This window comes from Tachypleus tridentatus, chromosome 12, assembly GCF_004210375.1.
Source record: "Tachypleus tridentatus isolate NWPU-2018 chromosome 12, ASM421037v1, whole genome shotgun sequence".
NCBI classification, from domain to species: Eukaryota; Metazoa; Arthropoda; class Merostomata; order Xiphosura; family Limulidae; genus Tachypleus; species Tachypleus tridentatus.
Genome location: NC_134836.1, coordinates 40,986,525 through 41,130,703, shown reverse-complemented (window position 1 = coordinate 41,130,703; position 144,179 = coordinate 40,986,525). Strand labels below are relative to the sequence as shown.

General features: G+C 33.1%; 3 protein-coding genes and 1 long non-coding RNA gene across 19 annotated transcripts in view; 1 reads left to right on the top strand and 3 right to left on the bottom strand.

The window, feature by feature from the left end:
* Window positions 1-34,709, bottom strand: part of LOC143233105 (uncharacterized) — a 44,803-nt gene extending 10,094 nt beyond the window's left edge. The window contains exons 1-3 of one of the 3 annotated variants that reach the window (XM_076469011.1): window positions 33,571-34,709; window positions 32,031-32,140; window positions 24,952-25,245 (exon numbers count right to left, since the gene is read on the bottom strand). The gene's annotated coding sequence lies outside the window, so the exon portion shown is untranslated. Of the gene's footprint in view, window positions 1-4,725; window positions 4,881-24,951; window positions 25,246-32,030; window positions 32,141-33,570 lie in introns of those variants that run through there. The other 2 variants (XM_076469013.1, XM_076469010.1) reach the window with 2 other exon arrangements.
* Window positions 34,710-54,296: 19,587 nt separating this feature from the next.
* On the bottom strand, window positions 54,297-105,047 carry LOC143233102 (sodium-dependent neutral amino acid transporter B(0)AT1-like). Its single transcript, XM_076469008.1, has 11 exons — window positions 104,913-105,047; window positions 86,709-87,059; window positions 85,396-85,703; window positions 83,873-84,034; window positions 76,231-76,341; window positions 75,546-75,747; window positions 70,568-70,755; window positions 66,770-66,971; window positions 59,932-60,091; window positions 57,336-57,498; window positions 54,297-55,245 (listed from the first exon to the last, which is right to left on the bottom strand). Exons 2-11 carry the CDS (start codon window positions 87,049-87,051, stop codon window positions 54,988-54,990), a joined length of 2,097 nt encoding a protein of 698 aa, XP_076325123.1. The 5' UTR covers window positions 87,052-87,059; window positions 104,913-105,047; the 3' UTR covers window positions 54,297-54,987.
* Window positions 105,048-107,650: 2,603 nt separating this feature from the next.
* LOC143233100 (uncharacterized) lies at window positions 107,651-121,341 on the top strand. Of its 7 annotated transcripts, XR_013017968.1 has the most exons (5): window positions 107,651-107,719; window positions 110,447-110,566; window positions 110,672-110,802; window positions 115,244-115,297; window positions 120,689-120,707. It is a non-coding gene; the product is annotated as an uncharacterized LOC143233100 (long non-coding RNA). The 7 variants fall into 7 exon arrangements; XR_013017966.1 differs by lacking the exons at window positions 110,672-110,802; window positions 120,689-120,707 and adding an exon at window positions 120,750-121,341; XR_013017967.1 differs by lacking the exon at window positions 110,672-110,802 and having other exon boundaries at window positions 120,689-121,341.
* Window positions 108,328-143,163, bottom strand: LOC143233097 (glutathione synthetase-like). 8 transcript variants are annotated; one of them, XM_076468999.1, is made up of 14 exons: window positions 142,765-142,932; window positions 133,925-134,054; window positions 127,584-127,740; window positions 127,006-127,189; window positions 125,337-125,412; window positions 124,474-124,625; window positions 124,103-124,145; window positions 120,384-120,457; window positions 118,957-119,118; window positions 114,960-115,026; window positions 113,758-113,949; window positions 113,287-113,368; window positions 111,429-111,618; window positions 108,328-110,610 (listed from the first exon to the last, which is right to left on the bottom strand). In XM_076468999.1, exons 3-14 carry the CDS (start codon window positions 127,720-127,722, stop codon window positions 110,487-110,489), a joined length of 1,485 nt encoding a protein of 494 aa, XP_076325114.1. In that variant the 5' UTR covers window positions 127,723-127,740; window positions 133,925-134,054; window positions 142,765-142,932; the 3' UTR covers window positions 108,328-110,486. The 8 variants fall into 8 exon arrangements, with proteins under 8 accessions (XP_076325114.1, XP_076325115.1, XP_076325109.1 ...); XM_076469000.1 differs by lacking the exon at window positions 142,765-142,932 and adding an exon at window positions 134,289-134,648 and having other exon boundaries at window positions 126,992-127,189; XM_076468994.1 differs by lacking the exon at window positions 142,765-142,932 and adding an exon at window positions 134,289-134,647.
* Window positions 143,164-144,179: the final 1,016 nt, after the last annotated feature.

Genomic DNA, 144,179 nt, shown 5'->3' with positions numbered 1-144,179 from the left:
ACGGGTTCCTTTAAATTTGATAAACGTTTTACACAAAATGTCATTCAATCGCAAGGCCAAAGACTAAATGTTCTTTAATGGATAGTTTTGAACGTTTATTTGATGTTTACGACAATCGACTGCTACGAGTTGACAACATCAGTCAAATTCAGGGTCAAATATAAAGAAGCAAAGCAGACGAGGCAGAAATTAACAACTGTTTGTGCGTCAAATTTCAGTTACCGAAAATGCCTTAATAATGTAAAAGCAGTTACAGTTGGCCTCAATACTAACCTTAATAAAATATTTACACTAAATGCAGGCCATGTTTAAAGTTTTCTACAATTTATGAAAGTGTGTATATCCGTTTCACGTAATTTTCTCATCATCAGCTGACAACACGGTGATTTTACACGTAACGGAAAAACAGCGCAAACACAAGTACTAAATTTCTTGTTTACATAGGTATCTTTTTATTATTGTACGATACAACAAATAAACTTGTCAGGCAAAACATGAAAATAAATGTAAAAAAGTAAAAATTGCTCAACGAAGCCTGTACGTGAAGTGATACGAATCACGTGATTCATCTTTGTAACTGAAGGTTACATTGTCTCAACGCGATTCGTCATTTTAACTCAGGATTAGACACGGTTCAAAGAGTAGTAAGACAAAATTAAATGAAAATAATTGTGAAGACGACAAATGACCGAGTATTTTATAGCCTAAATAACTAACTGTCTCTTACAGTCTGTATACAATCAAAGGATGACTATTTCATCTTTTTTTGTGGTGTTTAGAATATTAGTAAAATGAACAGTACACAATCATACTGGCACATCTCGGTTGTAACATTGTCTAAATTAAAATTACACTACGTAACACAAATTTTGTTCCTCGATGGTATGTGTTATTTCTTAATTGCTTATGTTGTAAAAGTACAGAAAATGGCCATTATTCCCTTCAAACTTTGCTTCTGTGACCTGGATAATGAAATTTAGAAATTAACCCATTTTCTATGTAAAAAGGGGCAAATTTATACATTTTAATTTACATAAGGTCTGATCAAGATTTACATGTATTTATACTAAAGTTATACAAAAATGTTTAGAAGTGAGTAGTATTTCAAGATTTGTGACTAATGTAAATAAGTTCATGCATTAGCCCCCAAATTTAGTCTCATATTTTCGTTATACGCTCCCAGGTCACAAAAGCAAAGTTGGAAGAGAAAAATAGGTCTTTTCCATTTACTTTAAACATAAGCAACAGGAAAATAACACTTTCTACCCAGGAACAAAAACAGTAAAAATTTTGTTACATAGTGTTATTAAATCAATAATTCAAATATTTTAGTCAGCCTTTATTACTCGTACAGTTAAAGCTTTCTCTTAAATTTACTTCCTCTAACACCAGATGGCAACCCGTTACAGAGTCCAACCATCCAATTTGAAAAACAAAACTGTCTTGGGCCAGGCATGCCCAGGTGGTTAAGGCATTCAACTTAAATCTTCATGCGATACTATTAACGTTTAACGAAAATAATGAAATTCATCCTAAAAAAAAAAAATACTTGAAGTTATCTTGGTATTAGGCTTGCCAGCTTACACCTGCTAAAATTCTAGCCAAATAGAAACTACTGAGGAGAGAGATTTTTCCTTCTCGACGAATTCAAGTCATTTTATCGTCAAATGATTTAACTGATTATCAAGACACACTGTAGTGTGTCGCGCAGTCAAAATAACCTGCAGAACACACTGTGTTGTTAATAGGAGTGATAATTTAGCAATCTTCAATTTTCTGTAACTCGAAATGTAGTAATCTAACTAACATTTTCCATGGATGTTCTTTACTGGGCCATTATTTCACAAACAAAATTTCAGGGCAATCCATTAAAAATTACACCAGGTGGTTAAAGCATTCAACTCGTAATCTGATGGTCGCAGGTTCGAATCCCCGTCACACCAAACACGCTCGCCCTTTCAGCCGTTAGAGTGTTATAATCTTACAGTCAATCCCACTATTCGTTGGTAAAAGAGTAGCCCAAGAGTTGGTGGTGGATGGTGACGACTAACTGCCTTTCCTCTAGTCTTACACAAATAGCTCTCGTGTAGCTTTGTGCGAAATTCAAAACAAAACAAAACCAAAACTGTCTTAACTGAAGATGGCTCCTACCCTTATATTTGTATCCTCTAATTGTACTAACACTATTCTTGACGTTAAGCATGAAATAAACAACGATGCAATAATACTAATAACTGTTCTTATATTTACACTACAAACTGTAAATATTACATGATTTGTGTAGCTTAAAGAAGAAGCAAAAGCTTTAATGTTACACAAGGCCCAAAAATTCTTTAGTTCAATAATTAGACGACGAGACTTTTGACTACCTTAAAAGAGTCATAGTTAATTTATTAGGTTGAGGAATAATTCGTGAGCGTTTTTAAATAATTTCATTCAAGCATTACATGCAAGACTATACAATACTTCAATGCATGAACACATTACACCCAAAACATTTATTATGATACTTTCTTTCATGTAATACCTAGGTATATAGTATGCATTGTTGTAAACGAAATTGCAAGAAATTAAATGCGAAAAGCAGATGGTATCGAAAATGCTCGATGCTTGACATTCCATTTAATGAGCTGAAAATGAAAGCAAAAATTAAAGACATATGAAAATCAAACACACCATCTATTAGAGCAAAAAATTATCTACCAAATGACATGAAATATTTTGCGAAAGCGTTTCATTTATGAATATATATTTTTAGCTTGAAAAAACGCTCACGAATTATTCCTCAACCTAATATAACTGGATTAACGAGGTTCCCTACTGTCTCTATCTTCTATCTTGCGAAACCACATTAAAGTATATTAAAACTATGAATATTTTAGAACCACCTGTGACGTTATACAGTAAAGTCCCGAGCACTGTTACATCTTATCGTTAAATCTAACTCGAATATTAACTTGATACAAAAACAACAAAAACAAACTTTTCGTCGCTTTTTATTTTGTTCATTATAACTATTCTGCAACTATGCGACCAGCCCAACAAACATACTGGGTAATGTTTAATCTGCTTGGGCTGTTTTTTTACTTTTTTGCCGTGAGCAACAAGTTAATATCTGTAATGCAATACCCCAACATTTTCAATAAAGTGTTAGAAATACTCAATTTCATGTGATCAATGAATTCTACTAATTATGTTCTTATTACTAACATTAATGGAATAATAATAATAAAAAAATAAGGTTAAAGTTCAGACCCCTGAGGTACTCCACTACTAATAAGGGGTCCCCGCTGGCACAGCGGTATGCCTTCGGATTTACAACGCTAAAATCAGGGGTTCAATTCCCCTTGCTGGACTTAGTAGATAGCCCAATATGATTTTACTGTAAGAAAACACACACACACACACACACACTAACATGGGTCCATTTTGACTGGATCGTACCTTTTTGCCGTCACCCCCCCCCCCAACCACTTAATCAGTTTTCTCCCTAGTCCATAAAATTGTCCTATTCTTAACTAGGATTTTGTTTCACCTTATCAAAAGCTTTTACAAAATCTAAGAACACCATAACTCATTGCCTCTGATAATTAGCAACATTCTCAGAAAATAAACGGTGACACAACCTTTACCTCTGGTAAATCCATGATAGTCTTCATTACATTTCACGGAGTTTTGCAAACTTTTCTTTAATTAGACTCCTTACATTTTATTTCTCACTACAGCAGTAATAAAGTAACTTATTATATTCTATTGATCTGCTTACGTAAAATACGATGAAGGATCTCTTACCTGAACATTCATTTAAAGAACCCTAACCTTGGTGTTTAATGTTTAGTCTGTTAACTTTTCTACTTAACAATAAGTTGGCAAACAACGATTTATAAGCATAATGGATGGACTTATTTTGTGTTTGTGGGAGAGGGAAGGTCAAACATGTTTCAACAGAACGTTGCCCTATCTTCTTCCTATAGTTCTCGTGCAATATTTAAAATTATAAATAATTAAAATAACACTTTCTATTTACATTACTTAAAACTTTAGTAAAGTCACGTGGTTTCCACTTTAAAATGACAAAAAGTCTGAACGTGATGCAAGTCATCTTCAGGAGTTACGTACAAGACGTTACAAAAGGAGCAAAAGTACGTCTTGTAACTCCTGAAGACGACGTAGATCCCGTCGAAACTTGTTCGGCTTTAATGAAGTTTTAAATTAAGTGTATAGAAAACATTTGATTTCATCTTCCCAATTATATTTTTTCTGTTACTATGAGCATGCATATAATGAATTAAAAACAATTTGGTTCTAACATTTTCCCCATCTTTCCCACATTCTTTTAATTTTTATAATCTCAAAAAATTCTGCATCTCTTTTGATTAAAAAATTTCAACATCATTAATTTCTACACGCACTACAGTCCATCATACGAAAGATATCTTTCATACAAACTGTCAACACGACCTATAGTATTAAAAAAGTGTATATTAACACCTAGGAAGCAGATACAAATCAAAACCTTCCCATGCTTTATGTTTCCCCACAACGAATGACTACAATCGTATCAATACACTTAACAAACAAGACCACGGTGTATTGATTTTTCTTTGGGTATCAGATAATTAATACGGAAAAACATCTAATGCAATTAAAGACCCGATGTTCTTAAGTTTATACTTTATAGTTGAATGTCTTAATAACATATCACTTGAAAACAAAGTTACGTACCAAACTTTTCTCTCAGTAGACAAATAACCGCTAAATTATTACGAATCTCTTTCCGAAGTTCTTGTTGAAACCTTTATTTCGCTGCCAAACTCTCGAGTGATATAAGGTTGTATCAACCTCTAGTCTATAGGACTGGTTGAACAATTTTCTTCTAAACTGATGACGTTTTCTTCTTGAAACTTTGATTCACTTCCTATTCGACGATTTGGGAAACGTCATTCACGCCACATTTTGATTCGTTTACAGCGCCACGCTTAACATTAGAGCGAGTAATAAGTGTCATAAATTCGCTGAATACGATTTCTACGCAATATTTTTTCATAACTAACTATTTACATGAAAAACAATGGTTACCTGAATAGTTGTGGTATTATGAAATAGAATATTATACACCATAATAGAAAGACAAACATGCAAAATACTTTGTAAATAAAACTATTACCCAGGATTAGCTAATTAATACTGGGTATATTGAATAAATAAAACTGATTAATTCAAAGAATACACAACTTTTAAAACTAAACTTCAGCTTACGTACTGCCCACACATGATTATTATAAAACACGATTAGTTTTATTATACTAAAATCGTAAACAATATAAACCAAAGAAATCTGAATAGAATGCTATTAAAGATACTTTTACATATGTTAGCCTAAAAATACTGTTTAAAGAAATATATAAAACTTGTTTCTAGAATAATATGTATACTGTTTATTATTCACTCAGAAAATTGTATAATTCATGTTTTTTTTTTTAAACATTCAATAATTAATTTTATAAATATGTACAAGGTTTCGGTGGATGTATAAACGTTTAACATTGATTAAGCTACGATTCCCTTTTTAAATTAATCAATAGGTAATATGCATGAGTACTAGTAACTTCATTATTGAAAAATTAAAAAAACAGTGAGGACCCAAGTAGAATGAACAGAGCTTTATATGTGGTTAGTAATTCATGTCCGTTATTTATCGCCGTTTTCTGTTCGTAAGTGAATGTACTGAGGCCGGCTGAAGAGGAAGTGTAGTTTGAGTGTTAAAACACCCTACGAGCAAGTGCTACGATCTTAGCTCAATTTGTAAAGCACGTGCAGTGGCGTAGCTAGGGAGGGCAAGGGAAGACATCTGTCCCCGGGCGCAGCATAGGGGGTGGAGGGACGCCAAATTGATGTTACATAATTAGGAAAATTGTGTAACGAGGGGGCGCGAAAACTGACTTTGTCCCCAGGCGCTGAAAACCCTAGCTACGCCTCTGAGCGCGTGTCTGGTGTGATGGGTTTTATATTCGACAATGAATCGAAGTAATTACAAGTGCATTTTGAGTTATTACAATGTTGTTATTATTAGAAATGTGTACTATAGAGGAGAACCACTGTGACTCTAATTAGTCACAGTGCCTGCCATGTAACTAGTTACAACTTTCTAAAGGTTGACCTCGAGTTTTTTCGTGATATACACAAACGTATCCGAAATGCTGATATTTGAACTTGTTCTCGTAATTCTACCTAATTAATACCACTTTAGCATTTAATATGGTTAAAAAGGAGTAATGAAACTTTAAGGCATACGATACTACAGCACAAATATCCTGAAGCTATAGCAGCGCTACTTGATGGCAAGTAGTAAAGTGCCATTTTATTTGTATATGTATATGTATATATATATATATTTATGCAATCTTATACAAGTGACGTCATAGGGAAACTCGTTACTCGTGCTGGTGGAAAATTTATGTTATACTATGTGTTTTTTGGTGTGTGAAATAACCAGTTTATTTTGCTTTCTCAAATCAGATAAAAATAATATCATATAAAAGATGTTTCTTTTCATGTTTTGTTCCTAAAGGTTAAACCTTGTTTCATCATAGTTAGTATGAATAAAACCTAATAGTTTTATTTTAAAAAATCAGCTATATTTATAATTAAAACTTGTTCTCAGCATTGTATAAACGCTGACTTTTTCTATCACTATCAACCTTATGAAAAGATTCCCCACGGACAACAACCGAAAACAAATAAGTAAATAGATTTCTTTTCAGTTTCTCCCCAAAAGTTGAAGTGTCTTGAGAATTTTTGAGAAATTCTCAGGTTTCTTGTTTTTGTTATCAATTATTTTCTAATTATTTTCTAACCACCTGGCCATGCAGGGCTAGTAAGTATAAAAGTATTTTAGAAACTAAATTATTGATTAAGAAAAACATCTTTTAAAAAAATAAGTAAAACCAAGAGGAAGTTAGTTATTTTAGTGTATAAGTACCTAATATCAATTTTTAAAAATAATTGTATTTAGGATATGAAGTCTAGAGATTAAGTAGGTTTGACTTTGGTTTCACGTGTAATACTTGAATATATTTTGAAGAGAAAAGAACGAGGCTGAAAGTAAGAACTACATGAACACTTTTAAGGTAGGTTTATAGTTTTATATTGACATCTTATTGTTTTAATTAGTTCTATTCAATATATTATAGTTCTACTTAATATCTTCTTTTAAGGGTGGAGATTGAGAATTTAATAAGTAGAGATACAAGGTTGGTTTCATTTCCACTTTAGGAAAGTAAAGCTAAGTGTTTTCCAACAACTGTCTATAGACAGTGAAAGGCACTAGATTTGTTTGTTTTGAATTTCGCACAAAGCTACTCGAGGGCTATCAGTGCTAGCCGTCCCTAATTTAGTAGTGTAAGACTAGAGGGAAGGCAGCTAGTCATCACCACCCACCGCCAACTCTTGAGTTACTCTTTAATCTAAAGTAATTCTAAAGTAAGGCATTTCTTTAATACAATGTTAAGGAAGTACAAGGGAACTATTGGTCCATCTCAGCTGCCACATCCTCCGCACAATATTAAACCAGGCCGAATTTTTTATTCATCTTGGGTTATGAAGGTGGATAAAACAACACATATGACCCAGCTAATTAATTAATATTTGCTATAAAGTTCTTATCAATACTATAAGTGCAGCTATACGTTTGGCAGTCAAATTATAATTCATTTCTTTAAGTTACTGGCGTAATCCTTTATGGCCCGCACGTTTTTCACACCTAACATGATTTTGATTAGATATTACGACCTTTTGTCAATACACAGCATCGAAACCGCGACTCTCGGATTACGAGTCGACTGCCCTAATCACCTGACCATGCTGGGCCGAAAGGCAGTGGAATTTGAGATGTTGTGGGTGTCAGCACTCTGCTTCGTACACTTACAAAATTATTTGATTTTCCATCACATTGACAGCTGATCATATTAACATCAACGATTAGATTTTGTCTGATAGATGGGATATCTTTTTCGATTCATAAGAAAACCAGAAAAAAATCGTTCCATTTTATTTTTAATTTGCATATTAGTTTCATGTAATGTTTATTTCATTTCTAAAAATCACACCGGAGCCATTGAATCGTTATTACTAATGACATGTACCTTTTTTTTTTTTATTAACTCTCCCCCATTTTACCGAATCTTTTCAAACGATTCTTTCAACACGATTAAAACAACTAAACATTTACTTTAAATTGCGCCTAAAACTTAAAAGTAAGATCACTAACGTCTTTTACTTGTATATTATTTGTAATTCTAATCGCTTTTGCATCAGTTTGTTTTACTAGTGTTACTTAGAGTCATAGCCAAATATTCTTTATTATTAAATGAATAGGATCTGCGTTTTCTTATAGCAAAGCCAGATTGGGCTATCTGTTGAGTCCACCGAGGGGAAACTAAATAGAATTGTTTGTTTGTTTGTTTTTTTAATTTAGCGCAAAGCTACACGTGGGATATCTGCACTAGCTGTCCCTAATTTAGCAGTGTAAGACAAGAGGGAAGGCAGCTAGTCATCACCATCCACCGCCAACTCTTGGGCTACTCTTTTACCAACGAATAGTGGGATTGACCGTAACATTATAACCCCCACACGGCTGAAAAGGTGAGTATGTTTGGTGCAGCGGGGATTCGAACCCGCGACCCTCAGATTACGAGCCGAACGCCTTAACCTACCTGGCCATGCCAGGCCCTAACTAAATAGAAACCTGTTTAATTATTAATTTAGGTTACAAACGAACGTGTGTTTTTTTTCAGTATATTAAACAACACTGCAGTGAATATTTAGACATTCAAATATTTAGAGATGTTATCATTTAGAATCTTACTAATTTAAGAAGGTAACAAAATGATGAATGATTAATAGTTTAGTAGACAACCTGTAACCAGTTTCTGTAAGCGTTTATACATCTCAAAGACAAAAGTGTGCCATCAGTTTTACAAATGCAAGCATATTAATTCTTTCTCGGTTGTTAAAACGACTACTAGCTTGAAAGAAGTCATACGGTCAGGTACTGGTATTATTGATTTATCAAGAACTCTGGCCGGTTTCAGAATAATAAAAATGCAGTATTTTCAGACGAAAGTTTGTTTCCTCAAGAATGAATAAGATAGGTGGTCTACTATATAACAGGAGATTCGATCAGGAAAATTTAAAAATTCTGAATATCTCTGAAACTAAGTTTGTACAAAAAAAAAAAAAAAGACAAACGTAAAGGAACAGTAAGAATAATCAATATTTTAACGCAAAACAAATGATGTGTTAGTTGGCTTAAGACAAAAATATTCATTTTTACTGGAGAGATCGGAGAAAAACTTATAACAAAACACAATATTCCAGTAAACACCAAACTGACAAACAGAGCACCAACATTATTTATAATATGCAATGTAACAACTGTCACGATTTCTATATTGGAGAAACGGGCAGAACAATGGAAACCAGATTCAAAGAACACAAAAAAAACGCTTTGACACATTTTTCAACACTGCAAATCAAATAAACACAACACAACCGTAGAAAACATCCAGATACTAAGTAGGGAAGCAAATATAAACAAAGGCAAAATCAAAGAAGCCCTACTTATACAACAAATTAAACCAATATAAAGAAACACCTTTATACCTATACTAATTAATAATCTAACATTTAACTGCAACGCCCCCTTCAATCCCGTACCCATTTACACTGTCGTTCCTAAGACGTGCGTTCGGCAACTGGGAGTTGCAGAGAGCCAACCTGAAGACGACCTAAGAAGGTCATAACGTTATTTGTACTTTATTGTAATTACGTTTTTGATACTCATACCAGCCGTATTGAGAATACTTTACTTCAAGTGGGTTTCTCGTCGTCACGAATTCCCCCAATGCTCAATAAATTTTGAGAAAAGTTTCAAAACGACGTCATCAGTTTGTGTGATAATATTTCATTCAAACTCGAAGAGGGTATTAAGGGATTGTTAGAGGATTTACACCCTTTCTTTGGCCAAGCAAAGAAAAGTACAAAAAAAAAAAGAATAATATAAAATGCAAGAGATAGGTGAAGGGGTGAGTGAAAGTATAGAAAGCACGAGAAAGAAAGGAAAGTAAAAAGGATAAAGTGGGAAGTACAGTGAGAACAAATTAAATAAAGTGCAACAGCAGAAAGATAAACAGTGAAAACATACATGAAGTGAAAAGATGGAGGCAAGCCATTCCCAAAAGGTTAAGCAGTTAAGGTTATGGACTGCATGGCATTGGATAGACAGAATGCAGCAGGATAGATAAGAAGAGCAACATGATTAGGATTATCTGGCAAAAGTGACATAAGTTCAAAATATGATCAACAGGTGCTAAAACCATCCGTGGGAAAATTCACTTTGGCAGGGACATCAGAGAAGGTCATAATTTGAGAAAGAAAGCACTTTGTAACGTTAGCATGAAGCTGTCTTGGGAGGAACAGGATATACAGAAAGTTTAGACAGTTGTACAATTCCTGGGTCAGACTAGGTAACTTAGCATGGAAAGCAAGGTGGAGATCCTGGCTTTCTAAAACTTGGAAACAAGAGTAGAAAGCTGGGGAAGCAGAACTACAGGAGGCATGACCGTATGCCAGAGTCAAATAAATGTCTTGTATGTGTACAGTAAAAGAGGTGGATTTAAGCACAAACAAGTTCTCATTAGAGATCACAGCAGGTTAAGACCACAAGAGACCAAGTTAGAGAAAGCAGAAAGATGCAGTTTCCATGTGTGATCTCTATCAAAGATGATATTGAGGTATGTGGCTCAAGCAGAAAGTTGGATAGAAATGATATCAACACAAACATCAAATAAAGATGAGTATGGTGGGTAGGACCAAAGAGAACACAATGTGTTTTGGATACATTGAAGGTGAGACAACAGTAAAGATACCAAACTGAGAATGAATTAACCACAGACTGGAGAACCTTATTCAGAATGGACATTATTGCACAGTGAGCAGTCAAAGCAGTATCATGAGCATACTGGTACAATGAAACAAGAAACAGAATGAGAGGCATAATAGCAACATAGAAAATGTTTATGAAAGAGGAGAGCACTGAAAATTGGAGAACACGATCAGGGAAAGTGAAGGAACAAGAGAAAATTCCATCAATGGAGACAATAACTCTCTGACCTCTGAGAAAAGAAGAGATAATTTGAATATGGAGAACGTGAAAGTAGAACAGATTCAACTTGTAGTGTAGACTATGATTGCCACACAGAGTGGATACTGGAAATCAAAGTAATACTGTAAAAAGAGATATGATATTCAGTACTTTCTCACAGTATACTGCAGGATGTGTCCAGTAACAAATGGTACCCATACAAACCATAATAGGATGAATAGTAATAATATCAAAAGTTCCAAATCTTTACAGACAATTACTTAACACATATCTACTTAAAATGGTGAATAAAATAAGATAATGGTGTAAAGAAATTAAAATTAAAGTTAAGTATTTATCAGAAACTTTATCAAAAATTTGAAGTTTTGGGTGTGTACAAAAATGTATATTCCAAATACACTTCTACAGAAAATGTTCAATATGATACCGTTGAAGTATATTCAAGACAAAACACCAAATAACTATGAATATCAATACCACAATACAATAAACATCTCGAGTCCTGAAATTTATTTATGTTGTTTAATTCTTACATCATTCAATACAGTTATCTAAATCCACTTTTAATGAAGGTAATATAAATAAATCCAATTAGTTCTTGTTACTTCTCTTAACAACTTCTAAAAGCCATTGGTTCCCTCTACGTTTCATGAAGTTTACTAAAAACCATTAGCTCTCTACAAGATGAAGAGCTCTGGAGCAGCAGGGATAACTAATATTGTTTCTTCACTTTCATTATCCTAGGATGTGTAGATCATGGTGACAAATTTTATTTTTGTTAATGTGCATGTTAATAATATAAGTGATGAATAAGGGCCTGTTAAATCTTATTGGGTCATTCCATGTCAAATCATCCAGGGGGCTGCAGATGATCCCCACAGAATGGGTTGAAGATATTCACATGTGCTCATCTACCCATATAATGAAACATTGCCAAAGATTAGATCAATATCTCTAATAGTTTCTGATTTACAGCCCTGTAAAATTTAATTTTTTGTTATTCTTGACTAATTCATTTTCGGCAACTTTGGCTGCTTAAAGTTGCAAGAGTAATGGTGGTAGAAGGCTGACAAATGTGTTGCAAATGCAACACTGACTGAATTAATCTCACAGAATTCAAAAATGGTCTCAAACCAAGCTTATCTCTCTTAGGAGTTTCATAGAAAGGCTGTAAAATCACCTGAAAACCCAATATTGTAAAAACATTGGTTTATTTAATAAGCCATAGCTCTAAGACTTAATATGATGCAAAGATGAATTTTGTTCTCACATTTCCTATTACATATCAGTTGATAAATCAGCAATTGTTGTAATTAAACGTCTGTAAGATCACCTGTGACAAATGTAGCTGCATGCAACTTTTTATGATTTAGCTTACAACAGTCTTACTTCAGACCACGGTTTGACCATGTCACCAGTTATTCTGCCTTTTCAGATATTTATCACTTGAAACCAAACCTCCATTTATGGATGTACTCTACATATTCTATATTGGCTGTACACAACGTACCAACATCAACTGGTTATGTCTAACCACAGACATGTATAATTGGAACGAGCACCACCAACGTCTCAACATACCTTTCTTGCTTCATAATAGCATTACTATATGTTACAAAGATATCACTATTCGACGTGTCCATACTACTACTACTACTACTTTGGTTTTAAGCACAAAGTCACATGGTTCCTACAGCTTGTTGACTGTCTAAATTTTTGGACCTTTTACAAACAATTTTATAAAATTTAGAGATGTATCCTGACAGTAAATTGATCAACAATAATCAAACATTAATAATAAAAATTACTTAAATATACTATAAGTAAATAACTTTTAATGCATTACAATGAACACCAGTTTGTTTGAAAACAATGTTCATTTCTCATCTGTTAACATCACACTTTTTATTACTCTTATACACATGCCTACTGAGAGTAGTAACATTTCATTTCAGCCTAAGACTTTAAAATATTCAGCTGCATATTTAATACTTTGCAAGATTTTAAAATTAAAAAATTAGTTTCAGTGCTCCTTAGGAACCATTAGAAATACAACAAACTATCTGCACTATGCCCAGTGTGGTTATTGAACCATGATTTTCAACATTTGTGGCTTACCACTAAGCCATCTATCTATGAACACTGTATATTCTTACTTTATGGATAGCATCAAAGACTGACAAGTAATTAAGGCACCAAATCTTTGTATTAAAAAAACACAACTAAAATGTAACGCAGAATAACTCCAACAAAAACAAAACTACCAATATTTAGTGTATCCTATCTACATTCACCACGAAAGAACTGTTTTAACTAGAACATCATCCACGATGAAAGAAAACATTAACTTCTATTATCTTTCCTATATGACTGATGGTAAATTGTTTTTCTTCCCTAAATCATTTTGTGCTTCATGATTTGAGGATTTCAGGTTTGATTTACATTGCCAGTAAATTTAATCATCCTGTCTTTGTTATCATAAAGCTACTAAAACCATCTGTTAATAGAGGGAAAAAAATTGACTAATGGCACCTAAAACCAACTCTATGGTTGCTAAGTGTTAAGTAGTTAAATATATATATATATATATATATTTTTTTTTTAACACAGTGTTATGTTTCTAACTTTATTGTGTTTCTATTTAACTTAATGTTGTACAAGCAGGCCCATGCCTGGGGAAGGGTGAGGTTCAAGGGGTCTAGGCCTCTATCCATTTTTCTTCTGGAAATTAATATCATTCTTTAATGCCATATACACAGGTGACAGATATACTATACAGATCCAAGGGATGAATCCACACTTTTTTTTTCTCTTTTTCAAAAATGAATAACTATTCAATGTTGTAAAAGAAGGCAGGGATTTAGGGTAGGGGTTTGATGGGATCAAAACCTATTAATTTTCTTTTCTGAATAATAAAATTGTCATATAGTGTCAAAAAAATATCAGAGGTCAGTATTATTACTTGACTGCTCTATCAATTATCTTAATGTTCTTGGTTTTTCTGAACTTAAAACTGAAATCTAGAGCAAGTTCAGCTACAGCCTCAGCCAATAACTTATTTCTAAATGAATACATTCACTAAACATTAATTAAATATTGCCATAGTAAATATTTGCACTTCAGCTTTTCCAGGCATTAATTTGTGTGTACTATAGGGTTCAGTTGGTACTTCTTAGTCCACCTATAACTTGTATAACCTATGTTGTTACAAAATTGCTTTTTCTTTGTTTCAAAATTATAATACTCTAGAAAAAAAAGATTTTCCTATGACTGACATCCAAAATAATATAAAATATGAAATATTTGTCTTTAACTGTTTTATTTTAATATCAGTTAGGTTACTATAAATACAGGTAGAAGCTTTGAAATCATTGAATTAAAATGTAACTGAGCTACTCATATTGACTTTGTAGACTCCAATAATTTGATTATTAAACTTACAAGCTGTATGCAGTTTTAAGATAAACAAAAGTAATGTATTTATCAGCTGCACTAACAGATGTTTAGTTGGACCCCTCCTCTTACAATGTCCTAGTTTATCCAAGTATGGATAACTAACATCACTTTAAATATGCATGAATCATACATTTAAAACACATTTAATGTGAGTACTCCATATAGTAATCTTTGTATTCTATAATATTGAAATCTGCATGCTTCAAAAACTATATTTATTTTCTAATAATGAAAGAAACACTTGGAACTCATACATGATATAGACTTATAGCCAAAAACTAGTCATTTCCTAAATATTTTATTGTTTTGAGGTGATAAAGTTTATCAACATTATATAATAATAATAAAATTGTTAGAAAATGTCATGAAATTTATTTCCATAAATGAAATTTCAGTAGTTGAAGTATAAAAGTGTTTGGAAATTTGTATGAAAAACAAACAATCATATCACTATAAATATATATCATTATTTTTGGTTCAAGTGTAAAAGTCTTTGGAAATTTGTATGAAAAACAAACAACCATATCACTATAAATATATATCATTATTTTTAGTTCAAGTATAAAAGTCTTTGGAAATTTGTATGAAAAACAAACAACCATATCACTATAAATATATATCATTATTTTTAGTTCAGGTATAAAAGTCTTTGGACATTTGTATGAAAAACAAACAATCATATCACTATAAAATATATATCATTATTTTTAGTTCAAGTGTAAAAGTCTTTGGATTGATTGATTGATTGATTCAGTGTTTTATGGCACAAAAAAGTAAAAAGGTAAAAATAAATTAAATGTAGTAAAATACAGAAAAGGAAATGAAGGTAAAACAAAACATCATTGAAAAACAGAAAAAGCATAAAACCAATGTTGACACCTAGTTTACAATGGCAAGAGAGAAAGCAGAGTAAAAGAAGTTGTAAAGAACTTACTACAGCAAAATGGAAATGATCATAACCTGCCAGGAAGACTAACAGGTAAGTTCAAGAACCACTGTCAGTCACCTGAAGTTGGCCTTTCCAGTCCTGGTTCTGGGTTGTGTGTCATAGCAGCCATTATCCAAATGTAAAATAATAGAAGTTTTAAAAGACATATAGCAAAATCGTAATAATGAGTAGCCAAATGTCCAGTAAAAAGGTAAAAGTCAAGTAAATGTAGTAAAATTTGTAAAAGTAAAGGAAAGTAAAAACGAAACAACAATTAAAAACAGAAAATTTCATAAAACCAATGTTGACATCCAGTCTATAAAGTTGTAAAGGACTTCCTGTAGTAGAATGGTAATGATCATAACCCGCCAGGAAGACTAACAGGTAAGTACAAGAACCACCGTCAGTCACCTGAAGTTGGTCTCTCCAGTGCTGGTTCTGGGTTATGTGTCATTATGGCCAGTACCAAAAGATAAAGTAATAAAAGTTTAAAAGACATGCAGCAAAATTGGAATAACAACTCGCCAGGATGACTAATGGGTAGTTAAAACAGCAGCGTTTGTCACCTGAAGTTGGCCTTTCTAGTCCTGGTGTCGAGTTATTTAATGTTCTGGCCATTTTCCAATTTCAAATTGAATGAGAGAGATTGAAACTTTGAAAAGGGAACCACAATTAAAAAGGTGTATGAATAAATATCCAACACTTAAATGAGATTAAAAAGATTAATGGCCATTAAAAAACTAAAAACTTTATCACGGTGGACAGTGTCACCATCACCAATAACACAGTCCAATATGACAGATAAACACTGGGAAAAAACGTTTAAAATAGTGCCATCATTGAGAGTCGTAACGATGGCAAGAAACTAAAATGTGGCTCACAGTGATTTGAGTGTTACACAAACTACACACTGGTGCAACAGTTCCAAATAAAAGAAAACGATGAGTTAAAAAACTGTAACCAATGCGTAGTCTAGTTAGAACAATTTCCTCCTTCCGACCCTTATGGAAGCTAGACTTCCAAAGCCCAATATAGGGTTTTATTTGAAACTGCTTGTTGTAACTCCAAGTGGACTGCCAGCTGGCACGGAGCCGAGCCTTGAATACAGGACCATAGTCCATGTACGGAATAGGCACAGTGGTGATAGTGCCGGAGCAGATAGATTTAGCTGCCGTGTCTGCAAACTCGTTCCCGCGAATACCAACATGGCCTGGTATCCAGAAAAACTGGATAGAAGTAGCAGTTTATGAGAAATGAGCCAGTCGGTTTTGAATATCAGCGAGAACAGGGTGTGACCCAACATGTGGCGATTCCAGGGCCAGTATAGAACTAAGCAAGTCAGTATAAATAGTGCAGTTGGAGTACTGTTCAGCTTCAATATAATCCAAGGCAAAAGATACGGCATACAGTTCAGCAGTGAAAACAGAACCTGTAGAGGGGATTCTGCGCACAACCACCGAACTGCAGCAAACCATAGCAGAGCCCACTGAATTACCTGATTTGCAACCATCTGTATAAATGGGAATGGAATGATTGTTTAAAAGATGTTCATTAAATAAATGACGGTACTTCCAATCTAGAGTATCTGCCTTTTTCAGATGACTGAAAGAAAGGTCACATTTTGGGGCTGTAATAAGCCATGGTGGGATGGGCTGACCTGTGGAATCTGCAATGTTATCCAAGGACAGACCCAAGTCATCCAAATGGGCCTGGATGCGAAGGTCAAACGGAGCAATGGCAGATCGAGGAAGGAAAACACATTCCATGGTGGGTTGCTTTGGTAAAGAACGAAGTTTTGAAGAATACAGTAAAGATAGTTGCAAACGGTGAAGGTGCAGAGAAGGTTCATGATATTCAACGTATAAGCTTTGAACTGGAGAGGTGCGGAAAGCTCCAGTGCAGAGTCGAAGTCCTTGGTGATGAATGGGGTCTAGCATCTTTAAGGCCAAGTGTCTGGCAGCGCCACAGACCATTGATCCATAGTCACGTTTTGATCGAATAAGAGCACGATATACCTTTAATATAGAACATCAATCTGCTCCCCAACTGGTAGTAGAGAGGACATGGAGGATGTTCAGTGCTCTTGTGCATTTGACCCGTAGCTGCTTTAAGTGTGGTATAGAGGTCAGCTTACAGTTAAAGATAAGCCCCAAGAAACTGGTCTCAGGGACCACTGGCAGCGAAACTTCATCGATATGAAGTTCAGGATCAGGGTAAATACCCCGTTGGCGGCAAAAGTGCATGCAAACGGTTTTAGAGAGAGAGAAATTAAAACCGTTTGCCCCAGTCCACTTCAGTACACGATTGAGGGCAGTTTGTAGTTGCTGCTCAATATATCTTATGTTCGACGACTGACACAAGATGTGAAAGTCATCGACATACAGCCCATTCGCAACAGTGAGAGGGAGTTGTTCAGTGATGGCATTTATCTTTATACTGAAAAGTGTGACACTCAAAACACAGCCCTGAGGGACTCCAAGTTTCTGTACAAAAGAACGGGAAAATGTCGAACCCACACAAACTTGGAATCTCCTGTCCATTAAAAAATTTTTTAATAAACATGGGTAAATGGTCACGTAACCTACATGTATGGAGGTCTCGCAAAACACCATACCTCCATGTTGTGTCATAAGCCTTTTCAACGTCAAAGAATATAGATACAAGATGTTAGCGTTTGAGAAAGGCTTCTCTGATTGACGTTTCAAGTCGAATTAGGTGGTCTGTGGTGGAGTGCTGTCGTTGGAACCCACACTGGGTGGGCAAGAGGAGGTTGTTTGATTCGAGGAACCAAACAAGACGAGCATTAACCATCCTTTCTAAGGTCTTACAGAGACAGCTCGTCAAAGCAATTGGACGGTAGTTTGAAGGAATCATGGGATCTTTCCCTGGCTTACAGAAAGGTAAAATAATAGCCTGGTGCCAGGCATCAGGAAAAACATTCTCCTGCCAGATCTGGTTAAAGACAATTAGAAGGACATCAAGAGAAGCAGGAGATAGATGGTGCAGCATGTCATAGTGTACATCATCAGGTCCAACAGATGTACTGCCAGACCGATGAAGGGCCATTTTCAGTTCCACCAGTGTAAAGGGATAATTATAGTCAAAGAGACAGTCAGTTCAAAAGAAAAGAGGTGAATGTTCTGCCCGAGTCTTGATGGCCAAGAAGGTGCAGGAACAAGCAGAAGTGCTAGATACCTGGCAAAAGCTCTCACCTAGAGTATCAGCGATGCTCTGGACATCATCCACCTCCTGACCATCAGAGAGTGAGATCGAGAGGGGAACAGAATTGTAGTGCCCACTGACCTTTCGAATCCTGTCCCATATGACCTTGGAACTGGTGGTAGAAGATATGCTAGTTGTGAACTTAATCCAAAATTCCTTCTGGCTTTGACGTCTTACCCACCTAGCATGTGCACAGGCCCATTGGAAAGCAACGAGGTTCGAAAGTGTGGGATATCTACAAAAAGTATCCCAGGCCCGTTTTTGAGCCTTCCATGCTCTGTTTCATAAGTTATTGTTCTTTTTGACATTCTATGTTACATACATGACCAATGCAAGCAAAGTTTTAACACAGTTAATTACATATGATATTTCATAATTTTCAGAACAGAATAATGTTAGTTAGTTTTCAATTTAAAAGTTTACTGTGGTGTTCAGATCAAGTGGCAAAGGGAATTACATTATGCCCCTCTTGTCCTACTTATAATGCCACTTAAATTTCAATAGTTATAGAGCATTATTTGCTCTATGTACATTGTTGTCTTCTTACTTGTATTATTTTATTAAAAGACGATTTATAGTGTTTATTTAAAAATTATTTTGGTGAAGATGCATAAAACTTTAAAACTTAAAGGATGGAAGCTATAATTGTTACAAGATCAGTCTTTGGTCATCAGTTGTAGCCTTTATTGTTCAGTTATTTCCCACCAACTGATGGTATAATTTTATTTGCAATAGATGATTTATTATGAAAAATAAAAGTTCTCTTGCAGCAACAATGAGTATGGCTTGTTAATTTTAACCATCTACAATGAACTATGTGATTTTATTTTACTATGTAAACAGTTGCATGGATTGGTCTTTAACAGCACCTGACTTTGGTTGACTAATCTAAACCAATAATTTAGCTGCAGCTAAGGGTGCCAAGCAATAACAACAGAACCTAGTTTCAATGCAAATTGTAGAAAACTAAAATGAAAAAAACACAAAAGTAAATGAATGTTTAATACACTTCAACTCTGTTTAGGAAAAGATTCAACCTTTCACTGAACATTTGTGAAGAGTGCCATGTGCAAAACAATGGTTAAATTTGGATGTTGGTGAATGTAGTCTGAAGCACTTGCTGTTAGAGGAACTTAAAAGCATTACTGTTGGTTTAGGAGTTGCCTTTCACACAACTTGTTACAAAACTTTTAGAAATCATGTAGGTAATAAAATAATGGATAAACTTTCCCCAAAGAAATTAAGACACAATAAGACTTTCATGTATCATCCAATGCCACAACCACCTGTTTCTATAATGTACAAAGTCAACTGATGTGTCATAATTTGTTATGAAAGACAAAGACACAGGCTCTGTTTAGATATGATAATTGTTTTGCAGCCTAATTCAGTTAATTGCCAAATAGAAAAGTGTACAACATTTTATTTTGTCAAATATAAAACTAACTATCTTACAATTACATGCTGTAACTTTAACTTACATTCCAGTGAATATTTTTCATTTGGCATAACAAGTGCTGATGATTACTTCAAAATGCCATATTTTATTATTGATGTTTAATGTATTTACGTCTTGTTGCTTTGTACTAAACTTCTAAGAGAACAATAGCTTGTTGCAGACTAGGCTCCCCAATATAAAAATAAATAGATCTAACTAGGCACATGTTTCATGTAGTGTGCAGCTGAAAGTGATTTGTACAGTAAGACAAGTATATAAAAAACATTTAAATTTTACAGCTCTTGCTAATCATAAGATAATGACTATTTTCATTTTATATCTCACAAGAAGTGCTACTTAAAGCAGTTGAATAGAAGACTTATGAAAGTAGCCTTATTCACATTTGAAAAAAAAAAAAGACTGTTGCTCTTGAGCTCTGATACCATAAATTCTGTTTCATGAACTACATGAGATATTTGCACAGGAAGATAACAAACGATGAACTGTGATTCTTTTCACAACACTTTAGTATGAATGAGGGAAAAACAGAGGCATTTGTAGCACAAGTGTGAAGACTTATGTTGATCAGTTCCATTCTAAATCCAACACCCATATGGGGAGAGGGCAGGATGAACTGAAATGCTAATGTCTCCCTTCAATTTGTTTTTGTTTCACATTGGAAAATACCACATCATCTACAATAGCAGAACACCACTTTCCTACTCTCAACTAAATAGTTTTATATTAATTTGCTTTTTGTTCATATTTAATTAACCTTATACCCACTGATACCATTTTTAATGTCTTACATTCAAAATGTTATTAAACTGGTTTTTGTCTGTTATACCAATTAGTATAACATAAAATCTTGGCTAATAATCCATATTTTAATAGTATACAAGTTAAGTTCTTAATTCTACAATACAGTATTTTAAAAAAATGCATTCAAGAGTTTGGATGAGCAACAAATTGACCACAAGTTTATTCAATCTAATTTTCATTAGGGATGGGCATGATCCCACTATGCTGTATTTATGATAGTCCACGAGTGGCTATCCAGTATAGTACAGTAATACAACTAGTATAACTCAGTCTGCCACTATGTGATTTTATAGAACACCTGATTTCTACAGATCCTTTGCAACCTATATAAATTATAGTGTGTTAATGGTTGCTAGTGTGGAATGGAAAACACTCACCAAAAAGCAGGATCCTGAGGAAAAAAAGAGTAAAAGACATTGGAAAGTAAAGAAGAGACAATGTTCATAATGAAAATACTTACACTTCCTTGTAATCTAGTGGATGTGGTTAAGATAGTTATAGGGGATAGTAAAAAAAACCCTCAGATGAAGATATTGCCAAATCATGCAAATAATGCGAGATAAAAGTATTAGAGGAGGTCCACATACCAGCCCACACAATGTCCTTTGATGGATAATTTAACTAGGCTGCTGAGGACATATGACAAACCTAAAGAGATACGATTCACACAAGTTATCTTCACTTCCACAGAGACCCCAGAATAATTAGTATGGATCAGTTTTTATACCAACCTCTCAATGAATAAAAAGTTGTTTAACACCTCAAAAAGCAACCTAAAACTTTAAGGCCCTCACTGGACATAACAAACAAACAGTTCATCATAAAGATGAGAAATAGTGGTCAAAGAAATCAGCGTAAAGGATTTATTCCCTTCTCTGGCTGCCAGTGTCTTAGGTAAATGGCCTTGTCCGAGTATAGAAAGGTGTAGGTAGAATGATAAAGTGTTCTTCACACATGCAGCACAAATATCTGCAGGCCAGTAGCAACAAAAAATAACCCTTAAGGGAATGGTAAAACATAGTACGTGAAGCTAAGGGCTCAAATCAATGATGAGAAAGTACATGTAGGTAGCTGAAATTATCATTTTGGATGAAGGACCTTAAAAACTTAAGGAGATGAGAGAGCACTGGGGAATCATATAATTTTTCTCTAAAGTATCTAAAGGTAGTCAATAAGGCCACTTTATACAAGGAGACTGCAGAAGATATGAAACCAATACTTAAAAATCATTTGTAGATTTCTATGTTTTGTCTTGACTCTTCATTTCTATACATCGTCAACAGTCACAACATTTCTGCTCATCACCAATAAACGATGGAAAAGAAGGCCTTAAAGGTTCAAAAACAGAGAGATCTGGACTAAATGAAGAAAACAAAGGATATATCTCCTCTTGATCAGAGCTGGTGATTACTGGAATTTCTAATATATTAATTGCCAGGTTTATTAATCAATTAAATTTAACCAATAGACAATCCACATATGACTCTAATATCCCTATTTTCAGCTTGTTATGATCTTTTTAAAGACATTTTTCAAATACCTTTCAATTAATATGATAGGTATCTTCAGTTAAAATATTTCAATTATCTTTTAATAATAAACATACAGGAAAATATAATACATATAAAATAGAATATAAATCCAGTAACAAGATGAAAATAAGATTAATAATTTTCCACTAGTTTTTTCCCTATAACATTTCACCCTATTCCCTGCTGGCACAGCAGTAAGTCTATGAATTTTCAACTCTAAAATCAGGGGTTTGATTCTCCTTGGTGGACTCAGCAGATAGCCTGATGTGACTTTGCTATAAGAACACACACACACTCTTCACCCAACTACTCTACTAAAACTAATTAAATTAATTCTTTAAAAAAAGAAAAACAATTATCATTACATTTGATGTGATAAAACTAATATAGGTTATTTTCACAGTATGTGATAAATAATAACATAATTCAGTTAAAAAAATCACACTCAACCAAATAAAACAAAGACAGTACAAAGTTTATTATTTGGTAAAAAACTTTTGATATTATATGAGTTTTTGCAAAGATTAAAATCATTCATAAGGTAAAAATAAAAGTATTTTTTGAAATATTACAACCACAGTAATATAAAAAATATTTAATTACAGATGTTTTAGAATTCTTTCCTAATTTCATCCTCAGTGAGAAAGACTTACAGAACAATTAATTTTATAAGTGTAAAAACTTCAAGCTTATAACAATACAAAATAATGTATATTAATTTGCCATAACTTTTCTAACAATTTTACTGTAAATAACACTGGTTACATTTATCTATTGTAAAAAGTAAAAAACTGTATTAAGTAACGCTTTTATTAAGACAGACAAAGTAAACATGAACAACATGCATCACTTTGGCTAGTTAGGTTACCAACAAAATACCTTTGTATCTCAGGTACAAGCAAAAAGCATGCATATCATCAGAATTAGTCATGACAAAGGAAGTCTGATTACTTGGGTAGTTGGAATAATTGGAAATATCAATTTCCATTAGTTGACTATTTTTGTAAGTGATTAAGCTGAATGGTATTGAACTAATCAAAATGAATAATGACACATTTTGAATATTTTTGTGTCATTAATTGACCATAAATTAATCAAAATTAATAAAGATGGTTATATTTTGATTGTTTTCATGACATTAATCAATTAATTGCAACAATGATTATTTGAATATTTCATGTGACATTAATCAATTAATTGTAACAATGATTATTTGAATATTTCATGTGACACTAATCAATGGCCATATGTAATTGATTTTATCAATTAATCAAGTTAATCCCTTGTAAACATTTGCTCTTTGCATGTAAGGACATCAGTGTATTGAAAAATTAAGAAAGTACTTTTACTCACTGTTCTGACCAGTAAAAAGATTATATTGTTTTTGGACTGCAGAGTTATCAATTTCATAATCTTGTAGCACAAATGTTGGAGCATTTGAGATACTTTTAAAATGCAGTTTTTCAAAAGCAGTATAAAAAGCTACTAGATATAACATATACAATCTTAGTTTTACTTATTCTAAAGTTTTCTATAGCAACATTTCCTAGAAAAAGTATTCTGAACTACTTTACAATGTATTCTCATGAAGAGTAAGAATACCTGCTCTGAGCAATTTCCATTCCCAAAACTTCTTTAGTACCTTGATCCACAGCTATAAAAGATAACTGATACACCATATCCATCAAAAGGAAACTTGTCAAACTTAAAAATTTTTATTTCTATGCCAGATAAAATTTTTCAAATTTGAAAAGTTTTGAGTCCTATCTGTGAGAGAAGGGTGAAATAAAATTCACCAATCACAAAAATAAAAATCGTTCATAAAGATTTAAAAGAATAACTTGGATGGTATAATAAAACATTTTTGAAACAAATTTTTTATGCCACAGAGATATAGGATTGAAGCTAGGTTTTTTTAAAACTATATTTAAATCTAAAAACAAATATTAACCTTTATGTATGGCTTTAAGCATCTAACCAGTAAAGTGAAGAATTTCAAAGCATTAAGAATCAGAGACATTACTGATTACACATTTAAAGCCAAGCATCAATGATACATCTTTGTCTTCTCCAATATACTTAAAATGTTACGTACTCTTGAAACTCTAATAAATAAAATTAGTAGCTAAAAACTAAAAATATCTGGGAGCACACTTGATATCCCCACAATAAAATAACAAGTTAAAAAATAGGAAAGTTAAAATATTTTTCAAAATGAATGTTGCTAATTTTGATTATGTATAATCAGTTAAATTTAAGATTCCTGATGAAGCAGTAAAACAAAACACAAAGAACAGACAGCTTAAACAATCTCTTCTGTATTCTGATATTATTTTCTAGAGCTATATCAGTCAAGCAAAGATAAATTAATAATGATATTCAATCTTACTTGGGTGTTAGGAGTGTAGTAATAATCCTGAAGGGTGTTGCCATCTCACTGAATGAGTGACATAGTAAGTAATGGCTCCATTCCAGATTGCTCATTCTAAGCAGCTACTGAATGTATGCCATCAGACATCTGATGAAATGCAGAAGTTCTTTCAGAAGAAGTAATTTCATTTTGTATCTCCTTGTTGAAGGATGGAAAATAGACTTGAATGTCAGAAATTATTTTTGCTTCAGAAGAAACTTCTCTAGTTTGGATGTTCATCTCACAAGGACAACTTGAGATGTTATTAAAAGCCTGCAAGGGGCAAAAGTAAATAAATAAAACATCCACAAAAATGATAAATACATTATAAAATCAATGATGACTATAATACAATGGTCAATTCTGAATCTTTTTAGAGAGCAATAAGTTAATGCAAAAAAAAAAGTGTTCCAAAAATAAAGTTGAATAACATTTTTATTATTTTGAGATAACAACAAAGTTCAAAAAGTATCTTCTGAAGGCTTTTAAGTTTAATTTAATTATCAAACTTCTACATGTCTTCCACCATTAGCTATAATCAATTTAACTTGATGTTCCACCTTTGAGAACACAATTTTCAACACAGTTGTAGGGGTGGGTGACACATCAGGGAAACTCTTCAGGAGTTGTAATTTTACTCAAAAACAGGGTAAGCTCTGAAATAAAACATATTAATAAATAATAAAAATAAGAAATAATGTAAGTAGTAAAATAATAATCATTAACTCAAATAAAACTTGCAAGCCTTCAGAAGATATTTCCTTTTGAAATTCTTTGTTACCTCAAATAATAAACAAATTATTCAACTTTCTTTCTGGTATATTCATTTTGGGACACTCTGTATATGAAAACATGTTACATATTTCAAAAAAAAAAAAGGTCTCTTTTGGAGAATGAGACAATTTAAAATTTTTTCCATACATGTCTTTAGCTTAATAATTTGGCTAGTTGATTTTTCAGATGTTTTAGTGCCATATAAATAACATGATCATAAGTCTCATCAGATATACTTCCTTCACACTGTTTCCTTTTTCTTTGGAAGTAAATTAAGCCTAATGTTTCATGATACATTACATTTCCAGCTACATAAAACACTACAATAGCAAAAAAAAGGATAAGGAGATATAAATGTTATTAAAGAAAACTATTTTAGTATCCATTATATGTATCAGTAAATAAAATTTTTAGCAATTTCTGACCATATAAAAAACTACAACTTAAAGTAATTGCTAAATTAATTAAATTAATTCTGTATTATATAAAAAAAGGTTGTTTTAATTCAATACTTTTCTGCTGCTTTTTTCCCCTAATAATCATAACAACCTTCTATAAGCTGAGTTAATTACACTGCATATAGATATTTGTGATAATATAAAATTCAACAAAAAGTTAAGTTACTCTGAAAGTACTGGAGAAACAGGATGTAGTACAAGAAAGTGCAAGATTAAATGTTCAGGCAGTGAAGGATAGTCTGTCATATAAATTCAGGAATTCAAAATTACCTTCACTCTAAATTTCATAGAATTAAAAAAAAACAATTATTGAAAAAAAAGGTTTTCAAGTGACAACTATCCAAAAAAAGTGCATGATGTCATAGCAGTATTTGTTGACCAAAGGAAGTTTAGGTTTCCAACTGATGTATAACTCATATAACAAAAAGAGTATTTTCAATTATCAGTTGACCTTGGAAAACAAAACAAACAACCAAAAATCAACAACAAATAACTTAAGACTGAGAGAATAGAAACAATATTTTACAACAATGCTTTGAAGAATTTATTACCCAATGAATGCAACTAGCTACACCAGTAATGACTAATTCTAATTACAAGTATAATTTCAACAGGAGTAACCTTAACAGTATTATGGGAGAAAATGATTTATTCTAACTGATCAATCTCTTAAGACAGCATTTCTCAAACTTCTACCATCCAAACCATCTTTTTTTTTTAATGGGTAAAAGAGCAAGTTAAGTGACAAGATGTAATACACATCTATGCACTAAAATGCTACAGGTTATAGTAATCACTTATTATTTTCATTAATATAAAATACATTAAGATGCTTAGTTTTGCATTATTGCACTATTGACACTACCCAAATCATCCACACCCACCAAGAAATCAGATCATATGCATCATCCTAAGGGGCATATATCCCACACTTTGAGAAAAACTATCTTAAGCCATTCAAGCAACTTGCTATTGCCAGTGGCAAGGTAAATAGGATTTTAGACTGTATCTACAAAAATTCTGAAAACAAGTCTAAAGAGATTATACTGCCATTATACAAGTCATTGGTCAGGCCACATACAGAGTATTGTGTTCAGTCTGGGATCCTTAGCTTATAAAAGAAAATTTTAATTGTTGAAAAAGGCTTAAAGTAGGATTGTTAAGATTATACCTTGGATGGAGTGTTCATCATATAGGGATAGGATAAGATCCCTCAAAATGTTTTTTCTTGAAAAAAGAAGAGTTGGAGGGGGACATGATTGAAATGTTTAAGATTAAGTTAAGGAAACTGATACTGTTAAACATTTTTTGGGACTTAATGGAACTTGGACTAAGGTACACAAATATATGTTCTGGCAGAAAAGGGAAAATCTTCAGCTAATACAGCTTTTCTAACAGGGTAGTTGGTTTCTACAATGGGTTACTATCAAAAGTGGTGAATACAGTTAATTTGAGGAAAAGCTTGATAATATGCAAATAATAAGGGCTGGTTTCTTTTACTTAGGGTTAGTTTATTTTAAAGAATAGAACCAAAATGTTCCTTTTTGTTCTTTAATGTTACATTATATGGTGCAATCTTCATATTTCTAAGAACAAGCAATCAAGAGAATTTAGTCTGCACTAATTTAATATCAGTTTGTATTACTTACAATTTTTAACTGTTATTTTTCTACACATAAGCCATGTTGTACATAATAACATAAATATAATTTTACTTAGAAAACTACAAGCAGAAAATGTTTGATTTTCATAAACATAAGTGCAAAAATGCAGAAAATAAAAACAGTGTTTATTATTGTTATCCTGCATTAAAATAAAGGCAATCAATAATTTTTAAACGCTGCTTAGTTTAAAACAGAACCATAAAATACTAAAATATTTCTTGAATAAAGAAAATGAATTACAAATATTTTCCTGTGACACCAATTATTTGTGACTAAGACTTACATTCTTAGTCTATCTGAAAAAAATATCTACATATATATGTCCTCAAATTTAAAACAGTATCCACTAGAAATCTAAGTTTTACATCTGAATCCAAATTGTTTACAGAACATTTAAAACAAAAGACCAGCATCAATCTTGTTCAGAACACTTCCTCTAACAAATGAATTTTAACTTTTGTCATTATAATATGGGATTTCCTTATACACATTTAAGTAGTAGTCTTTCAAGACTCAATCAGTGTCATGGTTTCTAAATGCCCACTAATCAGCATAGTGGATATTGCACACTATAACTTTAGAGATACTATCCATTTACACACCTTTTAGGATAAGTCTTGTGTCATACTGACTCTCAATTTTACAAATAGAGTAAATAAAGTCTTAAACATATCATTCAAGGCTTAATTTTAAGGAAATTTTCAGGCTGTTCAGAAGTGTGTGCTCGTTACTTGAAAAAAAATACCATAAAAATTATCCAATTACAAGAATTTGGAGGTTTCTACACCTTATTTGTTTCTAAAAATTACATTAAAGGTTATTTGGCATTTTTGCATCTTTATGTAACTGGATGTGCCTCCTCCTCCCCTATGGGTCCATGAGGTGGAAGGACCATCTTGCTCACTCTTAAAGACTGATACCATAGATATATAGCACTGGAAGGATCAAAATCACTGAGCTCTGTCCAGTTGATATAGTGCATTTTGCAATGGCTGAATTCTGTATTTTATTAGTCTTATACTGTTTTTGTGTTCTTTTATTTCCATTCCAATTCTTTGTCCAGTTACTTCAATGTATGTTTCATTACAGGAACATGGAATTTTGTAATTACATTTTTGTGTTATTCATTAGTAGATTTCTGTTGTAGTTTTCTTTAGGGAGTTTTTGATAAAGGAAGAGGTGTAACCAACTTTTTAAAAAACAGTCTTATATTCATATATTTAATTAATATTAAATGGTTTCTCTTTAATCTCCCATCTATTCAGTGAGAAAAATGCACAAATTTGGAAAAAAAATGTTGAAATTAAAATTCAGAACTAAAATAAAAAATTAAAAAACATGCACAAAAATAAATAAATGAATAAGGTAATTAAAAAAATAGAAGTAAAATGTTTTGCCGTATAGATTTGTTTCACCATATCCTCTGCAGTCATAATGGATGGTACCCCTCTCATCCCTGCCCATGTCATAATAAATGGAATGTCTAGTTTTTTAAGCCTTACTTCTCACGAAGTTTTGTTACATTAAAAGTTATACAGCTCATTCACTGTTTCTTTTTTTAGATACTGTGTAACATTTGAACAAAACAGCATTACTGGTCAATCACACTCAAAGTTCTCATTCTAACTAGTTTATTAGCCTGCTATCAAGTACAGCCCGTAATGAGAGCAGACTTGCATCACAACTGTGATACATACTACTATACCATAAATACATACATAATGCCTGTGTGCTGCGTATCTACACACACACACCACACATTCATGTCTTAGACTGACCAAAGAGAGGCAAAGCTAACCTTATTTTATTTACTGTTATTCTATTTCACACTGGTTAAAACTTTCATAAAATTGTGTTTGCAGTTATAATTATTATCCTCTGTATAACTCATGGGTTTTTCCACTTTTCTCACTGTAGTTAGACCTTCCATATTTCCTATATTCCTTAGCTGAGGGGGTTGGGGTGTCAGTGTTTCAACTTTTATGATTAACAATGAAAATTCTGAGTTTGATTCCATAAATATGTTGTTTTAGTTCATCGGTAGGAAGTTGAGACAACTATGTTACTTTTATTGTTTTAAGTATCTATATTAGAAATTAATATTCATACTACCTGCACTCATTTACATTGTCAATTCCCACCTACACATATGCATACAAACATTGTGCACTACAATGTGTGGTAATGTGATTAACTGCACTGTACTGCATTACCACAAATAGCAACTGAAGCTTAACTGAACTTTGTACAAAATTTATGTGCATAAAGCAGCAAAGCTTGCCCATGACAGAGAGTTCAGTGACTAAACGAGCATTATTAGCTAATCACAAAATCAAACATTTCCTACTGTTTCCAGCCCATTTTGTCAGATTGTATCTACATTTTCTTTTGTATAAAATATAATCTTTTTTTAAACAAAAAAAGGCAAACAAATGAAAAAAAAAGACCAAAATTTTTATGTTTGTAATTAGGGAATTTAACAATGATTAGAGTCAACATTACAAGTATAGAGTGTTCCAGAGTGCTAGTCATCCATCAGACAACAAGGGATTTTAAGTTGGTCACCCAACAAATTTTTTAGTCATCTTGGATTACTGTCAAAATTGAGCCTTGAATTTTATCAATTTCCTTAACAATTTTAAACACCCCGATCATATCTCCTCTAATTGTTTTACACAAGAAAATAATTTCAGATATCTGAACCTGTATTTATATGAAAACCTTTCCATCTCAGGTATAATCCTACTAGCATTTAGCTGAGTCTTTTTGAACAATCCAATCTCCAATCAAAGGTAAGACACTCTAGACTAAACACAATACACCAAATGTAATCTAATTATTGACATATATAATGAAATTAAAACCTCTTCAGATTTATTATCAGTATTTCTGTAGAAAAGCCTGGCATGGCCAGGTGGTTAAGGAGCTTGACTCATAATTCAAGGGTTGCAGGTTTGAATCCCTGTCACACTAAACATGCTCGCCCTTTCAGACATGGGGGCATTATAGCATGATGGTCAATCCCACTATTCGTTAGTACAAAAGTAGCCCAAGAGTTGGAAAATGGTGATGGTGACAAGCTGCCTTCCTTCTAGTCTTACACTGCTAAATTAGGGAAGACTAGTAAGATAGCCCTTGTGTAGCTTTGCACAAAATTGAAAAACAAACAATTTTTTTAAATATAATCTAAAGTTTTCTTAGTCCTGCCACTAGCAAAAGCAGACTGGTTGGATGTTTTTTGAACAACTAGAACACCAAAAACTTTCTCTTCCAGAAAAATGTTAAAGTTATTCATACTTTTATATAATTACTCCTGTTTAAAAATACCCATGAAAAATGATACACCGCTGATAATTTTAAACTAACGGAAAAAGAAAATGAAAAATACTAACCATGTTAAAAAATGTTCTTTATGTTAGTCAGTGATTAGAAAATTCTCCTGAAAAAGCAAAGCTATTCTGGATATGCTTATTTCTGGTAACATCATGAACATTTTAAGAAAAGCCCAAAGAATATACGAGTTATTCTTAATTACTTTAGTGTTTGTACACACATAGATTATCATGTTTAGGAACTGCTCCTGCACAAGTTAGGTTCTTTAATTAAAAAGGAATGTAGAAATTATTTGCCCTAGTCATGGACATTTTTGCTTTTACCTATTTCAAAATGTTAATGAGTTATAACTGATTTCTGATAACCTTAAATGTTCTCACAAAATGCAAAACAAGTATTTCCTAAATAGTGTTTGGGCATATTCAGTATTTATCATATAATGTCATATAGATTTTGAAAAAAGTGAAATTTTTGGGCAGAGCCATTTTGGCTATTACACACATCGTTGACAATTATGATAGAACAGGTAAAATTACACTTATGTTACCAAATCTACAAATTAATTGTGGGATATTTTAAAGCATTTAACTGTGGAATTATAATTCATATAATGTTTCAAGTTAAGCTTCACTCAACAATGTGTCTACTTATGACTAGGATCAGCTTAATTTTGTGTCATACAAGGTTTTAAAGTGTCAACAGAATGTATTAATTATTATTACTTTAAATAATGTCTTATAGCCATCTATGTAACAGCTCTAATACTAAATAAAGGAAAGTAAAATTAATAAAACTAGAATTATCATCAAGTTCATAAACAACCACAAACCAGTTGCATTCTCTCACTCCTTGCTATTAGACCTCAGGGCAACTCAAGCAAAAGAAATAACAATACAGGTCAATGAAGATCACCACCAAAGTGACACAGTTCTTTTCAATCTGAAACAGTGAATAATAAAAAAAAAGTATAAGAATTCAGAGCATATTTTCTGTTCAGTTATACTGAACACTCAGGAATAGGTGTAAAAACAAAATAACACTGAGACCTGTATTTCCTGGATACACTGGATGCATACAGTACTAATGTCTTTGTTTTTCTGTCACTGTGCCACAGTAAGATATTTGAAAAACAACTGCTAACTACCAGACAGAAATGCCTAGCTAATGTATTAACAAATTTTACAGCCCAAATCATGATAACTGCAGCTTTACTTGCAAGACTAAAAATGGTCACATCTACAAAATGTCAGAATGTTAACTTGTATAAAAGTTTCTCAGCAGTGTTTTGAAATACTCCTTTTGTATTGAATTATCTTTTAAACCCAGAAGAATCACATATTAACAATACTACTAAAATAAGCTCCATAACCAGTATATTATTATGTTTTAAAATTATCTGTTGAAATATAAATTTTAAAATTAAATGTCTGTATTTGTAAGTTGTTTTGATATCAGCCACTAGAGGAAATTTAATGCATGGCTTCATTATAGTTTTTGTTTAGTAAAGTTAAATATTTCTTTGTTATATTTGAAGTAACTTATCAATTTGGTAAAAAAAAAATATTACACAACATGCAAGGGGCTCATTCACTACAAATGGTCTTTCCCCACTGCTAACTTTAGCCTGACTTACTATTACAATGGCACAACTAAATGCAATATTCAAATATAATTTATAAATAAATGTTATTTGATTATATTTTTATAATCAGTTTGTAATCCTACAAGTTGGACAATGAGTACGGTGGAATTTTGTATGATTTTTCAGTTTTAACACTTACATATTTTGAGACACAGTCCAGAGAATACCTATCAAACGCACTGTAGAATTGAAAATGTTTTATCAACAATTACAAATTCACTTCCTAAGCTAAAAAGTTAGCTTGAGTACTTTCATGTTATTATGTCCTCATTCAGAAATTAGCAATAACCTAAGAATAGTAATATTAGTCTCCTATAATAAATGGTAGCCACTTCATCAGTCAAACTACAGTGATATTGACAACAGTAAAATGAACTGCCCATTGAAAAAACAAAGGCATTTTATTGTTAGCAAAGTTAGTATAAGTGCAGTGATATAAGCAAGTCATTGGAATTTTCATTTCTCACAAGAGACTCAGTTAACACATGATGATAATTATTTCTGATAAATCTGGCAAAAAGAAAAGTAGTTAACAGCACAAAGTCATTACCTCCAAAAACGGTTCGGTCACAATAAAGTTTTATGAGCTTTGAAGATTTATTTCAGAGCAGAAGTCCCTACCATTTTCAGGAAACGAACAATTGATGTTACAACATTATAAAAAAATACAGAAATGAGTACCATGGTGCAAGTTCTTTGGCAAAACAAAATATGCATTATTACTTACCTCTCCATTGTACAGAAGAGGGAAAAAGCACCATTTTTCAAAAGGTTTCTTCAAGATGAATGTGTGACAAAGTATACAACTTAATTTTGCTTCAAACAATTTTTAAAAATATTTCCTCAATATTTTGGTGCCTCTTCTACACCATCATATAAGAATTGAAGTGATTCTGTACCCATACAGGAAGCCACAGACTCTAAAAGAAGACCCTATCTCTATTGTATAGATGAAGTAAAAGCATAATGGTTTCTTTAAATTTCATGTACACATCTGCTAGTTGATTTTACTCACATAACTCACCACTACACTTTAACAAGGAAACTCAAGGCATACATAAACTATGACTACAAGTGCATCTGTGCACTGCTGTCACGCACACTATAACTTCAATCACTAACTTCGACTTACAACTACAACATGAAAGTGCAACTTCTTTGACTTTAAATAACTGTGTCACACACTGTACAACATGCTAAGAGATTTGTGCTTAGTACAACTACAAGGTAGTCTTTCTTTCCATTTAGTCACACGTGTATCCAACTGTATAATGGTATGAGAAAGAGGGGCTTAATGTTTAAAAAAAAACATTGAATCACAACTTCCTTAGAATGTAGGGCCCGAGGCTTAACTTAAACATTAGATTTGAAACTAAATACACACCAACATTACAAACAATTCTACTGTTATGCTACACAAACGTGCACTTTTATATTCTTAGTAAAATAAAACTAACTTTTAAATAGGATTAACTAACTTAAAACGGTCCCACTCCAACAGCAGTCGCAACCTTTTCTTTTCATAATTCGGTATTCGAACCTTTGCACTGCATAGTATCATTGAGAAAGGAATAAATAAGGATTATGAACAGTTTTAAGTTTAATTAAATCTAAAATAATACGAATGACTTTCAGTACTCTGATAAAGTACCCTAAATTTATACAAAGCTGTTACTTAGATGTCTTTTCAAACTAAAGATCTAAATATTGAATATAAATAGTTTGGTTAACATATATATTATTACTTATTAATACAAGCTTTAACATTTGAGGGCGTTATTTTCCAGAGATTCCATGGTATTGATATATATATATATATATATATATAACAGCAGTTTGCGGGAAATAATTGAAATGTCCATAAAGGAACTGTTTTTCAAAAAGAAGGAAACACCAGGGTGTATGTTTGTATTTTATATGACGTTTATGATAATAGTTATTAGCAAGTGCGTTATTGTTAAACCAAGTAATAACGTGTCGTGAGTCTTGAATTTAGGTTTGGAAGTTGGTCCCATTGCGTAAACTGGATTATATATATATTCGCTAAAGATGGATGAAAATTATGAATATTTAAATTTTATGGCCTGTTACCAGCGTCGCACATAATGTGAAAGCAGAGGATGCAATTGCCTCTTTAGTTGTCGTCTAAAATACTTTTAAATATAGTTATAAAAGACAACTGTAAAAATAATTTGAAACTTTAAAAATAACTTCAACTCTGACAAGAACGATTTCGAAGATTTTAACACTGCTGTTTTCTTGTGCATTTTAAAAAGTGTATATTTTTCAAAATTTTACATGGTACGAGATGTAACTGAAACCCTACAGGTGGCGTTTTGTTACACTCGACGATTTGTTGCACTAGTTACTTGAGCCAGTTTAAATAGCATAGTTGATACAAAAAAGAAATACTTTAATACTGATTCCTGAAGTTTGGTTTTATTTATATATATATTCACACTTGCCACAAAGCTCAGTTTCTAGTTCAAATAACAAATAGATTTTTAAACTCAAATTGAAAAAAAATGTCTTTTCCACATTACATTTCTATTTAAAACGTTATACAGATATATTCTGATGTATTTCGTATTATCTGCTTGAAATGATTCTCATTTTAACTCTGAAGGGCCCGGCATGGCCAAGCGTATTAAGGCGTTTGTAATCTGAGGGTCGCGGTTTCGAATTTCAGTCGCACCAAACATGCTCGCCCTTCCAGCCGTGGGGGCGTTCTAATGTGACGGTCAATCCCACTATTCGTTGGTAAAAGAGTAGCCCAAGAGTTGGCGGTGGGTGGTGATGACTAGCTGCCTTCCCTCTAGTCTTACACTACTAAATTAAGGAAGGCTAACGCAGAGAGCCCTCGAGTAGCTTTGCGCGAAATTCAAAAACAAAACAAACCTTTTAACTCTGACACATGAACACATGAAAATTATTTTAATAAATGTACTTCAAAAGTTAAACATATGTCGTATTACAAACCATCTAACTTGTGGTCATATATGTTAAAATACATCCATTCACTAAATCACCAACAAAACATTTACAGTAATTAATCATGTGTTTTGGAAAATATATTGCGGGCTTAAACATGATGTGTAATTGACTAGCTGCATAAAATGTGAAGCTCATTTATAAGGGAGACTTCACAATTTTTGAGAGACGGAATTAATGCTCACACTCCTTTTCCAGAAAGGAATATCCAGATTCTATATTAATATTTTAATCCTCTAAGGTACTCTTTTGAAAAGAGAATTCAAACGATGTGAATATTTAAGTGGTTTATCCGCTAAACTTGTGTAAAAAAGAGGACTACTTGATGAAAACACTAATTACTATTTATTTGACAATATATTTATGTAACTGGAACAGTGTCTCCCAAAAATACAAATAATTAACAATTGGTATGCTTATGTTTATTCCAAATGAAATTTTCATAGATAACGAACCTTAGTGAGAATAACAGTAATAAAGCTTTGCACGTCAGTCATGCTTGTAAATATATTGATTATTTTTTTTATATGTAATTATTAAGATTTTTGCTACAACTGAAGAAATCTATCCACCATAACTCATTCTGGAAAAAAGTTATTTCACTTGAAACAAAGCACATTTTCATATTTCAAACTATCAGCTTTCCATTTCCAAATACAAACATACCAAACAAGTTACGTTAGAATGACTACGACCTATAGTTTACTAAATACGATAGAATATCTTTAATATTACATAACATCCCAGACAGACCTCGTTATCGTACTCTCACTTTTCGAAAACGAATTTTCTCCAATCGCATTTTAAACACAAAATCCGTTTTGCTACTAATTAAGAATTCAGATGTTCTACAGAATATCTCGACATTTTTAATACTTCCAAGTCCACACTTTAATTATTTTTAACGACGATAATAAATGGCTTAAATTTATAGATAATAATATATGAAAATAATATGCGAAAAGAAATCCCTCAAATGATTGATGGGATTTGAACACAAAATACGATTGTAGATTTACTATTTCACCAGTTACGAATATAAATAGCATCCCTGTTGTTGTCCTAAATATGCCAGTAATATTGGAAGTACCTAGACTGTTATGTATACTTCGTGTAACGAAAAAGGAAATTGGCGAATTTCTAGTAGTAGTAACTCCAGTGGCCACTCCCGCAGACTGATCTATATTTAGCCATCAATAGGAATATAAAATTTATGCATTTTAAAAGAAAAATAAATCTTGGCACATTAAGAATCATTCATAGTTGATTAAATCATATTTGGCATTTCCAACTGGAAACCCTAGGACAATGGTTCTTAACCTGGATTCAGTCGAACCCCAGGGGTTCGGTGAGTCAGTCTCAGGGGTTCGAGGAGATCAAGACACACACACTGTGTGTGTATCCGTTCCGTTCACCTCACTCGTATGATTCGTGACGTCATGCTCCACTTGGCCGTCATTGGCTGCGGCTGATCACGTCACATCACTTGGCCTTAATATCTGTGCTGCAGGGAACTTCATGCGCTTAGCAGTCGACTTGTGACTGTAATAATCGTGAGTCATTTGTGATATTTTTCCTAATCTTTCAATCTCTTCATACTAACTATGTCGAGCAAAAACAGAAAGTGGTCGGACGAATACGTACAATATGGATTCACGTGTATAACGGAACATGATGGGAGTCAGTGTCCTCAATGCATAATTTGCAATGCCAAGTTGAGCAATTCTAGTCTAGCACCAGCAAAATTAAGAGAACACTCTCTAAAGCTGCATGGAGATGGGAAATACAAGAACACAACGCTTGCTGAATTCAAGGTAAAGAGAGTCAGGTTTGATAAAAAGGCTACTTTGCCTGTTTTCGGCTTTGTACCCATTGGCAAACCGATTCTCACAGCATCGTACGAAGTTGCGTACTTGATTGCAAAGCAGGGCAAACCACACACCATTGGTGAAGCACTCGTAAAACCAGCTGCGTTTAAGATGGCGAATATCATGCTAGGAATAGCTGCTGAAAATAAGTTATCCCAAATTCCTCTTTCAAATGACACCATCAGCAGAAGAATAGATGACATCTTGGCTCAAGTAGTTGCAGATTTGATTTCAAGCCCAGCAAAATTCAGCCTTAAACTCGACAGACCACCAACGTTTCTCATTTTGGCGTACATGGCCGATATCTTCAATGTTCTCAATCATCTCAATCAACAGATGCAGGGTGGTGGAGTCAACATCATCGAAGCAGAAGAAAACCTGAAGGCTTTTCAAAAAAAGTTACCGTTATAGAAATGACGAACAGAGAATGGTAACTTCGCAAACTTCCCCCTGCTGGACGACTGTGTAAGTAGGATCGAAGATATGTCTGAAATCGGAGACATTTCTGTACCCGGGGAACTGAAGCAAGCAATTGCTATGCACTTAGATGAGCTTGCAAAGTCTCTCGACGGATACTTCCCCACCAGAGAGTTATATCCGGCATGAGTGAAACAGACGTTCACGTTTAATGTTACGACAGCAGATGTCAATGATGAATACCTCGACGAAATCATTGAACTTCAGCAGAACCAGGTTCAACAGCAACTTTTCAGAACAACAACGCTCTCAACATTTTGGTGTCACCAAATCGTAGCGTATCCTCTTATTACTAAGAATACTCATGAGATACTCATACCGTTTGTTACAACGTATCTTTGCGAGCAATCCTTTTCCAGGATGGTAGACATGAAAACGAAGAAAAGGAACAGACTTTGTTGTGAAAATGATATGAGAGTGGCACTTGTTAAGGTGAAGCCGCACATTTCTGAACTTATCTCTGAAAGGCAACAGCAAAAGTCCCATTGATTTGCAGTAAATATTCATTGAGTTATGTTTTTGTTTTTGTGTGAAATTCATGTTTTGTTGGTTTTGTTCTTTGCACACAGTAATATTGTGTGTAACTGATGCATGGTTCATTTTGTGCACTAATAAAATATCTACTTATATTTTGAATTTGAAAAAAATAATATTTTATTTTTCTAATTACGAAGAGTTCAGTAAATGCAAGTACGAAACTTCCGGGGTTCAGTACCTCCAACAAGTTAAGAACCACTGTTCTAGAAGGAGTTAGAAGGCAAACAAATACACGAACGAACAAACTTCTCAAATCGTGGAAGGATATAATACTAGACATATTAAAGTTTCGTATATTATGATATTATGTCAGTACTTAAGTAACATTAATTTTCCAAATTACTTTATTTACTATATTTATGATATTTGTAACTTTTTCTAAGCCTTATTTTCATTAATATTTAAGTTTCTCGAGGCTTACATCATTTACATTTCAGCATTGAAAGAAGATTTATCTTTCTTTATTACTTCTTGAATTTCATATTACCTGTTTAACGTGTTATGTTAAGTGACAGAAGTTAGTTAAAGAGAGAGTAGTTATGGTATATATATTTTATAGCGGCCCGGCATGGCCAAACGTGTTAAGGCGTGCGACTCGTAATGTGAGGGTCGCGGGTTTGCATCTCCCTTGCGCCAAACATGCGTTTTAGCCGTGGAGGCGTTATAATGATACGGCCAATCCCACTATTCGTTGGTAAAAGAGTAGCCCAACAGTTGGCGGTGGGTGGTGATGACTAGCTGCCTTCCCTCTCGTCTTACATCCCTAAATTAGGGACGGCTAGCACAAATAGCCCTCGAGTAGCTTTGTGCGAAATTAAAAAAAAACAACAAACATTTTATAGTGTGTTTAACATATTGTTTTCTTTGTATTACATTTAAAATTTCATAGTTTAATTACAGAATCAACATTTTTGGGTACTTACAGTACAATTAGGGCATTCATTTACTATTATTTTATATCTTCATAAAATCAGCTTTTAGCTGTACTTTTTCGAATGTTCTGCAATTTGACTTCACATTTGAATACTAGTAAACTGTATTATGTGTTGTAGGATGTTTTCTCAAATTCCATTATTCTTTTAATTTACGCTGTTAGAGATAGCTATTTAATTTACATTGTTTATAAGACAGGCTTTTGGAAAGTTCAGCTTATACAGGATTTTACCTATCTTACGTAGTTCAACGAACATTAAGTCTACAACAGTACTACAATCTAACAATTAGTATTTGTCTGCTCCATAAGTAAAGTATACATTATAGTTGTTTTACTGTTAGTTTCACCAACAGTATTGGTAAGAATGTTCAATAAAAGAAGTGATTTTACTATATTTAATTTTTATTATAATTTTTTTATTACAGAGATTGTTTCGCATTATTACTATTAGCCTGATACATGGAATTATGTCAAACACTAAATATCCTAAAAGTTGCCAGAATCTCGTAAGATCTGTTGTGTTAAAATTCGTTAACAACGAAAGTTACCCAACTGATGAAACTATCCATTCTAATTTTTATAAGTAAGAACATAAGAAATATATATATATATATTGAATTAATTCTAAAGTAATTTTTTATCACGACGTTAATGTAAATTCATTATAACATACAAGTCTAACCAAAACCTTTCTATACAGCATTAATAATTACATGCTTTCCTTTCAGAGACTACAGTAAATTCTAATGCTTTCAGAAGCTCCACTAGTTGTTCAGGTTTGGCAAAGACGGTCATGCGACGACTTATAGAAAATATTAGCTTGGTGATGTTTGGCGGTAAACAGAGCTACACTTTGGAGTTCATTTTGTACTATTTGAAGACATGTAAATTTAAAATGTTCTAATATTTAAGTAAAACTAAAGTAAGACAATTAAAAAAAGGAAAACATAAATGTTTGCACAAATATAAACGAGCCTATATCATTTCATAAACTTTTTTTTGCAATATGAATCTCCTGTCGTTTATATGACATGTTTCGTATTTGTTTTCTTCCTGATGCTTAAAGGTGAATTTCCAACAAATTTGATAATTGCCTTAGAAACTGTACTTTGGTTAGGCATAATTTCTCTGTGGTTGCCATATTTTTAAACACTTTAGTTTTTGAGTAAAGAATGAAACAAAATATGCGGGTTCTCGAACTTAAGTTCCTCTCGGTCGTTCGGCTGTTTCCGTGACGTTTTACAACTATGACGTAATAGTTGCCAAACACGCTTTGTTGCGCGCCGACCATTGTGTTCCTTTCAGTGCTGGTGTTTTATGTAAGTCTATCGGTGCTTTTTCGGATTACATACTTTGTGAGACTATTTTTTGTCTTGATATTGCTACTTTATGTTTGTTTTATGGTTGTAAAAACGGTTCGGCATCGGGCAAAAGCTTCTTTTCGTTTCCGTGCAAGGAGAAGGAACCGGCAAGGTGGCGACAGTGGGTGCGGATGGTCAATAGGAAGAACTGTACTCCTTCACACCATTCAAAGCTTTGTCAAGATCACTTTAAACGCTCATGTTTTGTGTCGGATCCCACAGTTTTGGATTCCGTGGGTTTCAAGCCAGACAGGTTGAGACTGAAAAAACCATCGGCAGTAGACAGGATCGTCCCCACCATCTTTCCTCGTGTAGAGCTGAGAACTGATCTCAGCCTGCAGCGTACAGGTTCCACCCCTCTGAAGCCATCTCTTGCCATCACGAAAAGAACAAACGTAAAGGTATGTGTGCGGTATAAAGCAATAAACAATAACTAGTATATTATAATAATTTAAAAAGTATAAGTATTTAAAGAATGTAACTAGACATACACATTTTACATTCATGAGCGTGTTTTGCATTTGTGGAACCTGAAAGTCAGTGAAACCTTGATTTCCTAGTCTAGACAGTGGACAAATCTATCTCATATAGAGTATATTCCAAGTTTAAGAGCTGGTAGATCATTCTGTAGATGCTTTTGTATAATTTTTAAATATAGAAAAGTTTGAAGAATTTCATTTTTCAAATATAACACTTCAAGATAAATTAACTATTCAGACTGCTACATCTAGTTTGATTTTATATACAGCTTTATGACGTATAATTGAAATTCATTTTGTTACGAGTCATGAATACCCGGTACAATGATTGTGGAAGGGCCGAGTATCAGTTACAATAGTCGGCAAAGTATAAACAAATAAACCCCAGTCTATGATACCAATAATTTATAAATACCAGACAGGTTTCGAGATGCTTAAAATTGCACGTGAAATAATACAGACCATATTTGTTGTCATGACTTAGGCTTACCATTCTTTCACTGGAGGTATGACCGATTCGCGACCGGCCTGGGCGCTATCAGTATCACTCACAGTTCCTCTACACTCGCTCGTGGAACTGTCTTCATCACTAGAACTTATCAGATCTGTGTCAAAGGTAGCTGTTCTAGGTTCGTTCAGAGTAGGTTCAAAATGATATGGCGCTACTCGAAACTGTACAAAACACAAAGTCAAAACAGACTCCGCCTCTGTTTCTCCGTATGCACTGGCCATGTTTATTTACATTCAACGCGCTGGCGTTGGTGGTTTTTTTGGCAACTATTACGTCACAGTATTTTTCCGAGCGGCAAACGTAAAAACTAAAACGTTCGGATTGCCGCTCGGAAAGGACTCTTTCTACACCAAGTTTTATGCTTCATTTATTAGCACATATTTTTTATAAAAAATGTGAACCTGCAAAATTAATCAGTATGAGTAGTTCTTTTGACTGCAAAGTTTTCTTTTTTTCTGTAAAATTCACCTTTAAGGCGTAAGAGCAGCTTTGTCTAAGTTTTTTTTTTTCATGAACCGCTAAAATTATGGAGAATGTGTTAACGTTTTCGCCACATGCAAAAAAAAAGTGTTTTTATAGATATAGAGGGGAATAAAAACAAACAAAATGTTTAAACTGATAGAATTAATTGTATTAAAAGTATGTGGTAGAAGTGAAGCACCAGGTCAGTAGCCGTCTCGCCACATGTGACGAGTGGCGACCTTTTGGACACCGTGGGCCTAGAGTGTTAAGAAGCGAATCGAAGGATTCAGGATTCGAATGGTACATTCACACTTTCAGCTACGAAAGTTTTATTACTAAAGTTTATAAAAATTAAACTCAAACCTGCTGTTCGATTATAAGAGCCAAAGAAAGAAGGTGGGTGTTTTGGCTGACTACCCTTCCTATCTTCAGTAGTTTAAAATTAAAGAAGGTTCAGGCTGAATCCTAGCGGGAGAATTTTTGACGTGACCCTTTTTGGCTCATATGTTGCTCAGGTTGAAAAGTTTACTGCCGATACCGAGGCCCGGCATGAACAAGCGTGTTAAGGCGTTCGACTCGTAATCCGAGGGTCGCGGGTTCGAATCCCGGTTGCAGCAAACATGCTCGCCCTCCCAGCCGTGAGGGCGTTATAATGTGACGGTCAATCCCACTATTCGTTGGTTAAAGAGTTGGCTGTGGGTGATGATGACTAGTTGCCTTCCTTCTAGTCTTACACTGCTAAATTAGGGACGGCTAACGCAGATAGCCCTCGCTTAGCTTTGCGCGAAATTATAACAAACAAACATACTTCCGATATCGACGTTGGAGTGGCTTTAGCCTGATATATGCAGATTTGAAATTAAGCACAAAGTTACACAATGGGCTATTTTTCTTCTGTCCGTCACGAGTATCGAAGCCCGGATTCTGGCGGTGTGAGTCCGCAGATATACTATTGTACCACTAGTGCGCCTGATGTATACAATTCTTCTTCCGCTTATCAAAAGTTTATTGAAACAAATTAATAAAAGTCCAAGATAGTTATTCTCAATTATTTGTTACTGGGTGTCTCAAAAAATCAAGCTTAAAATATTTTACTCTAGGATTGATAATTACAGCATGTTGTAAAGTTTTTTTTGTAATAGGAGAAAAACTAAGAGACACTGGGATATTTCTAACTGTCTTTTCTAAATGCTCTTCTAATGTCAGTGATCGTTGATTCTGATAACAACCATGATAAAGTAGTGAATTATGAAGTATTCTAACGTAAAAATATTAAGAAAAACTCGGCAATGGTCGTATGTTGGACAATTTATTTCTACTAGCAGTGACCCCAGCCTCTGAGAAAACAGAAACGTATGAGAGAGTTTTAAAACTCTAGTTGTTTTCTTTTATTCCCGAAGGAGGGCTTAAATCTGAATATTGAAATAAAAAGCAATATGACCTACTATTTTAATTTATTTTGTTTAATTGTAACTTGATTGACGCAAAACTTGCGTTAAAGATTTTTTAAAAATCGACACTTATATTTTCAGTGTATTTCTTCTTACTTAGTTCATAATGGTGTTACTGAGATTTAAATAGACATTTTAAAGAATTGAATAACATATGATCAATTCTAAACGACTTCAGTTAACAAGGAGTGTGTGTTTTTCTTATAGCCCACATCGGGCTATATGCTGAGTCCACCGAGGGGAGTCGAACTCCTCATTTTAGCGTTGTAAATCCTTAGACTTATTGCTGTACCAGGGAGGGCAGTTAACAAGGTTGCCGTACCCACATCATTGTACTGAGTTTTTAATATATCCACTAGATTGTTATCGTAATTTTACTCTTATGATGAATAACTCCTTAATAATAATAATTTATAAAAGGTAAATTAACTAACTTCATCCCTAATGAACATTTCTTCGAGGTTTGGAGAGAAGAACGTAAAATACATCGGGATCTAAAGTTTTTAATTTCGCGCAAAGTTACACGAGGACTATCTGCGCTATCCGTCCCTAATTTAGCAGTGTAAGATTAGAGGGAAGGCACCTAGTCATCACCACCTACTGCCAACTCTCGGGCTTTTCTTTTACCAACGAATAGTGGGACAGACTGTTACATTATAACACCCCTACGGCTGAAAGGACGAGCATGTTTGGTGTGAGGGGGATTCGAACATAGATTCCCTGATGAATCGAAAGTAAAAACTGTCTACTGACGATTTTGTTTTCCTCATAGTTTTTGTTATTTAGAATCTTCTGTTTAATGTGATTATTATAACATTATATGGTAGGGTTTGTGCTTGAGAAATAAACAACAACTAAAATGTGTCATTTATTTAAGTATGTAACTAACTACTCTCACAAAATAAATTATATAACGTATTCATCTTAGGGTATTCGCCAACGTTTAAAAATACGTGATAAATATATGATTTAATGTTACTGTTCTGTCGTGTTAATTATCAGAAAGTTGTGTTCAATTTTAACTTTAGGTAAATGTACTTAGAACTTTTCATGTCGTAGTTGCGTGGTTCCGGCCTAATTTTGTTTCAAAAACTTTGTACGTTATGAGTAACAGTGAGCTTAAGTTTTTAAAACATCTGCTATTGGAAGCGAGTGTTCCAAAACTCACTCACTTTGGTAAAGCCGCTATGAGTTAGAAAGGATCAGTTACTTTTCTAAAAGTTTCCCGCTGGTACAGAGTTACGTCTACGGATTTACAACCCTAAAATTAGCGGTTCGATTTGCCTGGGTGAACTAAGCAGACAGGTCGATGTAGCTTTGTTATACGGAAACAAACGAAAAACAACACATATCCAGTACACACATTTTTTTTACGCATGCGTTCTTTATTGCTTCTGTGGTAATTTACAATTAAAATTTTAATAAAAAAAGTAAAACTACAACAATCAGAGATACAAGGCATAATGGAATATTTAAATAATTCTAAATATTATTTAATAATAAAATATTTTATTTTACAATATAATATTTTATCTTGCTAAAAACAAATAAAACTATCACATTTAAAACAGTTAAATTTCAAGCAATATTCCACTACCTTCTGGAGCTTGCAGAGTAAATAGACAATTGTATATATAATAACGAAAAGCAAAGAACAGCATCAAACTCCAGGAAATGTATCTTTTTCTTTAATATTTGATAAGTTAATAAGATTTTGATACTAATACAACTTTTAGTCTGGTGGTTCTAAATACGATAGTAGTAAAACTTTTATTTTTTATTACTTGCCAAATTCATGAATTAATTTTTGGTGTTTTTTGTTATGGTGAAAATATTACGATGGGATCGAGCGTGGGATCAATGACTTCATAACTAGGAAAGGTTTACAAAATTTAATGAACAAACAGTCAAGCATACGGAGGTAAAACAGTTATAACTTTTATGGATATTTAAGTAAATGATGGGTAATAGGTTTGAGAACATAAATGAGACAGCTCCTTTAATCGTTTTACATATCTTGTGTTCTAGCGAAACTACGTCAACAAAAATAGCAAACACAAACAATTAGTTAGAATAAGCCATTCTGTTGAAGGTGGAACAACCTTATTAGAGAAACGATTCTTTCTGTAGAATATTAATATATTATCAAAACAACTTTTACGGGCGTTAAAGAGTGCCACAAATGAGCAAATAGTTCGTGTAATTTCGATGTGGTTTAATTTATAAGGAATTCTGAATTTACACCAATCGTGTGAAGGGTTGCAATAAGGGAATATTAATTTCTTTTTATATTTTGCTTATCTTAGTTTATTTTCGAGCGTCACATTTTTATACGCCAGACTGCTTTGTACCTTGTAAGTTAGCATTTTATTTGTGTAAAACTTCTATTCTCTAATATTGAGCTTTATTTAAAAATAAACAGGATTAACTGCTCTACAATTAACAATGAATTATTAAAGCTGCCGTCCCATGGGTCAGCAGCAAGGTTATGCGTTTACAATACTGCAACATTACGTTTTTTTCTCGATTGGCTCATTTAAAAACATCAACCAAAGTTGGCAAGCTAAGTATTGTGCTATCATCCAGTATCGAAAAAGTACACCACATCTTATTAGATGCTTTCACCTGTGTTGTTAATTTGATTGTTTCGAGATATACAGACTATAAAATATGTAGGCTTTCTAATATTAACACATATATATGGGTTAAGACCATCGTGGTATGCAAAAAAATTAATTTATTAATATTACATTTCAAAAACTTTTAAGGGCTGAACATGACACAGTCACAGCAAATAATTTGTACACTAAACATAAAATTTTCCTCGCTTAATATAATAATTAAATTATTCATGTACCTTGAAATGAAACGCCTGTAAGACAAAAAATCGAATAATTAGTTTACTTGTTCAACGCAACATTATTGGATTTTCTATAAAAACCCTTTCATTTCTTTCAAGAGATAAAAATACGAGACTCATTTTAAATTTTATTTTAGAGGAAGGGTTCATTAAACCATTTCTGCTACCTGTTAAACAACAAGATAAAGTACACTCAAGCATTTAACACTCTTTACCAAAACCTAATTAATATGTCCATATACCAACCAATAACTTCTATATGTCTTCACACGCTTATCGATGCGTCTAACATTATCAGCACCTCACCATTAACAAAACCATATAGCCATTCTAGCTACAACTTCAACAACACATCCAAGTATTAAAAAGGTTTCATAAGCACCTTTAACAATACATGTTTACATAGACACCAACAACTTCATAATAACAATTTTAAATAGTTAATCAAGTATACTACCAAAGTCTGTATCCAGTTGTAAAAATAAAATATCATGTTAGTAAAATAGTTCCTCATGTTACATCCTTATCGATGCAGTTATAATGGGTCCATGATTCAAAGATTTGATCGTGACAGTACTGCTAACCCACAGATCGTCTTATTCAATCAGAATGTTTTTACTGTATATTTTAATGCATGATCCATTTTCCATACTTCAATGTATTAATATTATCACTGGAGAAACGTTACAGAGAACATGAATAAAAAAAAAAAAGAGACCGAGACCCTGGAAGAAACACACATGACAAGAAGAAATATATCATAAATGAAAGGTTAAGAGTTCATAGAGACCAAAGGATAGAGGATATCATATCGATTAATGAGAAAGAATGATATATATAAACTATCGAACAGAAGAAAGACGTATTTATAGCAGGAATGAAAAGGATATAAATACTGAAAGGCATAAATAGAAGATATCAATAACAGAGAGATATGATATGTATATATATATGTGTGTGTGTGTCAGAGGACAGAAGATAACATAAAACAGTAGTTAAAAGGAGGATATACAAACAACATCACAAAACAAAAACATATTGGTAATAAGAGAAAAAAGGATATACAAACCGGAGGGCAAATAGTAATATAACGATAACAGTAGAAAATAAGGTATAGAAACACAATATGGGAGAGAAATATAGCGATAATGGGCGAGAGAAAGGAAAGACATATATAGCAGGGGACAAAAAAAGAAATATACCAATCACGAAAAATAAGATAACAGATAATAAAACGAATATTCAGTAACATGACAGAAGTGGTATCACTGATGAAAGGAAAGTAGATATAAGTAAAGCCCACATGACCGAAAACAAAGATATTTGTAACGGGAGAGAAGGCTATAAAACGCACTGGAGAATGCAAGATAAAATGTCAATAATTGGAAAGAAGAGAAAATATGGACACAATACGACAGAAAATAAATATTTTTATAATGGGAGTGAGAAACATATATATATATATATACAAGGGAAAATGTAACATATCCGTAAACCACAGACAGAAGATAACTATACCATTAAATAATATGTTTTTAAGCGTAAAGCTACACAACGGATATCTGTCTTCGCTGTACCCACCAGGGATATTGAAACCCGAACTTTAGCGCTTCAGAATTAACACCAAACTATTGAGGGACGTCGATAATAAAAGGAAATAGGCTATACATATTACTGCACAGACAATAACACACCAGTAACATAACATAAAAGCATGTAGTTACTATATAACATAAGACAGAAAACATCAGTAGTATGTTAGGTTATTCTGAGTGAAATACAGAAAAAAAAACATTTAACGGGGAAAAAAAGATATGCAGACATCAGTAGAGAAACATCATGTACATGATTAGAAGGAAGTTGATATACAGGCTAAAGAACAAGTAGAACATGTCAATAACAGAAAGGGAAAGATCAGAGAATACAACGTATGATTATCAGTAGCAGGATAGCTAAGAATTTACAAATTAAAGGTAAGTGGAGAACTTGTTAATAACGTTAGAGAATATGATATACATACATGTCAATGATGGGAAAGACGAACGGATATTCAGACCAAAGAACAGAAAACAAAATAACAATAATAGATTAATAGAATATAAGGATAAAATACAACAGAATAGAAATATTTCGATTGCATGAGAGTGGAGAGAAGATATATGTAAACTAGAAATACGTAACATTAGCGAAACAGTGATAGTACCGAACTGAATATACAGTTCAGAAGACAGAGAACAACAAACCAATAAAGAGAAGAAACGTGATATCAGGAACAGAAGCGAAAATTAACAGTAATAGAAAAGAAGATGATATACAGGTTAGAGGACAAATGGACCATATAGAAATAGGAAAGATGAGAATAACTGGCCAGAGTATAAAAGAGAATATATCGATAGAGAGAGAGAAGATGACATACAGCCATAAGGAAGAACATAACGATATTAATAACTGAAGGGAATAAGGTATAGGAAATAGAAAAAAGAGACAACAGTATACCCATGACGGTGAACAAGAGGTCAAACAACAACAGTATATCCATGACGGTGCATAAGAGGTCAAACAACAACAGTATATCCATGACGGTGCACAAGAGGTCAAACAACAACAGTATATCCATGACAAAAGAGGTGCAACAGTATATTCATGACGGTCAAAAGAGGTCGAACAACAACAGTATATCCATGACGGTGCAAAAGAGGTCGAACAACAACAGTATATCCATGACGGTGCAAAAGAGGTCGAACAACAACAGTATATCCATGACGGTGCACAAGAGGTCGAACAACAACAGTATATCCATGACGGTGCACAAGAGGTCAAACAACAACAGTATATCCATGACGGTGCAAAAAGGACGAATAACAACAGTATATCCATGACGGTGCAAAAGAGGTCAAACAACAACAGTATATCCCTGACGGTGCAAAACAGGTCAAACAACAACAGTATATCCATGACGGTGCACAAGAGGTCAAACAAATAATAAGTGCATGAAAAGAAAAAAAAACCGTTAATAACCGAAGAGAATCAGATATACAGATCTGAGGACAGAAAATATCATATAAGTAATGGATAAAAGAGAATATACAGACGAAAGAACATGAGATAACGTGCCAGTAAAGCGAGTGAGGAAGATAGAGATACCGTTCAATAGAAGAGAGCTATTGGAAGGAGAAGAAAACATATAAACAAAATTACATAAGAGAAACATGTCAATATAAACATATAAACAAGATTACATGAGATAAACATATCAATATAAACATATAAACAAGATTACGTAAGAGAAACATGTCAATATAAACAAGATTACATAAGGAAACATATCAATATAAACAAGATTACATAAGGAAACATATCAATATAAACATATAAACAAGATTACGTAAGAGAAACATAGCAATATAAACATGTAAACAAGATTACATAAGAGAAAGATATCAATATCAGAAGATAAAACGATAAAAAGACAATAGAACAGACGAGAGCAAAGCAATAACTGGAAAACATATCAATAACAGTAGAAAAACGACATACATATCGGTGACTAGAAGAGATCCTACAGTAAGAGGAAAGATGAGGATATATAGAGAAGAAGACAGAGAAGAACATATCAATAAGGGAAGAGGACATAAAGAAGGTAGTTGGAAAGTAGAGGTAATAGAGACCAGAAAATAAAAATATGAATAACGAAGGCCATATACAAACTAGATTTAGAAAATAATATTAATAAAAAAAACATATCAGTGACATAAAATAAGAGAGCATAAACATCATAAGAGAGAACCAGAACAGTTTAGTAGAGACCACAGAACATCTTAGTGACAGGACGGAAACGAATTTTCAGGACACAGGATAGATAAGAATAATTGAGTAAAATAATAAACATAGCATAAAGCAGAATATAAACACGTGATTAACAAAAATAAATGTTTTAAGCAAGTCATGACTGAGAGAAATAAACTGTGAAAAATCATACCAAAATATCGATACGTTTTAGTCACGTGACATTTACAATTCCACTTTTCTCGAATTTTCATGCTAGATGACTTAAGGTTTTCATGTCTCAAGTTAGCGTGAAATATTTTTTAGGATTTAAGTTAGACCCGAATATTTGATTCATAATGTCTATACGAAAATTGAATGTTGCTCTTCTTAAGAATAGGTGGTTGGATAATGTTTGATAATTCTCTAAGTAAAACATTTAGAATATTACTTAAAAGCACCTAATTATTTAAGAAATCACATTTTTCATTTTAAAGCTCTTTCTAGAATGTACTAGCTTGTATCCGCCAATACGTCAAACTCGATATTATATCTAGACTAATGGATATCACAACTGTTTCTGCTTTTGTAACAATACGTATGCCTTAATCATACTGATTAGTGAGAAGCAACAAGAAGAAAATAATTTCTGTATATATGAAAAATGTTGCCTAATAGTTTTGTGGGAAACAACACCACTTAGTTTAGTATTTTTAAATACGACGCATTTCCTCTAGGGCGTTAAATATGTGCACTCGCTTTACTGTCACTAGTTGTCTGGAAATGTTATTACAAGGTGTTAAGTCAGAGTTTTAACACGGTTGTAGAGTTACAAATCTAACTATATCCACCCGCTTTACTGTCATTAGTTGTCTGGAAATGTTATTACAAGGTGTTAAGTCAGAGTTTTAATACGGTTGTAGAGTTACAAATCTAACTATATCCACTTGCTTTACTGTCATAGTTGTCTGGAAATGTTATTACAAGGTGTTAAGTCAGAGTTTTCATACGGTTGTAGAGTTACAAATCTAACTATATCCACTTGCTTTTCTGTCATTAGTTATCTGGAAGTGTTGTTAGAAGGTTGTAGTGTTACAAATCTAACTATGTCCACCCGCTTTACTGTCATTAGTTATCTGGAAGTGTTGTTAGAAGGTTGTAGTGTTACAAATCTAACTATGTCCACCCGCTTTACTGTCATTAGTTATCTGGAAGTGTTGTTAGATGGTTGTAGTGTTACAAATCTAACTATGTCCACCCGCTTTACTGTCATTAGTTATCTGGAAGTGTTGTTAGAAGGTTGTAGTGTTACAAATCTAACTATGTCCACCCGCTTTACTGGCATTAGTTATCTGGAAGTGTTGTTAGAAGGTTGTAGTGTTACAAATCTAACTATGTCCACCCGCTTTACTGTCATTAATTATCTGGAAGTGTTGTTAGAAGGTTGTAGTGTTACAAATCTAACTATGTCCACCCGCTTTACTGTCATTAGTTATCTGGAAGTGTTGTTAGAAGGTTGTAGTGTTACAAATCTAACTATGTCCACCCGCTTTACTGTCATTAGTTATCTGGAAGTGTTGTTAGAAGGTTGTAGTGTTACAAATCTAACTATGTCCACCCACTTTACTGTCATTAGTTATCTGGAAGTGTTGTTAGAAGGTTGTAGTGTTACAAATCTAACTATGTCCACTTGCTTTTCTGTCATTAGTTATCTGGAAGTGTTGTTAGAAGGTTGTAGTGTTACAAATCTAACTATGTCCACCCGCTTTACTGTCATTAGTTATCTGGAAGTGTTGTTAGAAGGTTGTAGTGTTACAAATCTATGTCCACTTGCTTTTCTGTCATTAGTTATCTGGAAGTGTTAGAAGGTTGTAGTGTTACAAATCTAACTATGTCCACCCGCTTTACTGTCATCAGTTATCTGGAAGTGTTGTTAGAAGGTTGTAGTGTTACAAATCTAACCATGTCCACCCGCTTTACTGTCATCAGTTATCTGGAAGTGTTGTTAGAAGGTTTTAGTATTACAAATCTAACTACGTCCACCCGCTTTACTATCATTAGTTACCTGGAAGTGTTGTTAAAAAGTTGTAGTGTTACAAATCTAACTATGTCCACCCGCTTTACTGTCATTTGTTATCTGGAAGTGTTGTTAGAAGGTTGTAGTGTTACGAATCTAACCATGTCCACCCGCTTAACTGTCATTAGTTATCTGGAAGTGTTGTTAGAAGGTTGTAGTGTTACAAATCTAACCATGTCCACCCGCTTAACTGTCATTAGTTATCTGGAAGTGTTGTTAGAAGGTTGTAGTGTTACAAATCTAACCATGTCCACCCGCTTTACTGTCATTAGTTACCTGAAAGTGTTGTTAAAAGGTTTTAGTATTACAAATCTAACTACGTCCACCAGCTTCACTATCATTAGTTATCTGGAAGTGTTGTTAGAAGGTTGTAGTGTTACAAATCTAACTATGTCCACCCGTTTTTCCATCATCAGTTGTCTGGAAGTGTTAAGTCAGAGTTTTATGCGTTCATAAGTTCATTACATGAAGTCGTTGAAAGTCAATATAACTTGAAACTAGTATTTTGTAACAATGTTGCACTTTACCACTGTGGCGACACATAATATCTGTGACCACTAACAGCGGACATGTAATGTGTGACCTATTAACCAGATGTAGTTCACACACTGATTTTTGATTCATTGATTAACCATTATAAAATATTGATCCAACGGTTGGTTATTGGTAAGCAGGTTACGAACAGAAGAATAAACTGCTTCTATTACATAACATTTAGAGTTATTACTGAAACGTTATATCAAACAGGTCGTCTCTAATAATATAGTACAAGGATTCAAGGAACACCTACCTATTTAACCTTAGTAATGGAGAATTATCTAGATCGGTAAATACATATTTATGTATGTTATATGAATCAGTTGGACTCCAGGAGCTAACAGCCATAGTTAAGTTGTATACATTACAGAAACTGGATAATTAGTTAAACACAAAATTACCAGACAGATTGTTTACATTAAAGAAATAATAATAAAATGACATCAAACTGCACTGAAAAACTCGAAGGTTAAAATGACTTGTTTTCACACTTCACTATGTGTATATGAACATTAGAGCAATTTTTTGTGAAACTGAAATGCTCGTGTTAAATGATTTTGAAAATTTTACCTTATGCATTTATAGGAATAACCTCAAGAATGGACAGTAAAAACGAAACAAACATAAGTTAACTTAAAACTACCATATCTATGACCAACAAATTATATTAAACATGTAGTCTTTCTAACCTGTCATTCACAAAGTCCTTGAAATGACTAGTATATAATTTGACCTTTTTTGTTTTTTACGGTCCAGTACTGTAAACCAATAAACTCAAGTGATGTCAACTGCGAATCGTCTTTACGAGTTCCAGATGAGAACATAAGAATATTACACGCTAAAGAGGACATTATTTTCCAGAAGAGGCTAAGGCCAACTACTCTCGATGACATCAATTAGGTACAAAATTCTATTCGTCATCATAACTGTTAACTCTGTTACGTATTTCTACTTTTAACTGAATCACAAGATTTGACGAGATTTAAGTTTATAATAATTTTTCTCAACCTTTGCATTCTATTTTGATTCTTTTTATCTAACTCGTTTTTCTGAAGGACATCTAAGAATAATAAAGATAGCACGTGTGGAAAAGAGTTTGAGCTTCATTTTGTCTTATTGATGCCACATTAACATACGTTTAGTTTGAAAGAAAGACATTTTATGTCAACCAAGACAGAACAAACTATTTTTTTTTCTCTTTTGCCACTTTACAAAAATCACATTTACAACAATTCCTGAACTCATTTCTTTCTGAACAGCTTTGATAGAGATTCAGGCTTTAATGAATACCACAAATATACTCTACTTTTGTTGATAATTGTGGTGTTACTCTATATTCGCCATACCTGTGCAATACAGGTGCATTTTTAATTCCTTCAGTAGGAAGAAAGTCTACCTTCCGAAAGATTCCTGGTTAGCATTATTGTTTCTGACTGTGATTTATCTACTTTTTTTTAATAATCCTGCATGATTTCTTAATGCTATCAATGTTTAGTCAACCATTCTTAATGGCAGTATATTCGTTATCTTTACCGATCGATTTCATCAGACAAGCTCTAAATCTGTCAATTTTAAAACGTTCGGATTTGTAAAATAAGTGATGCTCTGTTTCTTGGAAGGTTTCCAGTTTTTGAATCTACAACGAAACAAGGATTTAGAACGGTGCAGTTTCTGGATCTACATTGTAAGTTATTAAGTATTAATGCTGGTATATGTTACACAACTTCGCTTTCAGTACATGTTGACACACTGATGATAGCCAATGAAATACACTGGCCAATAGAAGTACTGATGAAGAGAATTAACTACTTGTCCCTCCATCTTGACTACGACATCACATATCTTCTATAATTTCGTCCTCCTCGCTCATGCAGAAGACCCACCTCTCTACTGTGGTCACTGTGTGTGGAATAATTCCATAGAAATCACGAAGTTCTTCTGCTGGAAACCAGGCTGGCTCTTCATCCTGAAGAATCCGGATACCAAGAGTTTTCAGGAAGGCTACCAGAGGGATCCAGATGGCTGCCATCAAAATCAAGATTGCTATCAGTGCATTTGCCCAGTAAGGCCATTCCTTGTAGAAGGGGGTGGCCTAAAGAGAAGAAGAAAGGACTTAAACCTTGTGGAACACAGATTTTACAAACTAATGAGAAGACATGGTAATAAAATATTTTCGCGTTAATAGAAAACTGCTTAAAGTTTTACCTTTGGTTGTTTCGTTTTTCCTGGAAATTATTTCTAGAACAGATCAGGAACCATCATTGACTGAAAAGCCAATGTTTGAACATGTTTGGGGACATTCCAATAAACACTCTTATTATCACTTGGTATATGCGGTGTTTTGAAAAGTTTAAGTTTCACGACATTTTTGTTCTTCAAAAACATAAATTTTCCATTATCGTCGCATACGATCTCAATTAATTAATCCTAAATATGTTTAACTTGTCATTATTAATAGCCGGGAAAATAGTTAAACAAGATCGTTTAAGTCATCGTGGTAATATTATACACGTTTCTTAAGTGTTTGTGTCGAAATTTTTTGTATCGATTTCGGGACTTTAGGGTTTTAGTTATGGTTTAAAGAGAGTTTTAAATAGATGCTTAAGCCAAAATAGCAAATAAACTATTATTAAGCATCTTATAAAAGAACTTAAAACGTTTTAGTAAAATATTAAACATTCTTACTTTCACATCATATTAAAAAAATTGAAAAAGTGAGTGTTCAAACGAGTGATCACAAATCGGTTATCAAACAAATTATTAATATCGAGGGGTCCAACATAAAACATTTTCAATATTATTTAAGGTTTTAAAAATCACAGTTGCTGCAAATTAGTCACTGACAAAGTAGCCTTATTATTTCAAGCTTCCCCTTAAAATGGCCGTCAAGACTTGTTAAGAAAAGATTCGAGTTACCGTTAAATTGTTTTACTTTTACGGTTTCTCAAATATCTTAAACTCATTTTTGATCTTCAGAAATCTTTAACAATGGTTTCTGAAATTCATCTTGAAGGCTAAGTGAGATTTTTAATTTTAACGTATACTACATCAAAAACCTAAACATTACGTTATAAAATCTTAACTTTTTAGTTCTCGTTCAATCTAATGATGCTAATGTCAAGATCTAACAAGTTTGTCAACAAATGGTGTTTGTAGTCGATAATAAAGATCTTGTTTAGGATCCAAAGTTTATCTGTAACTGTTAAAGGAATGATACAAGGTTTACTTCTGAAGTATTAAAAAGTATTCCAGGAATTCAATAGAGGGTTAAATATTCTATATAAATTGAAAATATCAACTACAATATAATATATGTTATTAAATCCAAATGTTTGATATAAGATACTCACTTTATTGTATTTTCCATATTTAATATAAAAGCTCAACTTTTAGCACCAAAACAGATTTGCTTCCCAAGGTTTGATTATAAATTTCAAGCTTTTAATTCTTTCTTTTTATATTAAGGTACTGAAGTTACCCTTTAAGATATTACATAAGGCTCAATGTTTACTTATTGATATTACGTGTATGGCTAGTTTTTAACATTTGAATATAGGTTTATAAAGTTTACGCAAAACAAATAAACAACTGTTTCTCAGGTTCTGTATCATGGCTGAATTTGACACTAAGAAACTGCTAACGTATAGATTATTTTTACAGGTTGTCACTCGAATTAGTAATTCTTTGGTCATAAAACTTTGTTGACTAAATGAATTAATATTAATTAATTGTGAATATGGCCTTTACCAGTTTTGCTGGTAGCAGTGTCCATTCAAAAAAGAATTACAATATTCAATTTTATCTTTTTATTGTATTCATTATAGTCAAATATTGCACGAGCAACAAAAGGTCTTCTATTCCGGGATTGCCATGTTAATAATTCCTTTCGGTCGGGTTTCTTTGTTTTAAATTTTTGTATGAAGCTAAACAAGGGATATTTGTACAGTGACGTTCATTTTTATGTTTGAATTAATATGTTAGATAGAAGACAGCTGGCCAACATCAATTACTATCAGTTCTTGGGCTCTATTGTCTGAAGGAATAAAACTTTTTTTGCAGAACTGAGTCAGTCTTGGGATTTACAGTCCAAGCACACTAACTAGTAAGAAACCTCTGACCCTCATTGTTTCTTTCAAAATCACGTTAAGACAAGTTTAGTATATAATGAGGTAACAATCTTACCAATACTCTGTCCCAGGCTTCATAACCACAGCCTTCCTCTGCAATTTTAACAAAACTGGAAATTAAGATCGTCAACATGGTAGCAGGAGCAATATATTTCCAACAAAACAGCCAATAATAGCTTGGCCGTTTTCCTATCATCAGCTCCAGGTCATCACTGAACCTGTGGAAGAAACCAAATCTCTAAGAATTTTTATTGCCGACGAATAGATTAAATAGTATATTGTTTTCCCAAATCTTCTCAGGAGTAGGAAATAATTTTTTTTACACATAGTAGAAAATGGGTAACATTGTTTCTGAATTCTTTTTTTATGTTAGTATTACCAACAGTATTGGATAAATTAACACAAGTGATAATTATTCTTATAATTGTTTATTTTTATTATGTATCTATATCTTAGTATTATAATAATTATTTGCATTGTTACCCTAGTAAAGAGACACAAGATTAACCCAAATCTCCTTGTGAGATATTGTAGGGTTATGGCCGAAAACATCGCTAATAGTAAGGGTATCCAAGTGATAAATCAACGTATTTTAATCATTACGAGTAAGAACGATAAATTAAATTAGCTGTGTTCAATACTCGTAGGCAACTCACATTTATTATGATTTAATGATAATCTATTTAGTTTGTTTATTTCGCTCAAAGCTATACGAGGGATATCTGCGCTAGCCGTTCCTAATTTAACAGTGTGAGACTAGAGGGAAGGCAACTAGTCATCACCACTCACAGCCAACTCTTGGGCTACTCTTTTACCAACGAATAGTGGGACTGATCGTCACATTATAACGCCCCTATGGCTGAAAGGGCGAGCATGTTTGGTGCGACGGGGATTCGAACCCGCGACCCTCGGATGGCCAGTCGAGTGCCTTAACTACCTGGCCATACCGGGCCAGTTATTGGAGAAAGACGGCTGTATAAAACGGTCGTTAAGTCCACATGAAGTCTTTTTTTTTCTCCTGGATATAGAACTTTTCTATTTAATATGAGTGTGTGGGAAAGATAAATCCTTAATGATATTTTTGGGTACATATTGAGTTTTTTGTTATAAAAATAACATATTTCTAACAGCGCCCTTTCTCGAACGCCTTAATCCACCTGGCCATGCCGGGCCCAATCTACTTAGAAACGTCTTACAGCAATGGTGTTCTCCAATATCTACACAAAAATGGGTAAGAACAATATAGAGATGTTTTGTATAGCTCCAGAAGGAGAGGTAACAATATCTACATCTCCAGAAGAAAGGGTAATAGCAATAAGGGAATACTTTCTACAGCTGCTTAAAAATGGGTATACACAATAAAATAATGGTTTGTTTAGCTTCAGAAGAAGAGGTAACAAAGAACAAAGGAAACTATTGTATATTTCCACATGAATGGATAACAATAACAAAAAAATGTTTTCCTTATTGTCAGAACGAGTAGGTGACAGTATGCCCATCTTCAGAAGTATAAATAAAAACAATAAAGGTAAGTTGTTGTTTTTTTTAACGTCAGGAGTACATGTAGCAACAACAAAGAAATATTTTCAAAGCTACAAAAGAAGCAGTAATATAAATGATAGAATATTTTCTATAGTTAAACAATAATAGAGGATATTTTCTGTAGTACTAGAAGCAGGTGTATAAATAATTAGGGAACATTTACTATAGCAACAGAAGGACGGGTAAAAATAATAACGAAGTGATATCTACAGATATATGAGAATAGATGATAATAAAACAATGACAGAATAACATAGTAATAAAATGTGGCTCCGTAGCAATGGATAACAATGTAACGAATATTGTTTGTAATTGTGTAAGAAGGCTCGTCTGTCTGTTGGATTTCATGCAAAGCTACACAAGAACTATCTGTGATTTGAAGAGAGCATATAGTCTTGGAACACTCTTGTCAGACTGAATAGCGTCATGCGCATTACGCTTCCCCAGCCTTAAAGTGCGCAGCGCAATTTTTTGAGATAACGGGACGCGAGCCATAGAACCTCAGTTTCACAGCCCGGTATGCTAATCATTTAGTTGCATTTGGCCATATATGGAGGTGAAACAATAACAAAGGCCCTGCATGACCAAGCGTGTTAAGGCGTGCGACTCGTAATCTGAGGGTCGCGGGTTCGCATCCCCGTCGCGCCAAACATGCTCGCTCTCTCAGCCGTGGGGGCGTTATAATGTGACGGTCAATCCCACTATTCGTTGGTAAAAGAGTAGCCCAAGAGTTGGCGGTGGGTGGTGATGACTAGCTGCCTTCCCTCTAGTCTTACACTGCTAAATTAGGGACGGCTAGCGCAGATAGCCCTCGAGTAGCTTTGTGCGAAATTAAAAAAAACAAAAAACAAAATGAAACAATAACAACTAATATTCTATAATTACATAGGGGGTGAGATGATGATAACTAGATTAAACTTGTCTATTGATCATTGATGAGGAAGAAACGAAAAGAACTATTTTTACATCTACAAAATTATAAACATTGCTATACATTAATTTTCTCAAAGTTGTAAAGAAAATGTAAAGAACATGGTAGAGCAACTATGTTGAATTATCAGTTTTTGCAAGTTTCAGTAATGAAGCATTATTCCAGAAATTAAACAAACCTTTTGAGTCCGTAGACATATGAAATACCGATGCATTCAAAAAACGCTATAATTAGTAGAGGAAAGTTGCCGCTGAAGTCGTCGTACAAGGTGAAGACGTAATTTCCCGCGCTATGTGCAAAAATCATGGATAATACGAAAGAAATTAAACAGATTAGGCCTGAAAAAAAAAGGAAAAGGAATCATATATATATTCGATTAGATTTAATAAACAGAAAACTAGTTAATATAATGTTCAATTATGAATAGAAAACTAACATCAACAAGAGTTACACTGTAAATGGTTTTAAGTACAATGTACGGTTTAGTTGTAAATTAAGGCTAATCGTAATACAGTGTCGGACGGCAAAGAGGAAGCTGACATCTTTCATATTTAATCTGTAAACACAAAGACCGTAAATAAGAACATAACATCAATACTTTTATTAGAATGTAAACACAGACGTGATTAATAAAGAAAAACTAAGAGGTTAACACAATGTTAGAGTGTAAAATAAATAATAAACTTGACTTTTACAAATTAGTTTATTTTAAATAAAAACTAACGGTGTCATACTGCTAGACTTTAACACAGCCATGAACTAAAAGTCTGAACAAGCGTTGGTGTAGTGTTGGACTACGTAAACATGAAACCAACGTTAATACATCCAAGAAGCGTGAAATGATATTAGTGAAAAATTACAATAATTGAAAAAGTTTCTGATCTCGGTTATATAGGAGTAGGAAACTGGTGTTTAAAAACCTTCTGTTGTCCACTGCACATTTCTGTTTATATAATTTAAACAGCAGCTAATTTTGGTGAAAATAAACTTCATGTTTTGTTATATTTGCTCATAACTCAACACTTCACTGTTAAAAAATATCATGAAAACAACTGAAACTGGAGTTTAAGAATCGGGAACAGGGTTATTACTTCTAAATTGTATTCAAAAGTTTTGTTGTAACGTGTGTTACACAAGTTTTTTTTGGTTGGTAATTCTACGATGAATAATAACAGCAAGCAGTACATAACAATGTCTTATATTTTGAAATTTATGAGCATGAATCGTGATAGTGATATAAACACAGACATGTTGATTTTGAAAAATTAAAATATTTTGAGTAATAAACAGTGATATTTTAAATTTCAGATATTTATTTATTTTCACTGAATACATCAAGATAAATATTTATGTACATTGAATACCCGACATGTCATTTTGTGGAAGAAATACATATATATACGTACATATTTACAGAACATTGAGTACGTTATATAAAACGTATTTGAATATGTAAATCACAGCCGATGGAAAGGAATGTATTAGAACTATATTTTGTAATTGTTGGACGTTCATTAGGCTATGTGATGCCATTAAAAACTGATCGCTTTTGGGAAGGGTTTAAAACAACCCATTCCGACGCAAAACATTCATATATTCCGATAAGAAACTTGTGTTCACTCGGGAAATATAATTAAAAAAAAAATTAATATCTCTTGTATTTATCAATGAATACTGTTTGTTTGTTTTGGCACAATGCTATACAATAAGTTATTTGCGCTCTGTTCAGTTCGGAGAATCGAATTTCGGATTTTAGCGTTTTAAGTCCATTATGAACATGCCACTGATCTACTAGGGAAGGTTCGCAACGGAAGTGGAAGACAAAAGAATATGGTTCAGCTTGGGGAACCATAACCACTATGAAAGAGATTTACAGAAACTGGTATATGAACCGTGCAGGGGAATGTCCAGCGTGGTGAAAGACCCCGTTAAAGAGTCCCGCCATAGCAGCCTCCCATTTCAGACTTTTAAGATTTTCATATTTCTTCTACACTGTGACTGCCACAAAATTCTAGGAACATCACTGCATTGTGGAAAACAAAGTACGGCGTCTTACAACAGGTAAGCGGAGAAAAGCTGTTCACGTGTCTTAGACAACAACACGTAAAATAGTTCTCACTAAACCATTGCATACCTCAATCAGCTGGAGAATAAAAATTATATTCATACTATTTCATACAAAAATATACTGTTAAAGTTGAATGTCTGTGGTATCATACTCTGATAATGGTGCTGGAAAACTCTCATCTTCTTACACCAGAAAGATTATGAAAAGTATGCAGGGACGATTGTTATGATTTGAGCGTGACATCCTTACGACAGAATCTTTTGCTACAGAAACTAAGCTGCAAGGCTATTGTCAAGATGCACAGTTATTAGAATGAGAAGATCTAACGCACTTAGATTCCTCTCACAAAATCTGAATCACCTGGTAATTTGTTCGTCCTCACAAAGTTTTTTATATGAATCTCATGTTGCACTGTTCAGTGGTGTTAAAAAATGAATAAAGACTAATACAGTCGACCAGTAGATGTCAAGAGAAAAGAACGTCATGAATTTTCAAAGGGGGATGGTTGTTGGAGGCTGTTTGAAAGTTGGATACATTTTTCCTACCCTACTCACACCTAAATCATCTCTGAGTAATACTTTGAAGAAAATGTGGGACCTATAGGTATCTAACATAGAATACATGTCCGGCCATACCTACAAAATTAATCAGCCCTCTGTCGACGAGAATTTTAAAATTTATTGTGAAATAACTGCACATGCTGCATTTAACATGAAACTCAGAATTCTACTGATATTTAATAAGTGCAAGTAAAAACAAAAATCACTGAGCACAGAGAGTTTCAAGGGCGAGTTCCAGCTCATATACCGGGGCCGACATGGCCAGGTGAGTAGAGCGCTCAATCTGAGGGTCGCAGGATCAAATTTCCGTCACACCAGATATGTTGGCCCTTTTGCGTTATAATGTTTTGGTCAATATCATTATTCATTGGTGAAATAGTAGCCCAAAAGTTACATATATTGTTACGTGTGTGTTTGTGTTTTTCTTATAGCAAAGCCACATCGGGCTATGTGCTGTGTCCACCGAGGTGAATCGAACCCCTGATTTTAGCGTTATAAATCCGAAGACTTACCGCTGTCCTAGCTGGGGGCCATATATCTTTACATGACAACTATTTGTCGCGGTCGAATATGAATATACTATTACAATTGTTTTACACTATAATAAATCCATATATCATTGCAGTACAACTGTTTACCTAGAAAATATATCCATATATCATTGCAGTACAACTATTTAACACCGCAACACATCCATTTTCACCGTAATGCAATTGTCTAGTGACGTCCGCAGAAATCTCCGTGCCCGAATAAATCCTTTTTTTTTTTTTTTTCGACCCTACCTATGGGATTTGGCCTGACGTGGCTAAGTGGTTAGAGCGTTAGGCTCGATATCCACCCGAACATACTCGCCATTTCAGTCGTGGAGGCCTTATAATTGTCGTTGATAAAAGAGTAGTCCAAGAGTTGGTGACTAGTTGCCTTTTCTCTAGTTTTACATTGCTAAATTATGAGGGCTAACTCTTTGCGTGAAATTCAAACGTCGAAACAAAAAAACAATTCCATACACCGCTCTAGAATAGTAAATGCAAGATGCTGAAACTATGGTAAAAATTAATAGAAACCACCCAGTAAAGTGACGAATCCTATATCTATTGTATACTTCTGTGGTAGCCTAGGAAATACTGATTTTATGGCTGTGAAATTTTAATTGTCAAGACTGAGTGGTGGGAATAATAGCGGCAAGGAACTAAGTGTTTGTACGTGTCTTATAGCAAAGCCATATTGAACTGTCTGCTTTGTCTACCAAGGGAAATCTAACCACTGATTTTACCAGGGGACAGGAAAATGAGGCAAGTACATTAGAATATCTCTTATTCAACAAAGAGCAGTGAGTTTTGTCCAGAATGAATCTTTACCGGTGTTATAGAACACTGCTCAAGGAAGAAAGAGTACCTTTACAAGAAACGTATCAGCCTATATCACCACACGTGTAACAACTGTTAGTAACAGAGTCTAGGCTGTTATTAACGACAAAGTTTGAGCCTTCCCTGTTGAAATTAAAGCTCAGCAGCGAATCACGACATTCAAGTATCATGTCCTGATACTTGTGATAAAATAGGGTATGTACTTAACACCTTAGATCGTGGCTTTTCCTTCTGTTATTTGTATTGACAGATTAATCCATAATTTTTAGACTTTCAGGTACTTTCACAGAGTGAACTTGAACGATGGGAACTTCCTGACAACACCGCAAGTTAACGCAACATAATTATTATGAAATTAAAGTTAAGGATATTTCATTGAATTTTATAAAAAAAAATCTGAAACAGTTTCAACAAAAATATTCAACTAATTTCACCGAACCTAGCCAAACTGAACTTAGTTCTTGGGAATTTTAAAGGATCTTTTATTATGGTTAACACTTCTGAGCGTTTCAAACAGAACTGAAAACAAACGGCTGAGATTATAATGGACTTTTCTCGAGATGCAGCAAACCACAATCGCTGCTAAAGATGAGCGAACTCCCAAATATTCACCAAGAGAATCTAGGTGACATTTGTTACAGATGAGAGACTTATCGATTCTTACCACTTCTAAAGTCGAACACTGGCAACCTTGGAGACACGTCATTAGGACGCTCTGTTTTTCCCCTTCCCTACGTAAAAACATCAAGGAAATTATATTTTTGGAAAAAATAATGCAGGCGTACTGTTAGAAAAGTTAGCTCTTCAACACATAATGTTGAATATTTTGATTTTTGAGTCACACACTGTCAGAATTCAACATAAACTGTTAGAACAGAAAAGTTATCCCACGGGCAGGTGTTTGTGCTAATAATTACTAATCGTAGTATTCATGCCCTATTGAAAAAAATTAAAAAGTGAACGTTTTTCTGAAAATATAGTTTTTAGACGCACTGAACGAGAAAAGCATGCATATTGTGCTGACATGAAGTGTAATGATTTTATAAATTAAAGTGGTAACCTTTACTGAAACAATAAGTATTTTAGGAAATCAATTTTTAGTATTGTATTTACAGTTTACATCAGTAAAGATATAATCAAATCTTCACGTACGGTCCTCGTGAAAGCAGTGTTCTTACTGTGAAGTTACTTTTTTATTCAGAGTTATGTTCTGTTGTGAAGAAGTAGTTTTTCTCACATATTGTGACTATTTTTGTAACCCTCTGAGTATCAGCTACACAAAGTGTGAAAATTTTTATGGTATATGTTTGTAATCTCATTCAATAGATAGCGCCACATGTGTTCATTATTCGTTCACATTATAGTAAGATATTCCGCATAACGTGATTTTTGAGTTACTGTCAAAATAAACACTTTAACATAAATTGTTAGAACAGTCTGTATATTTTGATGTTTGAGTCATGCACTGTCAAAATAAAACTTCATAACATATTGTTTGAAAGTCCATTTACGGCATTCGACTCGTGATCTAAGTGTTATGGGTTGGAATCCCTGTCACACCAAACATGTTCGCCCTTTCAGCTGTAGGGCCATTATTGGGTGACGGCCAATTCAACTATTTGTTGGTAAAATAGTAACTAAAGAGTTGGTGGTGGGTGGTATTGACTAGCTGCCGTCTTTCTAGTCTTACAATGGTAGATTAGAGACAGTTAAAGCAGATAGCCCTCATGTAACTTTGCTCAAAATTAAAACAACAACAACAAGAAAGTCTGTTGGTGTTCACCTTGAGACATACATGAATTAGGGATGCAGCATATATTATTAGTAAATTTCGGTTCTTTTTAAGTATGATCCATAAACTTTCAAACTGACGCATATTGTTAAAATATCCGCCTTTCTTCTTAATTCTGAGTTATACACATACAAAATGAGTTATTCCACATACACCGTCAAAAATACTTGAGTTGTTTATTTTGGAAAACTCATCGAATAACGAAGACATCGGTTTTTTATATCCAAATGTAATTCAAATAAAATTAGGAACATTAGTTAAACTTTTATTTCGTTAGAGGTAAGAACACGACATATTCTTGAATCTTAAAAAAAAACCAAGAATACTGATATAATTTAAAAGTCAAGTACAACTTACTATAGACACCTAATGATCGGAGTCACTGTTTGCTGCTTTTATAATCAGAATTATAAAAATCTTAATAAGAAGTAATTTTTTGGTAATGTTGAATACTATCTTTTAAAGACAAAAGTTATCAACATAAGGGAATCGACCGAATTTGACTAATTTTTTTTAGAACTGTGAACATTTTATGAGCAGTAAGAATAACAACCGAGTTTGAATGATTTTTAGAACAGTAAACAATCTATAAATAATAATAGTAATGGATGAGCCTGAGTGATTTATACAAGATTAAACGTCTAAAAATAAGTGCGCCGGCCGAGTTTGAGTGACATTTTATAACGGTAAACAAGTTATTGCTTTGTTTGAAACACACAGTAACTACGAGACGTTCAGTTGAACGTTATTGAAACTAACAATCTGCTTAAGCAAACTGATGATTACATGATATATCAATCTCTATCTAGACTTTATAAAGATACCCAGAAACTGATCGAATTGTTTGTTTTGTTTTTGAATTTCGCACAAAGCTACGCGGGAGCTATCTGCGCTAGCCGTCCCTAATTTAGCAGTGTAAGACTAGAGGGAAGGCAGCTAGTCATCACCACCCACCGCCAACTCTTGGGCTACTCTTTTATCAATGAATAGTGGGATTGACCGTCACATTATAATGCCCCCACGGCTGAATGAGTGAACATGTCTGGCGTAACGGGGATTTGAACCCGCGACCCTCGAATTACGAGTCGAGTGCCTTAACCACCTGGTCATGCCGAACAAATTGATCGAATCGTTTTCTAATATAGCTAAAGGCAGGTTTTAAATTGAACAACTGCTTTCTTTTAAGATAGTTGTAAAAGTTTATATTACTATAATAACTTTGTCTTTACCTGTCAGAAGTTCTTTACGTAGGTTCGGAAAGAGTTTCAGGTCAACAATAGATGTGATAACGCCCTCTAGCGTTCCAAACTGAGAATCGATGCCAAGAGTAAAGAGCATTAGGAAGAAGAGAACAGACCACAAGGGAGCAGCTGGAAATTGGTTCACAGCCTCTGTAAATGCAATGAATGCTAACCCTGTTCCAGACGCACTCTAAGGAATAAACAAAATATTTAGTTAAACATGAAAATTTAAACCTCCTTGTTTCATCCAGTTTTCACCAGATGGAAGTGCTACTTAAAACAAACTTCGTAATTATTATTTGTTTAGAAACAAAGAAAAAACTAAATCAGTCGATGAAAACTGGATATATATCAGGAACTTGCATTTCAAAAAAATCTTTACCATATTCAGTACATGTATAATTATCCATTCCTAGTCATAGAAAAGTAACTCAAGTTAATCCATTAATTTAAATTATTTCACGAACTTTAATAAGATTAATGGTTTTTCTCTCGTGATTTCACTTACAGCCAAAGCTCTGAGCTACTTGTTACAGCCCACCACAAAAAGTAATTGTTGAGCATTTCAGACATGCTAACAGCCGTCAACAATAACATACAATAAATCTACATTTGTATTCTTTAAATTACTTCACATTTCGAAAAGTGAATGTTAGAATGGTAGTGTGCGTAATTCCTAACAATATAATATTATTTGACATCAAAATTATTCATGGTTGTTCTCCGTCATTTCCTAAGTGAATGTTGAGGTTTGTGTGCGCACGCAGCTTTTCAAACGGAAGATAAACACACACATTCGTTTCGGTTAAACGTATTCCAACTGATTAACTCCGATGAATGTTTATACTGTCTTTTTTCTATTAAATAGTTTATGTGTTGGATATTTTAAAGATAAAAAGGAGAAACATGATCGGCATTTTTACGTCCACTGTACATTAAATTCTCAATATTACAACAGTAACTACTGTATTTAAACAATTTGCATCTTTGCATAATATTACGACAAAGTCAAACAATTTATGTATTTCGTTTCTACCATACGATATAACCACATGAGCTAAACATCTGTATATATGTCATAAAAACAACACCAAATTCTCACACAGATATACCATTTTTACAGATCACTTGTACTACATTATACTACCAAATAACTAACCACATATGAATAATTTATATCACATGATAATACCACATGGCTAACACTTTTATATATTAAAATGTCCTTACCTTCATTTCGATCTGTTATGACATATCTAAAATAGATGAAGAACTACACTTCACCAAACTGACTTAGTTCACACTGTGATAGATATAAATAACGTCTCAACTTATGTCGTATCTCTCGAACCCCAGCAAGCCTGAAGAGCCCTGATATTGGCACGTCGTCTGTGTAGATTTCATTTAAGCACTAATAAGTGTTCTTTTTGTAGGTATCTAGAAACTGTGGAACATGCCTTTCACGAATGTATGTGAACAAAGACAATTCGAACCTACATAGGACAAGTGTTTTCTTTAAAGAATCTTTCCTTAGTTATTGGACCCGGCATGGCCAGGTGTTTTAAGGCACTCGACTCATAGTCCGAGGATCGCAGGGTCGAATCCCCATTATACCAATAATGCTCGCCCTTTCAGTCGTGGAGGCGTTATAATGTGACGGTCAAGCCCACTATTTGTTGGTAAAAGAGTAGCCCAAGAATTTGCTGTGGATGTTGATGACTAGCTGCCTTTCACTGCTAAATTAGGGAGGGCTAGCGCAGATATCCCTCGTGTAGTTTTGCGCGAAATTCAAAAACCAAAAGAAAACTTTAGTTATTGTGTTATTTCATTCTTCACGACCTGTAATGAAAAAAATTACGATTTACTATTCAATCAATGACCAAAATTTGGTCTTCCATATGTGAGGCATTATGTGACAATTACTTTGAATTTATTAATGTAATTTTTAAATATACGCGTACTTCATTACGACTCGTATTAGAAGTGGTAAATTAAGACTAACAAATATAATTTTTGAAAAATAATGGTGTTCTCAAACAATGTCAGCTGTTCAAATGTTAAGTTTTATATTCTTACAGCAACGCGTTGAAATTTACGTTTAATAAACACATTACGATATAAGTATGTTTATCTTAAACCTTATATGTGTCAAGTTTCATTATATATATGTCTTATTTATCATAAGAGTTTCGTTATTGTTGATCTTATAATTAATATATTTTGTGAAAGTAGTATTAATGTCTGAAAGGTTAAATGAAGTGTTTAATATTTTTGATAAAATGTTATTATTTTAAAGCTTTTATGATTTTGCTGTAATATATGCTTCGTACTATTGCGAAACGACAGAGAAATGTTTTATAGTCTTCTCGGTTTCGGATTTTAATTTAGTGCACATAGTAATTACTTGTAGGCAAATTATGTGTTAATGTGCAGCTCGTGTAACTATGTACTTACAGTTCTCATAATTATATCAGTATATTTGTATTCTAAAGGCGGCTGGTATGGGTATTAAAACTTTAATTAAAATAAAGTACAGACAGTGTTTCGAATTTCTTAGGTTACCTTCAGGTTAAACGTATATTATTTTGCCACAAAAACAATGGTAATGTATATAGCAGAAGTAGTGTGGTAATCATGTTTTATCTGTAATAATCATTTACCAGATATATAAACATTTTGTTTCTTTAGTACCATGTATTACCACATGTCTAAACATTTAATAGATCATTTGTATGATATTTTATTAACCAAAACAAAACAACAATAAATATTTTATGAATGATTTGTACCATACTATATTATCATAGTAATAAACTTTTAATTATATAGGTCATTTGTGTCACATTATAGTATCACGCAGTTACACATTTTACACAAAACATATCACATTGCTACAAAGCCAATCATTTCATATAGCTCATTTGTACCAGAAAACTAAACTTTAATTATATGAGCCATTTGTACCACATCATATTACTGCATGACTAATACGCGTTACATCTTAGTATCACGTGGCTAAACATTTTGTACAAACCACCTGCGTACATCACATTTCTGTAACAAATAGCCAAAAACACTTTTCAACGTAGAGCATTAAACTTCTAATTTCAGGCTTGGATGTGCACAACATTTTAAAAACCTAATAAACATTTTTATGTCATATGAAATTGTTAAAATTCAATATGTGGAATACTTAATTAATAATGAGATACATTTAATGGAACACTTAGTACAAAATGCAGGACTAATGAAGTGCTTTATATGTAAAACTTATGCAAGATGCAGAATTATGAAGTGCTGTAAATGGTCTAATTATCCAAAATACAGAAATAAATTAGTTTGTTTGTTATTGAATTTCGCGCAAAACTACACGAGGGCTATCTGCGCTAGCCATCCCTAATTTAGCAGTGTAAGACTAGAGGGAAGGCAGCTAGTCATTACCACCCACCGCCAGCTCTTTGGCTATTTTTTTGTTTACCAACGAATAGTTGAATTGACCATTACTTTATAACGTACCCACGACTGAAAGGGCAAGCATGTTTGGTGCAACGGGGATTCGAACCCGTGACCCTCAGATTACGAGTCGAACGCCTTAACCCATCTGGTGATGCCGGGTCGTATAACTTAGTGCTTTATCAGGAATACTGGTATACAATGCAGGAATTTATATACAATATACGACGGGCAGTTATTAACATATTTTATGTTAATTTTAATTTTATTGTCAGTTTTAAGATAATTTAAACGTCGATTACATCTAAGGAAAATTAAGAAGATAATTCGTACCTTTTCCAGTTCCTTTTTGAGGTCGCATTCAGGAAAGTCGAACGGAAGAAAGTTCTCAGAATTGTTCAACAGTTTTGTCACTTCCTCTACGGTTAGTATTGAGGGAATCTCTGAAGAGTTGAAGAATGGGCTAAGGAGGTCATATCGCTCCTGCACGCAGCGCTCGTGCACTTTGTGAGCTTTGAAACCTGTATAAAAATTAAAATATTCACACGCAAATAAAACGGTGTCCTGTTGACGAAACCAACAGGGTTTGAAAGCAAAACGTAACTACAGCTTCTTCTAACATAGTTTAGTGATGGAATAATAACAACTATGAAGTATATACGAACGAAATTTAACAGGAAGTGCGAAATATACAGTGAAAGCAACATAGTGAAAACCATGAAATATGTGTGGAAATCAAAATAACTAGGACTATGAAATGCGCAGTGAAAGCAACATAGTGAGAACCATGACATATGTATGAAAATCAAAATAACTAGGACTATGAAATGTGCAGTGAAAGCAACACAATGAAAACCATGATATATGTATGAAAATCAAAATAACTAGAACAATGAAATGCGCAGTGAAAGCAACACAGTGAAAACCATGATATATGTATGAAAATCAAAATAACTAGGACTATGAAATGTGCAGTGAAAGCAACACAGTGAGAACCATGATATATGTGTGAAAATCAAAATAACTAGGACTATGAACTATGCAGTGAAAGCAAAGTCACGTAACACGTATCCCATCGTCCATAGAAATCTATGAGTTGTTGTTTAATCATTGTTTTTTCTTCTTAATTAATACGTTTGATTCTCGTCTCTCTGACGGAGAATGAAATTGGCAAATCAAAAATAATTCGCCGTTCAGAGAAAAACTAAACTGTGAAATCCGAGAAACACATCCATATACATTATATATGTAAAAACGACTGGTATGGGTAGAGAAAGCACTATGTAGAGGAACAAAAAACGTTGTTCGCTCCTCTAGATAGTGCTTTCTCTACCCATACCAGTCGTTTTTACATATATAATTTTCCCCACAAGTGAATTTCCTCGTCACCACGGACATCCATATACATACCTATCTCTACCATACCAAATCATTACAGGTACTAAAGCACAACATGAATTCTCTGAAAATATAAAACTTCGTGTATAATTACAGCCAAGAAGGCGAACATGTTTGGGAAGATATCGGGTCGAGCACCCTGAACACTTGCCACGTCAAATCTCATAGGTGGAGCCTAAACTGAAAAGATTTATCCAGACATAGAGATTTCTGCGGACGTCACTGTACAAGGTATTACAGTGAAAATGGATATGTTATGGTGTTAAATAGTTGTATTCCAATGATATATGAATGTATTTTCGAGATAATCAATTGTATTCCAATGATATATGGATATATTTTTAGGTAAACAGTTGTACTGCAGTGATACATGGATTTATTACAGTGTTAAACAGTTATAATAGTATATTTATGTTCGACCGCGACAAATAGTTGTTATGTAATTGTATGTGGATGTTTAGTATGGTGGTAAAAGAGTTATAATATTACTGTGATGTATGGATGCATTGTGACGTTAAACAGTTGTAGTGCAGTAGTATGTCATGTTACCTATTTAAGGTAACTTATAGTGGCATTCTATAAGATTAGTGCTTTCATATTTATTTTTAAAAAAATCTAGTAAAATAAAGAAATAAATCTGTCAATAAAAATACAAAAGAATTATCAATGTCTCTATACTTTTACATCAATTTGAAAAACGCTGGACTCTTTTTCAGAATTTTGTCACTCCATTTATTCGTAGAATGATTTGTCCAAGGTTATTAGGCCTATCGTTATAGGGTTGTTGTTGTTTTTTTTCACTACTTCACGGCTCTGGATGACCAGATGGTTAGTGTGTTCGATTCGTAATCTGAGAGCTGTGGGTTCGAACACGATTCACACTAAACATGTTCGTCCTTTCAGCTATGTGAGCATTATAATGTCATGGTCAATCCCATTAATTGTTGGTAAAAGAGCAGCCCAAAAGTTGGTAATGGGTGGTGATGCCTTCCCTCAAGTTTTACATTGTAAAATTAGGGACGGCTAGGGCAAATAGCCCTTGTGTAGTTTTGTGCAAAATCCTAAAAAGAAAAGAAACAAAAAAGAAGAATTTGATACACCGCCAGCTTCTTACGTTAAAAATAGTAACAATAAAGAATGCTTCTGTACAGAAAATGGTGGAGAAGTTCGTTACTTTTGGTACACGTGCTCAGAAAACGATATTTTTACATCATTATATTCTCAACAAATACTCATCTGTAAAATCACTTCTAGAAAAACTTTAGTGCAAATGAAGTCCAATCAGAACTAGACTTAATACCGTATTTAAATTGCTATGTTTCGTGTGGAATAAACTATGTTTTCAAAGCCCACAACGCCATTATTTACGCTCTTTTTCCACAAATCTAGACAGACTGAAGGGAAATAAATACTCTGCTCTTGGAAGATATTTTGATAGTTTCAAATATAATTATTCTGTATTTTGTTGTTGTTTTTCAAAACACATCAGCTGTAATGCTAAGTTATTTTTTTATGTTTTCAGCTAAAGTATAATCCAAGTTCCACAAATGTATTAATACCCTCTAATACTCTCGGATTCATACAATATTTTTACCTTTCTTTTTGTAATTTTGACGAGTTGCTTTCAAACTTTCACAGCGAAACTTCAATGCTCTAATTTTTCTCTCTAGTTGCATTTAATGACCTTTATATACGTACTGAGTCATATTTATTAAGATTAATTAAGGCAATTCTACTTCGTATATTATTATATTAGAATTTTCAAAGTTTTCTCGGCTTATCTTATTGAATCTTTTGATCCAAACATTATTATTAAAACTTGTAACTCTAACGAATAACTCAAATTACATCATCAGAGATACAGCCCATAAAATTACTAAACAGTTAATTTCTTGCAGACCACATGATTTGTTTAGTTATTTGTAGCAAAAGATGCTAAACCAAAAGATAATATTTATTTTTATTTTACTATGAACTTTACCAAATAAGTTCAACCTATTTTAGTTACTTTAACGCAGAGCTTTAGCGAATAAAAATGATAATTTTGGGAATGTTAACAGATCATGTGTTAGATTAGATTCCACCCCAACTAAATTAATTTTCAAAATGACTTAGCTGCAGTGAGACACATTGTGATAGTTTGCACATCAATACAGCTTTATATTATGTGTTTTCTAATAATATGTAAAAGAGTAGCCCAAGGTTTGGCGGTGAGTGATGATAACTAGCTGCCTACCATCTAGTCTGACACTGCTAAATTAGGGACGGCTAGTGCAGATCGCCCACGAGTAGCTTTGCGAGAAATTCAAAGGCTAGAGGGAATGCAGGTAGTCATCACCACCCACCGCCAACTCTTGGGCTACTTACTCTTTTACCAACGAATAGTAGGATTGACCGTAACATTATAACGCCCTCACGGCGAGCATGTATGGTGTGATTTGGATTCGAACACGCGACCCTCGTATTACGAGTCGAGTGCCTTAACCATCTGGCCATGTTGGGCCTGAAGAAAGGGGAAGAAAAGAGAAAGGATAAAAGTATTAATAACTGATACTAAGTACAACAAATGTAACTGTCTAACAAGGTACGAGACAATACTGTAGAATTTGTATGGTGTTTAATGTTTATCCAAGAGGAAGCTAAATGTCATGAGTGTGGCCTGAATTTTTTCAAGCTATAGAAAAAAATTGAGCCTTATAAAAAAGCGAATTAGGCGAGATTTAGTTATTTAGCAAGTATGTTAGTTGATGAGTAACTAGTGCACGAATTAGTTATTCGTCTGTCATTCTCAGCCAGTTAATTAGTTTGTTTGTTTGAATTTCGCACAAAGCTACTCCACGGCTATCTGCGCTAGCCGTCCCTAATTTAGCAGTGTGAGACTAGAGGGAAGGCAGCTAGCCATCACTACCCACCGCCAACTCTTGGGCTGCTCTTTTACCAACGAATAGTCCAAATGTGCACCAACTTCTGTCTAAATTCATTCAGTCGTTTTTGAGAAATCCTGCTAACAGACACATACAGATGTAAAAACATAACCTCCGTCTACCTTCAGTCACAAGATAAACATTTTATACTATAGCTAATATTGACCAAAGTAACTAGAGAGAACAATAAGTGTCTTTTATTATACCAACTTTTAATTACAATATATTACAACTAGTACTGATCAAAGTAACTAGAGAGAACAATAAGTGTCTTTTATTATATCAAGTTTTAATTACAATATATTACAACTAGTACTGATCAAAGTAACTAGAGAAAACAATAAGCGTCCTTTATTATACCAGGCATTAATCACAATATATTATAACTAGTACTGATCAAAGTAACTGGAGAGAACAATAAGCATCTTTTATTATACCAAGTTTTAATCGCAATATATTACAACTAGTACTGATCAAAGTAACTAGAGAGAACAATAAATATCTTTTATTATACCAAGTTTCAATCACAATATATTTTATTATAACCGTTTTTGATCGAAGTAGCTAGAGAAAAATAATAAAAATATTTTATTTATAACCAGTATTGATCAAAGTAATTTTAAAAACAATAAACAATTTTTTTTATTATAGCCAGTTACGATTACAGTAGCTATAGAAAACTATAAAAATATTGTAATATAATAATAGCATATTATTTTATTATAACCACTGTTGATCAGAGTAGATATAAAGAGCAACAAATATGTTTTATTATACCTACTATTTATTAGAACATTTAACAGCTAAGAACCAATTTTGTGTTAGTTTAGTCCGTATTATTCGGAGCTGTTACTACAACACATTCACAATATTTAGTAGTTCTGTTTAACTGCACTAATGTGTACACAACCGACTCGTAGTGGTATCTTATCTACAATAGGAAACATTGACAGTTATGTGCTATATCGAAATTATTTATTATACCTTACCTAAAACTGAAAACACAACAAGTCCTGCAAACAAAGAAGTTATAGCATTACATGTTGACACGATAATAGCATCTCGATAACAATTGTTATGAACAGGGTTATACGAAGAGAAAGCTATTAGGCCTCCAAAAGCTAAGCCTAACGAGAAGAAGATTTGCGTCCCAGCTTCCAACCAAACAACAGGATCGGCGAGCTTCCCCCACTATAAATGATATTAAAGAGATATTATGTTCTGTAATTATATTAACAAAGTTTTGGGTATTTTAAGTAGTAAATATATTTAAGATTTAGTCTTATAATCCTGGTTAAATCTGCAGATTACAATTTGGTCAAAAAGTGCGCAGAATATGTAAATGGACTCATAAATAATGTTTTACAGAAGAAAGACACTGTACTGGATTTTTAGGATCGTTACTGAAACGCCAAAAAAACATAAAAGTGGAAAAGAGAAGTAGGAAAAGGATAACATAAGATAAATAAGAGACAGTGTAAAAATAGAGCACGATTACTCAATTAATTCAAACATAAAATTGTTAGTTTTCCACAAATTAAAGTTTTATTGATATTTTTTCTCTTTTGGGCTCAACTTCAACTACTTGTTTGAGACTTTTAGTTTAAGTATTTTAAAATAATGTAAATGTGAAGCAGCCTAAGGTTCAAAGCTTAGTTCAAAACATTGACTTACGTCTGGAGTGAAAAGATGTATAATACCATCCTCCATTCCTTCTAAAGTCATCCCACGAAAGAAGAAAATGACTAAAATGATGTAAGGAAAGGTAGCTGTAACGTAAACTACCTGAAAAAATGAAAATAAAGATTTCCCTAATCTTTCTAAAGTAATACATTTTACAGTTCAAGAAGAGTAACATTACATGAAACAATAACAGTAAATATTTTCCTGATAAGAGAGCAACAAATTAAATATATATATATTATTTTAGTAGTAATACAGGAAACTTCCTTTAGCTATGAAAATAAAACTTTCGTTTAAATAAATTTTCTGAAATAGAATTTACGACTCCAGGTAAAGTAAATTATCCACGAAAACATCCCTAAACAATGTAAGAAATCATATATTTTATAAAGTTAGTCTTGTAATATGAAAACATTGGAACTACTTCTGACAATTAGTTAATTTTTATTAATAAACAGCGGCCCGGAACAGCAAGGTGGTTAGGGCGTTCGACTCATAATCTGAGGGTCACCGGTTCGAATCCCCGTTACACCAAATCTGCTCGCCCTTTCAGCCGTGGGGGCGTTATAATGTGACGGTCAATCTCATTATTCGTTGGTAAAAGAGTAGTCCAAGAGTTGCCTTCCCTCTAGTCTTACGCTGCTAAATTAGGGACGGCTAACGCAGATAGCCCTCGTTTAGCTTTGCGTGAAATTCAAAACAATCAAACATTAATAAATAGAACCATTTTGGTGTCTTCCAAAACTTTTAAACAGATATTCATCGAGGTTCAAACACAGTAGAAAAAAACAGGAAGTGGGTACAGAGAACGAAAGAGTATCACTAAATCACAGGCTTAATCACTAGATTTAATGTTGTTTAATCAACAATGCGGGTTAAGGTTATGGCTGTGGAAACAGCAGTGTGAACGATATTCATAAATACGATTGTGCTTATGTAACATTACAATTAAAATTAATAAATGTAATTATCTGTCAGTGAAACATGGTTAATTTAATAAGCAGTAGGCTTAAATGAATAAATATGCTGATCTACGAACAAATTAAAATTTTAAGTTGATAAATATAACAATTTGTAAATAGAAATATGGCTTAAATTTATAAATATATTAAGTTGTAGAATAAGGCTTCAATTAATAAATGTAACGACCAATAATTAACAATACAATAGAGTTGAATAAATATTGTGGTTTAAAAACAAATTAGAACAAAGAATAGAGTTAAAATTCTAAATATTTTAATATTGAAGGTTTTAAATGTGTTCAGCGTATTTTATGAATAATAAAAATACCATCCGGTAAAGAAAGTCGTTCATGTTATTTCGTATATAAAGAAATTTCTTTCTTACGTGAAAAAAAAGGATCACGCATTTTTGATTTTACATTTATATATCGGAAAATCCTTGAGAAAATATGGCTAATATATGGATTGAAAATATGGAAGGTATGTGTATTATGATAACAGCAAATCCACGAATGATTCAAACATATGTGCACTTGTCCTATACTGAAAAAAAAACACTATAAATCTGTATATGATATATATATGGAAAACACACAAAAAAAGGAATAACTAATACACATATAACGTATCACACAAAATTCCTCAAAAATATTCTTGATTCTGGAAAAACAGACACATTCTATACTACATGGAAAAGACACATAACTAGTAGCGATACTCAGGAAGAAAAAGAAAACCCAGGAATGATACACAGAGAACAAAGAAAATCTGCAAATGAAACACACAGAACAAGCGCAATCTTAAAATGATACTCAAAAAATTATAATGATTTGTAAACGATACATAGAAAACAAGGAAAATCTGCAAATGAAACACACGAAACAAAGTTAATATGTAAACGTTACAAATATGCATGGAAATTTTGTAAACGAAATACACAAAACGAACAATCTGAAAGTGATGTGCAACAAGCAAAAATGATTTGTAATTGATACATAAAAAGCAAAGATAATGTGTAGACGATACACAGAGAACAAGGAAAATGCAAATGATGCACAAAATACAATGAAAATATGCGTACTTTACACTTAAAAATAAATAAAATGTTTCAGCATCTTTTTTCAAAATGATTCAAATATGTTACAGGATTAGATTTTTAAGATTAACCAATATCCTCAAAACTACCTTTAACACTTTTTTCAGCCGAAGCCAAACTTTAAAGATGCTGTTTCATTGTAGGAATTGAAAAAAAAAAATCAGCTGAAACATTATATAGAAATTTGTCCCCTCAAGAAGACAGAACAATTCTGAAACGACCTAACTAAACTTTTCTGGCTCTTTTGAATTTAAGTGAAATACTGACATAATAGAAATTACCAGGATTCATCGTAAGCGGCTTCAGACCAACGTATAATACGCACATGCATACTTTTTGAATATAAGTATGTTAACGGTGAGGTAAAAGGGTATGAAAGGGAAATACTGTTAAAATGTCATCCTATGAAAATGAACTGCATCAGAGTACAGACACGTTATTCAACCAATTAAAAGGTGTGATAGCAGCATTATCTCTGAAAAAGTACACCGAATAATACTAAGGTTTACAAAGTTCCTCTCTGAGAAGGTTTGTTTTATTTTGAATTTCAAGCAAAGTTACACGAGGGCTATCAACGTTAGTTGTCCCTAATTTAACAGTGAAAGACTAGAGGAAGGGTAGTTAGCCAAAACTACCCACTACCAACTCCCACTAAAAAATAGTGGGATTAACCATTGCTTTACAAAGTCCCCATACCTGAAAGGATGACCATGTTTGGTGAGACTAGCTCTGAGAAGGTCAAAAAGACATGATATAAAGGGTATAAACAATATTTTCGAGAATTATACATTGGTAAGCTGTATGATAACATTAAAACGAATTTTATTGGACCGCATAAAGCAAGGTGCAAATTTACAAAATAATAGCGTGTTATACAACTTTTGTGTTTTCTGTGACAATATTTTAAATCATCTAGTTTCTAGTCATAGTTTTAAATCTATGACTCGTTTCATAGCTTCTGCATGTATACTGCTTACGTGATTGCATAGCTAATTCCACTATTTTGTACATTAGGATTAGAAAACAAAAACAAAAAAATCCTAGCTTTTTAGACATTAACAATGACTAGATGATTAATTTTTAAGCTTTAACAACCATCTTTCGGTTTTGTACACTAACTACTCCCACTATTCACGAAAGGAGCATCTTAGCACATTGTACACTAAGTGTTAGCATTATTTAGTTTTTAAAGCATAACAAAAACATACAAAACTCATAATAATTATACGTGACTTATATGTTACAAGTTTTTGTTGTTTGTTTATTTCGAATTTCGCGCAAAGCTACACTAGGGCTATCTGCGCTAGCTGAACCTAATTTAGCAATGTAAAACTAGAAGGTAGGCAGCTAGTCATCACCACCAACTCTTGGGCTACTCTTTTACCAAATAATAGTGGGTTTGAGCGTCACTTTTTAATGCCCCCACGGCTGAAAGGGCGAGCATGTTTCGTGTGATGGGGATTCGAACCCGTGACCCTCGGATTACGAATCGAGTGTCTTAACAACCTGACCATGCTGGTCCTGCAAGTTTTTGTTCCCTAAGGAAAATGAACGCTGAAAATAATAATAATGTATGAATATCGAAGTGGTATCAGTCTTTCAGGATAATACATTCTTCGACTTACTGGTCACTTAAAAACATACAAGATACGTAAACTTCGCTTTTAAGATCCAGAAAGCAATAAGTTGATTACTTGCAGACGGATTTTCATGTAAAGAAATAAACCTTTGCTAAGAACTTTGTTGTGAAAGGAATTATCTTACAAATACATATTTTTACAAAAAAATTATCATATCATCCCATAAGTAATGTCCGACAATTTAATACAGAAAATGCATCATCATTTCTGTCTTTGTAGAAGGCTTTAATGACTAAAATATGTTGTGAGACGTGTATAAAAATGTTCAGACAAATAAAATAAGCTAACCCAACTCCACGTTTTCAGATCATTCATCAAATAAATCCTTATGAAGATGGATGTGATTCAGGAGCACCTTTAGGCATATAATACTATGTAACACAAATTTTGTTCCTAGATAGTATGTGTTATTTCTTAATTGCTTATGTTGTAAACGTACAGAAAATGGCCATTATTCCCTTCCAACTTTGCTTTTGTGACCAGGATAATGAAATTTAGAAATTAACCTATTTTCTGTGTGAAAACAGGCAAATTTGCACATTTTCATTTACATAAGGTCTAAATTAGCATGAATCAAGATTTACATGTACTTATACTAACGTTATACAAAAATGTTTAGAAGTGAGTAGTTTTTCAAGATTTGTAACTGTAATGTAAATCACTTTATCGTATCAGCCCCCAAACAGTCTCTCATCATATTTTCATTATACGCTCCCAGGTCACAAAAGCAAAGTTTGAAGAGAAAAATAGATCTTTTCCATTTACTTTAGGCAGAAGCAACAGGAAAATAACATTTTCTGCCCAGGAACAAGAAAAATTAAAAATTTTGTTACATAGTGTTATTAAATAAATAATTCAAAAATTTTAGTCGCCTTTATCATTCATATAGTTAAAGCTTTCTCTTAAATTTACTTCCTCTTACACCAGATGGCAACCCGTTCCAGAGTCCAATCATCCAATTTGAAAAACAAAACTGTCTTGGGCCCGGCATGCCCAGGTTGTTTAGGCATTCGACTTAAAACTTCATGTGATACTGTTAACGTTTAACGACGATAATGAAATCCATCCTAAAAAAAATACTTGAACTTATCTTGGACTTGTCAGCTTACACCTACTAAAATTCTAGCCAAATGGAAACTACCATTTTTCCTTCTCGACGAATTCAAGTCATTCTACTGTCATATGATTTAACTGATTATCAAGACACACTGTAGTGTGTCGCGCAGTCAAAATAACCTGCAGAACACACTGTGTTGTTTATAGGAGTGATAATTTAGAAGTTTTCCATTTTCTGTAACTCGAAGTGTAGTAATCTTACTATAACATATTTTACATGCATGTTCTCTACTGGGCCATTATTTCATGAACAAAATTTCATGCAATCCATTAAGAATTACGCCACGTGGTTTAAGCACTTGACTTGTAATCTGAGGGTCACGGGTTCGAATCCCTGTCACAACAAAGACGCTCGCTCTTTCAGTCGCGGGGTGTTATAACGTGTCAGTCAATCCCACTATTCGTTGGTAAAAGAGTAGCCCAAGAGTTGGCGGTCTATGTGTTCACTTAGGCAGCTAGAACTAAACTGAAGTGGTGAATGGTGAGCCCCTGTATGTATATTACTATGGAAAGTTCTAGAAAATTCTAAAAGGTTCTTGAAAATTCTCGTAGGTTCTACAACATTCTAGAAATTTCTTGTGAGTTCGAGAAAATTCTCTCTCATCTACTCATCACTGAATCTACCTGGAACGTTCTGGAAAATGGGTAAATTTGAAAATTTCATTACCCAGATCATAAAAGCAAAGTTTGAAGAGAAAAGTAGGTCTTTTTCATTTACTTTACGCATAAGCAATTGGGAAAAATTACTTTCTGCCTTGGAACAAGAAAAAGTAAAAATTCTGTTACATAGTGTAATGTTTTATGAGTTGAGAAAAGGCAATAGTGCAACAGAAACTACATGATACATTCAAGGTATTTATGGTGGGGAGTATCTCAGTAAAATCAAATGTCAAAGGTGGTTTTAGAAGTTCAAATCAGGTGACTACAGCTTAAGTGATGCGCCACATTCAGGTCGTCCTGTTGAGTTTAATAATGACTTGCTGCTGGCTGCACTTGATGAAGGTTGTGCTGTAACAGTTGAAGAACTACACAGAAGCTTAATTCAACCCATTCAACAGTTCCCTCTCATCTGCAACAGCTTAGAAAGGTGTCAAAACTTGGGAAATGGGTCCCCAATGATTTGATAGAAGCCAACCTCAGAACAAGAGTAGGCATTTGTACTCCTCTGCACTCTCGTGAACGTAACTCACCTTTTTTGAACAGGTTAGTGACTGGAAATGAAAAATGGATATTTTATAAAAAATGTAAGTGCCGCAGACAATGGCTCAGTGCAGGTAAACTGGCTAAAGCACAGTCCAAAATGGACCTCCACCCTAGGAAAGTCTTGTTAAGCGTTTGGTGGGATATTGTTGCTGTTGTCCACATTTAGTTACTGCCACTCAATGTAACGATTACATCAGACTTATATTGTCAACAGTTAGAGCGTTTGAATCTTGCACTGAAAGAAAATAGGCCTGCTTTGATCAATCGTAAAGGTGTTGTGCTACACCAGGATAATGCATAGCCCCATACTGCAAGGATCATATCTGCAAAGATTGGAGAGCTAGACTGAGAGAAAAACTTCCACATCCTCCTTCTTCTTCAGACCTTGCTTCATCTGATTATCATCTATTCCAAAGTTTGCAAAATTATCTTGATGAACACATGTGTTGGAACACATGAAGATATCAAAACTACCATCTCTACATTATTTTCCTCTAAACCTCAAGAATTTTATAGAAGTGGCATTCAGAAGCTTGTGAATCATTGGCAGAAAGTAATTAATAATAATGTAACATACGTTATTAATTAAATAACATTAAAAGCGTTTGAAATTCTTTTCCTGAACCTGAAATTGAACACTGCTTAAGGGATGACCAGATATTTTACTCTTACCTTTGGAAATAATAGCCGGTTAATACATTTTATTTTTCTAAAGGAAGCTCATACTCTGGTTAAAAAATTACCTTGTTAAAAATATCCTATTGATCTGTTGTTGAATATTTAATACTTACAATAAAATATTCTCTTGAATAAAGACCTGTATTTTCCATAAAAATTGATTCCTTGTGTTGTCATTTCTATAGAAGATTTATTTTCCCTACTTGCCTTACTTTTTTAGAAAAAAATATCCATTCTTCACACACGTGGCTTTTCTACAGAATGTTTTCCCTTTGTCGTAGGTATAATTTTATATACTTAGGTATTTCAGTAACGACACACAGGTGACTGATTTTTCTACAGAAATCTCTTCCTTTGGTTGTATATGTTACCTTACATAGCCACGTCATTGACGATACACACGTGACTTTTCGTGGTTGTCGGTGTTACTGTATATATTTAGTTGTCTTAATTATTATAAAGATATTGTGAGTTTTCTACAGAAAGTTCTTCCTTTGGCTACAGATACCATCTATGATTAGTTATCTCATTGATCAAACACGTTACTTTTATATATATATATATATATATAAAATTCCATGACTGTACATTTTACCTTCTACAAGATATTATCTTTTCCATTTTATCAATTAAATTTGTCTCTTTCATTGTATATTTAATATTCTCAGAGGCTGCTATTCTTTCCGCTATACACTTCATATATCCAGAATCTTCTTGATAATATATTTGATTCAAGATATTATTTTGATTAAAAAAGCTGATTTTTTAGGGAAAATGATCTTAATCATACGTACCCTCACCATTCCTTTGTGTTAAAAATATTTCAATTGGATAAGTCATTGTCTCAGTAAATATTGTCCCATTAAAATAAATTTAGATTTTCATTTTGTTGAAACATCTTATTTTTCGAAGCTATATCTTTGGTTATATTACTTTACCTTTCCAGAGGATGCTATGCCCTTGATCATACAGAGATAACACAAAATCCAGGCTACCAGAAGACACAGAGCGATTCTCCAATTGAAACTCCCAACTGTTTCTAGGCTCTCCGAAATGTCCAAAGTCTCTCGATACCAGAAATATTGAGTGGGACTACTTTTCTGAAAGTTAACAGACTGTTTTGTATTTTATCAACATTTAATCAGTGTGTCAGTTTATTCTTGGTTCTTGTAGAATATACAGCTTGAATTACATTTAGGACATCTATAGTGATAAATAGTCTTAGAATTCACTAGTTTTGGTACCTTATCATTTAAACATTGTTATATGAGTTGCCAGTCACAAATTATTCTGTAATAAGCTAGCAAGTAGACGGATGGACATCCAAACAAAGAATTATATTTGTTCTCACATATTAAAGTTTTTATAAATCTCAAGTAGTATAAAAATCGTACATATATATTCATATAAGTATATATAACTATACACATTTTTACGTTAAATAAACCAACAGGTATTATAGACATAGCCAAAAGACAAACGTACTCACATAACTATCTTTACAAACACAAAAATATGTGAAATTAAAAAAAAGTTCAAATAGTTCAATACCCTGAAAGGATTGTATGTAAGATTAACCAAACAGAACTATATTTATATACGAACCTACGCACATACACATAGAAAGGTTGAGTACTGTACATTAACACAAATTTGGAGCATCTTTACGATTCAAGCCGCCAAGTCCGGTCATGTCCTGTCTCACGAACGTACGTGTTACACGTACAAAAAACACACAAATTATCCTTCTAAGCTTTCGAAAATTCATCTAATCTATGAGGACGAAGGTTTTCCAGCGCCAATTTGAACTGCTAAATAGCAGAGTAATTCATGGCTTGTATGTCTTTGTATACAGAACATTATGAACATCCATATCATTTACCATCTGCCAGAAGTATGAGACGACTGAACAAAAGGTATGACTAGAAATCTTAACTTTGAGAATCCATACCCTGCTTATCTCGTTTCCAGACTGGAAACCTTCTTCATTTTGTTCGTGGGCTGTCATCTGTTAAAAAACGTCGCAATTTGCTTACTACGGGGTACAACTTGTTTCAGACCTCTTTCTGAACGATTTTGTGTCACAAATTGATTCCTAAGGCTTTGTTTTCGAATGCCACTAAGTATAAGAAAAATCTCCTTTATGAAAATTCTAAATACTCGATCAGAACACATCTTTATAGTCTGAGAATAGGAATAATTTGCATCAGAAACAATGTCAAAATGTAGTTCTGATACATTCCGCTCCACACCAAGTTTACCTCGGCTGTGGTTATGATGTAACTTACTGATTTACATATTCAAAATTGTTTTAACATGACGCATTCAATATATTGGATATAAGTTATAGATAATTAAGACAAAGAGACAGATAGATAAAGTAAAAGTCAGATAAAGACTAATCTAATTAAATAGATTAAGATACACCTATATATACGGAAAGACAGTAAAGTTTTTTAACCTCACACTCTGGAACCAGCATTGAAGAGCTGTTTGACAAGGCATGTTTAGGACATTCTGACCAAGGAAGTGGTGATTGAAAGCTATGACCCAAATAGAAGAGACACCAGCCGATGATAGTGTTGTAGTAGAGAGCAACGTTAAACGACACAACAGCACTTGTTATCCCAATTCCTCCCATATACGAAGATACCTGGTTCCAAGCACCGATGGCTCCCTTACGGAGCCTTTGACCAACAGCCAGTTCGAGAAAAAACAGTGGGATACCTTCAACAGCCAGCATGATAAAATAAGGGATGAGAAACGCCCCTGAAAATGAAATTAGATTAAATTATTTAAGTATTAGAAAATAACGGAAAAAATACATTACGAAAATAAGGTTAAAGGGTGTACACATTATAAAACAAATGGAAATGGATTTTATTTTTTGGTCTGAAAAGCATTTTATGTGTAAGTCGGATAAACTGTCAAGTCAGGGACCTTCAGGGTGCGGGAATATTCGAACTTATTTTGAACTGTTGACCAGATGGAAGAAAACCAGTTAACAAGAACGCTATTATAAGGGTCTTGCACCACTCTCTGAACCGAATAATAGGATTAAATGCCACATTTTAAACGTATCCATAGTTTAAGTGCGAAGCGTATTCAGTGGCATCACGTACCGGAACCTCAGCACTGCAGCCCGATACGCTAACTAGTAGGCCCCAGGAAACAAAGGAATGAGAAAATATCCTGTAAAAGATAATACTTAACAAGTAATAAACTAGAAGACACAATGACTTCATCCAGAAACCAGGGTGATATTAAACAACTTAAGCATTAGAAAACAGACTGAAGAGGAACGCATCTGAAAACAAAGTAACATCAAAAACTTAAATATATAACACTCATAGAAACAATTAGTTACAATAAAACAAATATGGTGCATTTCGCTAGAGACAAATTCGTCCAGACATAGTAAAATACAACAAGTTAGCTTTCATTATCCTGTAAAGAAATACTTTCATTATTGTGTTTTGAAAATTGAACAAACTATTTAATAATGGAAAACGAGTAAAGTTACTGAACTTATATGGTATACTTTACATAGAAAACTTAGAATTTAACTTAGGCATTTGAGTGAACAACTGGCAAAACGGAAATAGTAAATTAAAAAGATGTAACATTGTGTTAACAATACAATAAAAGAGAATAAATGTGGGATAAAACAGTACAGTAGAAAAATGAGATAACGATATATTAAATAGAAAGTAAAACTGGGATAATATCAACTTATTTCTAAGTTCAATATGTCTCTTGTTAGACCGAACTTGCCTCCACCATTCTTTTGAGCTAGGTAAGGAAACCTCCACACATTACCAAGACCAACAGCATAACCAACGGTTGCAAGAATAAACTGGATCTTGCTATCCCATGATTCTCTTTGTTCTGGCTCCTCTGGTTTGAATTCTTCTTTTTCAACCATAGAAACCATATCCATGGTGACTGGTCCCGTCGACAGTGGACTGACGTCGGACTCGAAGGCCACGTTGGTTGTACCGTAAGTCTGTATGCTGCCATTTTCCACAATTAGCGGGCCTTGCATTTCCTGAAGTTCAACTTTGTCTCCTACCGGAAGTTCTCCCTTTGAAGTTTGTTTCCTTGGAATGTTCTGCATGTGTTCAGCTTTAAATAAAACCAAAAATGACAACAGATGATATTATACCATCAGTAAATATTTCATTTCCATTAAATTTTTACCCCGTCGCCTACCGGAATCGTTTACTTGGACACATTTCTGGGAGTATTATTACCTAAATGATTCAATTAAAATCCAACAGTCTCCATATTTATCAGTCAGATACGATCTTAACTACACCTCCAACAGTCTATATTTATCAGTCAGATATGATCTTCAGTACATCTCCAACAGTCTCCCTATTTATCAGTCATATATGATCTTCAGTACATCTCCAACAGTTTCCCTATTTATCAGTCAGATAAGGTCTTCAGTACATCTCCAACAGTCTCCCTATTTATCAGTCAGATATGATCTTCAGTACATCTCCAACAGTTTCCCTATTTATCAGTGAGGTCTTCAGTACATCTCCAACAGTCTCCCTATTTATCAGTCAGATATGATCTTCAGTACACCTCTAACAGTCTCCTATTTATCAGTCAGATATGATCTTCAGTACATCTCCAACAGTTTACCTATTTATCAGTCAGATAAGGTCTTCAGTACATCTCCAACAGTCTCCCTATTTATCAGTCAGATATGATCCTCAGTACACCTCTAACAGTCTCCCTATTTATCAGTCAGATATGATCCTCAGTACACCTCCAACAGTCTCCCTACATATCAGTCAGATATGAACTTCATTATAATACTCTTGTTGTGTCCAAGAGATACCAGCTATATTACAATTCCAAGTGTCACTTTGTACGTCCTGCAAACATAAGCTATGGTATACTTCTAGAAGTCATTCGTTCTGTCCAGGAGACGTTAAATATAGTAAAAATACAAAAGCCCTTTTCTCTGTTCATCAGACAGAAGCTGTAGTATACGTCTTGGAGTCTCTTTGTCTGTTGAGAAAACGCCAATTATAGTACAAATATTTGGTATGTCCAAAAGACACTTTCTATAGGAGACATGCAATAATGGCCTTGCGATATGTTAAGCGAACACGACAGAAATCAATTATTATAAAATTATTCGGTGTGTTCATGGATTAGGAGCTACAACCTTTTGATATGTCCAGCAGACATGACAGTATGTCCATTCGACGCTGAGTACAATGCATAACTGGTAGTTTCTCCATTAAACAGAAGGTATAATTCATAACAGTACTTCAATACTACTACTACAAAACTACTAGTAGTTTCCCTGTATGTTCAACAGATACCTGATGACACTTTGATAATCCTATCAAACAGTGAGTACTGTATTATGTATTACTGTCAGCATTTCTCGAGTCTCAATATGTCTAGAAAAATTAGATATGATTTAAGTAACATAAATTAAAATTATACATAAAAGGACTATTATCAGTTTTCTGATGATAAATCTTTACTAGACAAAACAGCTTTATGACATTAAAATGAGAAAACTCAGACACTTTTAATCCCAGATCCTAGTCCATTGTATCTTTAATAATACTATAATTTTTCTCGTGTTAAGTGAAGAGAAACCAAAGTTCTTGAACATCCCGGGTTATCATTTAGATCTAAAGAACCCTCTCGGAACCTGAAAGTTTTAAAACCTAAATTCATGCCGAGAATTTTGGTTTGTTTTATCAGGAATTTGATAAGCTTAACAATGATTAATATGTTGTAAAGAATTTCACTTTCTGATTACGTACAATAACCATTAGAATAGATTAGAACAATCATTGGTATTCTTATATCTTTCAGTTACGTATTCACAAGTGCCAAAAGAAAGTTCCATAAAACCCTCTGCCATTTCCACACACACATTCTTCGACCTTCAGTATACACGGAGAGAACGTGAGTGATATGAGCACACACCCAAAAGCTTTCAGACATCTTTACACACACCAACGAAGTTCATCAGAGCACTCAATCACATCAACGCAGTTCATCAAAGTTCTCATCCATACCGACGTATTTTACCAAAGCATACGCCCATAAAGCTTTTACACATATGTCTACACACCAACGTAGCTCATGAGAGCATACATCCACAACGCCTTGAGATATCCACGTACACACATACGTGTTTCTTTAGATCATACACTTGTAAAGCCTTATGTCACACGCAGACTGACCAAGCTCTAATGTTTTTTTTAGTACACTTTGGTTACCAAAGAATGCAGAAAAAAATCTCACCACACTCATAAAATGTGTGCGCAAGGAGCAACGTTTCCTGAAAACATGCACAGGTTCACAGTCATTTGTGCACATACACATCGTGCACAGTGTCATTTGTAAACATGTATGCACACACAGGGTCTTCAGTCATCTGTATACAGAGGTTTCTGTATATATTTGCATAATGATTTCAAGCATACGCAGTTCTCAGTAATCTATACACGAAACCGGGCTTTTCAGTCACAACAGAAAGATAATCGGTCCGTTAGTAGCACATAAACTTTATTTGAATAATCTCTACATACAAACACTAAGTGTTATCACACCCAGAGGAAAATACACAATTCTTCGGTCTTTTAACGCACACGCGCAAACTAAGGTCTATGTGTTCAAGTCCTTAGTCCTCTGCGCATAAAATAACATTAATCATTTACAGTCACATACATTGAAACATCAGTCATCTGTAATTTGTCCCTAGCTGGGAGAGCGGTAAGTCTACGGATTTACAACGCTAAAATCAGGGGTTCGATTCACCTCAGTGAACATAGCAGATGTGACTTTGCTGAAAGAAAAAGACAAGAACACACATTTGTAACTTGCAAGAACAAAATCCTTACTCACCCACCATGAGACAAACAATTATCTATTCTTCTGCACATAAAAACATAATTATTTATATTATTACCTACGTAAAACCACAACACATGAATAAAGTCCTTATCATCACACACAAAATGTCTTTAAACTTCAACACATAGAAGCAATCAAATTTATATTATTTTTGTAAACACAGTCACTAACAATTCCTACACACATTTCCCAAAGCCGACAGTTACTGTTATATCTGTATTCACTAACACAGAGAAGAATCTATACGAACACACGAAACGTGTATATGCTATAAATTTTTCAAACTGGGAAAAACGTCGACAAACTATCTAGTGAGTGGGTGTGAAAGGTTTGATCCGGAACATAGGCGACTTTTAACCGACCGATCGATAGTAATGTGTCCATCTAACTGCGATTACAGCGCTTGGCTTACGTCTAGCTGGATCATTGCCAAGCCCCAGGCTAGAGTACATTGTGTTACAAACTTCGCAGCAAAGTTACTTCTCATATGAATATATCGCTTGAAGTTGTATTATTTCTTTCATTCTATAGAATGCTGTTTCGTTTAATAACCGTTGAAAAATGATACATTCACCCTGTTTTAATTCTGTTCATTAGTTTCTTTTCACATCCATTCAAAAATTAGCGTATTCTTGTAATCTTCAATTTTACAGTACATCTAGCTTTAGTAATCATTTATAGGATATTACGTTCTCGCAATGACGTTTTACAGGACAAATTGTTTTAATAACGCAGAAATACTTATTATTAGTCCTGATGAAACCAAAAGATCGAAACGTTGGCTGAAATACATTTTTTTTTTATATTACTATTATCTGTAGAGTGAAGGTTTGTTGCAAAGAATATCAAATTCTGAAAAGAAAAACGTACACAGAACGTCATTTAGCAAAATTCATTCTATAGAGTGTAATGAAGAATGCGCTATTTTTAGTCTACGCACTTGTTAAAATTCGTATCCTTCGCTAAACATTGTGTTGTAGTTACTAACTTTCCTTATTAAACACTGCCACAGATAGCGCACTGCGTTAAATACTACTTTTGTCACAACTATTAGGTTTTCTGTTGCAGTTCCGCACTAAACGTTTTACAGTTAGCGTTGGACAATCAATACTGTGTTGAAGTTAGCAGTTCTCACTCAACCTTTTGTTACAGTAAACCTTCAGTACTAAACGCTATGTAGCACCTAATTTTTCACATTAATTATTATTTTATTACTAGCTGGAATACTGTTTCTCTGACGGAAGTTGTCTGAATTCCTTATTAATTAAAGGTTGTCTTAAAATAAGAAAAGCTGCTTCTATTATATGTATCTCGGTGGATACAGCAGATAGCCCGATTTAGCTTTACTATAAGAAAACATACACACACACACACACCTTTATATGTAATTACAAAAAAACGCCCACAAAAACAGTAAGCCGCGAAATGTGAAACCGCCAGTTTGCATGCATTCTCGAATGAGTCCAACAAACCTTCACGCCAAATTTGATGAAGGTACATCTACAGAAGATATGATAGTGGTAAAAACCGCAAAAACACCCACAAAATGCAAAACTGAAAATCTTTATGTATTTCTCCAGAGAACCAATGAACCTTCAAACGAAATTTGGTGAACATCCATCTACACCCTGCGAAGTAGTTATATGGACATACAACATACAGTACTTATTTTATTTGTTTTTTACTTTCGCGCAAAGCTACGCGAGGGATGTCTGCGCAAGCCGTCCCTAATTTAACAGTGTAAAACTATAGATAAGGCATCCAGTCGTCACCGCCCACAGGCCAACTCTTGGGCTACATTTTTACCAACGAATAATGGGATTGACTGTTACATTATTACGCCCAAATGGCTGAAAGAGCGAGCATATTTGGTGCGACGGGGATTCGAACCCACGATCCTTGGATTACGAGTCGAACGCCTTAACCCACCTGGCCATGCCGGGACGTTTTAGCAGCGTAAGACTAGAGGGTAGGCAGCTGGTCATCACCACCCACCGCCAACTCTTGGGCTACTCTTTACCAACGAACAGTGAGATCGATCGTAACGTTATAACGCCCACGCGACTGAAATGACAAGCATTTGTTTTTCTCTTAATAATAAGTGTTAATGATATAGATTTTGGAGGTATCTCAGACTCTACTAAATTTTAAAAATTCAGAAAACAGTTAAAATGGAATAGAGGAATATATATATCATTTTAAAACAACGTTTTGTCATGTTAACGAATGATGAAACTATAATAACATGGATAAAACGTTGATTTTAATTGACATATTTTTCTATCCCATTTTAACTGTTTTCTTCCTTTTTAAATGTGCTAATAATAAACATTCAGGAAAAAGCTACATACATGTGTTTGTACGTTGTTTATAATGATATGATATTAGAAACGTTTTAAGTTACTTAGCATTAGTTTCAGGAATTTTGGAGACTAAGTCGAAACCCGTCTGGTTGACTTATACAAAGTGTGCGTAAGGTGGGAATTCAAGCGCGGCCGTCACAGTTGTCATAGAGATGTAATAAACTGGCAATCTTCCAATGAAAGTTTGGTATGGCATACATGCGCGAGAAATCATCGTTGTGGCAATAATATTATGTAGTATATTAAAAAAATAAAAAAAAAAAACGACTACTATTATTTGTGGTTTCCTAATTGACAAAGGCTGTTTTCATTCGCACGATTGTTTACACCATAGCTTAACCATACACACACAAACAAACTAGATTCTATGAATCTTATATCTGTGATAAATCAATCATTCTCGAAGATTTACACGACAAAATTCTATTTGTAGTGGACTTTTCTTGGAAGGTTGTTCACTTGAAGCTCATTTTCTGTTAAGAGTTCTACATGTGACCACTGCCAATGTGAACAGTAGACAATATTTGATCAGTTGTTCCCGTTATTCTTGTTTATTATTTCACGCTAAGATTTTATTCTAGTCCTCTACTGAATAGATTTTGGCTGTTGTAACCAATTTTGAAGAGAAATGAACGAGTCACGGTTACACCCTCACTGTTTTGTACTGATGGCGTAATTCGTGCCACCTACTCTCTTTCTGGTTGTTCATTCTTGCTTGCGTGATCAGCAGTTAGAGCAGAAATTGACTTTGTTTGAACCATTTAGTCCCTAATGTAGTGTTTCTATTTATAAAACTACGCCGTATACGTTACAAAGAGCATGAGTTACGATGGAGTAGTTGATTCACAGCATAGCTACTAATGTAATTGTTACACCACTACATTTATATTTAAAATACCATTTTTTTTGGAATTTATTATGAAACCACATTATTTGTTGCTGTAGTGTTACAGTGTTCCCATGAAACTAGCTGATATACCTCCTTTCAGGCATAAATCCTCAGATGTGATTTCAGATGATGGCGTCACAACAAGAACATAACAAGAACGCATAACTAGATCATTAACACCTGTCGAAAGACATACTTATCGCTAACAAAGAAGTTATATGACGACCCGGCATGACCAGGTCGTTAGGGCGCTCGACTACTAATATGAGGGTCGCTGGTTCGAATCCCCGTCACACCAAACATGCTCGCCTATTCGTTGGTAAAAGAGTAGTCCAAGAGTTGGCGGTTGGTGGTGATGGCAAGTTGCCTTACACTTCTAAATTAGGGACGGCTAGCGAAATTTAAAACAAACCGAACCAAACTAGGTTAACATTAAAGTAATTGTAACGGATTTACCGTTATAAGCTAAACACCTACACTTGTTTCAGTATAGTTTTCTTTTTTGCACGTAAAGTATATTGTGTATTGAGCAAGTTCCGCCTCTTCTCTAAATTAGAAGATTGTGAGAGTAAGAATCAACATTATTTGTTCCACGAAATCGCTAGCTCGTTTCGAACATTGTTGAAACTTTGAGAAACTTGCGTGAGTCGTATAAAAGCAGCTAGCAGAGAGACAGAATAATAATAATATTATTAGTCAGTTACAGTCAGTGTACTATAGGCCTCGGAAGCTATAACTGTGTTTAACTTTTGTACATAAACCAACATTTGTAATAATTATTAGTAATAGCGATTATTTTAAATTATATTATTTTTTTGTTTGTATATTAAAATGTAATTGTGTTAAAGAGAGAAAATTGTATCAATCTTGTTGGCAAATGCCAGAACTTTAATATATATTAACTTTTAAATTCAAATTTCCGGTTATTTGAAATAGTCATATATTAACATATGTAACATATAAATCGGATATTCGTCCGAAATAAATTATAATATGTAACAAAAACAATTATATTAGAAGCTACAAACTAGTATAGATGCCTCATTTTTATAGGCTTTCTACAAAAATCGAAACGCCTTTAGTTCTAAACAACGTATCTAAGAATTGTGGCGAATTGTTTCATTTCAAATAATCTTTAAAAAATGCCTCAAATTAAATTCGTCGGTAATGGAATAAATATGTTTAAAATCTTTCCTCAAAACCAATGTACTTGAGGTTGGAAAATTTACATAATTGCTGAGACTACGAACATAGCTAAGTTTCAATGAGAAAATCTCAGAATAGGGGAACACGTAACTTATGTAGCTGTAATTATGTCCATTCCCATTCTAGATTTTAGATGGTGGAGACGAACCTACACTTTATTGTCCACAAGAACAGGTAAAGAAGATCATGAACCTTGGTTCGTTCGGCAACGATTTGGTGTACCGGTAATCGCATGACGGAAGAACAGTAGCGGGTTCCTGATCCGTGGTGGGGGAACAGTTCCGGACTCCTGATCCGTGGTGGGGGAACAGTTCCGGACTCCTGATCCGTGGCGGGGGAAAGAGTACCAGACTCTTGGTCCGTGGTGGTGGTGGGGGCTGTAGCAGACTTTTGATCCGCCAAAGGCGGTGTAGAATGACACCATAGATTTTAGATAAAGATCTTAAAAATAACGAAGTCGAAAAGACATGGACTAAAATGCAACAAAAAAATCAGGCTAAGTGAAACGAGTCGACGTAATATCGAAGCTGGGTTTGTGAGGACGGCCTCTTTTTCTCACGAAAAGTATACGTAAGTCTAGTCAAGATGGCCCTAAAAAAAAAAAAAAAAAAAAGCCCTAAAGAAAGACACTATCCTACCAATAAGCCTACAACTAAGTGTATTAGTACAAGTAGTTGAGAAAGATTATATGAATATAAAAAATAAAGAAAAACCACTCTGGATAGTGAAACATACAATCACTACAAAGAGTAGAAACACACTTAAGACTCTAATGGTTTTACATTTCTCACGACAAAGAAACAAAAAGAGCCATTAGCAAGTAAAACATATACAAAACACTAACGCACAGCGACAAGAAAACAATAACACAAAAACACTCATAGCTACCCAAACATTCTGTAATTATTCGAGACATTCCTGGTTCGTAAAGAGAGACACATTTGGCAGTGGAAATAAAACTCTGCAAGCCAAATGTTAAAACTTCTGGAAACAAACATTTAGCTAAGGACGTAGTCCTAGTCAAAGGGACCGGATCGAATGATTTAAACAGTGTCCTCAAACAAAGGCTTAAAGATATCTTTCAGTCTTAACACATAACAGTACACCCGCCTGGAAACAAACCGTTACAGCCTAAACATTGCACAAATACAAAAATAATTTACACAGTGTAATAGCTCTCACATGACAGTTGAACTCAAAGTCTCCAGCACAACACAGAAACACACGAACATGGTCAAAATACAGATGAATAAAACGCAAGATACACAGAGTATAATATCTAACGGAGTTGTTCTCTAGTGTAGTTGAAGAACTAATAATACCTGCCTTCTCATTACACAGTATTTTAATTGTCCAGTATGACGTCTTGTAGTGGCAACTAGAAAGTCTCTCGTATGATGTGGTGGTCAACACCACAATTCAACGTGACCAAAATAACGTGAAAAGTCCATAGTGTTGCAACTGTAAGCAACAGAACAGAACTAATGAACAAAATACGGAAATCAAAACACTTATCTACAACATACATAATAACAAATATGTACTACACAGCAGTCAGTATAGCAAAATACCATTATTACGCATACCAACAATACAGCTTAAACTCCCATACACATAAGCAACAGCATGTGCATCAAGGAAATACATCTCACATACAAACAAACACAGCCACAACAGAAGGAAACCACAAACAAACACAGTAACTGAACATATGAACATTCAAGCTCAAAATATTACGCACCCTTATACATCCAAAATATCAATCAGTTTTCTCATACGCACAAAAATTTATCAGTGAGTATCAAAATTCACAAAGTCATCAATACAGCATTAACCTACTGTTTACCATAATCGATAAAACATTTCGCACCTATCGTCCATTCATTAATGGGTTTAAATGGCAATTTCATTTAAATATAAAATTATTAGCCTAATATTAATAACCTTTCAAGTTGCTCTGGGGCCTATTAGGCCCCACTTTTCGTAGGAGTGTTAAAACGTTCTTGAATGTAAAAATCAACAATACTTGTTTGACGAAAGCGCGCGAGAATTTTGTCGAAATTTATATAAACTCACGTGATTATTATAAAAAGCGGCTAACCGAGAGACAGAGGAGAATGTTATTGGACAGCTTCAGTCAGTACGCTACAAGCCTAGACAACTATAATTGTGATTAATGTCTATATCGGAAAACTACAGAATTTGGCTAGGAACATTAAAGATTTCGAAAATTACAAACCGTAAAACTTCAGTGAGTTACTTTGCAATTGATTATTTCTACGAAAACACTAAATATCTTCGCTGGAAGGAGTGAGCTTGTACTTGGTGTGAGAACAATCAAGAAACCACAGCTAGCTAGCTTAAGCGAGGTAATTTTTGTTTGTGTTTAAATTTCGCGCATAGCTACTCGAGTGCTATCTGCGCTAGCCGTCCCTAATTTAGCAGTGTAAGACTAGAGGGAAGGCAGCTAGTCATCACCATTCACTGCCAACTCTTGGGCTACTCTTTTACTAACGAATAATGGGATTTACCATCACTTATAACGCCCCCATGGCTGAAAGGGCGAACATTTTTAGAGTGACGGAGATTTGAACCCGCGGATTACGAGTCGAACGCCTTAACCCACTTAGCCATGCCGGACCTGTTACGTTAGTAATTTACGGTGAGTTTCTGTCCCGTCAGCTCCGACGACTAAAAAATAGACACTTTGAGTTCAACAATGAACTGCTGAAATATTCTGTAGATGTAGCTCTACTTTATATGCAGCAAAGAGCTGTTTAAAGATGTGAGGAAGAGCTATTCCATCAGCTTACACAAATAAAACATTAGGAAAGATGCGATGTGCAAACACAAAGGGATGAATTGGGCGCAATTATAGAACACATACTTGTCTTCTCACAGAATCCCCTGAAATGCTTTACCCTTTAATAACGTTTGTTTGTATATACAACTTTTTTGTAATGCCATAGACGTGTATTTGAAGTCTTCATAAAGAAATCAATACGTTGACGCTTTTCTCTCTAAGCCTTAAGAAACTTCAACCCTTGGGAGATTTTGACATTGCTGACTTGTTGGAACTTTGCCAGAATATTATTTTAGGATAAATTAACGGAAAACACATACAAAAAATTAATTCTGAAATGTTTTTAAATCGTTTCAAATCTTCAACATTTTTGAGTCGAGAAAATCATAATGAATTTTTCTTTAATGTTGGATATTATAGCTTATTTCAAACAAGTCTTCGATTTATTACGTTATATATGCCAATGTATTAGTGGAAATTTGAATTTAGAACTTAATTAACTGTTAATATGTCTCACATTTATTGTATTTGCCAACAAGACTTATACACACAATTTCCTTTTTAAGACAAATATATTTTAATATGCAAGCATAAAACAATACAATGTATAATAACGGTTATTACTAATAATTATTACAAATGATGGTGTGAATACGAGAGTTTTACAAATTTACAAAAGATACTCAGTCATATATCCGGTCTAGAACTGAATATGTTATCGACGGTCCAGGTCCACAATGAACAATTTAATTCTGGGTTGATATTGTTACACTTCGCTTAAGTTAACTACGTTTTTCTTGACTAGCCGGCCCGGCATGGCCAAGCGCGTAAGGCGCGCGACTCGTAATCCGAGGGTCGCGGGTTCGTACCCGCGTCGCGCTAAACATGCTCGCCCTCCCAGCCGTGGGGGGCGTTATAAAGTGACGGTCAATCCCACTTTTCGTTGGTAAAAGAGTAGCCCAAGAGTTGGCGGTGGGTGGTGATGACTAGCTGCCTTCCCTCTAGTCTTACACTGCTAAATTAGGGACGGCTAGCACAGATAGCCCTCGAGTAGCTTTGTGCGAAATTCCAAAACAAACAAACAAACTTGACTAGCCTCACACCAGTTAGAAGTTCACTTCTTACCGAAGACGATATTTAATGTCTTCGTGGAAACAATAACGTCTGAAGTGATTCACTAAAGTTGAACGGTTTGTAATGTTCGAAATCTATAACGTTCCTGGTCAAATTCTGTAGTTTTCCGATAAATGGACGTCAATCACAATTATAGCTTCCTAGGCCTATAGCGTACTGGCTACAGCTGTCAAATAATTTTTCTCTTCCTTCTGTTAGTCACTTTGTAAAAGTCACGAGGGTTTGTATAAATTTAAACAATATTCTCATGCACTTTCATCAAACAAGTATTGTTGATTTTTTTTCAAGAACTCCCTATAAATTTTGAGAACAGTTGGGACTTGCGCAATACACAGTCAACTATATGCGTCACATGCAAAGAAGAGACAAGTGTAGGTATTATAATAAACGTACAACGGTAAATCCGTTATATTAGTGAAGACAAGTATTCCCTCAAAACAATTTGTGTGAGGAAACATTTGTAGAGTTGTATATATAAATATATATGGTATTAAATTCTATTCCTTTTTTAAACTGACTTACTCATAATTAACTCTGACATTATATTAATTAACTTGACGCTATTCATACACCCTGGTAAACATTTTCAAACTGTAAACCATATAGATATATCTGTAAAAGAATCCATGCCCGGCAAATAGGTGTGAAATATCTGTATGTATATAACCCAATATGTAAATACACCTTGAACGTTCATTTGTATACTCCAATGTTGAACTCCTACAATCCGTTTTGGTTTTGTAATTCAGGGTGGCTACGATCCTGTAAAAGTCAGAGAATTCTGCAAAGGAGGTCCAACAATCTTGGAATGTTAAAAATTTATCTCAGAATATCGGAGCAAACTGTGTACCTTCTTTTACGAGAACTTCTATGCGCACACAAATCCATGCTGTTTAGTCATGATAATTATCGACATATTAATTACAAGGTAAAATAACAGAGTAACTAAACAAGATTATCTAGCGATAATTATATAACTCTCTATCTTTTTTACGGTAGGTTAGATCAAATATTATTTTACAAATAAAATGCCAACATTTTTTTAAAAATCCAACATCAAGTTGATATGTCATGGTTTTTATGTGTTTTTTTCTGCAATACCATGAAAAGTTTAAATGTCGCTCTTTCGTATGTTTGTGGGCCTAAAAATCTGGAATTATAATTGGAAGGTCAAAGACATGTTTGTTGTTATATTTATGCTTAGTTTTACATAAGTTTTATCTTCTACACTTCTACAGATTCTAGAATGGCTAGCATGCCTGGACTGTGAACCCACGGATTCATGGTTCTCGATTCACTGCTCAAAAACCGCTCCATACTTTCAGACCAGGGATGCGTTATACGGGTGTTGCCAAATTCCATTATCCGATTAGAAGAGAATAGCCACAGACATCTTAACGGCGGATGCTACTCACTTTCTTTAAAAATAGGAACGGATATGTGCAGATAGCCCTTTGCGTAAATGTCTGAAATAAACAAAGAAAAATTTAACATATATGTCTTTGTTTGTACTTGTCCCTGACTGCAGAACCAAACGAAAAATTAGAGTGTGTAACTATCTGAAATAAGTTTGTTAGAGTTGAAACGATGACAGGAACTATGTGCATGGGTGTTCTCAGTGAGGGGTACTTATCCCCACTCTGTATAATGATAAACATTTTTGTCTTTATTCAATCAATATGATTTTTTAAATTTCATTCACAATTCCACACTACTCTCCCCCCTTCCCAGATTTTTTTTTCAAATTTCCATAACTGTATGTGTGTAGAAGTGTTATAATTTATGTTTAGTGATAGTTTCAATTAAATTGTGAAGTGTGTTTCTACGGCAATGGACTGTAAACCATGAACCCTCGGATTCACAGTCCAATCACGATGACAACTTGGCTTTCATGACAACTGTGTGTGCGCATGACTGATTGTGGTTATAGCCTTAGCTATAGCTTTATCACATGTCTCGTTGGAGTAACAGTCATAAGCATAATTGAGTCATATGTCAGGTTACAACCACCATAACTCTAACACTTATTTGTGTGTGTATATGCCTAATTACACTAACAGTCATAGTTCTTAACTGTTTGCATATTTGTGATTACAGTAACAACCTTATTCGTAGCTGTGTAAATATGTCTGGTAGCATAAAAACACAGTGTAACCGTTTGCATATTTCTGGTCACATAAACAACTTTAGTGTGTAGTATCGCTTTGTTTGGTTCAAATAACTAATGTAAAATTTGTTTCCTGGTTATGTTTTAGTTTTCAAGTAATATTCAGTTAGGATATATAACTTATTAAGTAATTGAATGGATCGAATGTCATAGTAACGTTTTTATCGAAAAAGGGGTGGGCGTCATAAAATGAAGAAATCAATAAATCGATTTCTAACCGTACCACTGTCTGAAAGTGAATAACTTATGACTTTTTTTGACATCTAAAAGTCTTTCGAAACAAAAGAAGTTTGTGATATTTTCGTGATTCAGTTGTTTCCTTGACTACGTTTGTTTGTTTTTTTTACCACGAAAGCATCATTATTACGGCATTCAGTCAAAATATTTGAAGTAAAAATACGCGTACCTAATATTGATGATTGAACTGCAGATTTTCCAGGATCACAGATTAATAGGCGGTTGAAGGTTTAACAGCAGGACTTATAATTTATAATTTAATATGTAGCTAAGCTTCCAACTTTAAAGATTTTGTAGGTGGGCGACATATAAGCAGGAGATTTTCTAGAGATAAATCTTGAACGACAGCTGAGTTGAATGTCTTCCGGAGTTATATTTTGAGCAACAGTTGGACTGGAAGATTTTTCAGAGTTACAGCTGGGTTACAAGATTTCAAGAGATAGATCTCGGCTGAGGTTCTCCTAAGTTATAATTTGGACTATAGCTGGGTTAGAGAATTTCAAGAGATGGAGCAGAATTAGCGGTTTTCCAAAATGACGGGTTCGGCAAGAGCTGGAAGGGAGGTTTCCACAGTTACAGGGCTGGAGTTTTTTCATAATGATATATTAGGTAATTGTTGGTCAACAGAACTTTAAGACATACAGTTTAATAGATGGTAAGAAGAGGATTTTTCAAGTTATGGATTCTCTGATAATTTAGTAGTATAGTAAAATTCCTATACTGATGTGCAATGTAAACGCTAGGGCCTACTTTTTACACTAATAATCACTGGGCACCTACAAAGCGTTATTTACATGTTAAAGAGTGGGAAGGCAACTTGTTGATTGTACGAGTAGCAAGGTTTACTGGAATAAAAAAAATATTGAGCTTAAGTCATGTGATTTTATAAAAAAACATCAATTTTCAGTGTTAGGTATTTGAGTTGATTTACAATTTTCAAAATGAATCGAACAAGAATTTGTATAAATAGCGATTCAAAAATTCCGCGGTTCCAATTAAAGGAAAAACAATGAACCATACGACCATGGTTCGTTTAATGCAAATCGCTTGGTTACTACAGGCATGATTGAAGGCAATCTATCTGTGAAAGGAGTTATTGAAGAATGCCCGTTTCAACAATCAGCAGACTAGTCCTAAAAAACCCAGAAAATCAGGAATATGAGGGACAGACAGAGGCGACTCCGTAGGCCTAGTACCGTCATATGCACATGCACGACAATCAGGAAGTCTCATTGCAAAACCACACACTGCTAGGAGTAAAATGACACGACTCTTTCTTCAACCTGACCTTCATCTGGCTACAGCTACATAGAATAAATACGTAACATCCAGAGATTGATAAGGTTTACGTTTCAACGCTGCCAAGATTGTCAGTGCTCCGAAAAATCATGCCCGATACCAGCTTCTTAACGGTTTCATTTCGACAGTGTTTTATATTTCATTCGTAAAACGTATCATGTTTCTTTGATGTGTATTGTTGTACACATTATCAGTGACTGTGTTCGATATCTTAAGTTCGAAATACTCGAATACATCGGGTTATCTGCTGAGTACACCGAGGAGAATTTAACCCCTGATTTTACGTTGTAAATTTGTAGACTTACCGCTGTACCAGCGGGGAACATTTTTATGACAAACGAGCAACAGTACTTCTATAGTTACAACATGACATGTGAGAGAGACTTACACAGCAGTACGTTCAGAGTTACAGTTTGGTAGCTGGATGAAGGTTAACAACATGAATTCCAAAGTTATAGTTGCCTTGTTAAATAAAAGGAATTGGCAGGTTTAAGGGAGTTACTTTTTAATAACTTGCTAAAAGTTAACATTAGAGCTTTCCGTGTTACAGCTGTATTAATAGGTGACAGTTGACGACAGGATTTTGGAAACTTACAGTTGGGTAGATGTCTGAACGTTAACAACTGTGAGTTAGATAGATAAAAATTAACAGCAGTTTTACGAATTAGACCTTGTCATCTTGATTAAAGGTAACAACTGGATTTATAAGAGTTGCATTTTAGTAAGTGTATGAAATTCGATAACAGGTTTTCAGGTGTTTCAATTATAGGAAGGTAGACATTACAGTTGGTGTCATATATCAGCGTAACATAAATATATTAACATATTTTTTGATATCAGCATTTTACTCATTGGTCCCAGGCCTTATACTTTACTTGATGTAAAATTATTTAAACGAACAAGATAATGTTTGCTAAACAAAAACTGAACAAAAGTTTATCCATAATCGTAACATTGTTCCTTTGTTTTTGTTATTCATGCAAAAATACATAAGGGCTATATATGCTAGCAGACTAACATTGAAGGAAGACAATTAGTTAACAGTACCAATCGCCACCTCTCAGATCACACTAATCAAATTACTAGTTTTATTCGGTTTTAGTTTAGCAAACAACATTATCTTGTTGTTTGTGACATGACAGTCACTCTTGTAATACACACACAGTTCGAAATGCGGAACACTATTTTGCAATAATGGGATGCCAACCATATACCCTATGACTCACAGTCTGGCCCATGTATTCTAGTATTTCACGTCGAACTGGTCAGTAAACGGTTACTTAACTTAAGAAGATTTGTCTGGATTCGTGTCAGAGATGTCATTTTCTTTTCACAGTATAGCTTTTCAGACATTTGCTGATTTTACTTTGTAAACAGGTTAGATATTTTATCACTGTACGTATCCTGTAGTAATATTTTGAAGAGGAAGTCCTAATAAATGAACCTAACGACAAGTCTAAAACAAAAGCAGGAAAGACAATTTGGACATTTAATGTTTTGAATTGTTTAACAGTATAGACTTTGCTTCAAAACATATCGAACACATTCCACATTCTGTGTCAGATTTTAAGTATTTAACTAAGTGTCTGATTGAGTATAATTTCAGTTAATGATTCAACAAATAAGCACTGTAATTCTGTTACTTAAACTAATGAAAGTTTTAAGCACCCATTTATTAGTTATGTGACTAAATTTTCACCGATAAAATTTCATATAAACAAACCTATACATTCCTCCAAAATTAAAATTAAGATAAAAACCGCTGTAAAAGTGTTTCATCCTCAAGAGCCAAAAGCTGAAAGGAAAAACATATTAAAAGAAATAATTCAAACTAGTTTCTTAATATTAATGTTCAGAACTTGTTACTATCATTGTAGATCTAATTTTATGCTTATATTAATTCAATAGCGTCGCTTTGGTTGAAAAGATGTGTGTGTGTGTGTTGAGAGACGGAGGGTTGTCAGTGTACTGCAAGCCAACCATGGCAACCGGCTAGCTGCCTCTGTCGCTGACCGTGTGTTTTCACTAGATCCAAGTACTGACCACTTTACTGACTAGTGGTTATATAAGTATATTATTGGTAAAAAACAAACAAACCTGCTGCAACGTCAAGGGGATATATTTCCCACATAGAACAAACAAACAAAACTTAAATACGTTAACTAACATGCATCTTACGTGTAAATATAATTTTGCTTATGTATAAAGAAAATGAGATTTGATGTGGTATTTTTTTCTTTTTACTTCGTCTCAAATCTGAGCCCAAGAGCTTTTGGACATTAGACAAGTGCTCTGTAAACAGTGCTAAAGGGTAAACATATTAGCGTTAGCGAGTAAAGCAATTTTTTAAAAACTCAAATTGCCACACACAAAAAGCTCGTAGTGTTTGTGTGTGTATAGCCAACATAACAGTATGGGGAAATATTACATTCTTGATATATAAATTAACTAACAATGACATACGAGTTCGTCATATTATTAATTCGTAAACTGTCAATTATTGAATATCAGTACAATTATTTTGGGACGAGACTGTTTAGTGCGTGTTTTCCATTATTCTTCCTTCTTATAGGCAATATTCACGTTGCTCTTTGAAGATAATACGTTTGTGTATAGCTACAAACAGTTAGGTTGAAACAGTAGAAAATTTTCAGTGTAACTTAACCAATAATGCAGCGAAGTTTCTAATTTGAGTGATTAGAGTTACTTGACAGGTCAAATCTGTCAATCTAACTTGTTAAGGAAGACTTATGAAGTTAAACGTTACACAGTAAGACATTTTTATTTTCTAGTGAATGATCATGACGGTAAATAACGGAAAAGAAGTTGGTTTAAGACTAGTTTGATTAAATATTTTTTCCAGAGAATGAAAAACAAATGTATAATTTAGACACGAAAGCTATTTGAAGTTAAGAATGTCACTGAAGTGAATTCAAAACGATAAACTATATATTAAAAAAACCGTCTTGATAAAACCTACCTGAAACAGTGAAGGCCTTAAGGCGTTTCGCGTATGTATTTACCCTCACGACTTCATACAAAAGACGATCCACTCGTAATCTGGTTTGTCTTTGAGCAACTAGTAGTTTTTACGACAATTGCTTGAAAACAGTGACGTCACAGTCAACTGTGGTTTACGGTTAGCGCTCGTCACAACAGCGCGTGCTACAATAGATCCCTGCAGTAAAAGATAAATCATATTTTACTACTTTTGATTGGTTAGTTCGTAAAGATATTGAGCATGCGCACTGCACACAGAACTTAAGAATGAGAAGCGCGACATTTTGTTGTACTATAATTTTTTTTGTATGGCCCAACGCTCTTTCTGTCGCAAGCAAAGTTACAAATTGCGACTTTTCTGCAATCTAGCGACGAAAAAGAAAGTAATCGGGTTTACCTTCAAAATTATTAGAGATACTTGTGTGTCGCAGATCATATGGGCCTCGCTAAATTAATTATCGTTGTGGCCATACGTTCATGCTCTGTGCATGTTAGTGTCACATTTACCATGGGTTTATCATGTCTTTACCTGACTATAATTGATAGAGATTCCGCCCCACCCACCATGAACTTAAAACTGGGTGCGTACAACCACTTTCAATTTTATTACCCACAATAAGTGAGAAATAAAACACCACGTACTGATGTAGTTTGGTAAAAGCTAACATTGTACGGTACAAAAATGAGATAAATAAAGCGTAAAACAATTTGATATATGTGCAAGAAAACGCAATAAGGATAGTTGTATCTCTCGGTAGATCGAGAGGGAGATTGTGAAAATAAATTTATTAAGAAAAAAAAAAAAGGAAAAGGGGAAAATAAAAGTTTTATATCCTAACACATAACATTATACAAGCAGTAAAAGCAAACGCTTTAAAAAAGTATTTGTTATATAATTTGATAATTATTATGAAGTAATATTTGGCGTTCTGGCTGAAAAATTAATCAAAAATAACAAGGAAAATTCTATCTGATGCCAAGATTTTGAGTGTCTGAATGTAAACAATTTTAATGTGTCTTTACGTTTTTAAATTATAGTTTCACTTTATTTGTTTATTCAGCTACTTTTAAAATAAAAATTCACTAATCACAAGCATCGTGTTTGTAGATTAATCAGAATAAATTGTAACAAACCTCGAGTTGTAGGTTTCGTTTGTTTTTTAATTTCGCAAAAAGCTACACGAGTGCTATATGCGCTAGCCGTCCCTAGTTTAGCAGTGTAAGACTAGAGGGAAGGCAGCTAGTCATCACCACCCACCGCCAACTCTTACCAACGAAGAGTGGGATTGACCGTCACTTATAACGCCTTCACAGCTGAAAGGACGAGTATGTTTGGTGCGACGGTGATTCGAGCCCGTGATCCTCAGATTACTCCAGGCTTTGATGTTCGTACTAAGATTGTTCAGGTTTATTTAAAACATGATTAAGCTTGAATGCTATTCACAATAGGATTTAGCTTGAAAATTACTTACAATAGAACTAAACTTGAAGAATATTCACAATAGAATATAATTTGAATACCATTCACAACAGGATTCAGCTTGAAAATTATTTACAATAGAACAAAGCTTGAACATAATTAATAACACGATTTAGCTGACCTTATTTACAATTGGACTAAACCTGAACTCTTTTCACAATAAGATTTAAATTGAACATTATTTACAATAAGACTAAGTTTGAACATTATTCACAGTCGGATTTAGCTTGAACATTGTTTACACCAATAATAAGCTCTAGTAATGAAACCCTCGATAATTTTCAAGAACAATACAGATCGTAATAATATGTGTGAAAATATACAAAGTGAAAACATATAAAAGTTACAAAACGTTAGGCGTCACCCAGAATATTCCTTTTTTTTCAAAATTTCCCTTTTTTCGTTTAGAGACGAAAAAGAGAACAAAAGACAAAAATCCGAAATCTTAAGTTGTCTTAAAGATTAGCAAAAGAACATTAAATACTTTCTAAATGAATGATAAAGAATAGGAAGCCCATATGTGTTCGTGAAGTAATATTTAAACTTATTTAACGAAAGCGCTGTTAAAGGAATAACAAATAACTATAAATTCCTGTTAAATATATCACCAAAATTTGAGATAGTAATAGAAACACTACCGAAAGACTGACGAGTTATTTACATAAAATCCACATGATCCCGTGTTCAATAATACTGGTTAGATCTACCATGTGAATAAATATAAAATCAGCACTGGTATTTATGTGGTGTTTTATCATATGGGTGGTTTAGAAAGACGATTAGTAAAGAGGAACTCCGGTGGAAGCACATTTATATCTAATATCAAAAATAGTTTGGCAGAATTTTCCAATTAGCATCAGTATTTTCTTTTATATAATAGTGTATTCTTGAGGATGCCAGTTACCCCTATTCTGCTGTGACGTAGAATGAGATACGCGTACGTAATTAGCTCAATGGAACAGAAGTGTGTGCTTGTAGGTTTTATTTTGTTGCTGTTGTTAAGTACAAAGCTAAACAAAGGGTCATCTGTTATTCCTGGGATATTATTATCAGTGGGTGTAATTCAGAAACATGATTGGTCAATTCCATAAATATAGATTGGTATTTATGGGTTTTTGGAGTTGGTTTTATATTACCAACTTACAGTTAGAATAATTATTACGCTCGCGCTTTTCATTTTTTCCAATTTACAACTGTATACTTAATGTTTCTCACTTTTTTTTTAAAATAGCGAACCTGATAGATGGCACTTATTTTCACTATGGGTTAAGGATGTAGGCTTAAACAAGTCGTACTACTCTCTCGAGGTAATTTATAATACTTATCTCAAAAACTATTTAATTAATCACTGTTAAAGGCGAACATACAAGAAGCAGACTATCTTTCTCTCTTGATAGGCTGATCCTTTGGGTTTAAATGTCACGCTAAACTATCATCAAGGTGTGAAACACCTAAGTAACATTCTATGTTGTAAAGTTCGTACAGTTAATAGTATTCTTACTGCATAATATTCACTGGACCATAGATACTATACTTGTATATTATGAAAATAGCATATCAGTTCGCTTAAATTAAATTTTAAACTTTTTTCATAAAGCATTTCTTAAGTTTGAAATGAACGTAGAGACTATTATTCCTTTCGTATAGAAAGGTAATAACTACGACTCTAGCCTCATAATTTTTTTTGAGTAAACCTGTCAGATGTCCCATCACTCTGAATATCTTGTATGAAATATTTTATAGAAAGGTTATAAAATAGATAGTTTTTTCATGTGTATGCATAAACATGGGTTTACATCACATTTATAGTTACTTGTTGGAAACTCATGTTTGAGTGTCTAGTTTTAACTTGTAATTTTCCAGTTTTTGCAATTTCAAATAAAAACGGGTATAAAAAGCAAATGGAAACTAGAAATGTTTTTAAACCTTACACATTTTATTCACCTTTGAGCTGAAAAAAGTTAATATATTACAACCTAATAAGCTCAGTAAAATAAGTACAGTACAAGAATCACAAATATTCTTTAAGCATTCTGAACCCATAAAATATATTATTTTAAAACTTAGTTTATTAAAATTGTTTTCAGATTGACAATTAACTTTGTTTATACGTATATAAAATTTCTTGTTTTATCAGTTGGATTCACAATTAATTTGAAGAACATTGATCTACTGATAAACATGAAAAGTGCCTTGCTTTAGAAATTAGATTCACAATTAACAACACTGATTTACTGGTATACATAAAATAAGTCTTGTTTTATTAGTTAGATTCAAGGTTAACTTGACTAACACTGATTTACTGGTATACATTGCTCTTTTACTTGTTAAAATCACAGTTAACTTAATTAACACATATTTAATAGCATACAACAAAATATCTTGTTTTATTGGTTAGATTACCCATTGACTAGGTTATTAAGTATATAGTACCAGCTGTACAACCTATTTTTCACTTCTTTTAGTTTAAAAGTTAAGTTCACTAATATTTTCTCTATAATTCCCAAGATCAGAACATGGCATTTCTCAAGCAAGTTTGTAAACAATGTTTTCTAGGGACTAATTGGATAAAGTGGAGGTTACACACCTTCTCTTTTTCCTTTACAAGAGTAACAACATGCTTTTTCAATGAGCATACCAAATTATCCTTTTCAGAAAATCAGGCAATAGTTACAGGATGACTCGTCCACGATCTTCACTGTATGTTAGGGTCAACTGATTTTACAGACACCATTTTCTTGCATCAGAAAGCCATTTGTTTATTGTTATATTTAAAACAGTGATAAAGGCCTGAGAAAGCAGGTTTTGAGAAACTTTCTCATCACTTCATACAAGTTTTCAATAGATTTCTTTCTAATGTGAAAATGTTATAGGAATTTACATAAAATAACAGAGTTAAATTCATTTTGGACAATGTTTCTTAATTATAACTCCTGCACTATAATTCTCGTAGTTCTTACTTTCAATTGTTAGCAACTGATTTATGTAGTTTTACTTGAGGTATCCTACAACTTTATACATAGCTTTCAATTTTATTACTTAGGCACTCTTTGGCTATAACATATTATTGAAAAAACTCACTGATACTATCATTACTTGTGCACTTGTTTTTGATACACAGATACACATAGAATCACTTGTCTTGTATAATAGTACTTTTTTGTTTTTTTGTGTACTGTCAAGATCTCATTTAAATTTTGGTTTATTATGTAAATCTGTATTAAGATTTATTTTTTGTGTGGTTCAACCATCACATCCACTGAAAAACAAACGTGTATGAAACATTTATGAAACCACTGTTTTTGCAAGCCTGAACTTCTCTGCTTTGTCAGAATTCCTCAAGATACCACACTGAGGTACCTGAATGGTCAACTTTTCGAGTAACCAGTTCAACTTATGACTGGACTGGTCTACAAAAGATATAATGATAAATGAATTTTAGTAGTTTGAAACTAGATTAAACTAGTACTAGTCTATTGGGAAACATTTTTTGAAGTGTAACTCAATTTTGAATGCTTCTTTTGTTTTAAGTAAATTTCTTCTGACGTGAAGAAACGATAAAAAAGCTAGAAATTCAATTAAGAGGCAAAAGTTTGAATTTTATTTTCATGAAAAAATTGGAGTGCTTGTTTACACTAGTGATGTAAACATTGGTGTTTCTGATAATATCAGTTAAAGTAATTCAAATGTAAATATTGAAATTTATCAATGTGAATTTAGGTCTGTTTGGAAAATTTTAAAAGTGGGTGCCTTGGTTAACTTTTGTAACTTATGTTAACTCAAATACAATAAAAAACACAGCATAGAAAAATAGGTCTAATGCAAATTTTGGATACACACTTTTGTGCTCATATTAGGTGCCACATAAATTGAGTATTTATATTAATTATATATAATCTGTACATATTTGATATATAACACCTAATATGTATCCATTTCTATTACCTATTATGTTAACTAATGTGAATGCATGGTAATACATAAAAAGATTTATAGTTATAAGGTAGTTAAAATATGCAAATTATTTCTTTCAGATAGTAAAACACCATATGCAAGATACGTTTAAATAACTAGCTAAAATAGCAGTGGAGAGTCCAGTTGGCCATACCCTGCAGCAATACCTCCTTCATCTATTCCTATCTTCTTACTGCGTAGTAAGTGACCAGCTTCATTGTTCACAAGAACATCTTCTTGATTTCTGTAAATATATTTTTATTATTATTATATGCAACTAACAGCATGTCAATTTTCTTAATTAGAAATGCTAGGTTTTGAGAATATCACAGGTCCAGTTATTAACAGCCCAAACTATAGAAGACAGAGCAGAATACTGCAGGCCTAGCAATAAAAACTGATGAAGAGAGAAGAGAAAGGAATATTATGGGACCAGGTACTGGCAATAAACACTGAAAAACAGTAGTTTATATATATAGATAGATATTAAAGGCCTATGTAATAGAAATGAACATTGAAGAAGAGGAAGAGAGAATAACACTATTGGTATATGTACTGAGAAAAAAACTGAAGATTAGGGAAGAGTAGAATGATGTAGGTTCAACAAATAGCAGTCAAAACTGAAAAAAAGAGCAATTTATCATCTTAAATTGTATTATACAGATCAAAGTAATAGCAAGAAAACAAAACATGTGTAGCCTAACATCTTTGATGTGGAGCTATATAATTAATAAGCAGAAAGCCATCTTTTCAGCTTCATACTTTTTATGTAGAACTAAGAAGTTAACAGTCAGGAGACTGTCTGTAGCCTTAGATCTTTCCTATAGTTGATTATCAGAAGACAAGGAATAAGGGCAGCTTTATGTATTTAATGTGTAACTCTACAGTTACTGGTAAAAGGGTAGACAAATAAAGCACTTATTTTTAAAAGTAGCAATTGGAATAATTATAACTTATCCACAGTGATTTTTTCACACATGGCCACTTATTCATTCTAAAAACTTGAAAGTCAAATCAGCATCTATTCCAGTTTGACTTTCTGTTCATTTATGTGTTTCTTACCCAAGAATAACTCCAAAGATACCAAGTTCTCCAATTATTGAGATCTTGGTTGGTGGTTCTTTCCTCTGAATGATGTAATTCTCAGTAGATGGTGGTTTTATTCTTTCCATTAAGATGTAGGCTTCTCGCTCTTTAGATCTTCCAAGTTCTGTCAACTTAGTTTTCACTTGTTTTCCATATATATTGTATCCTAAATAATATAGTTTTGTTGTTAAGCACAAAGCAACACAATGATTGTAAGTGTTCTGCCAACTACAGGCAGAGTAACTATTTTTCTATTTTTAGTGTTATAAGACTTCAGACTAGCATCTGTGTGTAGACCAATGTATATCACACACACAAACACACAAAATGTACATATAAATATCTATAAACACACAGAAATATTTAAGAAAAGTCTATAAATCTTTCAGTTTTATCAAGTAACAAATAAATCAGAGGAGCCTTCATTATGTGAAACATAAATTCTCTCAAGGATTTTGCAAGATGCATGCAAGTCCAGCTTCTAACAGGTTAAGGTAACAATTTCAACCTCATTTTAAGATAGCTCATCCAAGTTTTGATTTAATTGACACATCATTAATATTTTTCCTTCTCATTGAAAAAATATAACCAAGTTGCAGGAATCATAACAAACATTTTGTGAATAGTATCTAGTTTGTGCTTTAAACAGTCACAAGACTTAATTTACATTTTTCACCAATTTTGATGTTGTAATATTTCTAAATTTGTGTTGAGATGCAATTTTGGAAAAACTTCTCTTCATCTCAGAATTTTCATTTTTCTGTATCAGAAAAGTCCATTTAATATATAACCAATAAGTTCCAACTTTACTGATATTCACTAACATATTTCTTTTAACACTATTTCACTAATCGTACTAACTATCACTCCCGGTTATGAATCTAAAAATAAGGTAAAAACTGAAAAAGGTTTATTGGTGACCTATGACCTGACCTATTACAATGATATCAACTCAAAGTAGGCAACAATAGTTTCTTTCAACAAATAATAAAAGTTATTTTATTAATTTATACTTTTTGAAAGTATTAAATTTAACCATTATATTCAACACAAGTATTTGAGTAATCAGTTTCTAAGCCTAGTAGTCTTATTTCAAATCTTTTCACAGAAAAATTTCTACAGCTTTCAAACAAATAACTCAAAAAGATATTTAGGAATCAAAAATGCCATCTAAAAAACAACCACCTCAATTTGTGTTTTTTCTTGTCTAAACTTTCCAATAAATGTTTTTCTCTACACTAAAAATCTATTCACTTTCCCATAGATACCTCTCAACATTTTATTTGCTCTACATCAAAATAAATACTTTATAATCTGCTCAAACCATTGGTATTTAATTCAATTAAACTGTGTTTTATTTATTAGCAGTTGTTCATGTCACATGCTGTTAGGATACATAAGCGTATAAAAAAGGTGCAAAACTAACAAAATCAGAAAGAGAAGGAAAAATCATGAGAATCCATGAGAATTATATTTTCAACAGATTACAGTTTCTTAGAAAATACAAACCTATGCTTTAAGATGGGAAAAAACTTCTAAAAAGTGATAAGTACATGGTTTAGGAACAAGACTCATTGGAGCTCTGTACAAATAAGTCTGAACATATTCCGTTTTAGTAAATTGTATTAAATAAATGCTAAAAATGTTAAGATATTAATTCTCAAATAGAATTAACAGCCTATATATTAGTCTTAATTTATCTAGAAGACTAAAATATTTTACTTTTGGGAAAAAAAAAGGGTCATTAGCACAGCCAGGTTAGTGGTTCATCTCCTTATTTGAACAAACTAAAGCACTCTTAGTGTAAAATGTTCTTTTCATATATGAAACCTACCTCCTCCTTCCCGTTGTGGTTTCATGACATAGTTCTGTGGATTTTGTAAAGCTTCTATTACAATTTCATCTCCACTAGAATCCTAATAAGAAGCAGAAGGAATTTTGGTTATCTTTTTGATACATCCTAGGACAAAAGTTTATTCATAGCTGTATAGAAGTAAATACTCTGCATGTTAGAGGTGAGAAAATCAAACTATCAAAAATATGGATGACATTTCTATCTTATATCATTAAGATTAATCTTGAAAGCCTATATGTTCATCCTCCAACTACAGTCTCAATTATGTAGCCTTCAAGAAGAAAAAGTGAAATATTACTCTATTAGCGATTAGAATTTTAACAATAATTAAGTGAAGGTATAACTGTACTACTAATGTTGCATGTAATATAATATTTTTAGTTTGGTAACAGCAATTCTTATCAACAACATTTGTAGTTTAAGTTTCTAATAATAAACATGGGTACTCACCAAATCCAAGGAATATTGTCCTGCAAAAACATTCCTCACTCTTTTAACATAATCTACATCTTTAAATAACTTTTCCATAATTCCAGGTCTTGATAACTCCTGCTGAACCTTTTTAGTTCCTGCCAGGTGATACTGTATGGAGGGACACTTGATAGCTCTGGATTTCTCTATTAAAAGCCGCAGCTTCCAGTCCTGGAAGGAAAAAAATCAACCTATAGTTTTAAATAATTGGAATCAAAATATGAACTGTTCTTTAGTATTAACAACTATTGCTCCAATTGTTAAATGACCAAAGAGTAATAGATTTTCTGCCATTTAAAGTCATTGATTGATATTCCAATTCCTAGAAGATACAGCAGTGATTATGCTTCAGTTAGACAAAGTCATCAACAAATTCTTACAAACATTGTATTGGTTGTATATGCCAATTAAAGAAAAAAGTATCATCAGCTAATGGTCCCAGATAAACACCTAAAATCATATATCATTTTCAATATGGTGAGTAATTCACAAAAACTATGGAGATTGAATAAATTATGTTAATATGATTTTGTAGACTAACCATGTTAAAATCCATGTCATAATGCTTGGTCACATTATGTCTGATGACTCTGCATCTTGAGAACAGCCTTGCAGTTTAGTTTCTATTCCAAAAAGCTCTATCATGAAGTTATGCCCAAAGCACACCACTCCTCCCTACAGATTTTACTTTCCATAATTTGTGAAGTCTTATCTTGATGAATATAATACTAAGATCAACTTATTCCTCGAAGCATATATTTATGGTTATGTTGCATATTGTTGCCAGGAGCATGTATTCAGCTTCTGCTACAGACCTTTGTGTTCATGGATTGTTATCCATTACAAGATGCTGAACTTTGCTTATCATAGCTGGGTATGGCTTATTACAGGAGTTTTTCTAGATAATACTGGTGCTCAAGTTGATCTATACACCAGTGTTTTCCAAAGGCATTAGGTACAAGTGATATTGCTGAGGTAAAATGGTCTTTGTAATCTGAACATATGAATATTATGCATTAAAAAAAGATTATTACAACCCTTCCCTATTTTCTGTATCTTGAAAGCTTTCTACACAGTGCCAATTACTATATTTAAATGTGAATGAGTAGAGTAGAATGAAGTGTATATTTTGTTTTATTGTTTTAATATTTCAAGAGTTAACAAGACACATCAGTACTAACCTGTTTACTATACTGATCAGGAACATAACCAGTACGAAAGTAAACCACAGCTACTTCTTGGTTTTTCCTTCAATAACAGACAAAAAGGAAAAAAAAATAAAAACTAAAAATAATTACAATTAATTTCAACATTAACAAATAAAGATTCATTTAGCGGTAAAGAAATATGGAAGTGTCAATTAATTTCACCATAACAAATATTTCTTCTTTACTAAATGTTCATTTGAACATCTTTTAAACTTTATTCTTTATCATTTAAAACAGTGTTTTTTGCCTATATATAGGGGTGAAGACAAAGTGTGCCTGTCATGACTTTTTAAAGAACACCATTCATAAGGGTATGTATTTTATGCCAGAATTATCAACTATGCAGTTTAGTGAAATTGCTGATTCAGTGAAGGTTGCTGAAAGATGACAGTAAATACTAGGTACAATACACAAAGATAAAGAAGAATTTTTTTGTTTTGTTTTGTAAATGTGCATTTCAGAGGTTCTAGAGATCATGCAAGTTGAATACCCAAACTATAATGAACAAAATTGTTTTATCCTTCACATGAACAAAATTTGCATCTTGCATTCTGAGTGTCAAATCACAGATACATCCAAATACTTTATAACATGCAATTTTTGTGTATAATAGACTTGTAAGTGTTATTCAAAGCTTGCCCTTTTTTCATGTAGATACACTTAGTGAATTCAGAATTATTTTCAACATTCCATCTCCATTACAGGGTTAATCCAAGGGACTGACACTATGCACATTCAGATAACACATCTCCACATTAATGAATAAAATAAAGTTTAGATAGGCTTATGGAACAATTATTTATTATCCCATAACCCACATAGGTTTTACTAAATGTTGGATCATTAGGTAGAGTAATAGGCAGATTATATGCAAAACAAAAGCATTAAAGCAGGTTAAATAAAATATACAAATTCCAAAAATACTTCTATAACACACACATCTTTTTAAAAAATGTAACACAACTATAATATAGACTTTATGATGATCCTTATACCATTTTTCATTCAGATTCTATCTTCTATCTAATATCTAGAGGAAATACTCAATATCTTCTGAGGTTACCCATGCATTTCCAACCACTTCTGTTAGTCAATTAAATATACAGCTTGAACAAATGTTATTTCTTTCATTGACTTTTGAAATATCTGTATAAAATTGTAAATCACTTACAGCAAAAGAGTTGTGATCCTTTTATGAGTTTTTTTAGTATTTCATGTTCAAAGCTATAAATGTTGAAGCTCTTTTTACAAAAAAACAATGATTCTTGGATTATGAGTACACTTGCTGTAAATGAGTCAGTTATAAATATACTCATTATGTTTTATCTACAAAAGTTAAGTGTTAAATGAAAAGAATTTTTTAAAGGAATTTTTATTTATTGTGTTGTTGATGGTGATGTTACATGGCTATCAAGTGCATGATAAATGGTAAAAGTTACAAGAGGAAGATATAAATGATACAACTCTCTACGAATTACGATTGTTACAGTCAAGATTGATACTGAAAACTAGACAATGGAACTTTACTAATTGTGGTCTTTAAAGGTAACAAAGGTAAACAATAACAAACAATAATCAATTGAAAACTGCAGTGGTGATCACAAAATTAAGGAAAACATGAACAATATAAGACTATCATTTTTGAGATTTATTAAACCAAGAAAATGCGATTAATAGAAATTTCTCAACATTTATAGAATTAAACTTTGTGAATAGTGCAATTTCCTAAACAAACTGTTTTGACCTTGATTGTGGAACTTCTTGTAACTCAATTTTTTTTAATTAAACAAATATTTTTGAAACTCATTCAACAGCATTAAAACTAATGAAATAAAGTAATTATTCTTAGGGTTACATAACTTTTAAGATAAAATGTTTGAAATTGCATTAATCAATATCGGTTTTGGAAAATTTTGGACTTTGTATTTCACACTTAAAATTATATTTATCAAAAAATTAGGATATTAATATTTTCCTTACCTGAAAGTTATAATTTTCCTACACTGAAAATATATCTACAATAGGTACTTACCTCTATCTCACATAAATAGCTATTCTCATTCAGTGCTGCCTTCTACATGCCTTGAACTGTTACCTTACAATCAAGTAATTTAAATGTGTCTTGCATGCAAATCACCATGTGACAAACCTCCACCAATAAGAGTGTGACAGACTTTTCTCTTGCATGCAACTCCCTCTGTTCAATTCTTCCAAACAACCACTTCAAGGTTTGGCAGAAAATTAAAAAATCGAAATTCCTAGTTTTCAGTTAGCATGACAAAATATCTCAGACAAAAAGACAGGTTTAGTAAAGGAAGTATGGGAAGAAAGAGAGAAAAGGAAGAAAATACATGAACAGAAATACAAAATAAGTAAAACAAAGTAAAAAAAAGAGCTCACTCCTTAAGTTGGCCAAACAGATTATTAATCAAAATAAATGAGAAAAAGGAGTTGCAAACATAATGGAAATGAGATATTTAGGCATGAGAAAGAAAACAGTACAAATTCTAAAGACAAGCTAAACACACTTTGGTACGGTAAAAATTAATAAAAACACAAAATAAAAAGGAAAAGAACACACCTGATAATGAAATACAGAGAAAGAGAGAAAGGAAAATTAAAATTCTTTCACAAACAGTAAGGTACTATCCAAAGCAGAGTGATGAAGGCAGTATTACAACAGGTTATTCAGAACTGAGGAGGTTCAGAACAATAGTTGCAACATTCTTGATAACTAATGAGCCTCCAAGAGCCACAGTAGAAGCCAGGCCTAAGTGTAAACCAAGTCATCCTCTCAGGATTAAATATAAATCACAATCTTTGGGAATGAATGATAACACTAAAGGCAAAGAAGATAAAATATGAGATTTTGTTAATGATGCAAAACTTAACTAACTGAAATCAGATGAGAAAATTATACATGCCTGTTCAATACAATCCTGAGTAGAAAAATGAAGTTTGCACAGGTTTAAATGCATAGGGAAGTTATTGCACATGAAGATGTGTTGTTCACTTATTGGTGTCAGAGTTTGTCATATGATCACATCATCATCATGCAGTAATACAATTCATATTAAATTGTGAGAAATTAGGTGTGGCTTGCCTCAAGGCTTGTGGCATGAAATCTTGTTGGTATGCAAGTGAGAAAGATGATTTAAACTGTGTTAACAGTGGAGATATGATCTCAAAATATATGATTCTGTTTTCAAAAAAATGCAAACCAATTAGACAAAAAAGTTTCCAATTAAGTTGTACATAAAGTTTTGGTCTTCTAATACAACATTCAACTGATGGGCTAATGAACTCTGTCTTTCAAGTTACTTTTAACTCGTTCAAGACATACAAAGGGAGGTTGAGGTATATACCCATAAAATCATTATCCCTCAGATATCTGGGTTAAGTTGTAAGGTTTTATAAATGTGAATACCCTTGTTTTTGAAAAGTTATTTACATAAGTCAGTGGCTCCTGAAGTGTGGACTTTGGACTAGTTCAAAATGGAAGTCACTGACACACAATGCTGTGGCCAGGCCATATGATAGAAAAGAACAACCGGGGTAAAATAGGTAGGCAGTCTGCAGGGTTTTTATCCCACTATAGTTGTCTTCAGACAAAAAGGTTTTGAGGACCACTCATCTAGCTAAGTAGTCAAATTTCTTTTAATACTTGCATGTAAATATAAGCTATGTCCTGATTTTTGTTGCTCCAAAGATAATTTAACCATTAAACATGGAAAATGTTTATGCATATGTCATATTATACAACTTAGAAAAGGAATCATTTACTTTGTAAAACACTAACAATGTTGAAATTATTTTAGAAGTCCAAATACTCCAAGAAATGTTATGACTTTTGTTAGCAAGTACCTCAAATCTATCATAAAAGTGAAGGATTTAACTTTAGGATGTGGTTATAATTCTTTTTTAAACAGATGCACTTCTTTCACAAAAAGTAAATCACTAAGTAACTTACACATGAAGCCTTTTCTCCTTTAACACAGCATTCAACTGAAGTTCTGAAAACTTTTGTCTTGTCACATGAATATCTTTTCTTTTTTCTCGAACAGCAAACTCTAAACACCTTTGATCACTTATATTATAAGTTTCTTCTTCAACAACAAAAAGAATAACTGCTCTGAAAAGTAAGAAAGGAACAAACAACCTTAGTTTTGTTTTTATAGCAAATGCATAAAGAATTAAAAAAAAAGTCTAAAAGCTGATTTACAATTACTTTCACACAGTGGAATTATAATATGGCAAAGAATAAACTGTTAAAACTTTGAAAAACAATATATTTAAGAAATACTATAAAGTTCCTAAGTGAGATATGTTTGTTTGTTTTTTAATTATACAAAATGCTACACAAGGGTTATCTGTACTAGCCATCCCTAATTTAACAGTGTAAGACTAGAGGAAAGGCAGCTAGTCATCATCACCCACCACCAACTCTTGGGCTATTTTACCAATAAATACTGGGATTGATCATTACATTACAATGTTCTCACAGCTGAAAGGATAAGCATGTCTAGTGTGACGTGAATTTAAATACGCAACCCTTAGATTATAAGTTGAGTGCCTTAACCACCTTGCCATGCTAGGCCAATTACTGAAACATATAGATGCTGTTATGTTCGCAACAATAAAAAATAAGTATTATATTAGTATCATTACAGCTCTTACCTGTGGACACTTTATAACCTCTCCCTAAAATCAGGATACATTTAGAAATCAGCTGAAGTTATTCAAAAGAAGAGATAATTGTTTGCTTTACTTCTTCATTTATTGTTCTATATTTTAAGAAAAACAAGTTTAATAACTTATTTCTCAATGATAATAATATATAATGTTACATAAATGAAATTTGATTGTTTATTACAAAATACTAGTCCACTAAAACACAGCCAAGACAGTCACTTTGTAAAGACTAAAGGTCAGTTTTATATTATTGGATACAGTAACATCAGTGCACATGCACCACGTCAATGCAAGTTATGTAATTTTAACTTGGCATGACTAGAAAGTCAATATAATAAAAAATAATAAATATATAATGTTACGAGACTTAAGCTACTCAGACTGAATATTTATATTTTTGTGTTATAATACATAGTCATTTGTCAAGTGCAAAGCACCTTGCCCTAACTCTTTGCCACCAAGGAGTTAAGATCAGAGCAGTTTTCTATAAGAGAAGAGCAAAAAATGAATTTCCACTGCAAATCAAACCAGTCATTCTGATCAACAAACATTAGACCAGAACTGGCTCATTCTACAAAGCTGTATACTCAAGACTTTAAAATGGAAATAATGTACATGTGTGTAAATCATTTGTTAGATGCTAATTAGTAACAAATAAATCTGGTTCCTTATCTTAATTAGTTTCATCAAGCAGTAGAGACTCACTCTGATTTACCATAGACTTCCCATGCAGCCACTAAACCTTCAGCTAATCTACTGACAGCTGGGTTTACAGGAATCTGAAACCAAGGATATTTTACAAAATATTGTCAGAATAAATACTTATTCATAAAGTAAAATTACAACTAAAAACATTCCGAGCTTAATTTGAATATGGAAGAAAGGCAGAACATATCAAAAGCTAAGAATTTATTTTTTATTCCAATCTTACACTGATTGTTTGCTTTATTATGACCCCAATCTAAAATTGTGTTTCACCATCTTTTATCAACACATTTGTTTATACTCAGGATGGCATGGACTTCATAATACAGCAGAACACCATATGTAAGTCAGTTTTGTTTTTTACAGGAGTATGTGGATATTTCATTTGCCGATGTTATCAGAAGATAACAACAATGAATCAACATTCAAGTTCATCCCAAAGATGCTCTGATTGTGATATTGTGATTGTGTTTCCCAAGGTACTCTTCAAATCATTTTCAAAGAACAGGTGCAAAGTCGACTGTCACATTGTCATCTGGAAGGGTTCTTGTTCATCAGTACACATTAAGGGGAGGTAGTAGGATACATAATTGTTGTTAATGTTAAGACAAACTCTGAATTAACAGGCCCAAACTAACTTCAAGATCGTCACCAGATTTTAAATGGACTGCATTTTCTTCAGAAATTTTGAGCATAAATAACTGGCTTTCTCTTACATGTTTCCTTTTTCAATACAGGAAATAAAATAACTCTTCATACCACATAACATCCACATCTTGATGTGCATTGTCTATGCTTTAACCAACACTCAAGCTACAATTTTGTGTTTGCATTTGAGAGAAGCATTTATTAGTATTTGTCAGCTGTCACATAAATTTTGTATAAAGGCCATTCCTTTGGTATGGTTGGAGAATGTCATTGTTGTAGGGATTGGTTAGGCAAGAAGCATTCTGATATAAACTGCAATTTAAAAGATTTTCTAATCATACTTTCCCTTGGTCTCTCATCAACAGTAGATTGCCAGTTTTGTAGTGGCAGATACATTCCCTTTTGTTGATAGACTGTAAATAGATATCTTTAAACATCTGGAGAAGGAAATGATTTTTATAACTATACCTTCACCCTAGTGAAAAATCTCCTATCATAAATTTTTGAAAGTTAAACTATTCTCAACCTTATTTCTTATTGTTAAGACTTGCATCTTAATTTTTATGGACAACAAGTGACCCATTGGACCATCTCTGCAGCTCCATCCTCTAAACTAAAACTATTAAATAAATTTTTAAAAATCTTAAAAGACAGTCCTTATCATTCATACAGTTATCGAGCTTTCTCTTAAAAGTCATAAAAATTTTCGTCTCCACAACATTCAAAGGTTACCCACTCAAGAGGTCATTTACCATTGTTTGAAATATAAAACCTTCTTAGCTGAAGATGACACCTACCTTGCCAAATTATCATTGTTAAGTATGGAAAAGGTGATGCATGAACACAGTCAATTCCCTTTACAATTTTAAACCCCTCAATCAGATACCCTCTAAATATTTAAAAAAAAATAATAATTTCAGATATCTGACCTGTCATTATATGACAACCTCAACTGAACCCTTTCCAACAATTCAATGTCATTCCTAATATAAGAAGCCCAAGATTAAACATAAAACTACAAATGTTGCTTAACTGGTGACGTAAACAATGAAATTATAACCTCTTTAGACTTACATTGAATATTTCTGCAGATATAATCTAAAATTCTATATGCCTGACCACAAGCAATGGCACACTGCTTGAATGGCTTAAGAGATCGATCAACCATTACATCAAGATCCTTTTCCTTCATGACACTCTTAAGGTTATTCCTATCCAAATTATGATTTAAATTACTATAACCCACCTGCATTTATTATAGTTAAAACTCACTTGTCATTTATCTGCCCAATGCATTAAATCATCTAAATCATTTTGTATATCACCAGCATCCTCTTCATGGCAAGCAACACCCATGATGTAAAAAAAGTAGAAATTGAGACATATATTCAATGTTCAACCTCCTTCAAAATCGTTGGGGAAATATTATCTGGCTAAGAAGCTTCATCATTCTTTTGACTTTACAATTTTTTCTTAAGTTCAAAATTAATGCAATCATCTTCATAGATCTTGTTTTCATCCACCAACTGTTCAAGATAAAGAATCTGCTTAAATTCTCATAAGTAAAGATTGAAGAAAGAGCAGATATTAATAATCCAGCCATTTCACAATTATCAGATGCAAGTGTTCTTTTGACATCATTCAAGAGTCCTACTCCCATCCTAACATTTTGCTTACCCTTAATGTGCTTAAAGAAATCTTCACAATGAGTTTCAGCCAACCATTTTCATAACTCTTTTTGATGACCCATGTTTATGTTTGACCAACTTTATTCCTGATCTCCATATGCTGCAAAATATTAAACCTAATACAACAATGACCACTTGCACCCAGATGTTCCTCAATTTTCTAGCAGGTTCCTTGTCCAATTGAAGAAAACCACACTGAACAGTTTTCAAAAACCTTTCTCCCTCATGGCTTAACACTAGCATTTCCCAATATATATAAGTGGTTTAAAATTACCCATAATTATGACCTCATTAATAACTGAAATTTTAATCTCACTTTAAATTTTCTAATTTCACCAGTATCATCTGTAACATTTCTGCTACAAGCTTTTTTCCTTTTATATTTACTAAGAGAAACTCAAATGGATTCAATCTCCTTTCTATTATCATTGATACCCTCAACTTCAACAGGATGCAAGTCACACTTTACATAAATAGTTACCCCTGCTCTCTCTTTAGCACTCTCTCCCTATTTAAAAACCTATAACCCTGTATTTAAAAAGATATTTCTACCACCAAAATCATCTATATTTAACTATTTCAGTTATTCCCATTATATCAAAATTTTCCATTCCTACCAGTGGCCCTTCCCACTGTTTAAAACTTCACTTACAGCCGAGTTAATAGTCCTTATAATCAACCCAGATCCTACCCTAGTTAAATGTAAACATTCAAAAAACTTCTGTCTCCCAGTGAATTGATCCCACAAGTCCAACCAGATTTATAACCTACCTCAATTTTATCCTTAAAACAAGAAGAGACAATTAACTAGTCTGTACTTGTTTAATAGAACAATATATAACCTGTTTTAAGATTTACAAGTAAGTTGAATTACAGCTAAGTCTAAAGTGACATTTGAATTTCTAAAAGTTTAGTCCACATATGCAGTCAAATGGAGCTTGTTAAATGTGTGTGGTACTGATATTAATCTTTAAAAAGGTGGTTAATCAGTGCATTGATTTATATATCTTTCAGTTTTATTTACATTCGTAATATTTATTTTCCTACTGAATTTAAAATGAACTCAATATGCATTTCTATGGGTTATGTGTTATGAATCTTATTTTTAGTAAAGTCTAAAAATTATAATATTTTGGAATGTTTTATCTAATGTTCAGTCACACAAGTAAAATATCTATATTAATGTCATGGCTAGTTCAATACACATTATTTTTTATGCTGAAAAACTAATACATTTGCCAGTTTAATAATTCAAAGTTATCAATTTAAAGCACACTATTAAATGAATATAGAACACTTTACTGTGTATTCACTGCTTTTAAGTGCACCAGCAGTTACTAACAAATTACTTACACATCTTCCAAATAAAAAGTAAAAACTGACCTTTTGAGCAAGTTCTTGACATCCACACTGGTTCAAAACAAGCCTACAAAATAAAATATCATTCACTAATAGAGTATATTTTTAACTGGGTGCTTATCACAGCACTTCAGTGAAATAAAAGTTAAACAGAGGATTATTAATAAAAGTTTTACTGTTATAATTATCCTCATGTGCAGGATAAGGTTTTTACATTACTAAATAATTAACACACTATTCGTTTATGGATATCCTCAAATGAATTACAAGTGCATCAAAGCAACAACAAGCAAGTACAAATTTTTATTTATTTAAATTCTAGTGAAGTACAAGTCTTTCAATGAAATAAATTGTTAATATCATAATAAAATTACAAGTGAGCAAAAGAACCTTACCTATGTAAACTTTCCAAACGAGATGCGAGTCCACCAAAACTTGATGCAATTGTATTAACTTCTACCTGTTTTATTTCCAAATCTTCAAAGTTCACATCATTGCTAGTACTATTTAGCATGTAATCAGAACGAAACAATCCCAAACTTAGGGGCTACATCATGTAAAAATATTAAAAACATTGTTGATACTTTGATTATTAATTTTTAGGGAAGTAGTGTACTTACACATGTTTAAACTTATCCTGAAATTAATAGGGAAGCACTATTATATACACTCACAGAGATACAAGTTGTTCATCATCTTGAATGACTCACAAAATATACACACATTTTGGTAACAAATTTAAATAGCATTAAAACCACATCAATTCATTAGTTTCTACTAGTATTTATTAAAAAAAAAACAGATCCTATCATTAGCAATACACACCTATAAACAAAACACATGCACACACACATACTTTTTCTTAACCAAACTGGATAAAATAATTTTTAGTAGAAGGAAGTGATATAACACTTAATTTCTTGGAGAAATTTTCCCCACTGTAATGAAATTAGTACTTGTACTTTGACAAAGCTACTAAGTCTATCTTCTACAATACCTAATTTTGAACTAATGATCATAGGGAAAACAGTCAGTCAGTCTAAACATACCACTCATACTAAAGGACTGACTGTCACTTTTATAATGTATTGGGGAAAATGTTGTGGTATTGTATGGGATGAAAAACAGTTTTTATTAGTTTTTAATAAAATTTCAACAAGAACTAAGTACACTTAAGTCTTTTATTTTCCCAAGCTTGACAACTTGTCATGGAGATTGTGCATGGGAAAATGATCTAATAAAAAAACGTTTTACCTACTTGAGCAAAACCTTCTTTTATGACTTCTTCGTATATACTAAACAAATTTGCTGTAAACTCATCTGTTTGAATTGCACTGCATATAAACAATAAAAATACATTAACATGCCAAGATGACTGTCAGATATAAAAGTTCAACTGTTGTTTATAAAAATATGAATAACAATGTAAGAAAATACTTTGTACATATTTTCCCTTAACTTTATTTACCATTTACAGACAAGATCTCCCAAATAAAACATCTATGAAGGCAATACTTGATTTTTTGTAACTATCAAATAACACAAAGTACCTTCATAATTCTTAAACAGTTATAAAAAAAACTTATTTTTAAATATTCTCTAAACTTCCAGAACATTCAGTTGTTTTTTAAAACTTCCTGATACACTTACTGACTTCGTACATAATAAAGAATGTGATTTCCTATTTTCTTCTTTGTAAACCTACCTCTCAAATAAGTGAGATAGGTTTTAGGTGTGCTTTATATTAACAGCTCTACACTTAGATAATGTTTCCTCTGTTCTGATATAAAATAAAAATTGTTAATAATGAATTACTCCTGAACCTATGATGTAAAAACAGAAAACTCCTTCATGGCTTTGTGTTTACAACTGGACACTATATTAGCTGGCTGTTTGAATATATAGGCAAAGGAATGTACATGCATTAAACAAATAAAAATGGACTCTATTTCAGACAATACAGAAGAGGTCAGCTTCACTTAAAAGCTTTTGTTATGTTACTCAGCTTTACTTACTTACAATATGTTCAGTTATTCTACATAGTGTTGAATTTGTAATAAAAATCCAACGAACAAGAAAGTGAAGATGTATCTTCAAATGTACTGACAGTTGCAATAATCATAAAACAACATTAAAAATTATCTTAGTGATTATCTTTAAATGTAATCCAGGAAATGAGAAACTGTTTTATTTCACATAATTCCAACTTTTATGTAATTGTGACATTATATTTTCTGTATCTCTTGTGCTTCACTTTCACAGTCAGTCATTCAATTATTGTTGGGTTTTTTTAAATATTCAAAATAATTTTTTTCAATTTCATTTTGGTGTCCAACTATAAGCTAGATGAGTTTTCATCCAAATTTTAGCAAAAATATGAAATAGTCCAATTGTTTTAAGATATTTCTGTAATAAAGATATCTTAATGCTATTACTGTTTCACATCTTGCATTTTTCTTCTATAATATGTTTGAAAGTATCACATGAAACTAACTACTCCATTAAATGATTTTATTTGCTAAGTAAAAAATATTATATTTACTCCCTTCCATATGAATATAATGACAAGAAAATATGACCTGTATTTAAGTTAAGCCCTTTCTCTCTCATACAGCTGACTGGGTCTTCAAAAATTTTGATTAGTAATATATTTTTATGCATGTGAAAAACCTAGCAGATAAATAATTTATTTTAACTCTAAAAATACTTGCAAACAGTATTTTTTAAACATTTTTTGTTGTTATATTAGGGACCAAGGAACTAACAAAGTCATAGACCCACATAGTGCTTAATTATCAGAAAAAACAATATTAATTACTGAGCAAGTCCATGTGTACCCCAAAGTCTGTAAAAAACAAGTTAAGTGAGTTACACAGATATCAGCAGTTTTATGTGTCATAAAGTATAGCTTACAAGTAACCACGTACTTCTTTAAACAGGAACATAAGAATTCATAATTGTAAGCCACTCGATGAAGTAGTAAATTAATATCTCTCTGAATGAACTTTACATATTCAAAACTCTTTTTTGGAAATGGTGATGGAAAAAGAGTAAATGGTAGTAAGACTACGCTGTCATCTTCATAAGACTCTTTAGTCCGCATTGATATGCCTGCAACAAATATACAAGCCATAAACAATAATTATTTTAGTACAGATAATCCAACCATTTTTAGTATACTCTTTTTGCCATCTTAACCACAGTTGTAAAAGGTTTTAAGGAGTATTATACATTAATAATCAATAAATATATCTATGTTACTTAATTATTTTCAAGTGTTTAACCAGCTTATTTTACTCTCACATAAACACATGGATAACAGCTGCTGTATACTTGCAATATTTAGAATTAAACTTTCCTTTCACAACAAAACTCAATGTATAACCAAAAAGTATTTATGCATAGCATCAAATTATGTAAATATTTCAGTTTTACTCTGCAGCTACTCAATTTTAAGTACAAGTTTAGTTTACATAAATAAACCATTTCACTACAGGCAACTTACCATTTATGAGTGCATAATCTTTTGCCATCTGAACAACAGGTGCTAATGAACGTAGCTGTTGCTCTTGGTCCATGTTTTGGTTGGGTAGAATTTGTTGAATGAAATTTGAATACATTTTTCTCTTAATTTTACTTTCCATGGTAAGTCTTTACTGGATCTAAGATACAGAATATATCCAATATGTTTAAATTTCATACATTAGTAAAACATGTTCTAACTTAAATAGAGAAAATTCATTTTGTCATTCCTTGTGATACTGAAACATCACACTTAGGGGGAAAAAAAATTCTATACCGCAATACTAAAAGTTTTATGATGTATTCCTTTCAAGTATCTCATGTATGATAAATTTACTATTATTATTATGTATTTAATTTGGCTGTGAGAAAACATGCTATACAATCGTCCACACACACAAAAATTTGTTGAATTGTAGATTAAGCAGCTTTAAGACTAGAAGACAGGTATATCATAGTCTAAATGTTAGAATAATGCTTTCTATATGAAAAAATAATTGGGAGAAAGGAAAACAAACAGAAGAAGGTTGAATATGCCACCACTATTTAACACAAAATTCCCACCCAGTCTGTCACATTTATATATTTGAACACAGAACATAAAGCTTAAGGCATGAAAAATCTTCCATTTATTATGAACAAGTGTTAATGGCAAAAGAAAATTCATCATTTCTTTTTATTTCCAATATAGCAATTGCTTTTTTGTAAATATTTTAACTGTACACTTTATGAAATTAATTTTTAATTGCTATTATGATTTCAAACAGGGTAAAATCTTCTCTCAAATCTTTTGACCTTTGTAGACGTCACTGCTCATACTGATGAATGGTAGAGATGTAAATTTGATATAACTGGATTTTTGGAAGACTTTTGAAATATTTACACACAAAACAATTATCTGTTTAGATGTAGGGGATAAGTTAGTTTAATGGATTTAGGGGCAAAGAGCAGTTAAATAACAGGAGAAAATGGGTTGTAACAAATATAGCACAGCAGTCATACTGGATTATAGTTACAAGAGCCAGTCTCTCTTACATGTCCATTTTTCAAGTGGAAAAATGTTGGAAAATGTTCCCCTATAGTTATGATTTATACAGTTTTAAAAATATAATTACTGAGAAACCTTATGCCACAAATCTAGTACTCAGCTACATTATATCATATTCTTCCACCTTGATGAAGATGACTATTGTCTTCCTCATGTGTTTGGCTTTACCATATTATACTGTACTTAGAATAAAAAGGCAAAAAGCAAAAATTTTTTAAGAAGGCTTTCCCTTCTGCAGCCTTTCTTCTGTGATAATATTCCAGTTGCTGGGTTTACCATCCATTATAAAAATACAAATATGAAACCCATCACCAAAATGCATACCACCTCTGTATATTAGCAAAGGTGTTGAAATTAATGTGATCTCCTTTACATTTCTCCAGTAAATCCAGCTGTAGTAGGCTAAAAAAAAAAAAGTTATTTTATGCTAAACCACAGATCATACACAACTTTTATCATAATATGACATTATACTAAGAAGTGCAAGCACATATAAGGCGTCAAATTGAAATGGTTATCTCCTTTACCAATTCTGCAAACTCCTTTAGATGAACCTCACCATGTCCTCATTTATCCATTTTATAAACAGACCCATAATTATCATCCACACATTTTGCTCGGTAACTTAGTCACTTAAACCTAAAACTTCCACCATCCACATCAACTGAATGTTAGTTACACCATTAAAAATACACAGTTGTTATGCAAGTCCAATTTCAAGGACTTTGTGTGAAAATGTGTTACTTGGTCAGTAATGCATTTCAAATTTACTCTACCCTAATCATCTGCCCAGAGTGGAAAATACATATGGGGAAAAAAGCATTATGCACTCTATATATCCTCCTTTGAAGCAAAACACTAAAGGAGTTCAGACTATTTCATGTTCAGTGAGTTTTACTGAACAATGCAATTTACTCCTGCCCTTCAGTGATTGATAACAAATGCCTTGGAAGTTGTGTATAACAATATAACAAAATGACATAATTTGAGTATCTACACTAGATGAGTAAAAACAGATCACATGATGATAAAACCTATTACAACTTCCAAATGGATATATCCAAGAATTCCTCTTGGTACCTTGTGCTTTGGGTATGATCAAATTAATATTTTAAGAGAACATGGGACTTATTGGTCCATCTTAGTTGTTCCACACTAAACTAATATACAAAAATTAAAGCCAGCCTATATCATTCACATGCTAATCAATCTTTTTCTTAAACTCACTTAAATTTACTTTCTCTACAACATCTGAAGGCAACCCATTCCAATGACTCCTACCCTTCCAAAATTTATATTTGTGTCCCCTAATCCTAGTATTCTCATGGTTAAATATAAAAAATATGATGCACAAACACTATCAATTACCATTAGAATCTTAAATACCTTAACCAGATACTCCCAACATTTCTTTTTAAAAGATAAAACATTTTAAGAGACTTCAGTCTCTTCTTATATGACAACTGCTTTATCCCAGCACCATTTCAGTAACCCTCCTCTGAATCCATTCCAAAGATGCAATGTCTTTCCTAAGGTAAGGAGCCCAAGACTAAACACAATATTCTAAATATGGACTAGCTAGTGACCTATATAATAAAATTATAACCTCTTTATACTTGCATTCAATATTTCTGCAGATAAAACCTAAGATCCTATTTGTTCTATTGCTAACAACAACCCACTGCTCAGATGGCTTTAGAGACTGATAGACTATTACACCAATATCCTTTTCTTTCATGACACTATTACGGTTATTCCTATCCAAATTATACTTAATTCGAATTATGATAACCCACATACAATATCTTGCATTTATTATAATTAAAACCTATCTGCCACTTATCTGCCCGGTTCACTAAATTATCTAAATTGATATTATAAAGCAACAGCATTCTAGTCACAGTCAACAACAACACCCAGGACCTTAATATCATCTGTAAGTTTAAGTAATTCATTACTCCTTCATCTATGTCATTGATATAAATTAAAAAGAGCAAAGGTACCAAGATTAAGCTCTGAGGTATCCCACTTGTAACATTAATTCAGTTTGACCGAATTCTATTTGTAACAACTCTGCTTTCATACATCCAGTCACTCTTCTATCTTATTTGATAACTTATATCCCACGCTATATATATATATATATATATATTTACCAGCCTTTTATGTGGTACCTTATCAAATTTTTTTCAAAATCCAGATACACCAAATCTACACCTTTACTCTCATTACATATTCAGTAACCATTTTAAAAAAAGGCCAAAATATTTGTAAGGCAAGATTTTTTTTTCTTTGTGAAATCATGCTCATATCCAATAAAATTCTCACCTTTGTTAAAAGACTTCACAATGCATCTTTTAACAGACTTTCCAAAACTTTTCCCACACCTGCTGCAAGACTATTGGGTCTATAATTACTGGGACAATTTTATCACCTCCCTCGATATGAAGAGTTAGATTATCTAACTTCCAATTCTGGTACCTGCTTAATATTGAATTCTGACAAAAGTAGTAGCAAGTGACTCACTGGCAAACCCTGCATAAAAATTGCTCATCTTTATTACTAGCTTCCTTAAAAATTCATGCCAGTCCCAAGTTTCTAGATGAATTTTGGACTCTCATTATATTATTTGCTCAAAAATGTGTAATTATTGTCCTTCCAATTTTAACAGACTCAGAATTTATGCAACTGTCTTATTCAACTTTGTTTTCATTTATCAACTGCTCAAGATGAAGAGTACTGCTTAACTCTTCATCAGTAAAAACTGAAGAAAAAAGCAAAATGTAACTACCTAGCCATTTCATAACCATTAAATACGAGCAATCCTTTATTATCTCTCAAGGGTCCTATCACAATTCTAACATTTTGTTTACCTTCAATATATTTAAAGAAATCCTCCCTGTTAATTTTTATATTTTCAAACAACCTTTTTTCATTTGCTTTATTTAGAATTAAATCCATTAGTTTTAGCCCTAATAGTATTTTACCTTCCTAAAAGTCATTGTTAACCTATGTACTCCTTTGCATGTGAAAGCTAGCTCTTCCTAAAATCCTGCTGCCATTTTCCACAGTCTACACTTCTATTTATTAACTCCACTTTGATTATGATGGCTTCATACTTACAAACTCTAACTAAAAATTGCACACTTTTATTACTAGCTTCCTTAAAAGTACATGCCAGCCCCAAGTTCCTGGATGGATTTTGGACTCATCATTTTATTTACTCCAAAATGTGTAATTATCTTGAAAATAAACAACCATAAAGGAGAACACATGATCATGATGACATTATTTAGGATATTCTTATGTCAGAAAAAATAATGTGACAATCAACTAATAAAACTCTTCAAAACAAATTTTTAGTAATTAATCACAATAAAGGCTTGAGAAATTTCTCCTAAAACACTAGCAACATCATGTTGGACACTTAAGGCCTGGCCCTTAAGTAAGGGGCCTATGAGTGTTGAGCTAAAACCCAGAATGTTTTTTATATACATTAACAAATAATTTGCTAATATAAATGTCTATCATAATACATCTGTCCTGAAGAGCCCTGGTTTTATGAAAACATCCCTGTCAGAACTGGTTATTGTTGGTGTGGTGTGTATATTACACACTTTCCTTACTGTTACTGAGACATTTTTATAAACAAATTAAAAAAGGTTACCTATTCTTCATATAAACCCTTGACAATACTTCCTCCCAAGAAATGTTACCAGTTTGGTTTTCTTACTATAAGGAGGAGATTGAGTTATTTGAAAGGGTACAATACAAGGTTACTACGGAAAAGATTCATGATGACGAGAAACCCACTTGAAGTAAAAATGTATCTCAGCTTTAATAGTAAAAGTATTAATGCCCATATCAGCTATCCTGATATTCACATGTTCAAGATTATGATTCATGGGATGGAGGGACCATCATGTGAAGACAAGTTATGAATTATTCTTCTTAAGAAAAGAATGGTTATAGTCCTTTTCTTTTTAGTGCTCAAAATGTAAGATGGATAGACAAGATTAATGTACCATCTATTTTTCACCTTTTATTACAAGTGGTAGGAGTAGAAAACTGGTCAGTCTTTAAAATAAATTACCTTAGAAGTGTTAGATAAAAAGGGTTGGAAGAGTTCAAGAGAAAACTTGATGAATGTCTAAAAGATTAAGGCCATACACAAGGCAACAGTTGTTTCATTGAATGAACAAGATAGCAACACTAAACAAAGGTAGCTACCTTTTAAATAGGTACACATGTTGACTTTTCTTTAAAAATAACACTGCCATTAGTCTAGAAATATATTATTTATTAAGAAGAGAAGTAAGATTTAATATTTTAAAATGCATTTTTGAAGAATTGTTGATAAAGAACTAAAATTAATTTTATAAATAAAAAGAATACAAAGTTCACAAGCAAATTTTGTGTTGTGTTACATAGGGAAAGAAATTATATTCTATTTCTCAACAAACAAGAGTATAATGCTTATTTATAAAGTCATGGATCATCTTGCATTTTTCATACCCAGCACCAAGGTAACTGATGTACAATCAAAATATGTTGGGCAAGACTTATACTACCTAAAACTCTAAATAACGAAACTAATACCATTCAATCTAACTTTTCACACACACACACACATTCTAGAAGTAACCAACATGTTAGAAAAGTGAAACTGTAACCAAACCTATATTTTTCAAAACATACACTTGTGTCTTCTCACACTGTAGAATATAGCACAGAGAATTGTTTGTTGTTGAACATAAAACTACACAATCAGCTTCCCATGGAGTGCCCACCACAGATATTAAAACCTGATTTTTACTTTTAGTGTTATAAACCCTTCTGTCAAAGAAGTCACTGATTCCTCTCTTCCTTAAAGTGTAGGTAAGCAATGCTAGTTTTGAAGGACAAACTAGGTCGTTTTTGTCCACGTTAACAAGGGTATTTAAGTTAAGAGAACCCTCTTGTGCCTAATGTTTTAAGTCTCATTTTTCTTTTGTTTTCTGTGCAAATATTCACACTCTATACATGTGTTGGATGGTAAGTAAGCAACTTTTGTTGATACCACGACATTATACGTCCTGTTTGAGCAACGAGAGAAATGACTGATAGATGGCTTCTTTCAGTTACCATCCAAAATAAATTCATCAGTTCGCGACAAATACCTTCCATCCTACATGCATATATGTAAATAGCTGGTCTGAAAGTATCCCCTGTTGACTTCGTTTTTTGTGCGTGTCTTTCATCATATTCCCCGTCTCTCCCATCCTCTCATATCTTACCTTTCCTCTTTCCCCACTTAATCCTTTTTTGAAGGCATTTGGATGGGGGCGAAAAGCACTTTCTTCCAATGAAATTTTAAGAGGCAGCTATTCCCCTCCCATTTTTGTCACCCTTCGCCTGTCTAGGTATCTTTATAAAACAAAAACAAAACAAGAGAGACTTATTTCAAAACACAAACATCAATATTTATAAAATACAAACGCAACGTTGGTGATATAAAAATATAAGCAGAATTAGAGCATAAAATACAACAGTTAACCATTTTTCAAAGCACAAATAAAATTAAAACTACAAGACTGATCGCTGCGAGTACTGAAACAGTATTTTAACACATGGTATATTTTACATATCACAGATACGCACCTTAAATATTCTCCCTCTCTCCTAAATCTCACTTGAAATCTGAATACTTTTTATCAATTTACTAAATCATGGGATAGCACATCACATGACTAACTACTGAGCATTTCTATTGCTACAAATAATAATCAAATATGAACACTGTATCCATACGTCACCGCTAGAGGAACATCGTTTTAAAGTCTTAATACAAAAACTCAATTGTTGGATGCTTGTCATACACTACGAGGCAAGTAAGATAAAGATTAACGCAAATAAAAATATAGATAACACGAAATTGGTGTAGGAAAAAGTACATAAACAATAAAGAAAATCATATTAAAATATAAAATGTAAGTTGCTACATCACGCTCCTCCCTTCTGAAAAAAACAAACAAAAAACTGATGGTAGTGGTCAGTTCTTAAATATTCTTTATTTCAACACTAAAAATGTAGTGAAAAAAAGTACAATTAATTTAATTTACAAAAACATTCAAAACTGAAGCTCTTTCGAATCACTTACTATGGCGATGATTAAAAGTGTAATATAATATATAGGTACAGAGGTTGACGTCATGTAAACTAGACGACACAAATTAATCGACCTTGGAGACTAGTTAATCACAATTGAAGGGTGTCAGGCTTAGTTTGTAGAAGTTAACTCTGTACATTACTTGAAAAATGTAAAAGTGATAATAGTTAAAAGGCGTTAGAACAGTTTTCATACCATATAAAACATGTGATGGAAGTTAAATAAAATTACAATTTAAAGCAATATATAGAAACTTGAAAAAGAATATGGTTTATTTTTTTATTTTGAATTCCTCGCAAAGCTACACGACGGTTATCTGTGCTAACTATCACTAAATTAGCAGCGAGAGGTTAAAAGGAAGCTAAGTTTTTCACAGTCCTCTCTATAAACATGTTGTGTGGCCAATGAAAACCATCAAATGATTCCGACAATGTAACTTCAGAAGTGTTCGGCGTCGTTGGTAAATTGCTAAAACATGTGTTAATAATTAGGCGTGGAATCAAGAATCAAGAAATCATCAACCCCACAACCAATAGGCGATGTTTATGAAGCTACAAAAAAAGAAAACCAGATTAATTCACAAGACGTACAGTAACTAGCTAGAATAATGGCACTATTATTGAGATACAAAATTGCTAAAAGTAATAAAAAGAAAAAAGTAAACATTAAGCATAATGTGACATTTATCTAACACAATTAATCCTACTTTCTGTCGCTCAACAGAACACATAAAGATGATTAGAGGAAATAATAAAGTTAAATCTTCTCTCTCAAAATAAACCCAGTAGCATATGAGAAAGTTTAATAACAATTATGATAAAAATAAGACTTTTTATCTAGGAAACTAGGACAGTCGTAATAGCGACACTTAAAGTATTTTTCAAAAGTTTAAGTAACTTAACTAATGACGTAATGTTGAATAATAAACTGTTTTTAGATAGCCCATTGCGCAGCTTTGTGCTTAATTCAAAACAACAACAAATCCATTATTAGTAAAAATCATGTTGTAGGATATTCCATAAAATTAAATGAGTTTTTGGTTTAAAACATTATAAGAGTAATCTTGTTTGTGATCAAATAGGAGTGAGTCATAAACTCTGATGGCCCAGACATAACAACATTTAATTTGGAACTGCTGACCAGAAAGAGTGCATTCTAGTTAGCAACATTACTTATGTCACTGTTCTTAAGAAAATAGTGGGATTGACTGCTTAGTTATAATATCAACATAGTTGAAAGCGCAAAGTGGACACATCGTGATTTACACCTTGGGCCTATACCATGCTTGCTCCCAATAAATGCTGGGGCGGCCTAACTCAACGTAGTCCTTATGTCCTATTCTTTAATATTTTGAAATGGGGATTCCTCGGTTAGAAGCTCGTGCAATTCTATCTTTTTCACTGCACCTTCCCAACGTCTTTAACTTATTTCAAATTTATGGAAGTTGTCTGTAATGAGCGAAGTGTATGGTCTATAGAAACAATAGATATTAATAATTCTGTATTTATGAAAATTAAACTACTATGGTTATTTTCCGCCATCTCTAACTTTGAAATACTGCTGAGAGGGAACACGATTGGTCAATAACAATTTACTGTCCACCATTTACGTTGCCCGTCACATTTAAAGTTAAAGTATAAAGATATCTTTCAGTCTTAACACATGACAGTACACCCGCCTGGAAACAAACCGTTACAGCCTAAACATTGCACAAATACAAAAATAATTTACACAGTGTAATAGCTCTCACATGACAGTTGAACTCAAAGTCTCCAGCACAACACAGAAACACACGAACATGGTCAAAATACTGATGAATAAAACGCAAGATACACAGAGTATAATATCTAACGGTGTTGTTCTCTAGTGTAGTTGAAGAACTAATAATACCTGCCTTCTCATTACACAGTATTTTAATTGTCCAGTATGACGTCTTGTAGCGGCAACTAGAAAGTCTCTCGTATGATGTGGTGGTCAACACCACAATTCAACGTGACCAAAATAACGTGAAAAGTCCATAGTGTTGCAACTGTAAGCAACAGAACAGAACTAATGTACAAAATACGGAAATCAAAACACTTATCTACAACATACATAATAACAAATATGTACTACACAGCAGTCAGTATAGCAAAATACCATTATTACGCATACCAACAATACAGCTTAAACTCCCATACACATAAGCAACAGCATGTGCAGAATCCCCTGAAATGCTTTACCCTTTAATAACGTTTGTTTGTATATACAACTTTTTTGTAATGCCATAGACGTGTATTTGAAGACTTCATAAAGAAATCAATAAAGAAACTTCAACCCTTAGGAGATTTTGACATTGCTGACTTGTTGGAACTTTGCCAGAATAATATTATTTTAGGACAAATTAACGGAAAACACATACAAAAAATTAATTCTGAAATGTTTTTAAATCATTTCAAATCTTCAGCATTTTTGAGTCAAGAAAATCAGAATGAATTTTCTTTAATATTGGATATTATAGCTTATTTCAAACAAGTCTTCGATTTATTAGGGCCTGGCATGAAATGCTTTACCCTTTAATAACGTTTGTTTGTATATACAACTTTTTTGTAATGCCATAGACGTGTATTTGAAGTCTTCATAAAGAAATCAATACGTTGACGCTTTTCTCTCTAAGCCTTAAGAAACTTCAACCCTTAGGAGATTTTGACATTGCTGACTTGTTGGAACTTTGCCAGAATAATATTATTTTAGGACAAATTAACGGAAAACACATACAAAAAATTAATTCTGAAATGTTTTTAAATCATTTCAAATCTTCAGCATTTTTGAGTCAAGAAAATCAGAATGAATTTTCTTTAATATTGGATATTATAGCTTATTTCAAACAAGTCTTCGATTTATTAGGGCCTGGCATGGCCTTGCGCGTAAGGCGTGCGACTCGTAATCCGAGCTAAACATGCTCGCCCTCCCAGCCGTGGGGGCGTTATAATGTGACGATCAATCCCACTATTCGTTGGTAAAAGAGTAGCCCAAGAGTTGGCGGTGGGTGGTGATGACTAGCTGCCTTCCCTCTAGTCTTACACTGCTAAATTAGGGACGGCTAGCACTGATAGCCTTCCTGTAGCTTTGTGCGAAATTCCAAAAACCAACTTCGATTTATTACGTTACATATGCTAATGCATTAGTGGAAGTTTGAATTTGAATTTAGAACTTAATTAACTGTTAATATGTCTCACATTTATGGTATTTGCCAACAAGACGTATACACACAATTTCCTTTTTAAGACAAATATATTTTAATATGCAAGCATAAAACAATACAATTTATAATAACGGTTATTAGTAATAATTATTACAAATGATGGTGTGAATACGAGAGTTTTACAAATTTACAAAATATACTCAGTCATATATCCGGTCTAGAACTGAATATGTTATCGACGGTCCAGGTCCACAATGAACAAATTAATTCTGGGTTGATATTGTTACACTTCGCTTAAGTTAACTACGTTTTTCTTGACTAGCCTCACACCAGTTAGAAGTTCACTTCTTACCGAAGACGATATTTAATGTCTTCGTGGAAACAATAACGTCAGAAGTGATTCACTAAAGTTGAACGGTTTGTAATGTTCAAAATCTATAACGTTCCTGATCAAATTCTGTAGTTTTCCGATAAATGGACGTCAATCATAATTATAGCTTCCTAGGCCTATAGCGTACTGGCTACAGCTGTCAAATAATTTTTCTCTTCCTTCTGTTAGTCACTTTGTAAAAGTCACGAGGGTTTGTATAAATTTAAACAATATTCTCATGCACTTTCATCAAACAAGTATTGTTGATTTTTTTCAAGAACTCCCTATAAATTTTGAGAACAGTTGGGACTTGCGCAATACACAGTCAACTATATGCGTCACATGCAAAGAGACAAGTGTAGGTATTATAATAAACGTACAACGGTAAATCCGTTATATTAGTGAAGACAAGTATTCCCTCAAAACAATTTGTGTGAGGAAACATTTGTAGAGTTGTATTACTTGTATATATAAATATATATGGTATTAAATACTATTCCTTTTTAAATTGACTTACTCATAATTAACTCTAACATTATATTAATTAACTTGACGCTATTCATACACCCTGGTAAACATTTTCAAACTGTAAACCATACAGATATATCTCCTGAAAAAGAATCCATACCCAGTGAATAGGTGTGAAATATTTAGTTTTCAAGTAATATACAGTTAGGATTTCTTGAACGACAGCCGAGTTGAATGTCTTCCGAAGTTATATTTTGGGCAACAGTTGGACTGGAAGATTTTTCAGAGTTACAGCTGGGTTACAAGGTTTCAAGAGATAGATCTCGGCTGAGGTTCTCCTAAGTTATAATTTGGACTATAGCTGGGTTAGAGAATTTCAAGTGATGTAGCAGTATTAGCGGTGTTCCAAAAGGACGAGTTCGGCAAGAGCTGGAAGGGAGGTTTCCACAGTTACAGGGCTGGAGTTTTTTCATAATGATATATTAGGTAATTGTTGGTCAACAGTACTTTAAGACATACAGTTTAATAGATGGTAAGAAGAGGATTTTTCAAGTTATGGATTCTCTGATAATTTAGTAGTATAGTAAAATTCCTATACTGATGTGCAATGTAAACGCTAGGGCCTACTTTTTACACTAATAATCACTGGGCACCTACAAAGCGTTATTTACATGTTAAAGAGTGGGAAGGCAACTTGTTGATTGTACGAGTAGCAAGGTTTACTGGAGTAAAAAAATATTGAGCTTAAGTCATGTGATTTTATAAAAAAACATCAATTTTCAGTGTTAGGGATTTGAGCTGATTTACAATTTTCAAAATGAATCGAACAAGAATTTGTATAAATTGCTATTGAAAAATTACGTGTTTCCAGTTGCAGCAAAAACAATGAACGATACGACCATGGTTCGTTTAATGCAGATCGCTTGGTTACTACAGGCATGATTGAAGGCAATTTATCTGTGAAAGATGTTATTGAAGAATACCCGTTTCAACAATCAGCAGACTAGTCCTAAAAAACCCAGAAAATCAGGAATATGAGGGACAGACAGAGGCGACTCCGTAGGCCTAGTGCCGTCATATCCACATGCACGACAATCAGGAAGTCTCATTGCAAAACCACACACTGCTAGGAGTAAAATGACACGACTCTTTCTTCAACCTGACCTTCATCTGGCTACAGCTACATAGAATAAATACGGAACATCCAGAGATTGATAAGGTTTACGTTTCAACGCTGCCAAGATTGTCAGTGCTCAGAAAAATCATGCCCGATACCAGCTTCTGAACGGTTTCATTTCGACAACGTTTTATGTTTCATACTGAAAACGTATCATGTTTCTTTGATGTGTATTGTTGTGCACATTATCAGTAATTGTGTTCGATATCTTAAGTTTGAAATACTTGACTACATCAATTAGAACTGAGCATTGTGTTTCTTTTCTGCATCAGTATAGTTTCTTAATAATCACAGTTACAGTTTTCAATACAGGTGGTAGCTTAATTCCATAATTACCAGTCAAAGTTTGGTTATCATATAATAGTGGGATAGCAATTAATTCAACGCTTACGTTTTGGTAAGTAAGGTACATTTGATTATGTGACTTTTAGAGATCAATCTTGATAAAAATTCCTGAGTTGCAGAGAAATGGGACACGGGCAACATTACTTCTATAGTTTCAGTTTATTACATTACGTGACAAGTTTGTGTGTGTGTTTTATTATAGCAAAGCCACATCGGGTTATCTGCTGAGTACACCGAGGGGAATGTTACAGCTGTATTAACAGGTGACAACTGACGAGAGGATTTGAGACTTACAGTTGGGTAGATGTCTGAACGTTAACAACTGTGTTAGATAGATAAAAGTCATGCGCGTAAGGCGCGCGACTCGTAGCTTTGTGCGAAATTCCAAAACAAACAAACAAAAGATAGATAAAAATTAACAGCAGTTTTACGAATTAGACTTTGCCATCTTGATTAAAGGTAACAACTGGATTTGTAAGAGTTGCATTTTAGTAGGTGTATGAAATTCGTTAACAGGTTTTCAGGTGTTTCAATTCTAGGAAGGTGGACATTACAGTTGGTGTCATGTATCAGCATAGCATATCACAGTGGCTCACAGTCTGGCCCACGTATTCTAATATTTCACGTCGAACTGGTCAGTAAACGGTTACCTAACTGAAGAAGATTTGTCTGGATTTGTGTCGGAGATGTCATTTTATTTTCACAGTATAACTTTTCAGACATTTGCTGATTTTACTTTGTAAACAGGTTAGGTTTTCTTTTCCATAAAGTACAGAGATATTTTATCACTGTACGTATCCTGTAGTAATAATTTGAAGAAGTCCTAATAAATGAACCTAACGACAAGTCTAAAACAAAAGCAGGAAAGACAATTTGGACATTTAATGTTTTGAATTGTTTAACAGTATACACTTTGCTTCAAAACATATCGAACACATTCCACATTCTGTGTCAGATTTTAAGTATTTAACTAAGTGTCTGATTGAGTATAATTTCAGTTAGTGATTCAACAAATAAGCGCTGTAATTCTGTTACTTAAACTAATGAAAATTTTAAGCAGCCATTTATTAGTTATGTGACTAAATTTTCACCGATAAAATTTCATATAAACAAACCTATACATTCCTCCAAAATTAAAATTAAGTTAAAAACTGCTGTAAAAGTGTTTCATCCTCAAGAGCCAAAAGCTGAAAGGAAAAACATATTAAAAGAAATAATTCAAACTAGTTTCTTAATATTAATGTTCAGAACTTGTTACTATCATTGTAGATCTAATTTTATGCTTATATTAATTCAATAGCGTCGCTTTGGTTGAAAAGATGTGTGTGTGTGTTGAGAGACGGAGGGTTGTCAGTGTACTGCAAGCCAACCATGGCAACCGGCTAGCTGCCTCTGTCGCTGACCGTGTGTTTTCACTAGATCCAAGTACTGACCACTTTACTGACTAGTGGTTATATAAGTATATTATTGGTAAAAAACAAACAAACCTGCTGCAACGTCAAGGGGATATATTTCCCACATAGAACAAACAAACAAAACTTAAATACGTTAACTAACATGCATCTTACGTGTAAATATAATTTTGCTTATGTATAAAGAAAATGAGATTTGATGTGGTATTTTTTTCCTTTTACTTCGTCTCAAATCTGAGCCCAAGAGCTTTTGGACATTAGACAAGTGCTCTGTAAACAGTGCTAAAGGGTAAACATATTAGCGTTAGCGAGTAAAGCAATTTTTTAAGAACTCAAATTGCCACACACAAAAAGCTCGTAGTGTTTGTGTGTGTATACCCAACATAACAGTATGGGGAAATATTATATTCTTGATATATAAATTAACTAACAGTGACATACGAGTTCGTCATATTATTAATTCGTAAACTGTCAATTATTGAATATCAGTACAATTATTTTGGCACGAGACTGTTTAGTGCGTGTTTTCCATTATTCTTCCTTCTTATAGGCAATATTCACGTTGCTCTTTGAAGACGATACGTTTGTGTATAGCTACAGTTAGGTTGAAACAGTAGAAAATTTTCAGTGTAACTTAACTAATAATGCAGCGAAGTTTCTAATTTGAGTGATTAGAGTTACTTGACAGGTCAAATCTTTCAATCTAATTTGTTAAGGAAGACTTATGTACGTTAAACGTTACACAGTAAGACATTTTTATTTTCTAGTGAATGATCATGGCGGTACATAACGGAAAAGAAGTTGGTTTAAGATTGGTTTTATTTTATAATTTTTTTCCAAAGAATGAAAAACAAATGTATAATTTAAAGTTAAGAATGTCACTGAAGTGAATTAAATTAACTATTATTCATTAATAAAAGACATAAAAAGAAACCTCACATATAAAACACATTTATAGTTTTTCTTTCGACATTTCCAACAGAATGTCAACGACCGTCTAAATAAAACCTACCTGAAACAGTGAAGGCCTTAAGGCGTTTCGCGTATGTATTTACCCTCACGACTTCATACAAAAGACGATCCACTCGTAATCTGGTTTGTCTTTGAGCAACTAGTAGTTTTTACGACAATTACTTGAAAACAGTGACGTCACAGTCAACTGTGGTTTACGGTTAGCGCTCGTCACAACAGCGCGTGCTACAATAGATCCCTGCAGTAAAAGATAAATCATATTTTACTACTTTTGATTGGTTAGTTCGTAAAGATATTGAGCATGCGCACTGCACACAGAACTTAAGAATGAGAAGCGCGACATTTTGTTGTACTATAATTTTTTTTGTACGACCCTACGCTCTTTCTGTCGCAAGCAAAGTTACAAATTGCGACTTTTCTGCTATCTAGCGACGAAAAGGAAAGTAATCGGGTTTACCTTCAAAATTATTAGAGATACTTGTGTGTCGCAGATCATTTGGACCTCGCTAAATTAATTATCGTTGTGGCCATACGTTCATGCTCTGTGCATGTTAGTGTCACATTTACCATGGGTTTATCATGTCTTTACCTGACTATAATTGATAGAGATTCCGCCCCACCCACCATGAACTTAAAACTGGGTGCGTACAACCACTTTCAATTTTATTACCCACAATAAGTGAGAAATAAAACACCACGTACTGATGTAGTTTGGTAAAAGCTAACATTGTACGGTACAAAAATGAGATAAATAAAGCGTAAAACAATTTGATATATGTGCAAGAAAACGCAATAAGGATAGTTGTATCTCTCGGTAGATCGAGAGGGAGATTGTGAAAATAAATTTATTAAGAAAAAAAAAAAGGAAAAGGGGAAAATAAAAGTTTTATATCCTAACACATAACATTATACAAGCAGTAAAAGCAAACGCTTTAAAGAAGTATTTGTTATATAATTTGATAATTATTATGAAGTAATATTTGGCGTTATGGCTGAAAAATTAATCAAAAATAACAAGGAAAATTCTATCTGACACCAAGATTTTGAGTGTCTGAATGCAAACAATTTTAATGTGTCTTTAAGTTTTTAAATTACAGTTTCGCTTTATTTGTTTATCCAGCTACTTTTAAAATAAAAATTCACTAATCACAAGCATCGTGTTTGTAGATTAATCAGAATAAATTGTAACAAACCTCGAGTTGTAGGTTTCGTCTGTTTTTGAATTTCGCGAAAAGCTACACGAGTGCTATCTGCGCTAGCCGTCCCTAGTTTAGCAGTGTAAGACTAGAGGGAAGGCAGCTAGTCATCATCACCCACCGCCAACTCTTTTACCAACGAAGAGTGGGATTGACCGTAACTTATAAAGCCCTCACAGCTGAAAGGACGAGTATGTTTGGTACGACGGGGATTCGAACTCTAGGCTTTGATGTTCGTACTAAGATTTTTCAGGTTTAT

Bases quoted from the DNA above. Each gene is read 5' to 3' on its own strand.
- LOC143233097 (XM_076468996.1), bottom strand. From the start codon at position 127,722: ATGGAAAGTAAAATTAAGAGAAAAATGTATTCAAATTTCATTCAACAA. The intron at 124,146-124,473 runs GTAAGGTTCTTT...TTTATTTTGTAG, and splicing joins CGTTTGGAAAGTTTACATAG to GCTTGTTTTGAACCAGTGTG. The intron at 111,619-113,286 runs GTAGGTTTCATA...TATATTATTTAG, and splicing joins ACCACAACGGGAAGGAGGAG to GATACAATATATATGGAAAA.
- LOC143233102 (XM_076469008.1), bottom strand. From the start codon at position 87,051: ATGCAGAACATTCCAAGGAAACAAACTTCAAAGGGAGAACTTCCGGTA. The intron at 70,756-75,545 runs GTAAGGTATAAT...ATTTTTATACAG, and splicing joins TGTTGTGTTTTCAGTTTTAG to GTTTCAAAGCTCACAAAGTG. The intron at 66,972-70,567 runs GTACGAATTATC...TTTATTCCTTAG, and splicing joins TCAAAAAGGAACTGGAAAAG to AGTGCGTCTGGAACAGGGTT.